Raw genomic sequence first — 144,179 nt, 5'->3', positions numbered from 1 at the left:
GATCCTGGACCACCAGGACAGTGAAATTACCCACAAAATGACCCCATTTTGGAAAGCAAACACCCCAACGTATATTCTATGAGACATGGGCTGCAAATAGGTACTCGGGTACTCTGATGGGCTGGAGATAGGTACTCGGGTACTCTGATGGGCTGGAGATAGGTACTCGGGTACTCTGATGGCCTGGTGACAGGTACTCGAGTACTCTGATGGCCTGGTGACAGGTACTCGGGTACTCTGATGGCCTGGTGACAGGTACTCGGGTACTCTGATGGCCTGGTGACAGGTACTCGGGTACTCTGATGGCCTGGTGACAGGTACTTGGGTACTCTGATGGCCTGGTGACAGGTACTCGGGTACTCTGATGGCCTGGTGACAAGTACTCAGGTAATCTGATGGCCTGGTGACAAGTACTCAGGTACTCTGATGGCCTGGTGACAGGTACTCTGATGATTTGGTGACTGGTATTTGGGTACTCTGAAGGGCGGTGACAGGTACTCATATGGACTGTGACAGGTACTCGGGTACTCAGATGAACTGTGACAGGTACTCGGGTACTCAGATGGACTGTGACAGGTACTCTGGTACACAGATGGACTGGAACAGGTACTCGGGTACTCAGATGGGCTGTGACAGGTACTCGGGTACCCTGATGGACTGTGACAGGTACTCGGTACTCTAATGGACTGTGACAGGTACTCGGGTACCCTGATGGACTGTGACAGGTACTTGGGTACTCAGATGGGCTGTGACAGGTACTCGGGTACCCTGATGGACTGTGACAGGTACTCGGTACTCTAATGGACTGTGACAGGTACTCGGTACTCTAATAGACTGTGACAGGTACTCGGTACTCTAATGGACTGTGACAGGTACTCGGTACTCTAATGGACTGTGACAGGTACTCGGTACTCTAATGGACTGTGACAGGTACTCGGGTACTCAGATGGGCTGTGACAGATACTCGGATACCCTGATGGACTGTGACAGGTACTCGGTACTCTAATGGACTGTGACAGGTACTCGGTACTCTAATGGACTGTGACAGGTACTCGGGTACTCAGATGAACTGTGACAGGTACTCGGGTACTCAGATGGACTGTGACAGGTGCTCTGGTACACAGATGGACTGGAACAGGTACTCGGGTACTCAGATGGGCTGTGACAGGTACTCGGGTACCCTGATGGACTGTGACAGGTACTCGGTACTCTAATGGACTGTGACAGGTACTCGGGTACCCTGATGGACTGTGACAGGTACTTGGGTACTCAGATGGGCTGTGACAGGTACTCGGGTACCCTGATGGACTGTGACAGGTACTCGGTACTCTAATGGACTGTGACAGGTACTCGGTACTCTAATGGACTGTGACAGGTACTCGGTACTCTAATGGACTGTGACAGGTACTCGGGTACTCAGATGGGCTGTGACAGATACTCGGATACCCTGATGGACTGTGACAGGTACTCGGTACTCTAACGGACTGTGACAGGTACTCGGTACTCTAATGGACTGTGACAGGTACTCGGGTACCCTGATGGACTGTGACAGGTACTCGGGTACCCTGATGGGCCGTGACAGGTACTCGGGTACCCTGATGGGCCGTGACTGGTACTCGGGTACCCTGATGTGCCGTGACAGGTACGCGGGTACTCTGATGTGCCGTGACAGGTACTCGGGTACTTAGATGAACTGTGACAGGTACTCGGGTACTCTGATGGGCTGGGACAGGTACTCGGGTACTCTGATGGGCTGGGACAGGTACTCGGGTACTCTGATGGGCTGTGACAGGTACTCGGGTACTCAGATGAACTGTGACAGGTACTCGGGTACTCTGATGGGCTGGGACAGGTACTCGGGTACTCTGATGGGCTGGGACAGGTACTCAGGTACTCTGATGGGCTGGGACAGGTACTCGGGTACTCTGATGGGCTGTGACAGGTACTCGGGTACTCAGATGGGCTGGGACAGGTACTCTGGTACTCTGATGGGCTGGGACAGGTACTCGGGTACTCTGATGGGCTGGGACATGTATTCGGGTACTCTGATGGGCTGGGACAGGTACTCGGGTAATCTGATGGGCTGTGACAGGTACTCGGATACTCTGATGGGCTGTGACAGGTACTCAAATACTCTGATGGAATGTGACAGGTACTCTGATGGACTGTGATTGACAGGTACTATGAGGGGTGGGGACAGGTCCTCTTTATTGGGGGGGGCAATCAGTATGATTAGTGTACACTGTATGCGGTAACGAGATGTTACCGCAATCTCCTCCTCACACACGATCGGTGTGTGAGGAGGAGAACCCGGTAACATCCCGTTACCGCGGTTTGTTTACATTTTAGTGATCGGCTGTGAAAGGATCACAGCCGATCACGTGGGTAAACAGCCGGCCAATGGCTGTTTACCAGCGTCGGTGACGAGCAGTGTTCCCGGGGAACACGCCGCCACAGGCGTGCACGCGCAGCGCGCTCGCGCGCATGCGCCGTGCACGTTCGGGGTGTGACCATCTGTGATCGGCCGTGACTTCATCACGGCCGATCACGTGGTAAACAGCCATAACGAATGGCTGTTCACCCCCTTCGGTGGCGAGCGGTGTCTCCGTGACACGCCGCCACCGAAGAAACAGGGATGCGCGCGCACGATCGCGCGCATTCCCTGTTTAAACGGGAGGCCGTCATATGACGGCCTCCCGCCACAATAGGTGCGCCGCCTGGCCGTCATTTGACAGCCCGCGGTCGGCATCTAGTTAAAGCTAGAAATGAACATAAAGCAGCAGCTAATATATGGAATACACACATATAATATCAGAAAAAAGAAAAATGGCTGCGCTGACAGTGAAACCACTAGTGGTGAACCAGTGCTAAATAAATATATCTAAAAAAATTATTGACAACATGGATTAAATAATTAAATGAAAAAAAGGATAACAAAAAAATGATTAAATTATCAACTGAGATATTGTGATAATAAACGTGCAATCTTCCATCACCAATGTGCTGATCACTGTGAGAAATACACACTTACCAGAGGCAAGCAATAAACAGCTTACGGCTAAACACCCAGCCAGGGCCTTGTCCTTGGGGATCCGGGATAAACAGCTCAGAGGGCGTCAAACCAGGAACCCAATGCGATCGACAAACACCTATTAGGATATAGCAGAGACACTCGGATGTGTGCTAGGTGTCACCCAGAAATATAAAAAGGGAACTTCCCATGGTGTAATACTGATACAGTTGTTTAATAAAAACGATATAAAATGCACTTACAAATGTAGAAGTAAAAACAGGATAAACAGCCGGCCGGCTTGCGAGCACCCGTTCGCTCAGAGAGTCAAACGCGATGACGTCAGCACATCCTGTCCACCTGATGTGCGTTTTGTCATAAGATGATGTCGACTGGGGTGAACTGCACCTGCCTACATGCTACCTGACCATGGGGGGACACCAAGCTTGTCAACTGCACCTGAGTCCTGGGGTAGAATACCCCCATCACCTACTCTCTCTCCCCCTATTCTTCCCCCTTTCCCGCTCTCTTCCCCTCTTCGTTCTCCCCCTTTCCCTCTCTCTCCCCCTTGCCCCTCTCTCTGTCTCTCCCACCGCACCCCTCTCTCTATCCCCCCTCCACTTCTCTCTCACTCCACTCTCTCCACTTTTTCTTTAAGGCCGCGTACACACGCGCGGACTGTTCGCCCAACCTTGTCCGCTGAACAGTGTTTGGGCGGACAGTCCGCTCGTGTGTGGGGCTTCAGCGGACAGTTTCAGCGGACAGTTGGCCGAACAAGGTCTTACGGAAATTCCGAAAAACTGTCCGCTGAAACAAGGTTTCAGCGGACTGTTCGCTCGTGTGTAGGCTTGTTCGGCCAACTAAGTCTCGCGCATGCTCAGAAAGGATTTCCACGTCGGAAGGTTGCATTGCAGTGTATAGGACGTCGTATTTTTCGTCCCGTCGTACGTGCCGTTCACGTCATCGCGCACGGTTTCAGCAAACTGTTCGTCCGTCGTGTGTGGCCATGTCCGTCCATGCTAAGTTTGAGCGGACTGTTCGCTCAAACTGTTGGACGGACAAAGTTGGGCCAACAGTCCGCGCGTGTGTACGCGGCCTAACTCCCACTTCCCCTATATTCCTTCCTCTACATAGTCCTGACCAGTGTTCATTTTCTCAATAGTTACTGTTAAAGTAACATTAAACCCTCAGGTTCTTTTAAATAAAATAACAAACCAAACATGTCTACTGCTCTGGGAAATGGTTTTGCACAGTGCAGCCCCTATCAGTGGCCATCAGTGCCACCTATCAGTGCCCATCAGTGCTGCATATGAAGGCCTCTTCATCAGTGCCCATCAGTGCTACCTCATTAGTGCCCATCAGTGCAGCCTCATCAGCGCACATCAATGAAGGAGAAAAATTATATATTTACAACATTTTCTGACAGAAACGAACAAAACATTTTTTTTTCCAAAATCTTCAGTCTTTTTCGTTTTTTCTTTAGCAAAAAAATAAAATTCCCAGTGGTGATTAAATACCACCAAAAGAAAGTTCTATTTGTGTGAAAAAAAATGATAAAAATTTCATTTGGGTGCAGCGTTGTATGACCGCGCAATTGTCATTCGAATTGTGACAGAGCTGAAAGCCAAATTGGCCTGGGCAGGAAGGGGGTAAAAGTGCCTGGTATTGAAGCGATTAAAGTATGGGCAACTGTCAAGTACCATCACATCACTGTCTGTGCAAAGATAATTATGTAAAGAACTTTCAACTTTCCAAGCACTTTAGTACAAAAAAAAAAAAAAACAACAACAACTAACAACCATCTGGTGAGCAATGACAAACCAATAGCAACATCACTCCGTCCTTCCTTCCTGGCATAAGAATTATTTTGTCAAGCAGACGAACAGCCGACATTCACTTCATAACGGAATGTTTGTCTGACCCACTTAGTACACTGGTGTCATCACCATACTATCTCATACTGTGCAGTGGTGGGAGCTGACAGGCGGAACGAGCTGTGTCATCTCCCAATAGTTATCTGTCACTGGAAGAAGCTTCACAATTGTTCTATGAATGGCGAGAGTAAATCTGTTCAGTTCTATGACAATCTACTTCAGTGTGAAGGTAAAGCAGGTGAAAGAATGACACTTCACGTGGGAATTCTGTGAATCAAAGCTTGCTTTATTCCTTCGACATAACGCAAACTAAACAGCAAAGCACACACAAGTCCAACCTTCATGTTTATATTTTTGTCTGGGAGAACTCCACTTCTTTATTTAAAACTCAAAGTCTAGCACTTTGGAAAAACTATTAAAGGACAATTTTAGTGGAAAAATTATGTACTCTGGTAACTGTATGGGATTACAGTGACACTAAAGCCTTGTACACATGATCAGATTGTTGGCCAACAAAACCATGGACTTTTGCCCGAAGGACGCTGGCCCCAAACTTTTCTTGCATACAAACGGCACACAATTGTCGGCCAACAAACACAAATGTAGTGATGTACTACGTGGTTTTTCAGTTCTTGAGTGCCACCCTTCGGGGTCATTCTGCTAATTTTGTGTTAGTAGAAGTTTGGTGAGTGTTGATTCGCGCTTTTCATTTTGCGCTTTTCAGTTAATTGCTGAACGGCCGTTCGCCAACCAGCCATGTTGTGGAATCGTAAGAGATAACGTGTTATTATTGGCCTTGGAGTTATTGCTTTGACCCAAGTCCAGTCCAAGAATAGGAGGAGGAGGATTTCTTGCACCAAAATTGGTTGCTTTATCAATCGGGACCAATTATGTCATATGCCTTTGCTGCGGGAGGGCCAGGAGAATTATCCAGATAATTTTCGGAATTATCTCCGGATGACGGGCCCCTGCTTTCACCAACTCTTGGCATTGTTGACCCCTCATATTAAGAAGCAGGACACATGCATGAGGCTTTTATTTTATTTTTTTGGTTGAATAATAATGATTTGATTTGATATATTTTCTATATTTTTGGATGCATAGAATGCACTTTTTGGTTAAGTTCTATTGGCAGATAGCATGTTCATATTTATTTGTTTTCTTTTTTAAATGCACAATAAAAAGATTGTGTAGAATAATACTTGGCTATGTGTTTTACTTCAAATGACAGTTTGGGAGTAGGCAGTTACATTTTAAAAATTACAATGTAAAATTAACAAGGGACACCGACATAATTGTATCTTTGATCTTAAAAACCATGGGATAATGGTGTTGTGATATAAAAAAAATAACAAACATAATAATATTATTCTTGATTTCCCTAGAAAACAAAAGCCTTTGAAAATTAGTTTGCAATAACTCCATCAGTATCACCAGCAAAACGGCTTCATTATTATCCCATTAAAGAAGAAGAGAATGTGCGCTGCATTTCGAGATTTCATAATTTGCCGCTTCTGGCTCGTCCTTGCTTCTGAGCACGCGTGTTTGTACTTTGGACTTTTGTCTGACAGACTTGTGTACATCTGCTCGGAAATCCTGACAACAGAAATTTGTCTGTGGAAAATTTTAAAGCCTGCTATCCAACATTTGCCCACGAAAAATCCAACAACTGCCTGATAGAGCGTACAAGCCAGTCATCACACAATTCCCATCGTAAAATACGATAATGTGTACGAGGCCTAAATGATAACCTTATTCTGCAAAAACAATCCACACATATTCGCTATGGATCCCGTAATCTAAGTTTCATAAAATGACTTCTTTTTGTGTTTGTAGGCAGGTGCAGTCTGCTGTCTCCCCTGCAGGTGTCGCTCAACTGCAGTGGGAAAGGAAGTCATGAAGAACAGGGTTCCTCTATGGTTTTCTGAGTCACAGGGATAGCGATACAATTGGATCGTGGCCGACGATGTGACTCTGGTGACCAGCTCAGATGTGGTAGTCTATTTAAGACCCTGGGTTTGGCACGCTTTATACGAGTGGGCAGTGTAGGGACAGGTACCCCGTCTGTTAGGGACAGTACTAGTGATAGGGAAAGGTTCCTGACAAAGAGGGAAAGATTAGGGTCACATCTCTCTGGACACCTTGCCATCAGGGCACAACGCCACATTGTGCTCTCTTAACAGACGCTGTGGGTTTGGTTGGATTGGATTTGGTTCGGTGGGTTTGGTTGTATTTTGTATAATGTTAAATTTAATAAAATTTAAATTAAAAAAAGGAACCTGTCACCGGAATCTGTGAGTTTTCCCGACTGCATAGCTGTTCCACGGGGTCTATTATGAACTGTTGCTGCCCTACTTAAATATAAGTTTTATATTGCAACTGACTGTGAAAGTTATTGCCTCCACACCATGCTGCATCTCACCTACATGTGTCACTGCCTCCATCTAACATCATCTGTGAGCTTCAGGACCTCTTCTTTTCACCCTCACTTACAGTATGTTTGTTTGGAATTGAGCAGTACATGGACTGAGGTCATGTGCACTGCTCTGTACACAATACACAAGGATGCTTGGAATGGTCTGTTTTTCTGCTCTGCCCACAGTCACCCTCTTAAAGGAAGTGCAAAAATACCGGATCTACCGGTCTTAGAAAATAAAAACAGCTTTGTTTATGATAAAGACGTTTTTTTTTTTTTTTTTTTTGCTTTTATCCATAGCCCCACTTTAAAGTGGAAGGTGGGGCGCAATGTATATCGTTTCATTGCAATCCTGATTCCAAATTTACTATATTTGTACATACTTCTTTGAAGTTGGATAATTTATGTTCTATCCAACAAGAATAGTTTAAACCCCAATATTGATTCCGCTGCCCGGGTGCCCCAGTAATTCTGGCACATCTGGTGCCACCCCAGGAGTACAAGTTTGTGATGTGCTCTGCGGTGATGCAGCTATAGTCATAGCAGACCGTGCAACTGCTGTGGGGCTCAGAGCCTGGCTGAACAGTGATATATGCAGGTAGAATGGTATGTTACACACACCTTGATGAAGTTATGCCATGAAGAGTTAAGACAGTTCTGAAGGCAAAAGGGGGGTACTAGCAAGGTGTACCTAATAGAGTGGCTGGTGATTGTACATTGGTATGAAGTTAACATATAGTCTGGGAACTCCTATATAACTGCTATTAATGTGTATTGTGTATCAGAAATTGTCGAGAGAGACCCCTTTAAAAGACTTAGAAGGTGCTATCACTGGGACTATTGTGCTGATCTACTTATAGGACAACTGACTTCAGTGCGTCTGCTGTGAAATTTGAAGAATATTTGTTCTACAGTGGTTGCAGCCGCATTGGTTAATGAGGGTTTGTTTTAAAACTCATTTAAAGTGATTGTAAAGGGTTACGTTTTTTTTTTTTTTTTTTAAATAACAAACATGTTATTCTGAAAATTATAGCGTTAGGACTGCAGTACACTTGTCAGGGAAGTTCCTGAAATGGATGCAGTACTGGGCACTTGCGGGCACGCACCTGTGCTCGCTTTTGTGCGGGTGCACATGTGCGCGTACCTGTGCACATCAGCACGCCAGCGCGCATGGCCCTTGGCCTATTTAGGATGTCCATGCACTTTGCTTGGTGCTGTCCGATCTGCAGCCCCCTGTATCCTAGGACCCGTTACTTTGTCTGAGCATCTGATCTCCTGATTTGCCCTTTGGATTATCCTGTCTTCTGCCTGCATCCGACCCCGGCTTGTCTTTGACCTTGAACCTGTCTGCTCCTTTGTACTACGCTGCCCGCCTGTTGCCAACCCTTCCTGTGACCTGGGCTCTGAATTTTCCTGCTCCTCTGTACTGCGCTGCCCGCCTGTTGCCAACAATGCCTGTGACCTGGACTCTGAACTTGCCTGCTCATCTGTACTGCGCTGCCCGCCTGTTGCCAACAATGCCTGTGACCTGGACTCTGAACTTGCCTGCTCCTCTGTACTGCGCTGCCCGCCTATTGCCAACTGTGCCTGTGATTGGACTGTGATTGGACTTGCCTGCTCCATTCTTGCTCTGCATCTGTTGCCAGTGTCCAGCTGTCTAGTGATCACCACTCCACCTGCACCAGGACCTTCGGGCCTTTCCTCCTGCAGTTACCCGCCAGGCTCTCATACCACTCTGTGCTCCCGTGCCTCCTGTCCATACTACCAGGGGTCGCGAACCAGACACATAAAGGAGGTCTTCCCCTGCTATATCGGGCTCATCAGACATGGCTGCTGCAGCTTACACATATATTTGCCAACGAAATAACTTGGTTTTAACGTGAATCATTATGCCGCGTACACGCGGTCAGAGAATCCGTCGGAATGCTTCTTATCGGACCGTGTCATCAGATAATCCGACTGTGTGTGGTATGCATCGGACTGATTCTGTAGGAATCTCCGTGGGACTCAATTTTCCAACACGTTGGAAATATTTCCCGACCAACTGGGCCGGTCGGACGTGTAGAGAATTTTGATCGGACCAACATCAAAGCTATTGGCTACTAGCCTGAATCTAGTCCCATCGTAACGAAATTACGTCATCACGTTCTAAAAGATCGGATTTTTCGACAACTTAGTCCGACCGTGTGTATGCAACAGTTTCGGACACAATCCGTCAGACTAAATCTGACGGACAAAATCCGACAGATTTGGTTGGCAGAATCTCCGACCGTGTGTACAGGGGCTTAGACAGGGTCAGTTGGGCTTGTTGCAGGCTGGCTGGTAAGTGAGCTGGAAATTTTTGTCTGATGTTTTTTGACATACGTCACCCTTCCATGTGCACCCTGCTGCAAAGGCCTATTATAGGTTGGGGGGGTTGCCATTTGTTTGTAAATAACTTTTTGCCTTTAGAACCACTTTAATGGCTGAACCACAAGTTCACTCTTATGTATGTTTATATAGATATTTCTTTTATGATTAAACCTTTATAAGACGGTCACCTGGCTGATCTTGGAGCCTATATGGTTCCTATCTTGCTTCCTAATATTGCCAAACAAATATTTGCATAATTTTATACCCAGCCTGTCCCATTATCTAGTGCCAAAAAAATGCCAAATTCTTGAATCAAACATATCCTCTTTGGATTTACAGTTTAGGATTCAGTCACCTGTACCTAGCTGGTACTGCAGCTCTGACCCCTATTCTTAGTAATAGTGCTGAAAGTTTTCTTTGGCTACAGACATAGTAGATAAGTAAGGAAGAGCCATAAACAGCTGGTGATCGCTACAAGGAAACATTAACTGTTCAATGTTAGGAATAAGAGGTCTTAAGACATGCATGGGAAGCTGCGCGCTTAACATCTCCATTAAACGGCCTATTATACACTAAGCTTAAAAGCAGCTAAGGGATACTAATAAGATGCCCAGAAAACAAATCTAACCATTTAAACTACTTACTAAACTAAGATTGGTTTACTGCTGAGGTTTCACTTAGTATGGGATCTGGAGTCTCAGCTATTATCTAATACAGCTGGATAGTTAGCATTTCTACATGGTCATGTTTTATTCACACTCTATGGACTCTGCATAATTTATAAGATGTTTGCCTGGTGTGGACTATGTTAGGAAATGCATAGATTACTGTGCTCATGCGAAGGGTGCATAGCCTTTGATTATTTTAGTGTGATATGGCAAGATCATAATGAACCAGTTACCGGAATATGAGTTACAGGCAGCTATAGGGATTTGCGATGGGTAAAATGCTGCGGGGAAAATAAGAGGTTCCAAATTGGTGGGCAGTTTTCATGTTTTGTTAAATCTTATTCCCTGTACACACGATCGGATTGTTGGCCAACAAAACCGTAGACTTTTGTGCGAAGGGCGTTGGCACAAACTTGTCTTGCATACACACGGCAAGGAATTATCGGCCAACAAACACAAACGTAGTGACGTACTACATGGTTTTTCAGCTCTTTAGCTCCACCCTTTGGGCTCCTTCTGATCATTTCGTGTTAGTAGAAGTTTGGTGAGTGTTGATTCACACTTTTCATTTCATGCTTTTCAGTTCGTTTCTGAGCAGGCGTTCGTCAACCAGACATGTTGCGGAATCAGTGGAGATAACTTATTATTTATTATTGGCCTTGGAGTTATTGCTTTCAAATTATTTTTTTGGTTGAATAATAATGATTTGATTTGGTATTATTTCTACTTTCTACTTTGGAATTATTTCAGACGGACTTGTGTAAACACGCTCGGAAAATCCAACAACAGATATTTTTCCGCGGAACATTTTAAAACCTGCTATCCAACATTTGTCCGCGGAAAAACCAACAATTGTCCGATGGAGTATACACATGGTTGGATTTTCTGCCAACAGCCTGACATCACACATTTCCCATCAGAAAATCTGATTGTGTGTACAAGGCTTAAGTTTGTAAAAGCTGAATGTCAAGCAGATATGAAAAACACATATTTTTGACTTGGTATTGAACTCTTGCAGTCCTTATACAGCAGAGCTCAGAGGGAGGGAGGGAGAAACAGCACAGGAGGCGATCAGTTGAGTTGTGCAGAATCTACTACACTAGGAGTCTTCAAAACAAAGGGCCAGTTTACTTTCCTTTCAGACTTTAGAGGGGCCAGGCTGTGGCTATTGGTAGTAGAAAATGTCCTGGCAACAGTGGGATTCAACAAAGCCCCATCTTTGGTGTCAGTAAGAGTAATTTTGCCCCATCACCAGTGTCATTTAGTGGGAAGAATCATGCCCCATTGTTGGTGTCATTGGGAGAAACTATGTCCCATCATTGGGAGGAACTTTGCCCCATCATTGGTGTCATTAGGAGGAATTGTGCCTCTTTGTTGGTGTCAGTGGGGGCATCATGCCCCATCTTTGGTGTCAGTGAGAGGAATTGTGCCCCATCATTGGTCTAATTTGGTGGGAAGAATCATGCCCCACCCCCACCCCAAGGAAACAGGAGTTGCCAGCCCAACCACCAGGGGTGAGGAGTGGAACTATCCCCTATAAAGTGACCATTCTCCAGCCAATCGTAACCCTGTGGTATTTGGTCCACATAAGCCTGATTGTCCCGCTACCAAATGGTAAGTGGATCCACCATATCTGGTAAGAGTACCCACCTTACTCCTCTTTTCAAGTGTTTATTTACCTCTATTTTACAGCACATCACTGTTCATTGTTTTTTTTACTTTTGTAATGCTAGACTGTATATATATTCTGTTTGGACTTTGTTTGTTTGAGTGCTAGCTGCTTTTCATTTTGCTTTTTTGACATATGGTGGTTTAGAGCAGTAATTTCACTTCTTATTTGCACATTGATGCATCGTTACAATGTTACTAAACCCACAACAGTAACATCAGTCAAGCAGTTGACTGACAGTGTACTATGCAGTAAAGCATGCTTGTTATACTTACTGTGGAACCTAAGGGGTTAATCCTGCGCATTGTGTAAAAAGGCTGTTTGATCATGTCTTCTCTGGTCCTCCCCTTCTTTTACTGTCCCCAATCCATCTGCTGATAGAATCAAGCCTTGGAGTCTCTGCTCAGTTTGGTGTGTATGGCCAAAGAGTTTCTTTGTTTCTTGCGAGGGTGATCAGCACAGGGCAAATCAGCATTGTTCAAACAGAGGGTCAGGGGTCATGCAGCCCTATAGGACAGTCAGAGCAGAAAAAAAACTCCTCCTACAAGGCTTTAATCAGCCACTGATAGAAGTCACAAGACCACTCTAGCTGCTGGTGACAAAAGGTATTTGTAGTTTGTATTTACTAAAACTATTGCATTTCCATGTTCTGTGTACTGTGGGAGACCAGAAATAGTGAATGCAGGCTCGGGTTTAGTCATACCCCTCAACCTTTTGAGATGTAAATGAGGGATGCCTATTAGCAAAAAAATAAAAAAATCATCATCAAAAAAAAAAAATGATTAGTAAAACCCACAAGTGTTTTTTTTTTTTTTTACCACAACTATTCCTTTATAGTAGCTTTTGAAATTTACAAATGCAGCGACTTAGAATGAAAGGTTTAGCACTGGGAAACACGTTTTGATAGAAAGTGAATTTTATATACAACTATATAGATCAGACCAAAATGAGGGGGGAAGGGGAGGGGGGGCAGAGGGACTTTGTTCCAACTCAGGGACAGTCCCCTAAAATCAGGGACAGTTGGGAGCTATGGTTTAGTAACAGTTTAAAGTGGATGTAAACCCTCTATATACCCAGTGAAGTGAACAGCCTTAGATGATACACAGAGATGAAACAAATCTCCTTACATACATTTTACATCTATATCTGCTGTCTTCACCTTTATATACTGTTTAGAAAGTGCACATCATGTTAGATTTTTCACATACTGATTCCCCTGTAGGAGGGGATTATTGCTAGACACTGTGAGACAGCTGATTGGAGGAAAGACACACACCCCCTCCCCACACAAGAAAAAAAAGCAGAGAGACAAAAGGAGGAGCTTTTCACTGTTGTGCTTCTTCTTTCACTGTCCAATCAAAGGCTTGGGCATGCCCATGGCAGCCTGAGCACAGAAGAAGTGGGTTGAATGATAGTGCCCATCAGACTAAGTGCATCTACTGGTGGAAAACAATTTTATTGTGGAAGTGGCTTTGGAATGAAGGTTAATACTGTAGCAAAAACTGCTTGCTTGTTTTATCTTTTCATAAACTGTTCATTTTTATTTTGTTATTTTTGGCTGGAGTTCTGCTTTAGGGATAAGAATTGGGCATAAAGAGCCACAGTATAAATAATTTTCTCAAAGACTTTTGAGTCCTGGTTAAGCATTGCTAATATAATTCTGATTATTCTGATTGTGTAGCCTGTTATTGATTTCATGCTCTCCGGAGTTCAGTTTTGGCAGGCTGGGTTGTATTTTATGGCAGACTAAGCACAGGGCTTAATTCTGAGCTGATTTTTATTTTTTTTTACTTTTTTTTACTCTTAAATACTGAAAGGTGTCTTTGGCACTAGAAAAAATGTAAATTTTACTATCCTTTGTAGTGCTGAGAACCAGATGTCAAAATCCACTGGGTCTGTGATTTTATTAATGTCATTATCCAATATCTATATGAAAGTGTAAATACTGGTTGAATTTTACTAAATGATTATTATCAGACTCCAGACAAAGGTAGGAGTTTTGTTGCTCAAGTAGCATGAGCGCTGTTGACTGGAGGAGGGGGTGGCATAAAGTAGCATAACACTTAAAGTGGCATTAAATCCAAAACCAAAATGTAATATTTTGCAGCTTTACAATTCCTAGATGTAGTGGCTGCACTAGTTTTCCTTTTTTTTTTTTTCCCTGTGTTTTCACCTGGTGATCTGGCCAGTAACACACCTTCTGTATTAGAGTGCCCCACTCTTGGGACGAAGGAGAAACAGAGACATCAGCACTATCAGGTTTTACATATAGAAATAAAATCTGATCTATGCACCTTTATCATTTGCCTCATGCCTCTAACTGCTACATCTGCAGGACAGATTGATCTGTAGAAAAACAACAGACTGTGAAAATAGAGGAAGAAAGAAAGCGTAAAAAAGAAAATGAATGCAGCCATCACATCTAAGAATCGGTAAACTTCAATATAATAAATGTTTTCCTTTGGGCTTGATACCACTTTAAGCACCAACATATAGACAAAATAATACTATATGCACCCTGACTACATAACAAATAACACTAATACACTGTGGGAAACGCTGCAATCCGTATGCGTTTCCCACACCGGATTCATATCGCACAGCCCTTGTGATCTGCAGTGGGTATCAGTGCAATCTTAGCAACACCCCAAATGCAGTGCGTTTACCGGCACTTTATTGCATGGTACAAAATGACCATACAATCCGGTTGCAGTGTAATTCCTGCATGCACATCTTTAGTGTGATGCTCTCTGGTTTGAGCCCATTCATAATGAATGGGCTCAAATTGCACTACACTGAATCGCATGTGAAGTAAACAGGAATGTGGTGCGGTTCCTGTGTGAATCACATGCAGTTCATAGTGTGAAATTAACCTTAAAAATACCTAAATTCTGGAATCTGTGCCCAAAAAAAAAGACAAAGGACCAGTGTCCAGTATTGTATGGGGGTCTTCCTGCAGCTGATCTGGCCAGGGTTGCTGTTATAAATCACAGGGCCCCATACAGCCTACCTGGCAGAACCCCCCCCCCCGGCCATGACGTCATTGCGGCCCTGGCCATGCATACAGCTGTCGTAGCCCACAATCTATGATAGAAGACCAGGTCAAGATGGAAGTGTCGGGAAGCCTTGACATTATTGTGCTGGAGGGCTTTGTGTGCAGGTAAGTCTGTCATAATGTGCTAGTATACCGCTGCAGGGAGCCTGATTTGTTATTGTTTTGGGGCAGTTTACTACCGCTTTAACATGGGAAGTGTACTTTGTCAAAGGGTTGATGAGGACAAGAGCCCCTTCCCCACATCCCTGGCTCACTGGTTTTGGGGGGGTCTGCAGAAGGGGAGCTTATCAGAATGCGGTGGTGTGTGCTGCACAAAATTGAATTCATTTTTATGCAGTGCAACTAATCACACCACATGTTCTGGAAATTTTATAGAAACAATTGTACTTTTATGGTAACAAGGGGCGTAACTTAGGCAGGCTAAATTGTAATCAGGACTCGAAAGAATGCAACATGTAATCAAAACATTATTAGTGCCTTGTGCACAATGGGTGGAATTTGCAATTCATAGCCAAATCATACAAAATAGACAAGAGTTATATACAGAAGTTACAATTTCACCCCATATCACTGCACCACAGAGTATTGCAATGGGCATAAGTGATGGAGTTAAATGTCATTTTGTGACAGTAATAAAAAAAAGAAAAAAACTGCACTGCCTCTTACTTCCCTACACAATGTACACAAATGCACGCATATATTATTGTGGGGTCCAACTGTATGTGGTGCCATTCACATGTCTGTGCTGGCTGGTGGGTCTGTATAAGAGTCAGCACTGTGCTGAGAAACCTTGCCCAACACAATCCCAACACAGCCAAGGTGAAAAGTCTTGTTCCCTCTCATGGCAGTTCACAATGTATTTAACAAGGAAACATTTCTTAAAACTGTAGAAGAACCCTTCAACGTGCAACGTTTGCATCTGCTTGTAATCCACAAGGTATTTTCCATATTTGCAGAAGACTCTGGAATACAGAGGGCTCCTGAGTGTTCCCGTCACAGATCTGTAACAAGTCATTCTCAAGTTAAAACCCAACTATTTGCACAGCAAGTTCGCTATTAAAAAAATCAACTCAGACAGATGGAAAAGCAAACACATTTATAAATAGCATATTCTCCTTGTTTGTAAAATATGGCAAAGTTTAGCTGTGTGAATAGGAACTGCTTTATTTTTGTCCCTAATTAAACGTTTTTATCAGTGCTGATATATTCCAGAAACACTAAACAGCCACCAAAATATTAATTGACTTAGCCATCGATTCGGAACCCTGGAAGATAATGACTTTTTTTCTGAATTTACCTGGCCTGTGAGTAAAATACAATATTTCAAATACTTATTTTTACTGCCCTAGATTCCTCTTCCCTTTTTAATTCCATATTATTGATCTCTTTCACAGATCTTAAATAGGGATGAGCCGAACACCCGCCCGGTTCAGTTCACAGCAGAACATGCAAACAAGCAAAACATTTGTTTGAACACGTGAACACTGTGAACACGTGAAGTCTATGGGAAATTAACATGAATAATCAAAAGTGCTAATTTTAAAGGCTTATATGCAAGTTACTGGCATAAAAAGTGTTTGGTCCTGCCCCAGGGGGCATGTATCAATTAAATTTTTTTTTAAAACCACCGTTTTTTCAGCAGCAGTGATTTTAATAATGCTTAAAGTGAAACAATAAAAATTCAGAAGTGTGGGGCGTGGACTTACTCCCCCTGAGCCATGATTCGCCAAACGCACGCTGCCTTTGGCCAATTTTGGCTCTCTTAGCAGAGGGCGCTGGTGCATGCTTTGGCCACTCATCATACAGCAATGCACTGCTATCTCGCAGGGCATTATGGGGCTTTCCACAGCACTCGAATTTGCCGCGAACACCCCATAATGTTCGTTCTTCCACCCGAACATCAAGCTCATCCCTAATCTTAACCACTTGCCGACCAGCGCACGACGATGTACGTCGACAGAATGGCACGGGCAGGCAAATGGGCGTACATGTACGTCCCTTTAAATTTGCCACCCTGCCATCGGGAGGGCGCCAACGGCGGTGCGCTCCCGCGCTGGTCGGGACCCCCGTGAGTCCGGTCGCGGGACCCGCGGACTCGATCGCCGCGGGCATCCCCGCGATCATCTGACGGAGCGGCCGAATGGAGAAGTGCTGTTGTAAACAACATTTTTCCATTCTGCCTAGCAACTAGTGATGCTGATCTCTGCTCCATGTGATTGGAGCAGAGATCAGTGTTCACTAAATGAAAGCCCAACCCCCCCACAGTTAGTAACACGCCCCTAGGAACACTTAACCCCTACACTGCCACCCACTGGTTAACCCCTTCACTGCCAGTGTCATTTACACAGGAATCACTGCATTTATATAGCAGTGATTACTGTATAAATAACATAACAATGGTCCCAAAAATGTGTCAAAAATGTCCCCCACAATGTCGCAGTCACAATAAAAATTGCTGATCGCCGCCATTACTAGTAAAAAAAAAATAATAAAAAATTATTAATAAAAATGCTATAAAACTATCCCTATTTTGTAAACGCTATAACTTTTGCGCAAACCAATCAATAATCACTTATTGCGATTTTTTTAACCAAAAATATGTAGAAGAATACGTATCGGCCTAAACTGAGGGAAAAAAATGTTTTTTTATATATTTTTGGGGGATATTTATTATAATAAAAAGTAAAAAATAATGCATTTTTTTCAAAATTGTCGCTCTATTTTGTTTATAGCGCAAAAAATAAAAACCGCAGGGGTGATCAAATACCACCAAAAGAAAGCTCTATTTGTGGGAAAAAAAGAACGTCAATTTTGTTTGGGAGCCACGTCGCACGACCGCGCAATTGTCAGTTAAAGCGACGCAGTGCCGAATCGCAAAAAGTGGTCTGGTCTTTGACCAGCAAATTGGTCCGGTCTGAAAGTGGTTAAAGCTAAACTTCGGTCAAAGTTCAGTTGAGTTCTTTAACCACCACCACAGCCCCGGAAGATTTGGCTGCTCAATGACCAGGAAATTTTTTGCGATACGGCACTGTATTGCTTTAACTGACAATTGCTCGATCGTGCATTGCTGTACTCAAAGAACATTTATGTCCTTTTTTTCTCACCAATATGACTTTCTTTTGGGGGTATTTGATCATCTCTGCGGTTTAAATTTTTTGCGCTATAAACAAAAAAAAGACGTCAATTTTGAAAAAAAAACTATATTTTGTACTTTTCGCTATAATAAAGATTGACAATTATACAGCGATCAGTGCTATAAAAATGCACTGATTACTGTATAAATGTCACTGGCAGGGAAGGGGTTAACACTAGAGGGCGATCAAGGGGTTCAGTGTGTTCCCTAGTGTTTGTGTTCTAACGGATGGGATTGACTAGAGGAGATGACACACTGTTGTTCCTAGCTAGTAGGAACTCACAATCTGCCTCTCCTCTCCTCAAAGAACAGGGATTTGTGTGTTTACACACACACGTTCTGGTTCTCATGCCTGCGATTGAGTGTGTGAGGCCAGTGGTCATCGCAACTGCCGGCCGCTCGCATTGGCACCTCCGCAGTGCTATCCCACTTAAAGGAGCCACGTACAGCTGAAACAGCTCACAGGAACATGCCGACATGCTGCAGTATAATGACAGCTGCTGGCCAGCAACAGTTAAAGCGGAGTTCCACACAAAAATGGAACTTCCACCTTTCTGGTCCCCCCCCCCTCCGGTGTCACATTTGGCACCTTTCAGGGGGGAGGGGGGAGCAGATACCTGTCTAATACAGGTATTTTGCTCCCACTTCTGGGCATAGATACCCAAGCCACACGCGGGTATCTATGCCCCTTCCTGCCCCCTCGCTGTATTCTGGATACACACGGGTCCCAGAAAACAGCAGGGACCAGTGGGATAGCACAGTAAGGAACCAAGAAGTGAAGCCGCAAATGCTTCACTTCCTAATTTACTTACTGAGGATGGCAGCGGCAGCACCCGACAGGAGAGGGATAGATTGGCTTTGGGTGCGGACATCGCGGGTGCCCTGGACAGGTAAGTGTCCATATTTTAAAAGTCGGCAGCTGCAGTAATAACTTTCCCAACTGTACATACTACTACCGGTTCATTACACTCCTTTTAAATTAAATACTATGGGGTTGATTACCTAAAGGTAAATAGGATGTGCACTTTGCAAGAGCAGTTGCTCCAGAGCTTAGTAAACGAGCAGAAGCTCTGCTGACGTCCATCATTAAATCATGTGCAAGCAAAAAATGCTGTTTTTTTTTAAATTTTCCTTGCACATGAGTGGGTATTCTTTGCAACGTGAAGCTTCACCTCATTTACTAAGCTCTGGAGCTTTGGAAAGTGCACAGCCTATTTGTCTTTAGTGAATCAACCCCTATGGGTTTATTACCAGACCCCACCTGTCATAGAACAGCAGAGATTGCAGCAAAATAATTCATATGCTTTGGAGCTGTCCTACGCTACACCGATATTGGTTCATGATCGTTAGCACCCTTAATAGTGTTTTTTTAACTAACTTTGAGTTAGACCCAAAAGAATGTATATATTAAGTGTAGCGCCCTGCTCCCGATGGGCAGACGCTATTATTTTTTTTCCAATTTAGTTGTCTGAAGCTGTAGTTGACTCAGACTAATTTTCTGTAAAAGTTCTGGTTTCTGTGCCAGTCCAGCTGGGTTGCAGTGTTGCACTGATTCCCACTTAGGTGTCGCTGTCACTGGCGGTAAGTGTGGATATGCAGCAGGCTGGATGTATTGAATACTACCTCTTGCTCAGAAATGGCTCAGTGTCTTCCCTGCTGTGCATTCTGGGACCGACGCCATTTTTGGTGGTTCTTTTGCGGAGTCCACTATCCCGACCTCATGGCCCTCCTGGCCTGGGGTCTGTGCCATGTGGTTATGCGCCTCGGGCCAGCTGGCCTGAGGTTGTGCAACTGAGAGGGTAGGCCCACAACAATCTTGGTGCCTACTGATCCAGGGGTGGTCCTATTCTGTCTCGCCTGCGGGGAGAAGCCAAGAAAACTGGAGGATCCAGGGGAGGACTTTTCTGGTAGAGGATCGAGCACAAGGCTGGTGTCTCTGGGGACATCGTCTAATGCGGAGGGGTGAGTATGTAGTGCCCTGCTCCTGATGGGCAGACACTATTATTTATTTTTCAAATTTAGTTGTCTGAAGCTGTAATTGTTTCAGACTAATTTTCTCTTAAATTTCTGGTTTCTGTGCCAGTCCAGCTGGGTTGCACTGGTTCCCACTTGACCCTAGGTGTCACTGTCACCGTGTGTAAGTGTGGAAATGCAGCAGGCTAGATGTATTGAATACTACCTCTTGCTCAGAAATGGCTCAGTGGGAGTGTCTTCCCTGCTGTGCATTCTGGGAGAGGATATTTAACCACTTCAATACAGGGCACTTTCGCCCCCTTCCTTCCCAGCCCAATTTTCAGCTTTCATCGCTCTAGCGCTTTCAGTGACAATTGCGCGGTCATGCTACACTGTACCCAGATAAAATTTTTATCATTTTGTTCGCACAAATAGAGCTTTATTTTGGTGGTATTTATTCACGACTCGATATAAGCGCAAAAAAAGCGGAAATTTGGAAGAAAAACAATATTTTCTTTTTTTCTATTTTAAAATAAATCCAATAAAATCAAATTTTGTCATAAATTTAAGCCAAAATGTATTCTGCTACATGTTTTTGGTAAAAAAAATTCCGTTAAGTTTATAATAATTGGTTTGTGTGATCACGGACATATGTACGCAAATGATCATGTACATATGTGTGCAGGTGATCACGTACATATGTGTGCAGATAATCATTGGGACATGTGATTTTAGTGGGACATATGTGGGGGATATGTTTTTATTGTTAGGGACATGTGTTTTTATTATTTGGGGACATGTATGTTTTGGGGACAAGTGTGTTTTGGGGACATATGTGGGGACTGTGTTTATACTGTGTGGTGTGTTGTGTGTTTACACTAGACTGGTGATCAGTGAGTAAAAAGCTGTAAAAAACAGCTCATACTCACTGATCATCAGCCGGCTGCAGCGATCTGCTCTCTTCTCCTCAGCGATGACTTCTGTGTGAGGAGAGGAGGAGCCGATTGCCTAGCAACCGGCTGTTTGTTTACATCACATGACGGCCGTGATTGGACACGGCCGTCATGTGATCAGGAGGGCCAATCACAGAGCCCTCCTGCCGATCTGAAATGCGCTGTGTCCGGGTGACACGAGCACATCGGGATCGTGCCGCTGCGCGGGCACGCGCGCGATCCCGCTCCTTCTGAAGGACATTCCTGAACGTCCTATCAGAAGTAGACGGCTCCCACCCGGCCGTATATGTGCATTGGCCAGGTGGGAAGTGGTTAAGGTACCGCTATCCAGACCTCATGGCCCTCCTGGCCTGGGGTCTGTGCCGCGTGGTTATGCGCCTCTGGGCCGGCTGGCCTGGGGCTGTGCAACTGAGGGGGTAGGCCTACAACAGTCTTGGGGCCTACTGATCCAGGGGTGGTCCTGTGCTGTCTCGTCTGCGGGGAGAAGCCAAGAAAACTGGAGGAACCAGGGGAGGACTTTTCTGGTAGAGGACTGAGCGCAAGGCTGGTGTCTCTGGAGGAGCCTGGAAACTCAGTTAGAGGGCGCAACCCGGATTAACACCCATACAGTATCGCGGGGTCGGCTGAAAGAATCTGGTACTGTATGGTAGTTCTTCTAAACTCTCAAGATTTATTAAGTTTAATTGACAAGTCTGTAGCAAAGACTTTGTTGAGCATCTCATCGGCTGCTAGGTCAAGTGAGAGGGATCTATCCGATGGTTGCTGGATCCAGTCTGTGGAGCTGTTTGTCCTCTGGATCTGACCAATACCTCTAACCCACAATTACTAAGTGCCAGAACTCCCCCTTTATCCTCTGACCCTCTATTGGAGGACTTTTGTGCTTATCCTAAATAAATGTTAAAAAAAGGACTACCGTATATACTCGAGTATAAGCCGAGATTTTCAGCCTCTTTCACCGCTGTCTGACTGCTCGATCAGCGTATCGAGCAGACAGACGGCGGACATTAAAATTCAAAAGCCGCGCCTCCTTCTCCGCCTCCGCCTGTGATAGGCGGAACACTGAATTTCCCAGCAGTCAGTGTTCCGCCTATTACGGACATCCGCTCATCCTCGTACTACGGACGAGGATGAGAGGATGTCCGTGATAGGCGGAACACAGGCTGCTGGGAAATTGAGTGTTCCGCCTATCACAGGCGGAGGCGGAGGCGCGGCTTTTGAATTGTAGAATGGCCGCCGAGAAGAGCGGCAATCCTGGAGCGGCGATCCATCGGCACGACACGGGACGGAGGAGGCACGGGACGACGGAGGCTCGGGACGACGGCTCGGGACGGAGGAGGCTCGGGACGACGGCGGCTCGGGACGGAGGCTCGGGACACAGGTAGGCTGGACACACACACAAGGCTGCACGGACACACACACAGGGATGGATGGATGGACACACACACACACACACACACACACACACACACACACACACACACACACACACACACACACAGGGATGGATGGATACACACACAGGGATGGATGGATGGACGGACACACACACAGGGATGGATGGATGGATGGACACACACACAGGGATGGATGGACGGACACACACACAGGGATGGACGGACACACAGGGATGGACAGCCATGTCTCACCCTCGGCTTATACACGAGTCAATAAGTTTTCCAGTTTTTTGGGGGTAAATTGGGGGCCTCGGCTTATATTCGGGTCGGCCTATACTCGAGTATATACGGTAAGTGTTGGATTCAACATCATTTTGGCCACTTTCTAACGGGACCCCTGTGACGGAGAGGCGAGCAGGTGAGGTAACGGTAAGCCCAAATAAAAGCAGCAGCTCCTTCGGGGGTTAGTGCTACATAAGTATACCAGATGAAGTGGTCCCACAGCCACATATGTGAGAGGCAGTTTCCAGAGCTTTAAAGTAGAAAACCTTCAGGCAAAACCTTTAAAAAAAAAATATTTTGGATATTGTAAGGGAGAGTTATAACTCCTGTCAGTTTGTTTTTTACCATCTGTGTCCCATTAGGGAGTTTTGCCTTCACCTTCTGTCCCATAGGAAAAACAGGAAGTGAAAGGAAGTCCCTGCAAACTAAGGGAATCCCTTGGGGACCCCCAGGTCACCAGAACTATTGGAGGATTTTCTCTCTATTACTTTTTGGGGATTTTTTTTTGTTTAATTTTACTTTCAATGATAAAGCTAAACAGGACAAATAGAGAGGAAGAATCTTGCGAACAGGGACACAGACAGCAATAAAAACTGATAGGTGTTGCAATCCATCTCCACTCTATCCAAAACAAAAAAAAAAAATTTGTCATTAGTTACACTTTAATTCAAGCTAGTGTTACAGCACTGGAAGTCTGAAAATCCTCAGAGCCCAGAAGATCAGATATGCTGTATGGGTAAAACATTACACTATATGGTACATTTACTAAAGGCAAATAGATTGTGCACTTTGCAAAGTGCTGTTACTTTCTGCAAGTGCAGCCGCTTCAGAGCTTAGTAAATGAGCAGAAGGTGTGCTGACTTTCATCATCCAATCATGTGCAAGCAAAAATTGTATTGTTGGTACTTTTTGCAAAGTGAAGTCTTACATCATTTACTAAGCTCTGGAGCAACTGCACTTGCAGAGGACAACTGCACTTTGCAAAGTGGACAGTCTATTTGCCTTTAGTAAATCAACCCCTATGAGTGTCTAATTTATCAGCATCATGGGTGCCCTGCTAAAATTTAGATGGTCTTGGATACTGTAGCTGGTTGAACTTCCCTGGTTTCTCTCCAAATGACCTGGTATTATACAGAGTTATGTAAGGATCCTTCTGCTTTGTTTCCCTTTGTTATTGCTGCTGCTGTGTGATTATTATGGTAGGATTTCATAATAACCTACTGTTACTGTGCCCCAGTATTAAGCTATAAGTGGGCCAAGGGGCTGACTTTTGTGATTTGTGTGAAACCAGTGACATGATATTCCTTTTGGCTGTCTACTCTGGATTTTCTTGTTTTTTTTTTCCAATAAACTCCTTTCTAATTAAAAAAAAATAAAAAAAATAAAAATAAAAGAAGTTATGTGTACACCCCCCTGCTCTGGATAATAATGGTAAAATGTCCATGTAGTCCTGCAGGCTTTTTCCACAACCAGTTCCAAAAGCCACTTCTCTTTGCAATTATACAGCACTATGGAAGTGGAGTGCTGGCTTTTGGGGAAATGAGGAATAAAGCCTCATACACACAATTGGATTGTTGGCCAACAAAACAGAATTTTTGGTCTGAAGGGCGTTGGCCCAAACTTGTCTTGCATACACATGGCCATACAATTGTTGGCCAACACATATGAACGTAGTGACGTACTACGGTGTTTTTCAGCTTTTTAGCGCCACCCTTTGGGCTCCTTCTGCTAATTTTGTGTTAATAGAAGTTTGGTGAGTGTTGATTCGCGCTTTTCATTTATCACTTTTCAGTTTGTTTCTGAACAGCCGTTCGTCAACCAGCCATGTTATGGAATCGGAGGAGATAACGTGTTATTTATTATTGGCCTTGGAGTTATTACTTTGTCATTATTTTTTTTGGTTGAATAATGATTTTATCTGGTATATTTTCTATATTTTTGGATGCATAGAATGCACTTTTTGGTTAAGTTCTATTGGCAGATAGCATGTCTAATTTTATTTGCTTTCTTTTTTTAATGCACAATGAAAAAAGTGTGGAGAATAATACTTGGCTATGTGTTTTACTTCAAATGACAGTTTGGACATAGGCAGTTACATTTTAAAAATACAATGTAAAATTGACAAGGGACATCAATATAGTTGTATCTTTGATAAAAAAAAAAAAATAGCATAATGATATTATTCTTGATATCACTAGAAAAAAAAGCCTTTGAAAATTTGTTGGCAATAACTCAATCAGTATCACCAGCAAAGCATTATTATTATCATCCCATTAAAGAAGAAGAGAATGTGCGCTGCATTTCGAGATATGCAGAGCCAAGAATGCTAATTCTTCATTACAAATGCTAGTTTACAAGACCGACCGCTTCTGGCTCATCCTTGCTTCCAAGCATGCGTGTTTGTACATTGAATAACGAACTTGTGTACAGACGCTCGGGAAAGTTCGACAACACACATTTGTTAGCGAAAAATTTGACAACCTAATATCCAACATTTGTCCGCAGAAAATCGGACAACAATTGTCCGATGGAGCTTACAAGCGGTCGGATTTTCCGCCAACAGCCTGTCATCGAACATTTCCCATCGGAAAGCCAGATCATGTGTATAAGTGTACGAGGCTTAAGGCAAGTTTTCCTCTACACTACTTTATAGCCCCTCTATGCAAAACAAGCACTTACCTTACTGTAGAAATCTGGGGGAGTCAAACAATACTTACAAGGATTGGGGAATAAAGGGAGATCTTTCTCTAATGCTGCGTACACAAGACCGGACTTTTTGACAGCAAAGGTCCGATGGAACAAGTCCGTCGGACAATTCGATCGTGTGTGGGCTCCATTGGACCTTTGCTTGCCAAAAATCCAGCAGACTTTCAAAATAGAACATGTTTTAAATTTTCCCGCCGGAACTCTGCCGGACCGAAAAATGTATGCTAGTCCGACGGACAAAAAAGGACACTAGGGCAGCTATTGGCTACTGGCTATGAACTTCCTTATGTTCAAATCTGTCGGACTTTGGTGTGATTGTGTGTGTCCAAGTCCGTTCATTCAGAAAGTCCACTGGAACTCCGAAGTCAATCGGGAAGACTGTCGGACCTAGTCCATCGAAAAGTCCGGTCGTGTATATGCGGCATAACAGGTACAGAATAAGTACACAATAGAAATACCACCTTTTTATTAGCTGGGTGGGAAGACTAGAACCTTTGATAGTTTGTATTTGGTATGTGTCTACTAGAGGTTTCCCCTCACTTTCTACCAAAGTGGCAATGTTGTCACCATGAAAAAAAAAGGAAAGGAATATCTCCACTCAAGCATTACAAAGCAATGGAAATGTGTTACACTGCACAGGCAAAGTGACAGTGTCTGCATTAACTGGTTCCTGACCGCCGGCCGTCCAATGAGGCGGTGCACCTATTGTGGTGGGAGGCCGTCATATGACAGCCTCCCGTTTAAACAGGGAATGTGCGCGATCGTGCGTGCGCATCCCTGTTTCTTCGGTGGCGGCGTGTCACGGAGACACCGCTCGCCACCGAAGGGGGTGAACAGCCATTGGTTATGGCTGTTTACCACGTGATCGGCCGTGATGAAGTCACGGCCGATCACAGATGGTCACACCCCGGCTGTGCACGGCGCATGCACGCGATCGCGAGCGCGCTGCGCGTGCACGTCGGTGGTGGCGTTTTCCCCGGGAACACTGCTCGTCACCGACGCTGGTAAACAGCCATTGGCCGGCTTTTTACTCACGTGATCGGCTGTGATCCTTTCACAGCCGATCACTAAAATGTAAACAAACCGCGGTAACGAGATGTTACCGGGTTGTTATCCTCCTCACACACCGATCGTGTGTGAGGAGGAGATTGCGGTAACATCTCGTTACCGCCTAGTGTACACCAATCACACTGATTGCCCCCCCCCAATAAAGAGGACCTGTCACCACCCCTCATAGTGCCTGTCAATCACAGTCCATCAGAGTACCTGTCACAGTCCATCAGAGTATTTGAGTACCTTTCACAGCCAGAGTACCCGAGTACCTGTCACAGTCCATCAAGAGTACCCGAGTACCTGTCCTAGTCCATCATAATACCCGAGTACCTGTCCCAGTCCATCAGAGTACCCGAGTACCTGTCCCAGTCCATCAGAGTACCCGAGTACCTGTCCCAGCCCATCAGAGTACCCGAGTTCCTGTCCCAGCCCATCAGAGTACCCGAGTAACTGTCACGGGACATCAGAGTACCCGAGTACCTGTCACGGCACATCAGAGTACCCGAGTACCTGTCACGGCACATCAGAGTACCCGAGTACCTGTCACGGCCCATCAGAGTACCCCAGTACCTGTCACGGCCCATCAGAGTACCCGAGTACCTGTCACGGCCCATCAGAGTACCCGAGTATCTGTCACGGCACATCAGAGTACCCGAGTACCTGTCACAGCACATCAGGGTACCCGAGTACCTGTCACGGCACATCAAGGTACCCGAGTACCTGTCACGGCACATCAGGGTACCCGAGTACCTGTCACGGTCCATCAGGGTACCCGAGTACCTGTCACGGTCCATCAGGGTACCCGAGTACCTGTCACAGTCCATCAGGGTACCCGAGTACCTGTCACAGTCCATCAGGGTACCCGAGCACCTGTCACAGTCCATCATGGTACCCAAGTATCTGTCACGGTCCAACAGTGTACCCGAGTACCTGTCACAGCCCATCAAAGTACCCGAGTACCTGTCACAGCCCATCAAAGTACCCGAGTAGCTGTCACAGCCCATCAGAGTACTCGAGTAGCTGTCACAGCCCATCAGAGTACCCGAGTACCTGTCACAGCCCATCTGAGTACCCGAGTACCTGTCACAGTTCATCTGAGTACCCGGGTAATTTTATGGGCAATTCCATTGTCCTGGTACTCCAGGGCCTTCAAAAGTGTAATAGGTGGTTGAGAAATGAGATGCGTCATTTTTGCTCGTAGAACGTCTGAAGGTACTACATCAATGTTGGTGCTCTGTATGTGGCCAGGCTGTGTAAAAGTCTCACACATGTGGTATCACCGTACTCGGGAAGAGTAGCAGAATGTATTTTGGGGTGCAATTTGTTGTATGCATATGCTGTGTGTGAGAAATAATCTGATAATATGACAATTTTGTAAAAAATAATAATAATAAAAAAAAATCTTCATTTTGCAAAGAATTGTGGGAAAAAATGACAACTTAACAAAAGTCATCATGCTACTTACTTAATACCTTGGAATGTCTACTTTGTAAAAAGGGGTCATTTGGGGGGTATTTGTTTTTTCCTGACTTGTTAGTGTCTCAAGAAATGAGACTCACCTGATGTACTGAAGGCCTGATCAGAAGTGATCAATTTTCAGCGATTGGCACCATAGTTTGTAGACTCTATAACTTTCACAAAGACCAAATAATATACACTAATGTGGGTTATTTTTACCAAAGATATGTAGCAGTATAAATTTTGGCCAAAATGTATGAAGAAAAATTACTAATTAGCAAAAATTGATGACAGAAACAAAGAAAAGGGCATTTTTTTCACAAAATTTACGTTTTATTTTATTTATAGCACAAAAAATAAAAAATTCACTAGTGATTAAATACCACTAAAAGAAAGCTCTATTTGTGTGGAAAAAAGGACGCACGTTTCATATGGGTACAGTGTTGCATGACTGAGTAATTGTCATTCAAACTGTGAGAGCGCTGAAAGCTGAAAATTGGTCTGGTCAGGAAGGGGGTGTAACTGCACTGTATTGAGGTGGTTAAAGAGAACCTGCCACTAACTTGAAAAAATTGCAGGCAAAAATACAGATTTATTTATTTATTTTTAACGCTTGCAGTGTTTTCCTTTTCATATATCTATATATATATATATATATATATATATATATATATATATTTTATTCACTTGCAATGTTTTCTTTGATCTTGCTGGAAACTTAGAATACTTTAGAAGAGTCAATTCCCTAGCCTACCTCTCCCTCTTTGCATGTCGTAGCACTCTCTTTTTCTGAGAGTGCCTAATTACTGACTGTGCTGGCCTAACTTCCTACCCTTCCTGTGCCTGCATAGGTCTAGCTCCAAAACCACTTGGCAGAGCTAGGGGCTAGAGGTATGAATCTAAGGGTGGCATTCTAACCACCAATGTAAGGGGGGCATTCTTCCCACTGCCAATGTAAGGGGGGCATTCTTCCCACTGCCAATGTAAGGGGCATTTTCCCAATAACCACCAATAGACATTTAGCAATGAGACCTGAAAATTTTTACAAGGGTTCCTTTTGGGAGAAAAGGGTTGAGAAAGGCTGCTATAGAGTGTCACTTGATTGACAACTCTGAATGCATTGATGCTCCTCATATCCAGTTGCATCTCCCAGCAGTAGTCTTGGTCATTTGAATACCTACACATATGAGGATTTTCAATGTACACTAAGACCCCTTTCACACTGGAGGTGTTTTTCAGGCACTACAGCGCTAAAAATAGTGCCTGCAAAGTGCCTGAAAAAAGCCTCAGCTGCAAACCCAGTGTGAAAGCCTGGGTGCTGTCACACTGGGGCGCTGCACTGGGAGGGCATCACAAAAAGTCCTGCCAGCAGCTTCTTTGCAGCGGTGTAGGAGAAGTATATACACCGCTCCTCCACCGCTCCTGCCTATTGAAAACAATGGGGCAGCGCTGCTATACCGCCGGCAAAGCGCCGCAACAGCGTCGTTTTGCAGGTGGATTTAACCCTTTATCGGCCGCTAGCAGGGGGTTAAAACCGCCCCACTAGCGACCGAATAGTGCCACTAAGATGACGGTAAAGTGGCGCTAAAAATAGTGCCGCTTTACCACTGATGCCCGGGAGGGCTCAGTGTGAAAGGGGTCTAAATTTGCATGTTTTATGGGAAGAATTCTGATGAACTGAATAGTCTGATGAGAGGGTCCTTTTAAGTAGTTTATACTTCAAAAACTCAGTAAGAAATGTATGAATGTTATGAAACAGAAAAATAAAACTCAACATTTCATTAACCCCTTCAGCTCCGGAAGGTACCTTGGCCCCTTGCTGACCAGGCCATTTTTTGCGAAACGGCACTGCATTGCTTTAACTGACAATTGCACGGTCGTGCGATACTGTACCCAAATAAAAATGATGTCCGTTTTTTCCCACAAATAGAGCTTTATTTTGGCGGTATTTAATCACCTATGCCGTTTTTATTTATAGCGACACCCTCACTTAAGAGGGCCGCAAGTTTGGTTTGGGCCCTGAGCACAGCTCTGCCAACCCCCCCCCCCCCCCCCCCCGGCAATCTGCTCTACCCACTCTGGCACAGTTAGTATCTAGCAATACACATTAAATCGCTTATACTCTAAATATGTGTGTGTGCGTGGGTGGATAACTCAAGCTCATAGACAATCTTTGAAAGTATATAACTGACTTTACTTGTTGTTTTATAAAAGGAATAACATGAATCGAACATTTGGTTTGCAACACATAAGCAGGTCCCTGCAGTAACCAGTAATAAAGATAAACAGAGTAATCAGCATAATAAAGTATTGCTATGCAACTCTAGAGCTGCCCTTTTTCAGCTACTTCCCCGCATGGGTAAACTAACACCCAGCACTATCTACCTATGCAGTCAGGCCTGACTGATCTAGATGGAAGTCCAGTGAAACAATATTCGCTAGCAATCTTTCGGTGGTGCACTTGAAGAACAACTTTGTAATCCAAACGAATAATAAAGATAAAGTATCTGTCTTTAAACAGCTCTCACCACCCGGACAAGTCCAAGTCCGTTTCCTCCGCCGATTCGTCTAGGAACAGGAATCCACCGACCTCCGAGTCTTCAATCCTTCTGGTGTACTGCAGCAAGGATGAGAAAATGTCTCTCAGGTGCAGCTAGGCTGGCAGAGGGCTCTTTGGAAAAGAGCACAAGGCCCAGGCTTCAGGCCTTGTGCCTCCAGCAGTTCAGCACAGACCTCCTCTTGCTAGGAGAGGGGGGGGTGTCCAAAAAAAAAGAGCGAACTAGGCCTCTCCCCCTCCTTATATGCCCTCCCCCATGAGTCTCTGGGGCATAACTCCAAACATCTTGGGAACCAGCGGGGTTCTGGGAACAGTAGTTTTATAGTCCTTAAAGAGACCCCGCTACACACTCCCCCCACTTAAACTCTTTGGTCCCCAAAGATAAACTTTTAACACATATCCTGTACCAATTTTGAAAGTGCTGGGTATGATGTTGGTACAGGGAATTTCCACCAGAACTCAGAGGTGGGATTCCCTGTCCCACAGGTCACACTGGCATGAGTGGCCTGCCTAACTGTGCCAGAGAGTGAGCTGGGGTTGCCCTCCACCAAATGGTCAGTGGAGGGATTAGAGCGTTCAGCACTTCTTCTAGCAGTCACAACAGAGTCCTCAGAACTCTCCCCCATTTGAGAGTAGGTTAGCTTCTTGGGGGGTCTCACAACTCGGCAAGCTCTCTGTTCTCTTGGGACTTCAGGCTCTGGTGCCACAGGCTCTACTTCAGGAACACACTCTGACAGCATCACTGGTTCTGGAACATCGGTCCTTTCCTCTTCTGAGTAAATGCTAGGGATATCTTCCCAGCCTTCAGGCACACCACTAGATGGAATGAACTCTGTAGCTTCTGGGTTCAGTGTCCCATCCTGTGTATCCTCAGTAGGTGGGAGATCTATGGCAGAATTTCCTGGAGTTGATGAAGGCCACAGCCACTCAAGCTCTCCTCTTCCACCTTCACCTCGTTGGGAATCTTGTCCATCTCTAACCCAGGAGGTCTGAGACCGAGTGCTAGGTGCTATCCAGAATGGAAACAGATTCAGGTGGATTTCTCACTGGAGGTATTCTGACTGCTTCAGTAAGCGGGAGCAAATGATTCCTGTGCCAAGTCTTCAAGGGCCCCACTTTCCCCTCTGGTTTTAACTTATACACAGGCAATCCAGGTAGCTTTCTGCAAATGACATAGGGCTCCGATCTCCATCTATCAGCAAGCTTGTGCTTCCCAGGGATCCCCAGATTGCGTAGCAGTACACGGTCCCCAGGCTGCAGGTCTTGCACTCGAACCTTCAGATCGAAGTTCCTCTTGTTGTGGGCTCCCCTTTGGTCTGAGGCCGCCTGAGCTCGTTCATGGGCCACTTTCAAATTGTGTCTAAGTCGGTCCACATATCCCTTGTGGGAGGTAGCAGAGGCATGGTCTAGGGAAATGCCAAAGGCCAGATCCACCGGCAGCCTTGCTTCTCTCCCAAACATGAGCCGGTAGGGGGAGTAACCCGTCACATCACTTGTGGTGCAGTTGTAAGCGTGCACCAAAGCTGTTATGTGTTGGCTCCAGTGTTGCTTCTTCTCTGTCTCTAGAGTTCCAAGCATGTTTAGTAAGGTCCGATTAAACCTCTCAGGTTGGGCATCTCCTTGTGGATGATAAGGTGTAGTCCTGGTCTTCTCTACTCCCAATGAGTCCAGTAGGTTCCGGATCAGACGACTCTCAAAGTCCCTTCCTTGGTCTGAGTGGATTCTCTGTGGTAATCCATAGTGGACAAAGTATTTTTCCATGAGCACCTTGGCCACAGTGGAGGCCTTTTGGTCTTTGGTGGGGAAAGCCTGGGCATAACTGGTGAAATGATCGGTTACCACCAGAACATTTTCCAATCCACTCAAATCGGGTTCGAGGCAGAGAAAGTCAATGCACACCAGATCCATTGGACCCTGACTCTGTAGGTGGCCCATTGGGGCAGCTTGATGGGGTAGAGTCTTCCTCTGGATGCATCGTGCACAAGAATGGCAATATTCCTCCACTTCTGCCCTCATACAGGGCCAATAGAACTGGCTTCTGACAAGCTGGAAAGTTCTCTACGCCCCTAGATGGCCATGCTGGTCATGTAAGGCAATTAGTACCGTCTCTCGGTGCTTCTCTGGGAGAAACAACTGCCACTTATCTTCTGAGTTATCAGAGGGGCCCCTTCGGTAGACCACTCCCTGATGTACTTGTAGCTTATCCAACTCTTTCCTCAGCAGGCGAGCCTCCTTGGAAGGGTGATGTCGAAGTCCCTCTGGATTCTCGTTCTCCAAAGCTTCAAGGACCAATCTCCCCATGGGGTCTTCCAATTGGTCATAGCTCAGCTCCTTTCTGGACAGCTTTGGCAGGAGTTCCTCTGCTAGTTGAGTTACCCCACAGTATGGTTGAGGGACTCCCACTGCGGTGACTCCTATCTCCTCTGCTCTGGAGCCCCCTCTTGCTTGAAACTCAGCACCCTGACAGAGTGCTCGCACTCCTTCCGGTGCTACCTGGGTCCAGTCTTGCCAGTCATTGACCATGACATGAGATCTTCGGGACAGGGCATCTGCATCCCTATTTCCAGCCCCTGGTCTGTACTTTAGAATGAAGTTGAATCCGGATAATGCAGCCAACCATCTGTGTCCGGTTGCATCTAACTTTGCAGTAGTGAAGAGGTAGGTCAGAGGATTGTTATCTGTCTTTACGGTAAACTCCGCCCCATAGAGATAGTCCTTCAGTTTGTCTACTACTGCCCATTTGAGGGCCAAGAACTCCAATTTATGAGTGGGGTAGTTCTTCTCTGAGGAAGTCAGGCTCCGGCTCACATAGGCCACTGGTCGCAGCTGCTCTTCATACTCTTGATAGAGCACTCCGCCTAGGCCCTCATGACTGGCATCGACATGTAGCTCATATGGTCTGGTGGGGTCGGCATAGGCCAGGACTGGGGCCGTGGTAAGGTTCCTCTTCAAGGTTCGGAAAGCCTCTTCACACATTGGGTTCCACTGATCTTGAACCGACTCACCGGCCCTCCTAGGTCCCAAGCCATCCTCTTCTCCTTCAGTCTTGAGCAATTCGTTTAGTGGCTTGGCAATCCGGGCAAACCCATCCACAAATCTTCTATAATAGGAGCAGAACCCCAGGAAAGATCTGAGCTCTGTGACTGTTGTCGGTCTTGGCCAAGAGGTAACTGCCTCCAACTTCTCAGGGTCTGTAGCCACTCCCTTTTCAGACACTATGTGTCCCAGATAGTTCACAGAGGATTGGTAAAACCGGCACTTCTCGGGAGAAAGCTTGAGTCCCTCTTCGCTGAGTCTTCTCAACACCTTCTCCAACCTGGCCTCATGTTCTTCCAAAGTCTTCCCGAAGACAATGACATCGTCCAAGTACACAAGGACTTCTATGAGGTTCATGTCTCCAACGGTCTTCTCCATGAGGTGTTGAAAGGTAGCAGGGGCTCCAGACAGGCCCTGAGGCATTCTGTTGAATTCAAAGAACCCCACTGGGGTTATGAAAGCTGTCTTCTCTCGGTCTTCCTGGTGCATGGGGATTTGGTAGTACCCACTCTTGAGGTCCATTACACTGAACCACTTGGCACCAGACAAACTCTGTAGGGCATCCTCTATTCTCGGTGTGGTATACTGGTCAGGGATGGTCCTCCTGTTGAGAGTCCTGTAGTCGATACAAAGCCTCAACGACCCATTCTTTTTCCTGACCACCACTATGGGGGAGGCATAGGGACTTCTAGACTCCCGAATCACACCAGTCTTCTTCAACTCCGCAAGCTGCTCCCTCAGATCCTCCAGATCAGCTAGAGGGACCCGCCTAACCCTTTCCCTGAAGGGTTTGTCTTCTTGGAGGCGGATTCGGTGGGTGGCACTCCTGGCACATCCCACATCAAACTCATCCTTTGAGAAAATCCTCTCCCATCTAGTCAGCTGGGCCTTGGCTCTCTCCTTCCAGGCTCCAGGTAGGTCCGGGTTCTCCATGGAAAGTTTTTCCCAAACATCTCCTCCTTCACCCGTTCCTTTTACTTCTGACCAGCTGACTGGGGCCGCAGGACTCACCTGCCCCAACAGCATCCTGGCAGGGATCTCTATGGGTCTCTCCGTAGGGTTTCTCACACTCGCTGGGACTCTACCTCGAGCCTTCTTCAGGGCCTTGATTGGAATCACTTCCGGTATCACTTCCAGGCCTGAGTGGTCCTCCCTTGGATCGGATTCCAGCATGACAAAGGGGCCAGGCTGCTCCCAGGTAAGCTTCACCGTGGCCCTGAGGCAGGCTACCTCTCCGGGCTGCAGCACCACTCCTTCTCTCCCAAGTCTCCACACCTTCCCTATCCCCTCTCCTGGGGTCTTCTGCTCTAGGACCAACCGTTGGTAGGCTGTCTTCAGCATGGGATGGATATTGGGATCTTGATGGTTTCTCGTCTTCACTAGAGGGGTCAGAAGTCTTCGCACCAGATCCGTATTGGTCCCTATGATGAGGGACATCTTGCTGGCCCCGGGCGGTCTAGGACACACAACTGCCAGGGTGTCAAACACCTCTGTTTTCCCCACCACAGATGGATCGAAGGTCAGCTTTATGGGCAGGTAACCATCGTAGGGGAAACTCTGAGCTCCCAGGCCCCATATCTCCAGCTCTTCTATCTTCTGTATAGGCAAATGGCTCAAGTGCCTATCATAGAAGTCTCTGTACAACAAAGTCACTTGAGCTCCAGTGTCCAAGAGGGCCTTCGTGTAGACTCCTTCCACCTGGATGGAGACAGTGGGGGACGGGCCGACCAATTCTTCTGGGTACGGCCGGGTTGAGGCCACCCTCTTCTGGGGACCCGTCTTTATCCAGTTGGTTTTTGACTTTATTCTTTTTCGAGCCTGGTATGCATTGACCCTCCCCACAGTAATGGGAGTACAAACCCGCTGAGGGATGTTATTGTTTCTTATTTGTAGACATTCCTTCTGAGGGGTCTGGTTTTCTCTCTTTCTCTTCCTTCTATTCAGTTTGGAGTTCACTGAAAGGCATGGGCACCCGGTTGACTCCCTCACCGGGGCCCTCTGGAGTTTCCCGCTGGCTGGCGGTTATCTATCTTCTTCTTCTTCTTGGGACTGGAACATCTACTGGCGAAGTGGCCACTGCCCCCGCAGTTGTAGCATAGCATCTCTTCTCGGTCTCGAGTGGGGCTTGGTGTTGGTGTATCTGGAAACAACTCCTTCCTAGGACTTGGTTTCTCGGCTCCCCCTTGACCTTTCGCCATCATAGCAGTCAACATCTCCATCACCTGGGACATCTGTAACTTCAAAGCGTCCACCTCCTTATCTCTAGCGGGAGTCATGGCCGGTGTAACTATTGCTACCGGTTGTTTGACGGGCTCAATGAGATGTTCTTCCCTTTTCTCTTCCAGTAGGGCATCTTCCTCTCTGATCATTCGGATGAGGTCAGTGTACTCCAGATTCTTCCCATCCTGTCGGGCACGCAGTGTCCATGCAATAGGATCCATGGGTTGAGCTCCCCTCAGTACCTGTTGAGCACGGGCCTCATCTACTTTCCCTGGGCTGATCCCCTTCCTTAGGATCATCCTATGCAGGATTTTATCTAAACGTCCCATGTAGTCTGATAGTTTTTCACCTTTCTTCTGGTAGCAATGCTCTAACTGATAAGCAAGCTCAGAGATTTTCTCTGTCCCACCAAAAACATTCTGTAATACATCTAGGTACTCCTGCGCATTACAGTCTGTCCTGCTCATCTTCAGGTTGCGTACGGCCTCTAGAGCAGGCCCCTTTAGACTTTCCACAATCCTCTGCTTCTTTCTGCGCTCTGAAACTTCCCATTCCTCTAGTGCCTGAGTTGCGCTATCTAACCACTCTTCAAATCCCTCTTCTTCCGAAGGTACAGGTTTCCTCCCTGAAAACATCCGGAGTTTTCTGTACCCCGACATCGGGTAATCTGTGGGATCCTTCTTACACTGGGCCACAATCTCCCCCAGGACAGCACACAGTTCTGCGCTAAGGGTGGCCGGTGCTGATCTGAGACTCTCGGGTGAGGTACGGGCCGCAGCCTGCGGTGATCCCGTTGGCGATGGCTCCTTCTTTGTTGCGTGCGCCAACCTATAGGATCTGTTGTCTTGTGTCCGTACACAGTTGCGCTTGCAAGCCTCCGGCATCCCATAACAGTATTCCACTAGCTCGTACTGATATGAAATGTCTGGGTCTGATTTTATCTCCATCACCCATGGTTCATGGTCTGGGGACACTGACTTCATTAACTCCTCTACGGTCTCAGTCGACCATTTCTCCCCTGGGAGGCTAATGACCACTGACTGACTTGGGTCGGCCTTAGCCGCTTCACACCACACTCTGACTCCCTGTGGGTCCATGCCGGTACCTCTGGCGTGTTCACCGCTGTCTCAGAAATCCCGGATTTACGAGCCCCCACGTATAGCGATACCCTCACTTAAGAGGGCCGCAAGTTTGGTTTGGGCCCTGAGCACAGCTCCGCCAACCCCCCCGGCAATCTGCTCTACCCACTCTGGCACAGTTAGTATCTAGCAATACACATTAAATCGCTTATACTCTAAATATGTGTGTGAGTGGGTGGATAACTCAAGCTCATAGACAATCTTTGAAAGTATATAACTGACTTTACTTGTTGTTTTATAAAAGGAATAACATGAATCGAACATTTGGTTTGCAACACATAAGCAGGTCCCTGCAGTAACCAGTAATAAAGATAAACAGAGTAATCAGCATAATAAAGTATTGCTATGCAACTCTAGCGCTGCCCTTTTTCAGCTACTTCCCCGCATGGGTAAACTAACACCCAGCACTATCTACCTATGCAGTCAGGCCTGACTGATCTAGATGGAAGTCAAGTGAAACAATATTCGCTAGCAATCTTTCGGTGGTGCACTTGAAGAACAACTTTGTAATCCAAACGAATAATAAAGATAAAGTATCTGTCTTTAAACAGCTCTCACCACCCGGACAAGTCTAAGTCCGTTTCCTCCGCCGATTCGTCTAGGAACAGGAATCCACCGACCTCCGAGTCTTCAATCCTTCTGGTGTACTGCAGCAAGGATGAGAAAATGTCTCTCAGGTGCAGCTAGGCTGGCAGAGGGCTCTTTGGAAAAGAGCACAAGGCCCAGGCTTCAGGCCTTGTGCCTCCAGCAGTTCAGCACAGACCTCCTCTTGCTAGGAGAGGGGGGGGTGTCCAAAAAAAAAGAGCGGACTAGGCCTCTCCCCCTCCTTATATGCCCTCCCCCATGAGTCTCTGGGGCATAACTCCAAACATCCTGGGAACCAGCGGGGTTCTGGGAACAGTAGTTTTATAGTCCTTAAAGAGACCCCGCTACATATTTTTTGTGCTATAAACAAAAAAAAAGCGACAATTTAAAAAAATATATATGTTTTTTTTTACTTTCTGCTATAAAACATACCCAATAATTTCTTTTAAAAAAAAATCAAATTTCTTCATCAATTTAGGTCAATATGTATTCTGTTACATATTTTTTAGTAAAAAAATCCCATAATTTTTTTTTTTACTAGTAATGGCAATGATCAGCAATTTTTAGCGGGACTGCAACATTGAGACGGACAAATTGGACACCTAACTGACACCTTTGGGGGACAAGTGACACTTATATAGTGATCAGTGCTAAAAAATGCACTGCTACTGTGCTAATGCCACTGGCAAGGAAGGGGTTAACATCAGGGGCGATCTAAGGGTTAAGTGTGTCCCCAGGGGGTGCTTTCTAACTGTGGGGGATGTGCTTTGACTGGGGGAAAACAGAGATCCTTGCTTCTGCTCAGCAGAAACACAAGATCTCCATTTTTCCCTTTCTGGCAGAACGATCATCTGCCTTGTTTACATAGGCAGACTGTCATTCTACCTCTCCTCAGAACGATCGGTGGGTCCTGGCGGACATCGCGTCCACCGGGCCCACTGATTGGCTCCCACTGTGTCCAATCACAGCGGGAGCGGGGCTCCGGCAGCCCGCACATGCGCCTTGGAGCCAAAGAAGAAATTCACGTACAAGTATGTGATTTTGCACTTAAGGGCCTGCCACAGTATATGTACGTGTGGTGGTCCTTAAGCGATTAAACAGCATTCCAGGGTATACAAAATCTCGCTATGGATTATTAATATGAAAATCCAAGCAGAATAACCCAAAAAAATCATTAGCAGAATACCCTAGAGACAAACCAATCCTACCAAAAAGGTTGTTTTCTCCCTTACAAACATATACCAATGTTTCATGCTACAGTTTTCTGTTCTAAGAACAGACAAACTAGTTTGAGCTTTTCCGGCTAACATGGGACAAAACACTGCGTTGCCTGTTTTCTTGGAAGCGCGGTCGATGGATATATCAGATAGAGAAATGTAGCATATAAATAGTTTAAACGTATCTTTCCCATTGACTTTCCTACTGATAATTACAACCTGCACAAAACCAAACCGCAAGATTTCTGCTGGAACTCTATCCGCCACAGAGGAGGCAGCCAGAGGAAAATAAAATTAACTCAGTCCAGGCCCCCGCTGTGTCTCTAAATCGCTGAATCATTATAGCAAGTGGTTAAGATTCTGTAGCTAATGGTTTAATAATTGTGAGCTAACATCCCATTTATACCTGTCAGGATTCATAGAATGGAGGCCCATCCCTTCCTAGCATTACCATTTCAATGGGTTTCACAATAATGATTAGCCAAATTTACTTGTAATACAGCTTACATAAAATAATAATTCCAGTCTAATTAAAAAGTATAATATTGTGTCAAGGAATACGTGTACCTCTGCTTCCAAAAATTAGACCTTACATCACTACATCACTACTTTTATTTTTTTACTTTGGATAGAGCAGTGGGGGGGGGTTAGAATCTCTATTGGGTGTTTATTGCTGTTTGTGTCCCTAATGGGAAGATTTCCTCTTATTTAGGCAGTGACAGTGATGGGAAATTTCCCCAGTAGGAGGGAATAATGCCGCGTACATATGAACTGAATTTCGGCCAGCAATAAACCGATAAGAGCTTTTCGGCGAAATTGGGACCGTGTGTATGCTCCATTGGACTTTTGCTCTCCGAATTTCTGCCAGCAAAAGATTGAGAGCATGTTCTCAATTTTTCAGGTCGGAAAAAGTTCCGACCGAAAAATTTCGACGTGCAAAATTCCTACGCATGCTTGGAAACAATTCAACCCATGCTCGGAAGCATTGAACTTCATTTTCTTGGCTCGTTGTAGTGTTGTACGTCACCGTGTTGGCGGTCAAAAGTTTTGCGAACTTATGTGTAACCGTGTGTATCCAAGCCAAGCTTGAGCGGAATTCTGTCGATTTTTCCAACGAGAATTCCGATCGTGTGTAATGGCATAAGAGTCACACACCAATGGTTCAAAGGTACAAATGCGAATCTGCAGTAACAATCCTACATATGGGAATGAAGCGACTTTAACAAAGCTATAGGAAATATACTGTGTGGGTGTGTGTGTATATATTAATATATTATTAATATATATATATATATATATATATATATATATATATATATATATATATATATATATATATATATATATATATTTATATTTATTAACCAGCTAGTGACTACCAGAAACAGATATACTGTGGCAGGATGGCCTAATACGTGACCGGACACTTCCGGGCCTGAAGCACGCACACGTGGCTGGTGGCTCCAATCACAGTGGGAGCCAATCAGCAATTGCAGATAGAGAGCTAGGAGGCTACAGAACAGGGGTTCCCAGGCACGTCCACAAGTCAAAAAATGTATTGCTATTTTTTTTAGAAGGAACACATTTTTCAAGGCCCTAGACCAGTGATCATCAACCCTGTCCTCAGGGCCCACTAACAGGCCAGGTTTGCAAGATAACTGAAATACATCACAGGTGATATCATTTGCAGTTCAGTGATTGCAGTATTCTAGTCTGCATCTACCCAAGGTAATACATAAAACCTGGCCTGTTAGTGGGACATGGACAGATCACTGTATTAACACAAGCGATATTAGTACAGCGAACTCCCTGACTATGCTATTGGAACCGCCTTCCCCCCAATCAGAACACACGGGTCAGAATTTGCGCTGATTGGCTGCCAAATGGATGCTGGTTTTCCAGCTTGACCCCCCTTCGAGAGAAGCTGATGGTGAGCCGAATGACGGCCAATTTCTACTGTACCAGCTGATTTTGATCGATATAAGGCACATGTGTACCTGGCATTAAGCAGGGTATATATACGTACCGCAATTTAGCTGGCTCAGCAGGAACCGGACACATTTCATTCTATGTGTACACCTCTCTGTTCAATGGAAGCTGGTCTAAGAACTGACTTCTGTCAAATAGCTCTGCTGGAAAACCAGCATTTGATTAAAACTTGCAGCCAATGGCTGTAACGCTAATCAGTGACAGGAAGGAGAGTGTGAGAGATTCTTGCATCAACAACACTTGTGTTGATGTGGGGATCTGTCCATTTTTTTGTTCAACCCGCTGGTTAAACGAAAAAAAAAAAATATATCTGTATGTGTATACCATGAGGGCTTAACCTGTGGCCCTCCAGCTGTTGTGAAATTCATGCCTCTGCCTTTTGGGTCATGCTTGCACCTGTCAGCCTTGCAATGCCTCATGGGACTTGTAGCTCTGCAACAGCTGGAGGGCCACAGGTTGAGCACCCGTGGTGTATACCCTACCCCAACCCCTTCTGAGATGAGAAGAGAGACACCTTTTAGTATACAGTTTGCAAGCAAGAACCCCCCCCCCCCCCCAATTATGGAGGACCTAAAAAAATGAATATACAAAAAATTATTGTTTAAACCCAAGTGTTTTTTTTTTCACCAATAAGTTTACATTTTGTACTGGGTTTTGAAAATAAGAAATATAATAATTCTAAAGATTGGATGGAATTTTGAGTATAGTATAACACTTTAGAGAGTTAAAAAGTAAATATTTATAGAGGTTTTTACAAATGGACAATTGAGGAAGAAGGATGGACAGTGAGATTTAATTCCAAAAGAGGGACAGTTGGAAGCTATGCGGTAGTGATGACACCAAATCTCACTCTAAGACCCTTTCACACTGGGGCGGTGCGGGTGTCGCCTAAAAATAGCGGCGCTTTAACGTCATTTTAGCGGCAGTATTCGGCCGCTAGCGGGGTGGTTTTAACCCCCATTAGCGGCCGAAAAAGGGTTAAAACCGGCGCTTTGCCGGTGGTATAGCCGCGCTGCCCCATTGATTCCAAAGATGCGGCTAGCAGGACTTTTTGCACCGTCCTGCTAGAGCACCACTCCAGTGTGAAAGCCCTCTGGCTTTCACACTGGAGTGAAAAGGGCCGTTTTTTTCAGGCACTACACAGGCGCTATTTTTAAGCGCTGTAGCACCTGAAAACCGCCCAATGTGAAAGGGGCCTAAATCTCAGGAGACTAGCAGTCAGGGGCAGCAGTGTCTTAGACCTGACATTGCAGATAGAGAGCTAGGAGGCTACAGAACAGGGGTTCCCAGGCACATCCACAAGTCAAAAAATGCATTGCTTTTTTTTTTTTTAGAAGGAACACATTTTTCAAGGCTATAGACCAGTGGTCGTTAACCCTGTCCTCAGGACTCACTAACAGGCCAGGTTTGCAAGATAACTGAAATACATCACAGGTGATAGCATTTGCATCTCAGTGATTGCAGTATTCTAGTCTGCATCTCCCCAAGGTAATACATAAAACCTGGCCTGTTAGTGGGCTCTGAGGACAGGGTTGATGACCACTGCCCTAGAAGATAGCAAATGCTCCCCTTGCAAATTCAGGTTCACTTTATATACAATTTACTTTCAAAATATTAGAAGTTATTGAATATGACAGATACAAAGGACAACACCTTTCTTTTTTGCTTTCCAATATCACAGCCTAGCCATAGCGAAAGACTACCACCATTGCACCCTGTGATCCCCCTTCATGAGTTTAGGGGCTCCACAAACAGCAGCTGATTCTTCCTTTTCACGCAAAACACAAATCCTAATGTTTGTTAAAGCAGCTTGAAAAAGTCAGTATATTACAATGCACTGATAATCATCGCTCCACACCATTGATTTACTCACTACTTTTTTTTTTTTTTTGCTGGGATTTAAACAGTTGAAGTAAACATAGAGCTGACAGGACAACTTCCTTAACCACTTCCCTGTGCCATCATATAGAGAAAAATGCTGAGAGCAAAGTGTAAGGCGAGAAGTAGATGTGCTGAGGGAGGCCGGATCCTTTGCATGATTGCTGACTTGTGCTTTGTACACAGCAGTTAAGATATTCCAGTGTAGCTCTGTTTACCAAGATTAATGCTATCTGGGAAAATAGATGTACTCACGCCGCTTTGGTCAATAGTTACATAAAGCCAGCAGGGGAAATAAAACATTTAAAATAGAAGGAAGACTGGCAAGGTAATCTAGTTGGACTGGATTTATTGCGTTAGGTGTTTATGCCATAGCAGGCAATATGGAAGTTTATAAAGGCGATATGATTGTCTTGAGATGGTCCTTTTCTGCTGATCCACTTGACTTGGATACTCTGGGTATTATGCCTTATTTAACATATCTTATCAGGTAATGATGATAGCTGTGGTGGGATATGATACTCGCAGGTGGCTCAGTGATTGATGGGTGCTGTCGGGAGGTACCGTATTCACTCTGTTCCAAGTTTCTTTCATTATTTAGTTGAATGTTGTAGCCTCCAACTGTCTCTCTTGTGGGCATAAAAACCTTCTGTCCTTTTTCGAGCTACAACTGTACCCCTTTCAGATGACAGGTCTTATGTGCATATTTTTTTAAATACATGTTATTTAAATACTAAATGTGTCTACATTGATCTTAAAGTAAGTCTGTCACAAATAGGGAAGAGCAGAATATTTGAGGTGAAATTGATTTTGGTAAAAAAATACAAATATTTTTGTTTGGGAATATTTAGAATAATTTATTTTAATATTAATAATTAATATTATGTTATTTGCTGTTCTTTGTGTTTCTTTCCGTCCTTTTTTGATGTATTTTATTATTTGTGTACCTTTTTCTTTTAATTTTTATTTCATTTTTTCACTTTCCTTATTTTTTCTTTGCGGAAAAAAGAAATGACTGAGGCTAATTAGGGTCTGTTTTGACACAAAAGGCCCAGAATAGTTAAGTTGTTACTAAACCCACAACAGTAAAATCAGTTTGTATATGCAGTAAAGCATGCTTGTTATACTCACTGTGGAACCTAAGGGGTTAATCCTCTGCATTGTGTAAAAAGGATGTTTCATCCTGTATGCACAGATTCTCCCCTTCTTGCATTGTCCCCAAAACATCTCCAGATAAGACAGAGTTAGTGGAGTCAGTCTGCACATGCTCAGTTTGGTGTGTATTACAATAAAGGTTTTTTTTTTGGGGGGGGGGGGGGGGTGGAGACTGCATGTGTTCAGCAAAGCTCTGTCCAGACAGATGTTCAGGGGTCCTGCATTCTCATAGGACAGCCAATGCAGTATAAAAAAAAAACTCCTCCTGCAAGCTTTAACCAGGCACTGATAGAAGTCACAAGACTGCTATATACTGCTGATGAGAAATGGTATTTAGCTGTTTATATTTACTAAAATGATTGCATTTCCATGTTCCATGTACTGTGGGAGACCAGATCTAGTGAATGTAGGGTCCTGGGTTTAGTAGCACTTTAAAAAAAGCCTCTGTTACCATTTTATCCTCGTTTTTGGGGAAACAAAAAGTCTTATTTTCATTCTCTAATCACATACCTCTGCAAATCAAACTGCAGACATGATCAATAAAAAGTGGTTGGTTAGGCAGGGTTGCCAACTGTCTGTATTATTTAAGGGTCAAAAACAACTAATTTTCTCCCATCCACAGACTTTAGCACATTGATACCACACTCACATTGGTGGTCAGAGGGAGAAGGGTCCTCTTTTATTGTTGGTCGGGAGGGCGCCTTGACATTGGTGGTCGGGGGGAGCACCTGCTTACATTAGTGGTTAGGGGTGAGAAGGGCCCTCTTACACTGGTGATCAGACTGAGAAGGGCCCCTTACATTGGTGGTCAGTGCTAGAAGGGCCCCTTACATTGGTGGTTAGGGGCAGGGCTGTCAAAAATCTGTATTTTTTATGGACAGTTTGTTAAAAAAATATATATTTTCTTCCATCTGTTAAAGTATGTTGACAGGAGAAACTATTGCTTAGCTGCAGATGTGCTCAATCTCTGCCTTCTCCCAGCAGGCAATATGTTCATCTGCAACAGAGCTGCCTGATATCCACCTCTCCTCCTGGAAGTGTTTATGTCTCACAGCACTTCCTATGCTCTGTCTTCCTCTATTAGTCTACAGTGCTATAGTAGTCTCAAGCCACAGCATGTAAAAAAGAATGGGTATCTGCTCCACCTCAGACTTACTCTGTGTACTGTCCTCTACCATGCCACCTCCTAAACCCCCTTTTATGCAACATTTTGCTACAGGCCACATAACCTTATACACTGGCAGTCAAGGACAAGGACCGACTTAGAGAGAGAAATTTTAAAACTGCAAGTACTTTTAAATCTTACAGCTCTGCCATTGTTTCAGTCTTGGACTCTTGTTAGAACAGGTAAGTCCTGTGTGCCAGATAGCCAAAAGGATGAAATTCCAGACTTGAAGCTTGAATTCCTTTAAATACAGGTTGATAGTAGTTCTTGTCAAATAGATTTTAGCCACTCACAGAACACAAAATAGTTGCCCAGAAGTGGAACATGCCCAACTTGAGAAGTATACTTGAAAATAATAAGAAGAAATTAAGAGCCAAACAATCAGTTCAGAAGTCCATCCATGTATCCTTTATACGTGACAGTCACAGCCAGTGGTACAACAGTAGCCATGGGTTTCAGTGGCCAAAAAAATCACCCTTCATCAATGCTCAGGTTTGATTGCTAGAGTTCCAATAAGGACTGCAATAAAACCTTCTAAATGGATATCGTAATCACAGGTGAATATACAGAGCTCATTGGCTGTATAACAGAGTTTTTATCAAAGTCCATACTGGCACTCTAACAATCAAAACCCAAGCCCTAATCAATGGGAATTCTTTGTCCCCCAAAATTCATCTAGCTACTGCCATTGCTTTTCAGAACCTATGGTGCATCAACTCCAAGGGGAAGGAAGAAGTAGAGTTTACAATTTTAACCTAGAGCAGGAGTCCCCAAACATTCTAAACAAAGGGCCAGTTTACTGTCCTTCAAACTTCAGGGGGGCCGGACTGTGGCCAAGTGGAGTAGAAATTGTCCCAGTGTCAGTGTGAGTATAATGCCCCATTTTTGGTGTTTGTGGCAGGAATTATGCCCCATTGTTGGTATCCGTGGCAGGGATAGTGCCCCAAGGGCTGAATAAAGGCAAGCAAAGGGCCACATCTGGTCCCTAGGCTGCAGTTTGGAGACCGCTAATCTAGAGTAAGGGCACAAAACATACTATTAGTATATGAAAAATAACTCCTTTAAAGATAATGGTTCACTGCAACGTTTAAAGTTTTTTTTTCAGTACACTAAAGCCTTATACTATGTAACCACCAGATTTTACAAAACATTTACTGTAGCATAAAATTAAAATGATCACTATGACTGGAAGCCATCATCACAGGTGACCTAGTGATTGATGGGCTCCTTCAGTCAGAATCTATGCCACTTCAACATTTTTGCATTATTTAGCAAAATTTATGCTGGATATAAAAACTGAGTTAGTTTCATTTTACAAGAAGCACAAAGGCTCAGGTCCTGCAGGAATACTAATGCAGTTGCAAACAGTGTTTTTTTTTTGGGGTTGTTCAGGTTAAACTATAAGTCTAGCCATAATTTAAAATTTAGAAACACATGTATCTCAGTAATTAGTCCTTTTTTTTACATCAACACTTATTTGCTGCAGACCTGATGATCCTGCAAATAAAAGTGTTATGGCTGACCTTCTTTCTGATGGTCGACATTGCTAAAAATGTGTGCAGTATATTTCCCCCATACTTCATGTGCATTGCAGCAGGGCTACAGAGGGTCATTCCAGCTATCCTTGTGACTACGTCTCCTGTTTGGCTTCACATCACTTCTGAGTGCCTGTGCTTGCTGACCCTCATCCCAACTCCAGTGAACACAGCGTGCTCCTGTCTCAAACCTGCAGGGAGCTCCGGCAAGCTATGCATCCTGAACCTGCAATCCTGGTGGAGTGTTCCTTTAACCTCGGCTGATCTATCTGGCATCATTGCGGTTTCTGACCTGATGTTCTGTCTGACCCACTGAGTCTACAACTCAAGCCACAAGCTCTGCAATCAGAACCTACAGATACTCCTGTTCCTCTTGTCTGTTTCACTCTCATTGGGGCCTGGGCTGGAGATACAAGAGAGGCCGACCTCGTCATTTCAGTTTCTGACCAGGTACATGACAATAAGGACGGAGTTCTGCCAATCTCAGCAGTTGTGGCCTCTCCTGCATTTGCATATTCATATATAGGGATGAGCTTCGTGTTCGAGTCGAACATACGTTCGACTCGAACATCGGCTGTTAGCCCGTTTGGCGAATTCCGAACGTTATGGGCCGTTCGCGCCAAATTCGTGTGGCGCTCACGGCCCACAATGCACTGCGATGGCGCGGTGCATTGCTGGCTCATGATTGGCCAAGCATGCACTGTGACCCCGCATGCTTGGCCAATCACAGCGCTGGCAGCGAGGAGAGCCATGATTGGCCACAGGCAGGATGCCTGTGGCCAATCATAGCTCAGGCTGTGTAGTACATGCCCCACACTATATAAGGCCGCCAGCGCGGCGGCCTTGTGTAGTGTGTTGGCGTCTGTAGCAGTTAGTGGGTGTTCTGTGTACCTTCAATACAGTATACACCGATCGTTATCAGCCGATTTTTCGTTCTTGCTCTTCTGTAGTGGTTGTTGTCTGCGTGCCCTGACCGCAGTATACACCGCTATATTCACCTATATAGCTAGTGATATATCTATCTTTTATAATAGAGCTTTCAGTCAGTGTTAGGAGATTGTGCGTGCTGTCTGCGTGCTCTGAACGCAGTATACACCGCTATATACACCTATATAGCTAACTATCTTGCTCGTTTTAAATAGAGCTTTCAGTCAGTGTTAGTAGATTGTGCGTGCTGTCTGCGTGCTCTGAACGCAGTATACACCGCTATATCCACCTATATAGCTAACTATCTTGCTCGTTTTAAATAGAGCTTTCAGTCAGTATTACGAGATTGTTGCGTGCTGTCTGCGTGCTCTGAACGCAGTATACACCGCTATATCCACCTATATAGCTAACTATCTTGCTCGTTTTAAATAGAGCTTTCCGTCAGTGTTAGGAGATTGTGCGTGCTGTCTGCGTGCTCTGAACGCAGTATACACCGCTATATCCACCTATATAGCTAACTATCTTGCTCGTTTTAAATAGAACTTGCAGTCAGCGGTAGGAGATTGTGCGTGCTGTCTGCTTGCTCTGAACCCAGTATACACCGCTATATCCACCTATATAGCTAACTATCTTGCTCATTTTAAATAGAGCTTGCAGTCAGCGTTAGGAGATTGTGCGTGCTGTCTGCGTGCTCTGAATGCAGTATACACCACTATATCCACCTATATAGCTAACTATCTTGCTCGTTTTAAATAGAGCTTTCAGTCAGTGTTAGGAGATTGTGCGTGCTGTCTGCGTGCTCTGAACCCAGTATACACCGCTATTCCACCTATATAGCTAACTATCTTGCTCGTTTTTGTTTTTTTTTCAATTGTATTTTTATTGAAAATTTTTAGAGAGAATATACAAAGGGAAGTACAACAACAAATGATTGTCAGTGTCAACAATGTTACAGACCATAGGCCAAAGAGCAAGAAAAGAAAAATAAACAGAAAATAAACACAAGAAAAAAAAGTAATATAATGGTCAGGCAATATCAAGTCACAGGCAAAGTTAAAGCAGTAATGCATCCCGTAACGGGGGGGACGGTGGGGAAGAGTCAGGAGGGGGGGGGGGGGGTGTAGGAAAGAGTCCAATGGGTGGGTAGGCCAGATAGCTACGTGTCTGCAAGAAAAGCATAGCCAACCACTGGATCTGGGGTACGCTCATTTCCAGGAGGAGCCTATACCAGACTGAGGCATCCTCGGGGAGAGACATATACTGGCGGGGGGGGGGTAAGGAAAGACCTCAAGTAATCTTTAAGGGGGGGCTGTAAGGAGTCCCGGATTAAGCTGGGAATGGTCCCATAAGTCCCAAACTTGGGAATATCATGAGTATCATGAATAACAGCGGTAAGGTGCTCCATCCTACGGATCTGTTCCAGAGTTTGCAATATCTGTGGGAGCGTTGGCGGGGACTGCGACAGCCATCTGACTGGTATGGCCCGTCTTGCTGCTAGTAGAATATAGCCTAAAAGTTTCTGGACATTGGCAGGCAGGTCAGGAAAGGGTAAGCCTAACAGAAAGTGGATTGGGGTTAGAGGAAGGATGGTGTCGGAAAGTTCTTGCAAATATACATGGACCGAGGACCAAAAAGGTTTAATGACCGAACATTCCCAGAAGATGTGAAAAAGAGATCCAATAGCCTTCCGACATCTCCAGCAGAGTGGGGGAGCCCGGGGATCGTATTTATGTAGGAGCTGTGGGGTCCTGTACCAAAACATTAGGATTTTATAGATTGTCTCTTTCTGTTCTACACATCGAGACGATTTAGAGGCAGTCTCCCAAATTTTCAGCCACTGGGGGGTGGTAATGGTCTGGCCAAGAAGCCGAGACCACTTGCGCATATAGAGGTGACCTGGGCCAGAAAGAGAGGGAGAGGCCTGTAAGTACTTGTAAATCTCAGAGATGAGTCTCGTTTGGTATGGACCTTGGGAGCAGAGAAGTTCAAAAGGGGTAGGGTTATTCAAGGTAAGGGTGGGGTTTTTGGAGCTAAAGTAATGTCTGATTTGAAGATAGGAGTAAAACAAACCCTTGGGGACCTGAAATTTACGTTGAACATCAGCGAAGGATAGAAGCGAATGCGTAAGTGGATGTACCAGATTACGAAGTTGGAAAACGCCCGCACGTGTCCAAGGGAGCATGCGCGAGTAAGACAGGCTGTCCGGGATGTCAGGGTTGAACAATACGTTTAATAATGGCGAGCACGGAGAGGTCAGGGAGAAACGCTGGGCACATTTCTTCCAAAGAGAAAGGGTAAAGAGCATGGGGCGCAGAGAAAGGTTCCTAAGTTGATGTATGGAAGTTTCCAATTCTGCCCAAATCATCGAGCAGGGGTGGACCGGGGTAGTAATGCTCATTTCAATGTCAGACCACACACTGGATGACATTCTATGTGACCATACTATGACCGGTTTCAAGTGTGTAGCATAATAATATTTAAGGAGGTCCGGGGCCCCCAGTCCACCTCTAGCTCTGGGAGTGAGCACTACGGAACTAGCTATCCTGTGGGCCTTATAGCGCCAGATAAAGTTAAGGAAGGACCTCTGAGTCGCTTTGAGTTGGGACATGGGAACGGGGATCGGTAATGTTTCAAATAGGTATAAAAGTCGTGGCATGATAGACATCTTCAGGACATTGATGCGACCCAAGAGGGAAATGGGATACAAGTCCCATTGTCGCAAGAGTTGGTCGATGTCCCGAAAGAGTGGTGGGAAATTAGCATGATACAGGCTAGAGTAGGAAGAGGTAAGGTTAACCCCTAGATATTTGAGGGAGTCCGTACACCAACGGTAAGCGTAGTTGCGCTGCAAAGGGACAAGATCTACGGGGGGAATAAGGATAGGTAGAGCTTCCGTCTTGTTAGTGTTGATTTTATATCCAGAGATCGAGCTAAATTGGTGCAGGAGAGCATGTAGAGGGGGAAGGGAGGTGTGGGGTCTGGTTAAAGTCAGTAGGATATCGTCAGCATATAGAGACAATTTATACTCTGTTTGGCGTAGTTGTACCCCTCGAATGTCAGGGTGGTTACGGATAGCCGCTGCCAGGGGTTCCAAACAGAGAATAAAGAGCAAGGGGGATAGTGGACAGCCCTGCCTAGTGCCATTACTGAGGGAGAAGGATGGTGATAAGTAGGAGGATAGTTGAACTTGCGAAGAGGGTCTGGAATACAGTGCCCTCAGGGCGGCGACAAAGGGACCTGCAATGCCAAAGTGAGAGAGCGTGGCAAACATAAATGGCCAGCTGAGTCTATCGAACGCCTTTTGAGCGTCAAGGCTCAGTATAAGAGCTGGGCGGTTCGTTTTGTTTAGTAAGTCGATCAAATCTACAGTACGTCTAGTATTGTCTCCCGCATGCCTAGCCAGTACAAAACCGACTTGGTCCTTGTGGATGAGTTGCGGTAGTAAACGGGACAGCCTATTCGCCAATATTTTTGTGAAAATTTTGTAATCGGAATTTAGCAGCGCGATAGGCCTGTAATTATCTGGGAGGGAGGGGGTCTTTATCCGGTTTCGGGATCACAGATACGTGAGCATGGAGAAACTGGGGGTCAGGAATGGTGCCTTTCAATAAGGAAGAGAATAGGGAAAGAAGGTGCGGACTCAGCAACGGAAGGAAAGTTTTGTAGTAGCAGTAAGGTAGGCCATCAGGGCCAGGGGCTTTTTGAGTGGGAAGATTCTCCACTACCGCAGCTAATTCCTCAGGGGAGATAGTGGAGTTTAAAGACGGGAGGTGGTCAGGGGAAAGCTGGGGGAGGGGCAGTGATTCCACGAAGGAGTTACATTTCTCCTGGGTGAAAGTGTATTGATCATCAGTGAGTAAACAGTTATACAGCTTATGGTAGAAGTTGCCAAATGTTTTAGACATTGTGAGAGGGCAGTAAGTGGAGGAACCGTCGGGCTGTTTAAGGGAGTAAGGATAGGCTTGGAAAGGTCTAGGTTTAAGTTTGTTTACTAGTATCCGGTGGGGTTTGTTAGAGTACTCGTAAAACTTCTGTTTTGACCATAGGAGGGATTTGTCTATCTTCTGCATATCAAGTGATCTAAGGAGGTTGCGTAGGTAGACAACAGTCCTAAGCCCTGACACCGTGGGAGAAGCAAACAAACGGTCTTCGGCCTTGCGAAGCCTGAGAAGAGCCGAGGCTCTTTGGTGTGTGGCGTCTTTATTGAGTCGGGAGCTTATTGCAATACAATGCCCCCTGAATACAGGTTTATGTGCCTCCCACAGAGTCGAGGGCTCGGAGACGGAGCCAGCGTTAAGCTCAAAATACTCAGTAAGGCATGTGGTCAGTTGAGCTTTAGTCTCAGGGTTACGTAGAAGAGTCTCATTAAGCCGCCAGTGACAGGAGCGGGGGAAGGCCGAGGATAGGGAGAGTTCTAAATGGACAGAGGAATGATCCGACCATGGGACAGGATTAATTTCCGAGGATACTGCAGCTGTCAAGAGGGGTGTGGAGATGAAAAAGTGGTCTAATCTAGAGAAGAGTTTGTGAGGGTGTGAGTAGAAAGTATAGTGTTTCTGAGTAGGATGTTTAATTCTCCATATGTCTAATAAACGTCGGGCTCTGATAAGTCTGCGGAACAATTTGGAGAGGGAGTCTACATTGGAGGGGGTCTTAGGGGGGAACAAAACATGTTTGTCTTTACCAGGGGACATGACCATATTAAAATCTCCACCAATCACTGTAAAAGGGTGTGCATACTTATCTAACATGTCAAAAACAGCACTGAGGAAGCGAACTTGACCAGAATTGGGAGCATATACATTTAGGATCGTGACAGGTTGAGACTGAAACATGCAATCCAGAATAATAAATCTACCCTGGGGGTCCAGGTAAGTAGATTGGATTCGCAACGGGCAGGAGCGGCCAATCAGGATTGCCACGCCCGCCTTGCCAGACGGATCCGAAGCCAGAAAGGAGGTCGGAAATGTTTTGCTGGCAAATTTAAGGGAACCCCCAGGACGGAAGTGTGTCTCCTGGATCAGTATCACGTCCGCCTTAGAAGCTTTAAACTCTTTCAGAGCCAACCACCGCTTCCGAACAGAGTTTAAACCTTTCACATTACAGGTAAAAAATTTCAACGACATATCAAAGGAGATTGGTGAAAGAGCATAGAAAGAAGCATAAAACAGTCAGTGGAGGTTGAGTCCCAAGCGGTAGGGAGGAGGAAGCAAGAGGAGAAAAAGAAACAAAGGGAGGGAAAAAGAGAGAGCTTGACATTTTGGTAAATAGTGGTGTGACAATAATATCGACAATGACATACATCTAGAAAATTGTGGCTGTCGGTCACCAAGGAAAACAAAGGAGACCGAGGCCTGACTAAAAAGAACTTCCCAAGAGAAACTCGTGTAAAGGTGAGCGGTGTCACAAGGATATGTGAATCACCGGAAAAAAGCTGTAGACAAAAACAAAAAACATTAAAAAAAACAAAAAAAAGCAGCCTATGGGGAGACTGCATGGGCAGCAGAAACAAAAAAGAACAAAAAAAAAGAAAAACCAAAAAGAAAAATGACATCCGAAGAGAAACCCGGAGGAAAACAACCTCCAGGAAGCCCAGGTCCGAGCCCGGGACCAAAACAGGGGTCGCGAGGACCGCCTAATGTGGGGGGGGGGGAGGAGCCCATAGGCCACCCCCCGCCTTCCATAGCTGGAAAAACTAATTCAGCCAACTTTCAAAAAGTGAACGTAGCAACCGTGTAAGAGAATGCAAGAAAAAAAGGAAAAAATAAAACAGGATGAGTAATAATATAACAGTCAAAAGGCAATATACTAAAGTTGCAAACAGTAGAAAAAAGAGCATTGAACAATGAACAGTGCACCCCGTGGGCGTCGGGGAATAAGTGTGGGGGATCCACCATGGTATAATGACATAAAACTGCACCATGGAAAATCCAACAAGGCCCCATCTAGGGGGGTAGATAAGCTCAATCTTGTTCCGATGCAGTGTTCCTCAAGTCGGGGGTCTGAAGGAAGGTCTCCGTTGAGGGGTGAGGTTGGATCTAGAAGGCTTTGGTCGAACTGGGGTCCATATCCGGGCAGGAAGTGCGGACGGCCGAGGTGTAGAGGGAAGCGGAGTAGGTTCTTCGTCTGGAAGAGGAGGGAGGCCAAGACTACGCAGGAAGGCGTCGCTTTCATGTAGATCATGAAGAGAGAATTGAGTGCCTTCTCGGGTCACCGAGAGGCGGAAGGGAAAACCCCATCTGTATGGAACCTTGTGGGTTTGGAGATGAAGCGTCAAGGGACGCAGGTTCCTTCGTCTTGCCAAGGTAATGGGCGAGAGATCATTGAAGATTTGAATTTTGGCACCTTTAAAGTCCAGCTTGGATTGGTTACGAGTGGCGAGTGTAAGTGCTTCCTTACTGTCAAAGTAGTGGAACCGAACCACCACGTCCCTCGGGTTTGCACCTGCAGGGGGTTTAGGCACCAGTGATCTATGGGCCCTGTCTAATCGCCAATCAATATCTGGAACTTGGGGGGCCACCACGTTAAACAGGCTTAGAAGGTAGGAGCGAAGATCCCTGTCCTCCACCACCTCAGAAATGCCTCTAATCCGCAGGTTCTGCCTGCGTTTACGATTCTCAAGGTCTTCTTGTTGTGTTTGGAGTTGAGAAACAGAGTGTTTAACAGCGGCGTTATCTTCCTCTAACACTTGAACATATTGGATCAGTTCATCAAATTTAGTCTCTAGGGTGTCCGTGCGGCTGCCCAATTGGTCAATCTCACCCCTCAGCTCCTTGGCAAGCTTCCCAATTTCCTGAGTTATGGAGTGAGTGATAGCTTTGAGCAGGGATTGGAGCTTAGCGTCCAGGACATCTGCCGTCAGCAAAGTGGGGGACCCCTGGTCTAGGGTGGGTAAGGGAGCGTCCGGGCAGTTCAAATCTGGTTCATGGCGAGTTGGAGGGTCTAATGCAGGGTCTCCCTCCAGTTGGGAGGAGGGGATGGACTTGTGTAGATAACGGTCCATGGTGGATGAAGTTTGGGGGAGAAGTACAGAAGTGTAGGACTTTTTTTGATCTCCTATCTTCCCCATGGGGTGCACGGCCGGGCTGAGTGGGTGAGGATGCGACTCCCGGAGGTAGTAAAGCTGCAAATTGCTGAGAAGGAGCCTCAGGAAGGCGGGGGTGGGGGCATGGCCCCAAAATCACATGGTTGCCATAGTAAAGGGGTGCTCACATGGTCTGGCAGTCAATAGGCCTGGGCAAGTAGGCACAGGAGTGGAGTGGGGGGGCAGGGGAGATGCAGGGAGATTCAGGGGGGGTGGGGGCAAAACAGTCAGCCCAGGTGGACGTGGGGCGAAGCAGGGGCACAGGGGGGGGATGAAGGGGGGGGGTGGTAGCAGAAAGGTACCTGTTGAGATGGCAGAACACTGCTTTGTGTATCGTTGAGTCCAGGTGGAGGCAATCACAGTGGAGGAGAGCAGCTCGGAATCCTCCACGGACCTCTGGCAGGTTGCACCGCAGATGGAGGGTGAGGGTAGATGCAGCCCCCTTCAACAGCAGTCACCAGCACCTCCGCTGGGCAAGTGGGTCGAGTAGGCCCGAGGCCTAAAGATGGCGGCCGGCCTCGCGTGAAAGAGGCTCCGCAGTAGGCCTCAGCACGGCCGGAGCTTTCGGAGGCGGTTCAAGCCACCTCCGCTGGTCGTTTCTATCTCCGATGGCCGTGGAGGGACGTCAGCCGCGCTTCAGGGCACCCGGGATGGCACGGAGGTCCGGGGATAAGGTAGGCCCCAAGATGGCGGCGGCGGTCCGACGGGCAGAAGTAGGCCGCGAGCCTGGATCGGGCTCGAGCGGCCGGTAGAACTTACAAAAACCTCCCCGGATGGCGCGGGAGGGCTTCGGCACCCAGCGGGGGGAGTCCAGGGCTCTCTCCCCGCTCGGATCGTCCCGATGCTTGTTTTAAATAGAGCTTTCAGTCAGTGTTAGGAGATTGTGCGTGCTGTCTGCGTGCTCTGAACGCAGTATACACCGCTATATCCACCTATATAGCTAACTATCTTGCTAGTTTTAAATAGAGCTTGCAGTCAGCGGTAGGAGATTGTGCGTGCTGTCTGCGTGCTCTGAACCCAGTATACATTGCTATATCCACCTATATAGCTAACTATCTTGCTCATTTTAAATAGAGCTTGCAGTCAGCGTTAGGAGATTGTGCGTGCTGTCTGCGTGCTCTGAACGCAGTATACACCGCTATATCCACCTATATAGCTAACTATCTTGCTTGTTTAATAGAGCTTTCAGTCAGTGTTAGGAGATTGTGCGTGCTGTCTGCGTGCTCTGAACCCAGTATACACCGCTATTCCACCTATATAGCTAACTATCTTGCTCGTTTTAAATAGAGCTTGCAGTCAGCGGTAGGAGATTGTGCGTGCTGTCTGCGTGCTCTGAACCCAGTATACACCGCTATTCCACCTATATAGCTAACTATCTTGCTCGTTTTAAATAGAGCTTTCAGTCAGTATTACGAGATTGTTGCGTGCTGTCTGCGTGCTCTGAACCCAGTATACACCGCTATATTCACCTATATAGCTAACTATCTTGTTCGTTTTAAATAGAGCTTGCAGTCAGCGTTAGGAGATTGTGCGTGCTGTCTGCGTGCTCTGAACCCAGTATACACCGCTATATCCACCTATATAGCTAACTATCTTGCTCAATTTAAATAGAGCTTGCAGTCAGCGGTAGGAGATTGTGCGTGCTGTCTGCGTGCTCTGAACCCAGTATACACCGCTATTCCACCTATATAGCTAACTATCTTGCTCGTTTTAAATAGAGCTTGCAGTCAGCGGTAGGAGATTGTGCGTGCTGTCTGCGTGCTCTGAATTACAAACAGATTCTACTTAACACAACAAACCTACACAGTCCCTGTCTTGTTTGCACCGCCTGTATACTGCTGTTCTGAGTATTAAGGGCCTGGGGGCCACACGTATTTCCTTTTTTCAATATGGGTACGGGGTTCCCCTTAATATCCGTACAAGACCCAAAGGGGCTGGTAATGGGCAGGGAGGGCTACCCATGCCATTTTTCTCAATGATTTTCAACCATATTGCAGGAACCAGATATAACATTAAAACCGCAAGCAGTTTTAAATTACGTTATTTCCGTTAAATGTCATTTTGTGCAGGGACTGTTCTAAACACGGGACACACATGGCACTTCACAGGCATACTACCGACATCCCCCAGGCACGATATTTAAAGGAATATTTCACTTTTTTTTTCACTTTAATCATCATTAAAATCAGTGCTCCCACCAAAACGGCCATTTTTAAAACTTTTTTTTGCATTGACCCATGTCCCCTGGGGCAGGAGCCAGGTCCCCAAACTCTTTTAGGACAGTATCTTGCATATTAGCCGTTAAAATTAGCACTTTTAATTTCGACCGTTTGAGTCCCATAGACTTCAATGGGGTTCTAACGTTCGTATGAATTTGGGGTCCGTTCGAAAGTTCTGGTGCGAACCGAACCGGGGGGTGTTCGGCTCATCCCTATTCATATATATCTGCTTATATTTTGCCTTTCTCCCTCTCCTCTTTATCAACATGACAATTACATTTTTAAATAAACTACTGATATCATCATTTGGTCTCTGCATTTCTCTATGTTATGCAAGCATATCATTTCTGTTGGGAGGGGATTACATGATATTGTTTACAGATTCCTGTAAACATCATCCCCCCCTGCCCTGATGCAAACATTTGCATGCAGACAGCCTTGAGTAACTATAAGTAGATATTCGCCAGCACACCACGGATCATCAATTTGACCCAAATGGTTTTTATTTAAGAAATATCACATCACAAATTGAGCCACACAGGACCTGCATTTGACATTATCACATGCCTGACGAAGGGGTCCTGCGTGGCTCAGAAATGTTGCACTATACCAGGGGTTCCCAAACTGTGGCCTGAGGGCTAGATGTGGCCCTTTGTTAGCCTTTATCCGGCCCTTGGGGCACTATTCTTTCCACTGACACCAACAATGGAACAATGGGACACTATTTCCTCCACCGATACCAATGATGGGATAATATTTATTCTATTGATGGGGTACTACTCCTCCTCCTAATGACCACCTACCCTGAGACCATATTTATTCTCACTCATGCCGGGCCTGGGACATTTTCTGCCCCCCGCTGGCCACAATCCAGCCCTCCTAAAGTCTGAAGGACAATAAACTGGCATGTTGTTTGAAAAGTTTGGAGACCTCTGCACTATACTATTTTGTGATGGGATCTTTCTTGAATAAAAACCATTTGGATGAAATTGATGATCCTTGGTGCTGGTGGATATCTGCTTATTGCACAGGTGGCAGCTAGCGGTCACTACAGCACCCAGTACCGTAAAGAGCTCATTCAAGGAATGTGTGCGATGGGAATATGGACTGTGTAGCCCTGAGTAACCTCCACATGTGATGCTTAGCCTCCATGATTAAAAGGGATGAAATCAAATGAATGATAGGAGTGGGTAATGGGCTGTAAGGTTGGGGAGGAAAGCCTAGATGATGATGGCTGCCTTCTAGTCAGGAAATTGCAACTTCATCTGTCTTGCTACAGCTTGCAATAGATCCTGTGCTCTAGTTCAGCACATGATGGATCTGGTGGACAGATTACTGGGAGGGGCTGGGATATTGAGGTAGTAAACAAGTGGTTTAGGAGCTGGTGTAGTAAGGAGGAGTTTGGGTTCCTGGAAGACTGATCTGACTTCTCAGTCTGTCACCAGTACTATAGAAGGGACAAACTGCACCTAAATGAGGAGGGTGCAGATATGCTGGGAGTAAAGATGGCCAAAAGGTTAGAGGGGTTTTTAAACTATGGCAATGGGGAGGAGGGTCCAGAGATAGAGATAGTCAGCGCGGAACATAGTCCAGAGGGTAGTATTGGGGGCATTAGTGGTAGGTTGACTAAAGCACATAAACCCAAGGTAACTATAGTAACAAGTTCCAGTTGCAATCTCAGAACACCCAATAAGAGGATAGTACAAAACTAAGTGGCATGCTCACCAATGCCAGGAGCCTGGCCGACAAGATGGGTGAACTAGAGATACTGTTGCATGAGGAAGATTTGGATTTAGTGGGAATTTCAGAAACTTGGTTCAACAGCTCTCATGATTGGCTGTCAACATTCAAGGGTATACCCTTTATCACAGTGATAGAGAGGGTATAAAAGGGGGAGGTGTATACCTATATACATCAAGAATAATGTACAAGTGAATGTGAGAGATGACATCACTAAGGGAGCTAGGGAAGAGGTGGAATCCTTATGGGTAGAGCGCCAAAGGGATGAAGCTAAGAGGAAAATAATACTGGGAGTATGCTATAGGCCCCCTAACCTGAGGGAGGAGAGGGAGGCAGACCTCCTATCACAATTTGGTTTATCAGCAAGGATGGGAAATGTTATCATAATGGGGAATTTTAATTATCCGGACTTAGACTGTACGGAGGGTACCACGCATTCATCTAAGGCTCACCAGTTCCTAAATGTCTTGCAGGACAACTACATGGGTCAGATGGTAGACGCACCAACTAGAAATAAAGTGTTACTAGATCTAGTGATTAACAACAATACAGACCTGATCACGGATGTAGAAATACGGGGCAATTTAGGAAACAGCTATAACAGGTCAATTGACTTCAGTATAAACCACATAAATAGGAAACATAAGGAAAATACAAAGACACTGAATTTCAAGAGCCAACTTCCCTAAACTAAGAACCTAGCTAGAAGATATAATTTGGGATAAAATCTTAGGAACAAAGAACACGGAGAGAGGGGTTCGCTTTAAGAGCATATTAAATAAGGGCATTAGCCAGTGCATCCCATTGGGTAACACATTTAAACGAGCCAACAAAAATCCTGGATGGCTTAAAGCCAATGTAAAAATGCAAAAAAAAGAAAGAAGGCATTCAAAAAAATACAAGGTTGAGGGATCATCATCAGCATTCAAACTTTACAAAGAATGCAACAAGAAATGTAAGGGAGCAGTTAGGGCGGCTAAGATAGGAGAGCAAAAAAAAAATACCAAGAAATTCTTTACATATGTAAAAAGTAAAATAGGGAGGACAGACCATATTTGCCCCATAAAAAATGAGGAAGGACATCTGGTTACAAAGGATGGGGAGATGGTAAAGGTATTGAATTTATTCTTCTCCTCAGTCTTGATGAGTGAATCAGGGAGCTTCAGTAACCAAAATTGCAGTGTTTATCCTCGTTACACATCACAGGAAGCACCCTCATGGCTAACAGAGGACAGTATTAGAATTGGACTTGGGAAACTTAACATTAATAAATCACCGGGATCGGATGGCTTGCACCTACTTAGGGAATTCAGTCAAGTAATTGTTCCTAATTTTTACTGACAGTCTACTGACTGGAATGGTACCAGTGGATTGGAGAAAAGCCAATGTAATACCAATATTTAAAAAGGGCCCAAAATACATCCCTGGGAATTACAGACCGGTTGGCCTAACATCAATAGTATGCAAGCTCTTGGAGGGGATGGTAAGGGACTATATACAAGATTTTAGTGATGAAAACATTATCATTAGCAGTAATCAGCATGGATTCATGAAGAATCGTTCTTGCCAAACCAATCTGTTAACCTTCTATGAGGAGGTGAGTTGTCATCTAGATAAAGGAAGGCCAGTAGACGTGGTGTATCTGGACTTTGCAAAAGCATTTGACACAGTTCCCCATAAATGTTTACTGTACAAAATAAGGCCCGTTGGCATGGATTGGGTGAGGGTGAGTACATGGATTGAAAACTGGCTACAAGGCCGAGTTCAAAGGGTGGTGATAAATGGGGAATAATCGGAATGGTCAGGGGTGGGTAGTGGGGTCCCACAGGGTTCTGTGCTGGGATCAATCCTATTTAATTTGTTGATAAATGACCTGGTGGATGGTGTAAACAGTTCAATCTCTGTATTTGTTGACGATACTAAGCTAAGCAGGGCAATAACTTCTCTGCAGGATGTGGAAACCTTGCAAGAAGTTCTGAGCATATTAATGAGGTGGGCAACTACATGGCAAATTAGGTTTAATGTAGATAAATTTAAAATAATGCATTTGGGGGGCAAAAATATGAATGCAATCTATACACTAGGGGGAGAACCTCTGGGGGAATCCAGGATGGAAAAGGACCTGGGGGTCCTAGTAGATGATAGGCTCAGCAATGGCATGCAATGCCAAGCTGCTGCTAACAAAGAAAACTGAATATTGGTATGCATTAAAAAAGGGATTAACTCCAGGGATAAAGCGATTATTCTCCCACTCTACAAGACTCTGGTCCGGCCGCATCTGGAGTATACTGTCCAGTTCTGGGCGCCAGTCCTCAGGAAGGATATATTAGACATGGAGAGAGTACAAAGAAGGGCAACAAAGCTAATAAATGGTCTAGATGACATTAGTTATGAAAAAAGGTTGCTAGCACTGACCTTATTCTCTCTGGAGAAGAGACACTTGAGAGGGGATATGATTTCAATATGCAAATACCATACTGGCGACCCCACACTAGGGATAAAACATTTTTGTGGAAGAGAGTTTAACAAGACACGTGGCCACTCATTAAAATTGGAAGAAAAGAGATTCAACCTTAAACTACATAGAGGGTTCTTTACTGTAAGAGTGGCAAGGATGTGGTATTCCCTTCCACAAGCGGTGGTCTCATCGGGGGGCATCAATAGTTTCAAAAAAACTATTAGATAAGCACCTGAATGACCGAAACATACAGGGATATACAATGTAATACTGACATATAATCACACATATAGGTTTGACTTGATGGACTTGTGTCTTTTTTCAACCTCGCCTACTATGTAACTATATGTAACACTAGGTAAGGCTGGAGTTCAGCTTTAGAAGTCATAGTCTACAGTAATTCTGTAGGTCTCCAACTTATTTCAGGCCAGTTTTCTTCTGTTTTACCTTTCATCACCTCTCACTTCCAGAGCCCCGTATCCAATTGCGAACATCAGTACTAAAATTCATAAACTCGCCAGTAATGTTCTGCTTCGCATCTGACAGCTCCTAAAACAACCTAACCACACACCCTGTGTGTAATTTAACAGGTTCTAGAAAAATGAACATGTAGAAATAATACTTAACCAGCCCATAATGATATGCTTCAGGAATAAAATGACTCATAACCTTTTCCCGTATGCACTTGGGGACACGCTGCTCTATATATTAAGTCCGCAGTCGGAAACTGTGGAATTTCCTATAGTGCTGCAGCTAAAAAGGCATTTGTGCTGGAACGCAGGAAAATCATGAGCATACAGTGCAATTTTAGGATGCATTGGGGACGCTGTGGAATATTATATGAAAATATGTTCCTGATTCAAAAACAGCTTTCCACCCAAGCAAAGCTTTCATTTCCGTAAAATGGCTGAGACTACCATATTACTAATATTTACTGCCTGCCTCTCCTGGTTCACTTACAATCTCATAAACATGAATGATTGGAAAATGGGATCCATTTTATTTGTTATATAAAGTACTCGAGCCCTTGGAACATTTGCTTATGGCAAAAGCACAGAGCTTTGATCTGAACGGGGAGATAAAAAACACTAGTCCCCGTTTATAAATGATTCATGGTGTGGCCATGGCTTTAGAAAACAAAACAATAAATCAACATGTCAACGGGCAATCTTTTGACTTGTAGTTGTCAAGATTTAATGATAGCCATCTTGTGTCATGTGACCTGCGGAGACGTTTCATACTTGTCAGATGGCGGTTAGCACATGGAGTGACCGAACACACACAATGTTACGGATATGATGAATAAAACCACATGCAAAATACGGTATAGTTGGGTGGATGGAGTCCTAAAGGCAACAAATAGTCTTGTAAATTTTTTTCAGATCGAAATAGTCTTCATCGATGAGTGTTAATGTTTTAAAAATCTTGTTCTTACGTATAATTTGTAGTCATAAATTCATCTAGGGGTGGTCAAATTTGTTCAGTACCTACTCTTTTTCCTGCTTTGTAGTGCTACAAAGTAGTACTTGGCCAACTCACTGAAAAGAATGCACTCTCTGTGTGGCTGATACTGCATTTCAATACTGTAGTTGGTAAAGTGGTAAAGTGTAAGTCTAGCCAAAATGTTTTTCTTAGTTATGGGCAAAGTGGGGAAGGGTTAGAATCCCTCACTTTCTGTGCTGCTGACAATGTTTAACTAGACAACATTCCAACAACACTAGACAACTAGAATAGACTCAAAATTTTAAGGGCCCTTTCACACCTAACGCAGTTGGCTGCCGTTGGATGCATTTTTGACTTCATTCCCACTGCATAGACAGTTCAAAATCAAGGTAATTCTTTGTGCACAGATCACATTATTGCAGTGCAGTCAAAAATCAATGCAATCCATACATGCAAAGAAACCAAAATAATTAAGTTCAGAAATTATGTGTAATAATATGTAATTACACAGAGAAAAAGTATTGAACACATGAAGGAAGGGATGTGCAAAAAGGCATGGACAGCCAAGAAACCAGCTAAAATCTATTAGTGATTAGAAAGCAATCCTGCCCCTTGTCAGTGAACATTAATATTAGCTGGTTTAGTCTGAACTGATGGCCTATAAAAAGGTGTCACACAAGAAACATCTCATGATGAGTAAAAACATTGAGCTCTCTCAAGACCTTAAAAACCTTATTGTTGCAAAACATACTGATGGCATTGGTTACAGAAAGATTTCTAAACTTCTGATTGATTGTTCCAGTGAGTACTAGACATATGCATTCGTTTTCGTTGGAATGCATTTTCGTCCGAATTTCAGATATTTTCGTTATCATTTTAATAAACGATAACGAAAGTGCAGAATCCGAAAAACGAAAGATCCGATATAAACAAATGCTTTATTTTAATTTTTGTTGTGACAACAGTTCAATATAGATAGGAGATTCGACATGACGCTGACAATAACAAACTGTGTCTATCAAATCTGTGGTCGCATGTGCCTAACTTTAACTCTATTAGTCCAGGATTATTCTACATAGAGAGAAAAGATTTGACATAGAGAGAAAAGATCGCTGCTGGAATTGGGTGGGGGAAGTAAAATAAAAATAATGATGAATGTTATTGGCTGATTGTAACCAAAGAGGAGGAGCAGTAAAATAGCTAGAACTAAGTACACACGTACAGCCAACTTACTTTCACTTACGATTGCTTGCAGAGAGAGACACACACACACTGAATCATTTCAGAAGACAATCAATCTTAGCTGGTCCGTTTGTCAGAGAACCTAAATTATTTAGCAATTAAGCTATTGTGTTAGTGTTGTGAACTTGATAGTGATACTAGTGTTGCGATAGCCTCAGAGGCTGCCCGTGTTGTGGGGAGGATTTATTATTATCGATTCTATATTATAGATTGAGATTCTATAAAGATTCTATATACCCTATCTTGTTACCTGTCTGATCAGTGATCCCTATCACCAGTACATTTTCTGTTTAAACTATATAGATTCAACATGAACGACAAAGCAATGAAAAAACAAACATACAAACATCGAATCTTTGGCTTATGGTGTCTGTCGAAAGTTCTAATAAGATTCGACCGAGCAGCTAAACTATACGGAGTCATACAGTTTAGCTGCTCCATCTAATCTTCTTTGAACATTCGACAGACACCATAAGCTTTCAATGACAGATTCGACCTTAATTAATTTGGATTTTCGGACAAATGCAATTTTTAACAAAAAACAAAATAAATAAAAATGAATTTCGGGAGTAACTAAATGTATTTTTCGGACGAAAACGGAATTCCGAAACAAAATATTTCAGTGTGCACATGTATAGTGACTACTATTGGAGCCATAACCCAAAAGAGGAAAGAACATAATTTCACCATAAACCGGCCACTACCAGATGCTCCTCACAAGAGTTCTGACAGAGGAGCAAAAAGTATTATCAGAAGAGTTGCCCAAGAGCCAAGGACCACTTGTGGAGAGCTTCCTAAAGACCTGGAATTAGCAGGTACAATTGTACAATTGAAAAAAAAACAATAAGTAATGCACTCAACCGCCATGGCCTGTATGCACGCTCACCACACAAGACTCCATTGCTGAAGAAAAAGCATGTTGAAGCTCGTTTAAAGTTTGCTGCACAACATTTAGAAAAGCCTGCGAAATACTGGGAGGATATAGTCTGGTTAGATGAGAGCAAAATGTAACTCTTTGGATACCATAATACACACCATGTTTGGAGGTCAAATAGCACTGTACATCACCCCAAAAATACCCCCATACCAACACTGATGTTTGGGGGTGGGAATATCATGGTGTGAGGCTGTTTTTCAACATACGGTCCTGGCAAACTTCATATTTTGAAGGTAAGGATGAATGAAAAAATGTACCAAAACATTCTTGATAAAAATCTGCTGCCATCTATCAGGATGATGAAGACAAAACAAAGGTGGACATTTCAGCAAGACAATGATCCCAAATTCAAACCCAAGGAAACTCTCAACTGGTTTCAAAGAAAATAAAGCTGTTGGAATGGTCCAGCCAGTCATCTGACTTTAATCCAACAGAAAATCTATGGAAAGAACTAAAGATAAGAGTTCATAAAAGAGGCCCACTGGACCTTCAAGATTTGAAGACTGTGTGGAAGAATGGGCCAAAATCACAACTGAGCAATGCATAAGACTAGTTTCTCCATACAGGAGGAATCTTGAAGCTGTCATTACCAACAAAGGATTCAATACAAAGTATTAAATACATTTCAGTAAGCGTGTTTAATACTTTTTCCATGTGTCATTCCATTTTATTACACATAACTTCATTTCTGAACATATTTGTTTTGGTGTCTTTGTATGTATAGATTGCATGGGTTGTTACCGACATGTGGTGAAAATGTCATGTCAATAGCCCCTTTCAAATACATTTACCTAGAAAAAAGAAAAAACTCTTCATGTCATATGATCTGATGCCGTGATGACTGTACCCAAGCCTGAGCTGCGTTTTCAGTCAAAGTGGCTGATTGAGCAAAGTAAACTTAAGAGCCTCTGTCCGCTTTAACTTCTTCACCATAATCATTTAAAATAGCCTTGGGGAGTGGGGGTCATATCCTTATACTGACTTGCAAAGCATTTTCTGCACATAAAACGGCTGTAGAATGAATATACTTATAGCTCTTTCTTTCTCTTCTGCCATATAAAATTCTGAGAATAATTTAGCTAGACTACCAGACATCATTTACTCTTGCTGACTTGAATTTTGTACATCATCATTGCTCTTTGCATGTTTTTTCGGAATATGTTTTAAAGAGTACGGCAAAACCTAATTTACAGGAAATTTGGTAGACAGCAGCTTTAGAAATATTACTTAAGCCACAAAGGAGTAGCCTCCTTTATTAACAGAAGGTACCATGAGTACATCCTGAATGTTCTATAGTAAATTTGCCATGAGATATATAATTGGTGTGCCATCACTTATTTCCTTCTGAAAATTCTAGTTGCCTGACTATCTTGATAATTTTGTGTCTGTACCATCTGAGTCTCTTATCTGGATCTAGAACAGGCATGCACCAAAGGAACTCAAAGGTCTTGACACTTGTACTGGGTCGCTGGCAGTTTTCATATGTCAGCCAGAAAAGTAAAGTGTTAGTGCTCAGAAAAATAATAAAAAATGTATTGATGAAATAATAAATCCTGTATGTTCATTCTAGAGGGAACCAAGCATGAAAAGACGTGTACTGATTGCAGCTTAACCACCTCGCGCCCGCCCTATAGCCGAATGACGGCCGTAGAGCAGGCGCGTTCGTCCGGGTGGTCGTCCCTGGACGTCCTGATGTTTACTTCCGCAATGTGCGCCGCCGCGGGCGCGCATCGCGGAAGTTCTGTGTTCGCCGTGTCCCCAGGGGACAGGCAAACACAGATCGCTGTAAACGGCCAATCACAGCGGCCGTTTACAGCGTGATCGGCGTGTCCAATGGGAGATGATCCCATATGTAAACATATGAGATCATCTCTCAGCGCCGCTCTCCCTCCTCGCACAGACAGTGTGAGAGGGGAGAGATGAACGGCTGCAGTAAAACAGTAAAAACAGTAAAAACAGTAAAAAACAGTAAAAAACAGTAAAAAAAAAAAGTAAAAAAAAGTAAAAAAATAAAATAAAAAGTGCCATCCTCCCCCAGCAGTGCCATCCTCCCCCAGCAGTGCCATCCTCCCCCAATAGTGCCATCCGCCCCCCGAAGTGCCATCCGCCCCAGTGCCATCTGCCCCAGTGCCATCCACCCCAGTGCCATCCGCCCCAGTGCCATCCACCCCAGTGCTACCTGCCCTCAGTGCCATCCACCCCAGTGCTACCTGCCCCCAGTGCCATCCACCCCAGTGCTACCGGCCCCCAGTGCTACCTGCCCCCAGTGCCAACTGTTGTCAGTGCCACCTGTCGTCAGTGCCATCTGTCATCAGTGCCACGTGTCATCAGTGCCACATAGTGCCATCTGTCATCAGTGCCACGTATTAGTGCCATCTGTCATCAGTGCCACGTATCAGTGCCATTTGTCATCAGTGCCACCTGTCAGTGTCACGTGCCATCTGTTGTCAGTGTCACGTGTCATCAATGCCACTTATGAGTGCCATCTGTCATCAGTGTCACGCGTCATCGGTGCCATGTATTAGTGCCATCTGTCATCGGTGGCACGCATTAGTGCCACGTATTAGTGCCATCTGTCATCAGTGCCACGTATTAGTGCCACGTGTCTTCAGTGCCACGTATTAGTGCCACGTGTCATCAGTGCCACGTATAAGTGCCACGTGTCATCAGTGCCACATATTAGTGCCATCTGTCATCAGTGCCACATATTAGTGCCATCTGTCATCAGTGCCACCTGTCATCAGTGCCACATATAAGTGTCATCATTGCCACGTGTCAGTGCCATCTGTCATCAGTGTCACGTGTCATTGTCCTGGTGCTTCAAAAGTGTAATAAATAGTCAACAAGTTAGATGTGTAATTTATGTTCCTAGAACACATGATGGCGCTACCTGCATGTTGGGCCTCTCTATGTGGCCAGGCTGTGAAAAAGTCCCACACATGTGGTATTGTAATACTCAGGAGGAGTAGCAGCATTTTTTGGGGGTGTCATTTGTGGTATACACATGCCACGTGAGAGAAATAACCTATTACAATGACAATTTTGTGGAAAAAAAATGAAAAATCTTAATTTTGCAAAGAATTGTGGGAAAAAAATGACAACATCAAAAAGCTCACTATGCCTCTTACTAAATACCTTGGAATGTCTACTTTCCAAAAAGGGGTCATTTGGGGGGTATTTGTACTTTCCTGACTTGTTCGGGTCACAAGAAGCGAGATAGTCCACCAGTACATCAGATGTGATCAATTTTGTGCAATTCGCACCACACCTTGTAGACTCTCTAACTTTCACAAAGACCAAATAATATCCACTAATTTGGGTTATTTTTACCAAAGATATGTAGCAGTATAAATTGTGGCCAAAATGTATGAAGAAAAATTAATAATTTGCATAATTCTGTCACAGAAACAAAGAAATATGCGTTTTTTTTCAAAATTTTCGTCGTTTTTCATTTATAGCGCAAAAAATAAAAACCCCAGAGGTGATCAAATACCACCAAAAGAAAGCTCTATTTGTGGAAAAAAAAAGGACAAAAAATTCATTTGGGTACAGTGTTGCATGACTGAGTAATTGTCATTCAAATTGTGAGAGTACCGAAAGCTGAAAATTGGTCTGGGCAGGAAGGGTGTTTAAGTGCCCAGTAAGCAAGTGGTTAAAAAGCGTGCATATTCTGACACTTCCGAGTAGGGTCAGAGCTTGCGGTTTTGCCCTGTCACATTCCCATTGGTCTATTACTGTGATAGGCTGCCTCACTGGCCAATAGGAACATGCAAATCAGGCAGGAGCAGGCAAGCTGTGGCACTGTGGGGAAGCGCTGGAGTTTTGTCTGATAAATGGTCTTTAGGTTGGTCATCATGGCAGTATTTTTAAAGTGTATCTAAGGGCATTTTTTTTAGTTTTGGATACAATGGTAGAGTTGTTGAGAATGAATACATAAAACCATATCACATAGACTTCTGAAAAAACTCTAAGCCCTTGTACACACGGTCGGAGAATCCGTCGGAATGTGTCCTATCAGACCGTGTTGTCGGATAATCCGACTGTGTGTGGTACGCATCGGACTGATTCCGTCCGAATATCCGTCGGACTCAATTTTCCAACATGTTGGAAATATTTCCCGACCAACTGGTTCGATCGGACATACTCCGATCATGTGTAGCGAATTTTGATCGGACCAAGTGCCACGCATGCTCAGATCAAATTCCTATATCAAAGCTATTGGCTACTAGCCTGAATGTAGTCCCATCGTAAAAAAATTATGTCCTCACGTTCTGAAAGATCGGATTTTTCGACAACTTAGTCCGACCGTGTGTATGCAACAGTTTCGGACACAATCCGTCAGGCTAAATCTGACGGACAAAATCCGACGGATTTGGTTGGCAGAATCTCCGACCGTGTGTACAGGGGCTAAGAAGAGGCGGGGGTGCATGGCTAAATGGCGGTGCTGTATAAATCAAGTAATAAAAGATAACATCCAGCACACCTATTGCAGATCCACATGAACGGTGCACAATGGCCCCCTTTATCAAGTGACATAGAGGGGGCCTCGATGCCCCTAAAACATTGGTGTATTTGCTCTACTGATATAGGTTTTTAGTGAAAACAACTGGGGGAAAACTGCATTGCTGAGTTGTCCCAGAGAACAGAAGTTTATGAAAAATGTCCCAATAGGGGCACTTATTCAGGTGACAGTTGTGTTAGTGTGCATTTTTCTCACTTTGGAAAGATGGACAGGAAGTGAAGGTAAACGTTTGGCTTTTGATAAACTTTAGGCTACTTTGGATAGATATCTGGTCTTTATACCTGCAGCAGTCTTTCCTGTTTTTAGTTCTAGAGACAGAATCTCTTTATATATGCTGGGTAGAAGTGGCTTGCCAATGAATCAGCCCAATCTTGACACAGTCTAACCTTTGTCCAGGCAAAATCCCGTTCAGTCAGCCCTGGCGGTGGAATTGATTTAGTAAAGGAGTAGTGCATGTTCACTTTCAAAGTGAATGTTCGCTTATCTTAGTGAATAAGATGAAGCAAAAAAAAATAATAATTTTGAAAACAAAATATCCAATCACGTGCAAATATCCAATCATGTGCAAGGAAAATTTAAAAAAAAAGGGTTTTCACTAAGCTAAGTGATTTTTTTGTATGCAAAGGGAATTTTCACTTAGCCTAGTGAAAGAGGCTGAGTTGTACTGACTTCAGAGATCCAATATTCTATGCAAAAAATGTTTTGGTATTCTTTGCAAAGTTAAATTGCACTCTGTTTCACCTCCGTCACTTAGATATGTGAACATTCACTGTCCAAAGTGTAAATTCACATTAAAAGTAAACATTCTCTTCTCTTTTAGTAAATCAGGATGACTGGAACATATTGAATTGTTAGTGAAGATTCTTTGATTTGTGTTGGCTGTATGTGGATAGGGGGTCATCAGTGACAATACTGAAGTAGCTATCTGCCGACAGAATTCAGACCTGGCTCCGCACTTTATTTTAAAAAGGGATTTCATTCCATATTTTTTATTTTTTTTTGTTTCCTAGGTGGGCAGTGTGAATGTAAAGAGGCGGTAAAAGAAATACCAGATTTTAGCACATTTTCTACCTGAACAGCTACCTGTTTGGAGTAAATTAAAACTGTATAGGAAAATAGCTGGTGCTCTTTCCTAGAATGCATGCATTGTGTGCCTTTTTCTAAAAGATTATACACATCCTCATAACTTCCATAGTTCTTAAGCATCGGCATTATCCCACCAAGCGTAAAGGATTTAACAATACCTGAAGAATTGTGGGTAAAAATGCAAATTGATCCAATTTGAATGTCCTTTTCCATAATTCCTGATGTGTAGCTTTAAACCTCCATTCTTGATTCAAATGAAAATGCAGCCTCTTATACACTATCTGTTCTTACCTGCGTATGCTTACCTTCCGTTATTAGAATGCTTTTAGATTATTCTTTAAAAGTAGAGCTGCAGGCAAAATTAAACACAAGCTATAAGTCAATGACAAGTGTAGCAACGGCTCCCAAGGAAGCCACTGGAAATAATTGGGCTTGCTTGCCTGTCCTGTGGCTGTATCCAGATCCTACAGCTCACCAACAAACATCAGACAAAAAAAACATTCTAGTCACTATGGTTTTTTATACTAGTTTTTGCTCCAGCTTAAACTGGAGAGAAAATGTAAGGGTTGCAGGATACCCAAAAATGCAAAATAGAAAGATAATTATGCTGCATCAGCAACAGGTCCTATGAGATTGACCCCTAAACAGATGACAGGCAGATCTGTGACTGAGAGCAGTCATGTATATGCACAAATCCGCAAACCAGTCCAGTGCACTACTAGTCCCAGCTTTCAGTGTCCACATTTCAAAGCACCAGCAAAGTTTTTGCTGTGTAATTCAGGGCCATGCAAAACACAGAGGATCCTGCAGCTACCAGAAACAATCCAGAGAGTTCAAATGCAATGGTTCTGAACACCGGGCATTGGTGGTTTCTGACAGCTGTCAGATCCGGGTTCCCTCTCATGCTGGCCAGGGAGCAGGAGAAGCTGATGTTTTGTTTAGCCTGATGGTACTTTGATCCCGGTGGGGTGACTGTCTGTGCTGATTGTCAAGAACTACATATGAGTATACTACGTCATGTATTTAACACATTTTTACTACATTGCTAATGAGGATCTCACGCTGCTATTTCTTGTATTTTGAGAACAGTCACAGTGTTTCTTCACACTAAGATTTGACTTCTGTAAGCAGACAAAAAAGTCCCTGGGCCAAGATCCCTTTTCCAGGGTCGAGACAACAGTTTCTACTCAGCTCCTCTGCAAATCCATTAAGGAAATAATATCTCTGTTCAGTTCTGCTCTTTTTAGGCAATTTCTCCAGCTCTAACTTGGTTTCCAAAGCCCTCAACACATGGCTCATGCAGAGGTCTACCTCAAATACCACACATTACACCCTCCAAGTGAAAGAGTGTTCTAGAAAGGTGCACCCAGGGCTCAAGTCCTGTGGGAACGCATGGAAATGGAGTTCCTGTACTTTTTCCACAACAGGAACTCAGTTCCCATTAGCAGCTGTGTCCTGCAAGACTTTGAAGTATGCAAGCTGTGTGGCTCGCAATAGTAAGTGCCGCACACCTGACCATTCCGGCATTGCCAGTAGGGGGCCCCATGACAGCTTCCGCTTCGATCTACCTGTCAATCACAGCTAGCTGACGGGTAGACCAGGTCTAAGTCTAGCTGACGAGTAGATCAGCTATTCTGCTCACAGGACATGAAGGGAGAGAGGTGAGCTGAGGGAGGAACATCAGTTTGGGGTTGTAAGCTGAGCACAATACCTGGCAAAGTTTAATGCCAGGAGGGAAGTTCATGTGGAAATATGTGAAGGGTTGGAATAGTAGCGAGTGTGTGTTGGAGCCCTGCAGACTTTGCAGCCCCCCAAGCTAACATACATCTCCTAAGCAGGAACACATCAATTTCTCCCCCAGCATTCTGTCCAGATAATGTGCAGTTAATTTATGACCTTTCTGTTTAACCCTGTGTTATCCAAACTCTGTTCAATGAAAAGTGTAAACTCACCACATAAACACTCTATATACAAAATAACATTTCCCAATAAAGATCAGAACACGATGTTCACATTCGCATGGAAGCACAATTGAATGAATGCTGATTATTCAGAGAATTACCGTATTTATGTTTATTGAGGATTGTTTTTTTTTATGTACTAACAGTTAAGCTTCATACACACAATACGAAAATTGGATGAAAAATACCACTTTTGAAGTGTTCGTGCATATGAGCGTATTTGTTTTTTTTCGGTGGGGGAGTGGATCTAGGGTGGGAGTTCCCACACTTTTTTCCCCAGGACCCCTGGGCGCACCTAATCATTCATCATCTCCCCAAGAAATACCCTGATGCATCTGCTTAAGGATTGCTTGGGTCAGATAAGGAAATTTTACAAAACCCCCAAAAAGCTCAGGGTGGTTACAGCCTAGCTGTGACACATTCTATTATTTATTATTCATTATTAAATAAGTGGAGCCGCCACACAAGCAATTTACCAGTGCTTTCTGTTTGCTTTTGGATGCATTTGAAATCAAAAATGTTTGGGATCAAGTATAGATAGAACAGCAATCAGGTTTTTTATTACTGTCTTTGCTTTCACTAGCGAGATCCCCCATCTTTATTTGTCCCGTAACGACTATCAATAGGGCTAAAAGTGAAGAAAAATCCAAAATTTTGAGTTGCTGCCATAACAAGAATAGTGGGGAAATCTTCAAATCGGGACACTTGGACACTTGTTGATGCGACACACATTGCAAAGAAAAAAATGTGTTTTTGATTTAGAAACACTTTAAATGTTCCTGGTTCCTATTTGCTTTCTTATTTGTGGTAAGTGCTCCTCTTATTCCAGCGCAATTCTGTCAATCAGCTTAACCTGATTAATTACAGACAATTGATTCTTTAGGCTCAGCTTGACTTTATTGCAGTAGTCATTCAACAAGGATGCTGATAGACCCACCACCTGGAGAATCTACAAATCTATATGGAATTCAATCATAAAAATATGGCATAGAATAAAAAGAAATTTGACAGTCACAGCAAAATGCTTTTTTCAGATTAGCTTTAAATTACCCTGAAATCCAAATGGTTTTCCTTTATTATTACATTCTTTGTCTCCGTTTTTTTCTCACATTTGAACTCCTCAATATCTGACAGTCCATTTAACTGAGTCATAAGCACCGGAAGATTGAGGAGATGTTTTAGTATGGGAGAATGCTTTTGTATTGGCAGTCTTATGATTTTTAGGGTAACAGAACTAAGAGTCATTTATCAAGCTCTTACAATACACGTTCATTTTCCTTTTTTCAAGGGTTGTCTCATGTACATTAATCAAAATCTTCATGTTTTAAAAAAAAGTAGATTTTATTTGACTTCTTAAAGTTTTACATTATCTAAAGCATGAAAAACCATCAAACAAAAAGCGTTTGACAACCTTTTGGCCCCACCGCAACATCTCTGAATAATTTGGTCAATATTACATAAGTAAATTTAATTGTAAAATGAATAAATTTTGAAAATTACACCAGTATACTACGGTAAATACAAGTTGTTCCTATATATTTTCCACCTGTGTATGATTCACCATGACAAAAACTGCTATGCTAACCTACAGTATCTCACAATAGTGAGTACACCCCTCACATTTTTGTAAATATTTTATTATATCTTTTCATGTGACAACACTGAAGAAATTACACTTTTGCTACAATGTAATGTAGTGAGTGTACAGCTTGTATAACAGTGTACATTTGTTGTCCCCTCGAAATAACTCAACACACAGCCATTAATATCTAAACATTGGCAATAAAAGTGAGTACACACCTAAATGAAAATGGGCAAATTGGGCCCAAAGTGTCAATATTTTGTGTGGTCACCATTATTTTCCAGCACTGCCTTAACCCTCTTGGGTATGGAGTTCACCAGAGCTTCACAGGTTGCCACTGAAGTCCTCATCCACTCCTCCAGGACGACGTCACAGATCTGGTGGATGTTAGAGACCTTGCGCTCCTCCACCTTCCATTTGAGGATGCCCCACATATACTCAATAGGGTTTAGGTCTGGAGACATGCTTAGCCAGTCCATCTCCTTTACCCTCAACTTCTTTAGCAAGACAGTGGTTGTCTTGGAGGTGTGTTTGGGGTCGTTATCGTGTTGGAATACTTCCCTGTGGCCCATTCTCTGAAGGGAGGGAATAATGCTCTGCTTCAGTATGTCACAGTGCATGTTGGCATTCATGGTTCCCACAATGAACTGTAGCACCCCCTTGCTGGCAGCACTCATGCAGCCCCAGACCCTGACACTCCCACCACCATGCTTGACTGTAGGCAAGATACACTTGTTTCTGTACTCCCCACCTGGTTGCCACCACACACGCTTGACACCATCTGAGCCAGATAAGTTTATCTTGGTCTCATTAGACCACAGGACATGGTTACAGGAAACCATGTCATTAGTCTGTTTGTCTTCAACAAACTGTTTGTGGGCTTTTTTTGTGCATCATCTTCCTTCTGGAATGACAGCCATGTAGACCAATTTGATAGTTTGTGACGTATGGTCTGAGCACTGACAGGCTCACCCCCCACCCCTTCAACCTCTGCAGCAATGCTGGCAGCACTCATACATCTATTTCCCAAAGACAACCTCTGGATATGACACTACACATGTACACTCAACTTCTGTGGTTGACCATGGCAAGGCCTGTTCTGAGTGGAACCTGTCCTGTTAAACCATTGTATGGTCTTGGTCACTGTGCTGCAGCTCGGTTTCAGCGTCTTGGCAATCTTCCTATAGCCTAGACCATCTTTATATAGAACAATAATAATTTTTTTTCAGACCCTCAAAGAGTTCTTTGCCATGAGGTGCCATGTTGAACTTTCAGTAACCAGTGTGAGAGAGTGAGAGTAATAATACCAAATTTAACAAACCTTCTACCCATTTACATCTGAGACCTTCAGATAAAATAGGGATTCTGACGCTCCAAAAGATGTAATGTCCTTAATTAAAGATCATGGATAGCTGTAATATTAATTATAAGCAGTTTAATGCTGGTGACTAGTATTTCACAATAAAGGAGGCAGCCATCCTCAGAGGGTGTCCATTACCTCTGTAGACAAGTCAATGGCAGAGAAAAGGAGGGGGGGGCTGCCAACTGGATGTTAAAAGTTCGGAAAAAAAGAGTGCACAGGATGAACACTTACACAGTCCAAACAGATGAGGATGCCCATCAAAATGATCAGTCCTGAAGTGATCCGATGCCGCTCTGTGGGCTCTGCTGTCAGTCCCCTGGCTGCTAGGGATATAGATCCTATTGCTGGCTGCACTGTGTGTCTGGGGAAGCAGGGAACTCCACGCTGACCAGCTTGGAATGCGGAAGCGGATATGACATCACCAGAACAGGCATTGGAGCTGGTGGCTGTCAATCTGAAAAAAAACACAAAGGCAATGCGCTCAAAGCTCACAGCAGTTTAAATACATTGACGTGACGTCCGCAGCTTTGGAACTACTGTGCCCAGTGGACCAATATAATGAACAAAATAGTTAAAAAAATATTTTAACAATACATATATCTAATAGAAGTGCTACTGAATTTCAAAAATGAATCTAAAAAAGCACTTCAATTTGCACCATAAACATGCAATGGAACATATTGGTGTGTCATAAAAGCATATTGTCTGAACTAAAAACATAAGCACTCACTGAGTATATCCAGTAGGTCTCCTGCTGACAAAGGCTTTAAAGCACTCTGCAGCAGGGAGACTTCTGGGGATGGCCTCAATGATCCAAACTCTTAGACCCACTATGGGTTTTTGATGTTCTTTTCACCAAATCGTTGACGTAGGGTGCAAATGGTCCTACCTACATAAAAGAGACCGCAAGGGCAGGTTAGACAGTACACCACGTATTCACTAGAACAGTTGTGAAAATCTTTGATGGTATATGTTTTCCTTTTTCTGTGTATGTTTTTTGCCCATGATTGATGAACTTGCAGATTAAAGCGATTCTGCACACATAATAATAAATTTTCCCATTCTGTTGCCTCTAGACCGTACATTTGATAATGCCACATTTTTTTTTTTTTATTAATCTACCTTTTGTAATTTGTAGTATTTGATTTTCCTCCCCTGCGGCGATGGGCGGTCTCTTGCGGGGATCAGCATCACTTCCTGCTGAACCTCGCACTGTCTCCTGGGATCTCGTCCAAGTAATCCCAGGAGACATCGCGGCTAATGCAGCCGAAATCTCGTGAGATTTCGGCTAATACAGCCGAAATCTTGCGTGATTTCGGCTATTAAAGCTGAAATCTCGCGAGATTTCGGCTGTATTAGCCGAAATCTCGCGAGATTTCGGCTGCATTAGCCGCAATGTCTCCTGGGATTACTTGGACGAGATCCCAGGAGACAGTGCGGGTTTCAGCAGGAAGTCATGCCGATCCCCGCAAGAGACCGCCCATCGCCGCAGGGGAGGAAAATCAAATACTACAAATTACAAAAGGTAGATTAATAAAAAATAAAAAAAAATGTGGCATTATCAAATGTACGGTCTAGAGGCAACAGAATGGGAAAATTTATTATTATGTGTGCAGAACCGCTTTAAGCACATTTTTTTTTCTTGCATAAAAACATTCCAACTAATGAAATCAGAGAAATGTGTGGGATGAGGGTGGGCCGACTGTTGCGGATTTTACTTGGTGCTAGTTTACTCTCAATATTTTTGGCTTTCGGTAAGATACCTTAGGTTGTTGAATAAGGGAAAGACCTAAAAAAGGATCTCCAAGTAGAATTGACCAGTGTTTAGCTAGGATGTTTTCCATTCTTTTGTGACAATCATGGAATTGGATTGTAAATCGTATTGGTTGTGGGCCATCTGAAGTTCTAGATCTAGAAGGAGGTTTGGAAGCAGGAGGAAAGCGTCCTGTACAAGGCCCAATTTTTTTCCTCAATTTAGGCCGATGTATATTCTTCTACATATTTTGGGTAAAAAAAAATCCCAATAAGCGCATATTGATTGGTTTGTGCAAAAGTTATAGCATCTACAAAATAGGGGATAGATTTGACATTTTTATTATTTATTTTTTTACTACGAATGGCGGCGATCTGCATTTTTTACCGTGACTGTGACACTGCGGCGGACAGATCGGACACTTTTGACACTATTTTGGGACCATTCACATTTATAAAGCGATCGGTGCTATAAAAAATGCACTGATTACTGTATAAATGTGACTTGCAGGGAAGGAGATAACACTGGGGGGCACTGCAGGGGTTAAATGTGTGTCCTAGGGAGTGATTCTAACTGTGGGGGTCTAATGAGGGGAGGAAACTGATCAGTGTTCCTCTGTACAGGGAACATTCAATCAGTTCTCCTCTCCCCTGACAGGACGTGGATCTGTGTGTTTACACTCACAGATCCACATCCCGGCTCTGTTAGTGGGCAATCGCGGGTGCCCAACAGATATCGCGGTCGCCGGGCACACGCATTGGGTGCCCAGCGATGTGGCGAGCGTGTGCCCCTGGTGGAGCGTGCGTGCTCTCAGCAATACCGGGAAGCAGAGGATGTCATATGACGCCCACCCGGAGGGAGGAACAGTTCCTGCCGCCGTCATTTTACAATACAGCAGTAGGGAACTGGATAAAATAGTTATGCTTTAAACAAAATGTTTTTGCCTGTATGAAATGCCCCTGTCTGGGATTGATGAGAGGGTCTTCAGAGAGAAAATACTACACTGCCTGAGACCTATTTCATGGGGGATGGACATGTAAAGAGATATTACATCCTGGGATACCCACAAGTATATGGGCTCCCATGTGTATGGTAATATAAATGAGTGCTATCTCTAATGTATGATGGAAGGCTCTGAGCTAAGGGCTGGAGAAACCGATTGACAAACATAGAGAAGCTCCTGGTGACACAATCCATCAAGGCCACAATCGGTAATCCTGGTGGATTGTGTTGATCCTTGTAGATTGTGGGCAAGTGGTAGAAGTATGGAGTTTTTTAGAAACCCTTGACAAAAAAGGATAGTTCCACTTTGGAGATGATATTTTATTGGAAGGCACTAGTTGCCAATTTGGTGGCTTCTTGTGTAAATTCTGTATATGGGTCATGGGTGAGTCTGGCGTACGTGTTGGCATCTGATAACAATTTGAGGGATTCTGTGATGTAATATGAACTATTCAGAACCACAATACCACCCCCCTTATCTGCATTTTTTTTTTCAAATATAATTTTATTCAAATGCAAGAAAGGGTCATGCCACACCATAACATTGCAAACATGACTACATTGGAGGACGCAGGCTCATCAACTGAATTTTCATGAACATTAGGCCGCGTACACACGGGCGGACTGTTCGCCCAACTTTGTCCGCTGAACAGTGTTTCAGCGGACAGTCCGCTCGTGTGTGGGCTTCAGTGGACTGTTTCAGCGGACAGTCTGACGAACAAAGTTTTTCGGAATTTCCGTAAGACTGTCCGCCCAAACTTGGTTTCAGCGGACAGTCCGCTCGTGTGTAGGCTCGTTCGACAGACTAAGTTTCGCGCATGCTCAGAAAGGATTTACACGGCGAAGGTTGCATTCCAGTGTATTGGACGTCGAATTTCTCGTCCCGTCGTACGTGCCGTTCACGTCATCGCGCACGCTTTCAGCGGACTGTCTGCTCATCGTGTGTGGTCAAGTCCGTTCATGCAAATTTTGAGTGGACTGTTTGTCGGATTGTCTGACGAACTAAGTTGGGCGAACAGTCCGCCCATGTGTACGCGGCCTTACAGTGGTAACCTTGTATATGGTAACATGTGGTAACACTTTCTTCTTTTCACTTTTTCTGTTAATAATTATTAAGAGTTAATAGTTAGAAAGGCAGTGCAAAAGAACAGCTAAAAGAAATAGAAAAAGAAATCTAGCGGAAAAAGAAGAGGCTAAGGGGCGGGAAGAAAGGGGAGGTGGGGACGGACATTGGCTTAGGGGGGTAGGAAGAGGGGGGGCTCAGCTATGGGTCTGGTTCACATCTCTGTGTTTTTACTTCTAATCATCAGGTGTCTGGTACTCCTAGGAGGGCTTTCCCTTCCTCCGAGAAGATAAACATATTCCATGAGACTCCACATGTTCCTGAATACCTCCTGCCTGTCACGCGATGAGAGGACCAGATCCTCCATTTTCTTAATGTCTTCCACCTTCCTCAGCCAATGTGCTGTGGTCGGAGGGCATGGTTGTTTCCACAATTGTGGGATGCAGGATTTGGCTGCATTGAGCAGGTGTCGTAGGATCGACTTTTTATACGTTCTGACAGGAATTTATGAGAGGTGAAGCAAGAAGAATGCTGGGTCATCGGCAATTACGTATTCTGTGAATTTTTGCGAGATGGTACAGACTGAGGTCCAAAATTCTGTCAGTTTAGGGCAAGCCCAGAAAATATGCATAATTGTCCCTGTGTCCTCCTGACATCTCCAACATCTATCTGACGTGCCGGGAAAAATAGAACTCAAACGGTTAGGTGTCAAGTACCATCTGGTCAATATTTTAAAATTGGTCTCTTGGATTTTGGTACATATGGATGATTTAAGGGAATGTCCTATTATGGTTAGTATCTGTGAAGTCGTAAAGGTGCGGTCCATATCCGCCTCCCATTTTCTTAAACATGGGAGGTGTGGCTGCTCTCGGGGCGTGTTCAATAATGCATATGTAGTAGGGAGCACTTGTCTTATCCTTATCTGCAGCTTTGAGGATGATATTGTGGTTATTGGTTAGATCATCCAGAGCTTTTTGTTCTACCATATTGGATGTTTTCTTGGGGGCAGATTTAGGCTGGATTCACACCTATGCCGTTTTGTTGCTTTTTTTTATTTTGTAGATTTGCACTACAGTCCATTTAACATGGTTTCCTATGGAATATGCTCTGTAGTGCAAATCTGCAAAATGCAAAAAGCACTAAAAATGCATAGGTGTGAATCCACCCTTACACATTTTAATAAGATCAGTGTACATCACCTGATAAAATGTTTGTAAACAAGGGCCTTTTCTTTGTAGAAGATTGATCTAGGTCTGGAATGGCTGAAGATTGGTCTAGGTCTGGAATGTGTGTACTGGACTGGGGGGGGGGGGGGGTGGAACAAATATGCATGAACCAATTAATGTCTGCGAAATGGCTTTTCACATAGAGTTCTTCCAGATCCATGAGAGCAGGGAGATCAGTGTCTACTAAGGAGGTGTCCGGGCTTTGGACCTCAACGGGTTGGGTGGAGGTGGATTAGCGGAAGATTTGATGCTATAAAATCTCTTAACTATGAGGTCCCTATTTATTCAACTTATTAGGATCTTTGAACAGGGTAAAGAGGTTTGGGTGGATGGTGGGTGCGAATGTTAGGCTTTTGCTCAAGAGCGATATATCTTTGTAGTAGTATAGTATAAAGTAGAAAGGTTAAAAATCTTTAGTTTCCAAACTTTTCCTTTGAGTGTGTTTACCTCTGCCCCCCCCCCCCCTTCCTTTCCTGCATGCTTTCTTTTGGTAGCGCTGGATAGGGGGGCTGGCTCTAACACAAATCAGAATTGCTGGTTGGTGTATTAATCCCAGTGGGGTTGGTGCCCACACTGGTGGGAGGGGATGTGTCAGGCTGAGTATCTGATTCAACACTTGTGCTGGGGTGATGCTGGAGCAGGGTACTACTATGCTAATGTCTCCCACCAGACCAAGTGTTGCAGGTGAATGTAATGAGGGATCAGTAACTGTATGAGTAATCAAATGTGATGTCAGGGTCTCCCTATTTTTACTGTTGGGATGAGGGACTTACGTTTTTTTTAACACCTGATACCTTGCAACACTAACAAGTCACTTGACACCAGGGGAGGGAAAATGGCTAATTGGGTCCAATTAAGATATTTTCACTTACGGGTGTACTCCCTTCTGTTGCCAGCGGTTTAGACATTAATGGCTGTGTGTTTAGTTACTTTGAGGGGACAGTAAATTCACACTGTTATACAAGCTGTATACTCACTACTTTACATTGTAGCAAAGTATAATTTCTTCAGTGTTGTCACATGAAAAGATTTAAAAATATATTTACAAAAATGTGAGGGGTGTACTCACTTTTGTGAGATACTGTAGATGTAAACATTTAGAGTATATAAGGATTTTTTTTTTTTTTGGATATGTATTTGCTGTTGATGCTCAGTATATCAAATCATGCATACCTGTTTTCTTTATTATTACATATGCGCTTCTTCAATATAATTTACTGGCTTCTGGTACCCCGAAGGTTTTGACATTACATTTAATATAGGTATTTCATAAATGTTGTTTAACATGGTTTTCATTATACCTTGTATTATGATCATCATATATAAAAGTTGTACAAGTCTGAATACTGTTGTTTAGACATAACATATTTATACTGCAATTCTTTATTCTTTGCAAATACCTAATAAAAGTGATTAAACATACATTTTTGGATATAGCAGGTAATGGTTAAAAACCCTACGGAGCTATGGTTTTATAGTTTTGTGACCCATTCAAGAGATTTCCTTTAATTTCATGTCTAGACACAATAGGGAGAGAGAATAAATCTCTCTAAAGTAAGGGAAACTCCTTTTCAGACAGTGCAGCCATTCTTTACTCTATCCAAAAAAAATTTGACTTTAATATCCACATAAATAACCTAAACTAGATGTGAACATTTATATTATATTATTAGCTTTTTTTGGGGGGGGGGGGGGGCTATAGCAGGTAATGGTTACACCTTTTTATTTAGGTTTTATGTACCTATGGGTTTAATGGTTTTGTGTCCCGTTCAAGAGATTTCCTTTACTTTCTTGTCTAGACACAATAGGGTGAAGAAATCTATCTAAAGTGAGGAAAACTCCCTTTTTTGCAACCATTCTTTACTCTTTAATACATTTTGGCTTTAATACACTTTAATTACCTTGTATATTATTATACAAAATGCATTATGTTGCTAAAACCAAATCCTGCTGGGGAGGGAGTTAATGGTAAGGGCAAAGAGTAGGCATTGCATCACTATGAAAAACGTTTTAAACATTTCTGAAACCATTTCTAAAGGTTATCAGAACTGACAAAAGCTAGGCATAGAAAGTAACTCATGCAGACACAGAAAGACAGGTTCACTTAAACAAGTAGATAACACAACAAACAAGTTTGTTAGCAGAATACTTAGAAATTCAATAAAAATGCAAAAAATTAAACAGAAAGCAATACCATCTGTGTATTGTGATGGCAAAACTGTCAGGAAGAGGCCTACTTACGTCTCTCTGGACCATATAATTCCCTGGGATCTGTTCCAACCTTCTGGTAAGAATACAACAGTATGCAATCTGAGCTAAGGCAATGCACATACAACTGTACAAAGTACAGATTTATTGAAAATATTCCAGTTCAGAATAAAAAAAAATAATACGAAATTTAGTTTCCCACAAGCAGCTCTTGGAAAAGGGCCAGTTTGAGAACTGCATAAATTGCTCAACTTTGTATTTGTGAAACTATCTGAGACACCTGGCCTAATCTCTCGTATCAGACTACTAGGTACAATAGTTTTAGCAGATATAGAAGACTGCACTTTATATGCTGTATTTGTATTTTGGGCCACAGTTTCAACAGTTCTATCTAGAGGAAAGAAATAAAACTCATTATTGAAGTTGCGCTCCTCTGTTCAGATAAAATATGTTAAGTCTTTCATTTTATGCCATGGTGCTTTATAATCAAATAGACGTGTATATGTGGAGATCAAATTAAATGAGGAGGAAAAAATTGTAAACTGATTTTTTTTTTTAAAGCAGCTGAAACTTTGACTAGGCTGCATTATGAGTGCATTTAATATTTCTGACCTGTGGGAGTATAAGGAATTTTTTTATTGGTAGATGTAGGTTTTCTCAACCTTACCAAGGAGAAACCCTTGAAATAATTTAGCCCCATTCACACTTGTGAATGGGGCTGTTCGCAAATACTGACAAGAGACTCAGTGGAGTTTCATGCAAATAGGTGTGGGTACGGAGCTCCATTGAAAGCAATGGGAGTCTAACAGCCCCCATAGCTGTTTGTGACTGTTTGCATGTAATTGTTCATGCAGACAGGCTGCGCACAGGGCTGATCATCCGCAGCATGAGCGGTTACATGCGACCAGCCATTAATAGCTTCAGGCACTCTCAGACTGGGTTTAAATGGGGCTTCCTGCCTGCATCTATTCACATGTATCCTAGCAGATTTTCCTGCGAAAGGCCGCAAGTCGCGAATGAGGCCTTGTGGGTCATAGGGAACTGCTGCTAAAAATGATGCCTACCACTCAGTGTGATCAGTACGTTGTAGTTATCATAAAGGAATAAGGAATGAGGAATGTTACATACGTAGCATTTTTGACACCCACAGAGTGGATCATTTCTTTTTAACAACATCTATCCTTCTATGCATAACAGCTTTACTTTTAGTAATATCTAAGAAACTAAATGCCAATACTTGGAAATGAAGAAATGCAGACAGTGAATATTGCAGTGTCCCTTAATATTGGTGCTCGGTGTAAAATGCCACTTAATGCTTGCTTTGACTTTTCGATTTTTATTCAAATGTTCAAATGAGAAAGTATGAAAAATGCTTGTCCAACCAATGTGATGGTGCCGAAACGAATTTCAAATGACTTTTCGTTCAAGTACCATGTCTCAATTTTCCTATAACAATTGTTCTTCTTCAGTATTAACTTTGACAAGTACAGAACATGTGCTTAAGATTGGTTATGTTGTTTTATGCAACATTTTAAAGATACTACTAGTAGATACCACTAAAAAGACATAGAAGAATGAGCACAAAAATTACAACCATCTGTGTACTAATCCTCTGGACTAATCTCAAACATATACAAGGGGATTTTAAAAGGCTGTGTATTAAAAAAAAACATCCAGGGCCATTTAATTTTTTAATATATTGCCTATGACAAGTTGGTTATTGGCTTGTCAGAAATGTTGAGAAAATACTGTATTGTTTTGCTTAATTAGATTGATTCCAGAGTCAACATCCCTTTGATACACGAGGCGATTAATACTTCTGCTACTTGTACTGCATCTAGACAATAATTTACATCAAGGTTTGGTACAATGAACTTGCAAGTTAACATTTGCTAGATCAACAAACGGGAAAAAATGCTGAAATCAATTAATCTTTCCAGTACAGTGGACAATACTTGGATCATTACCATATTTCTCAAAGACACATGTTTACAGTTTGTGCTGGGGACAACTGATACTAGTGATGATACAAGATTAAAGTGGACCTGAACCTAAAAAGTAAAGATTTATAGGGAACATCCAGAAATGTGCCTAAGCAGGACCCTGAACAATATTCCTTTGTCTTAATTTAGCCTGAAAAATAGCAGTAGACATCCTGCCACATGACTCTACCTAGGTACTTCTGTTTTGTAGCCTTGTGACTGTATATTTGGTGTGCAGTAATTTAACTACTACTGCATTCTACTACTGTGCTGTTCGCTGTTTTCCTTGCTTGAAAGGAAGCTATACCAGAGGACCTACAGTGCAAGGATCTCCCTACTTCTGTGTCATTTTGTGAATATCTGATCCCTATACCTGTCCTGTTGCTTTTTGGTAACTTCACCAGTTACGGCAGGGATATGCAATTAGCGGACCTCCATCTGTTGCAGAACTACAAGTCTCATGAGGCATAGCAAGACTCTGACAGCCACAAGCATGACACCCAGGGGCAGAGGCATGATAGGACTTGTAGTTTTGCAACAGCTGGAGGTCCGCTAATTGCATATCCCTGAGTTACGGGATTGCAAGTTATTGAGGGGGTCCTCTCACTTTGAGGATGCAAAGGCCTGCTTCTCTATGAAGATGGTTGTCTTCACGCAAAATCTGGTGCAGCTGTGTATAGAAACCAATCAGCTTCCAGGTTTTTTTTTGTCAAAGTTTAATTGAACAAGCTGAAGTTAGAAGCTGATTGGCTATCACACACAGCTGTGCCAGATTTTGCACTTTCCAGTTTTAGTAAATAAACCCCAGTATGTCAGTAATGGAAAAAAAAACAGGTTCAATGGTCCCACAGTCAATGCTTGTGACAAGTTAAACCCCACTGGAGGGGTATGAATTTAGTACGTGAATTATCCAAACGTGAAACTCATTGGATATATTCCACAGACACTCTCAGTCCAAAAGGCTTAAATATAGAACTTGATATTAATTGTTTTATAAGTGATACTTAAAATCATACATTGAAGTCACATTTTATCTCATTTCATCTCAGTACTAATTAATTTTAATAACAAGCTACAAAGACCATATTTATTAATAACTGCATGCACGGTCGGTGCCTGTTGTTTACACACTTTATATATATATGTATATGTAGAGATTTTTTTATATATATATATATATATATATATATTTTTTTTTAATAGATACATTTTTTAATATACACATCTTTTATAATTTTTAGATATATATAATTTATTACTTTTTTGGTCAAGCCTAAATATATACAGATCTCTGACATATTCGTTCGTGTAATTTTTGAGGATTTCTTTTTTAAAGGTATATTTTTAAAGGTATATTTTTAGAAATATCCTTTTTGGAGAAATATCGTTTTTGAAAATGTCTTTTTTGAAAATATCTTTTCTAAAAGTATACATCTTTTAAACATATATATAGTTTTTTAAAAAATATATAGTTTTTTAAAAAATATATATAAAAATATATATAATTTTGTGTATGTATATATTTTCGCAACGCACATTGGATCCTTAAGCTTCTAGATGATCAATCATCAGTAGTAAGTGTCATAATTTTTCTTTTGAAATAAAGAAATAATATTAGTGAAAGAAAGAAATCGGATCCGTTCGTGCGGATTGGACGTGTATGGTACCGCGAAAATATCGATCTACCCAATTTGATTCATGTTTGTCCTAAAGGTTTACACATAAGAATATATTTGCGTAACAATCAGTTGAGAATTTTAATAGTTATTGGGGAATGGTCTTCGGTCCCCGCATAAGATGATCTATTATATTAACCGTTCGGATTGTATCTGTATGGGGATAATTATACAATGGTACATGGATAACTGCATACGGTAACTTATTGCACCTTTATTAATAGTTCTCAATTATCCTTGATCACGATCGTTTTACGATTCGATGTTTTATGCAGTGTGTATTTATTATTGTAACATTGTACTTTATGCATATTGTTCTAAGCACGATGCAGATGAGTCTACAGATTACTGCATTCTGCGATGGGTCTACACCGTTCGTGGCTACCTGAGGTATAGTTAAATCCTATGGGTGGCTGACGATTGGTGGGGTGCCCCGCAGATCATGTTGCATTGAGTTTTGATTGGTTGGTAATGGTAATAAAAGAACACTTCCGGTATCTACAGCTACGCCCTCAGATGAAGTCGGAAATGACGAAACGCGTCAGGGCGTAACTATACCGGAAGTGACAAGTGCGCCTCAATCCCTGCGTTCCAACGATCCGAGGAAATACGGAAGCACATACTTTTAGGTGCACGTTGTAAACGGTCGGTTCTCCTCGGACGGATTCAACACAGCGGAATAAGGCACAGTATTTTAAACGCTTAAACAGTTTTTTACTTGGTACGCATATATGGATTTTGCTTTTACATAATAAATATTGTTATACAGTATTATGCTATGTCTGGGCATTTTTGTTTCCTATATGTGAAAGCCGTTTCCCACAAAGGAGATAACTGGTGGTAAAAGGAGAGAGCTGTAATGGCATTCTGAAGGCTTATTGGTTTCATACGTTTGGTGAGTGCATTCCCATAGGGGGTCGTCCTTGGTACCACAAGTGGTGATCTGTATGGTGGAAGCTGGGTTTTTATCACAAACGCAAGTCGACTGAATAAAGCACCCTATCTTCTGAACACTGAACTGAATTCTTACGCATATTCTGAAAAAAAAAAAAAATGTGCATGCGCTGCTATACATAAAAAGTGGACTTTCTAGTTTTTGTTTCATGTTTTATGTATTTATGATATAATGCTTGTGACTAGTCATTTGCCCTCTGCTTCCACTTTTGGGCATAGCCTTTCATGAATTTATTTTAGAAAATGTTTCTGTACATCTCACAGGTTCATCTGTTCAAGGTTTTGCCCTTATTTTATTTTGTTTACAGAATTTATTATCTGGTTACCATTGCCATGTTGTAAGGTTTCAAAAAGTAACAGTTCATCACATCACATGTAATACAAGGATTCATGAACAGAAATCTTTTTTTTAAGGGGAAATCATAAATGCAATGTTTTATATGCATTTATTTCCTCTCCTGGTTACTGTACAAATGACTGCTAACCATGTTTGTATGTACTGTACCAAGAACATTTTTTTTTGCATAAACCTAAATTGAATGACATTTAGAGTTTTATTTACCATGAAATTACAATGAATATCATGCAATTTTTGGTGAAATGCATTGAAGTCAAGGTGCCAGGTGCTGGTTTTGGAATTTATTCAAAGTGGCTATAAAGCACATTTTTGTAAATTAACAAACATTTCCCCCGTCTGCGCTCCATCTCTTCTTGGTGCACCACCACAGGAAGCCATTTCCTATGGGGTGTACTTGGGGACTCACTCCCAAGCCAGGCTGTGTGAGTATATAGACACACACAGCATAGCTTGGCTCTGCGGCTCACAGGGTGGTGACAACTTGAATTGTGAAGAAATTCATTTCTGGCCCATAGGTTTTGTATCGTTTTTGGCAGTAATTACATTATTAATATGAAATAACTCTAGGTCCAAGAAACAAGGGTGGATCAGGGTCCATTACTGGGGTAACTGATAGACCAAAAATTTTGGCATTGCAGTAGGTAACAAATTCTTGGACAGAACTAAAAGGGCCATCCCAAATAATGATGATGTCATCAATATATCGACTGTAGAAGACCAGGTGTGCAGCTTGGAGGATGAAATCAATTTGTTGTGTGTTAAGGGTGGGATCTGTATCAAGAAAATGGGCCATGGCCTGAAGGCCAACTGTGTGAGGTATAAAAGTGTATAATGAACATATGTCCAGAGATACCCATAAATATGGGGACTCCCATGTGTAGGGATGTAAGAATTCTATCAAATGCGTGCCGGTCGCAGAATATAAGGAGGCAGGGCCTGTGCCAACGGTTGAAGGAATGATCTATGTATAGCGAGTAACTTGTAGTGATACTGTCCATGGAAGCAACTATAGGACGTCCAGATGGATTATTGGTGTCTTTATGAATTTTCGGCAGATGATAAAAATTTGGTACTTGGAAAAAGGGTTTACAGAAGAAGAATGCTAAAAATTAAAATGTACCAGCGCTCAACCTACCCCCTTCTATGCTTAAGGATCCGCTGCGATCCCAGTCTCGTTACCCCACCGAAAGGATCAGGGTAAGTAAGCTCCTAGCTTCCTGACGACGCTTAAATGCAAAACGCGTAGGAGTTGTGGGAGACATACTATCTTTGAACACGAGTCAGGAACAGGTTGGTCCAGTGGAGGGAGAATATCACCACCTGTGGAACATCATTGGCTTGCCCGATTTTAAACGGTTTTCTCATTGCTGGAAAGGCATGGTGTCGGCCAATAGACACATTGAAATGTGAGTGCAATATGTTTTTATTGATTTTCCATTAAAGTTTAAACGGTTTTACACTATATTGGTTCTATTTAATTTTGTATGAATATACGGACATTGAGGAATTGCTAACGGGAGAAGTGCATTGAGGATTGGTTATCCGTTGAATGAACCGAAGGCTTACTGGTTGTTGATGTCTGGTGAGTGGCCATTCTGCTTGGTGACGGTGGCACAGATTTGGTTTTCTTAGTTGACACATGTGGACTTTTTATTAGAAGATGAATGGTGATTAAGACGGCACAGCTGGAGGGGTCGCATTAACCATTGCATAAGAAGGACGCTATTTTTGCAAACACTTATGCCGTGTACACACGACTGGACTTTTCAACATCAAAAGTCTGACGGAATGATTCCAGCAGACCATTCGATCGTGTGTGGGCTGCAGCGGACTTTTGATTTGCAAAAGTCTGACAGACTTTAGAAATGGAACATGTTTCAAATTTTTCAGACAGAACTCCGCCGGACCCAGTTCCTACTGAGAAATCCGCTCGTGTGTATGCTAGTCCGACGGACAAAAACCAACGCGAGGGCAGCTATTGGCTACTGGCTATAAACTTCCTTATTCTAGTCCAGTCGTACATCATCACGTTCGAATCCATCGGACTTTGGTGTGATTGTGTGTGGCCAAGTCCGTTCATTCGGAAAGTCCGTCAGAACTCTGTCAGACCTCCGTCAGAACTCCGTCGAAAGTCTGTCGGACCTAGTCCCTCGAAAAGTCCGGTCGTGTGTACGCAGCATTATATGTCGTTATAAAATTATTGTGTTGTGTATAATTTTAGGACACTATGGTGGCACAGTGATTATTTAGTATAAGTTATTTAGAAGTGAGTGGGAGGCGCAATCCCCTAAAATATATATACATCATTTACGGAAGAATGCTGCCTCTGTTTTGCTGAGACGCCCAAATGTCACTTCCGGTCCACAGACTCCGAGTGCTTTCCATGCTGGTGTGCACGACTTAAAGCAGACACTAGGCTGGTCCTAGACATTGCTCTGGGCTCTGCCGATCCATCTACTGCAGCTTGCTGGGATGTCATTCTGGATATAGCCCTGGACCCTGCAGTGACCCCACAGACCACATATACCTTTATCATATGCCTAATTCTCACCGATATGATATTATGTGAGTAGCAATTTAGCTTTTGTATTTTAATAAATCATTTACTACATACTGCACTGTCTTACGCACCTTGTTCTTCTTTTTACAGACCTGACATCTGTCTGCTCAGTGGGGATTAGCAGATCGATCCCCCGCTGATCAAGTGGAGTCCGTAAAACAGACAAGCTGGTGTGAAAGGTGCCTCAGTTGCATAATAATTCTGCACACTAATAGTTGCCCAATAATTGGCCGCTCGCTCGTCCCCCCTTTCCTGGCCGGCTGGGTAGCATGCTCGGACAAGGGTCTGATGTGGACCTGAGGGGGGACCCCCACATCGATTTTTTCGGCGTTGGGGTTCCCCTTTAAGTCCATACCAGGTGACGGGGCCAGCGACGCCTCCTTCGCTGGCCCCGACTACCTGGAGACGCGCTCAAAATGATCGGACTTTCCTCCAGGCGGGAAAAGTCCGTTCATTTCAAAAGTACAGCGGACTGGCACACACACGGCCGGATTGTCCGCCGAAATGCGAGTCCGACGGAAAGATTGGAGTGCAAAACTACTTTCTAAGTCCGCTGTACTTTTGGGTAAAAAAAGTCCGCCGGAGGCTACACATGGGGGCATTGTCCGGCGGACTTGAGTCCGCCAGACTTTTCCACCGGATTGTTTGATCGTGTGTACGCGGCATTAGAAAGCCAAAAGCTCCTTTTTGCTTTCTTAAAAATTCAGGTTTGAGGATTATTAACATTTTGGATTGACCAAGAGCACTGTAGCTGTTCAATAATGAATCTTCAAAAATTCAACTTGCCTAATAATCATGCACACAGTGTACAGTATATACATGGTTGAAGAGTTGAGCACAGTCCTCTGTCTGGTATGATCTATGTATCCCATGTTTTCTGCATGCAATGCATACTCCCCTACAACCATAGGAAAGCAGGATGTAGATAACGGCTTTTACAGTGATAAAGAAAATGTGCCGCCTTGCATTCATGGATATTTTTTCCACCTTAGGGAGAACAAAAAACAAAGAAAATAGAATAAATTATAACAAATCAAATTTGTGCCGAGTGCTGTGTTTGCAGAGGAGAAGCGCGGATTCTCAGTGATGATATTGGGACTGCGGATCTCGATGTGAACTGTTCTGGACAAAAATATTACGTGATGGAGCCAGCAGAAATGCTTACAAGCGGAACAGAATTCCATTATCTCATTGTAATTAGATAATAATTTCCAGGCAATCGCTGTGCGAAAAAGCTTTATTTTAAAAGCTGCCAATATAACATGATATGGATGGTACCGAAAGGCTGAGAACAATATAGGAAGATTGGGATTGATCCGGAACATGCACTTAAATGTGATTGTATAATTCACTACTCAGCAAAGACTAAAATACAGATACATCTATCTGTTTGTCTGTGTGTCTATCAATACATTGATCTGTCTATTGCACTGTATCTACCTATCTATCTATCTATCTATCTATCTATCTATCTATCTATCTATCTATCTATCTATCTATCTATCTATCTATCTATCTATCTATCTATCTATCCAGTAACTGGATAGATGAACAATATGAATTATAAAAGTCCTGTCCTGATTTGCCGTATAAACTTTTCAATAATTATACATGTTTTCACCCAAGATTCACATAATTTTTAATTGCATTCAGTTGAAAAAATGTAAATCTTGGGTGAAATTTGTGTAAGTTCTGGGTGTAAACATTTATAAATAGAATCCATATTTTAGGTCAAAAAAACTTTTCTTTCATCTTGTTTTGGATAGAGTTGGGATAGAATGGGGATGGCTTATAACTCCTGTCAGGTTTTTACTGCTAGCCGGGAACCCAGATTTACCCTTTTAACCGCTTCAGCCCCGGAAGATTTTCCCCCTTCCTGACCAGAGTACTTTTTGTGATTTGGCACTGCGTCGCTGACAATTGTGCGGCCATGCGATGTTACACCAAAACTAAATTGACGTCCTTTTGTTCCCACAAATAGAGCTTTTTTTTGTGGTATTTGATCACCTCTTTGGTATTTATTTTTTGCGCTATAAACAAAAAAAGAGCAACAATTTTGAGAAAAAAGCAAAATGTTTTCCTCAGTTTAGGCCGATATGTAAACTTCTACATATTTTTGCTAATAAAAAATCACAATAAGCGTATATTGATTGTTTTGTGCAAAAGTTATAGCGTCTACAAAATAGGGGATAGATTTATGGCATTTTTATTATATATTTTTTTTTTGTAGAAATGGCGGCGATCTGCGATTTTTATTGTGACTGCAACATTATGACGGACACATCAGACACTTTTGACACTATTTGGGGACCATTGTCATTTATGCAGCGATCAGTACTTTAAAAATGCACTGATTACTGTGTAAATGACACTGGCAGGGAAGACGTTAAACACTAGGGGGAGATCAATGGGGTTAAATGTGTCCTAGGGAGTCATTCTAACTGGGGGGGTGGGCTACCACTGACATGACAGAGATCACTGCTCCTGATGACAGGGAGCAGTAGATCCCAATCATGTCACTAGGCAGAACAGGGAAATGCCTTGTTTACATAGGCATCTCCCTGTTCTGCTGCTCCATGACACGATCGCAGGACACCGGCGGACATCGAGTCCGCGGGACCCGCCGGCATGATCACGCTGTATGCAGCGGGCGCACGCGTGCCCAGTAGCCCCACAAATTAAAGGGTACATACAGGTACACTCATTTGCCCACCGCTGCCATTGTGCCAATGTATATCGGCGTGCGGTGGTCAGGAAGTGGTTAATAGATCATGTAATGGCTGAAAGATCATAGAGGGAGTAAACTGCAGTTTACTAAACAGGGGCAAAATTAAAAGCAAAATTTCAAAACAGGTTTAGAGTGACAAAAAGTAGATTGCAGAGTAATAACGAAAGAGTTCATGATAAGAAAGAATCTCTATAAGACTTTATAAGAAAGAAAGTCCACCTTATGCCCTGTACACACGACCGGTTTTCCCGTCTGAATAAATTCTGAAGGTTTTTCTGACGGAGTTCCGACGAAATTTCTCTGAAACTGTCTTGCGTACACACGATCACACCAAAGTCCAACTGTCATGAATGCGGTGACGTACAACACGTACGACGGGACTAGACTAGAAAAAGTAAATTCAATGGCCAGCAGCCAATATCTTCCATCTGGTACTTGCTTCAGAGCATGTGTCCTTTTTGGTCCGTTGAAACAACATAAAGACGATCGGTTTTCCCGATAGGAATTGGTTCCATTGGAAATTTTTAGAACATGTTCTATTTCTATGTAAAAAGTCCAATGGGGCATACACACGATCAGAATATACGATGAAAAGCTCCCGTCTGACTTTTTTCTGTCAGACATTCTGCTCATGTGTATGCGGCATTAGAAGCATTGCTTAAGTAAAACAGTATAGAGTACAACAATTTGTGATTATCCTGATAAACAGTGTTTTTTTCAAACTGTCCTAACAGTATGGCCACCTGCTAATTCAGCACAATCCACAGACATCTTAACTCTACAATAAAACACAGAAGTTATAACTACAGTAAAGTAAATGCTCTTCCCAGCCTGGTGTCTACTTTGAAGACTTTGGACTAACTGAGGGAACATGGGAAAAGAAGTGAGGGTCTTGCTAAGACTTTACTACGTAGCACTGACCAGAAGGGGAGAACAAAGGGAGATACCAAACAAACATAAGTTACTGTAATGTAGAACTACCACTAAATCAGGGACGAGCGGTGAGGTCAGTGGCTAGTGAGGCACTGACTAGTATCAGAGCCAGATACATACAGGTTACATATGTCACCATCGTTAGAGTGAGAGCACTAATTCTACCACTAGACCTCCTCTGTAACTCTAAACTGTAATCTGTAAAAAAAATGAAAGCAACTTGTTGGCTATGAAGATTTTTAAAGCGGAGGTCCACCCTAAAGTGGACCTCCGCTCATCGGAACCCTCCCCCCCTCCGGCGCCACAATTGGCACCTTTCAGGGGGGAGGGAGGTGCAGATACCTGTACAGTACAGGTATTCTGCACCCACTTCCGGGATAGCTCTCTCCGGAAAGGGGCGTAGATTACGCCCCTTTCCGCAAGTGCCCGCCCCTTTCTGCAAGTGCCCCGCTGCCTGCTGGGAAACACACAGATCCCAGAGGCAGCGGGGACCGTCCTTATTGCGCAGCGCGATTCGCGCATGCGCAGTAGGGAACCGGGAAATGAAGCCGAAAGGCTCCATTTCCTGATTCCCATACCCAAGATGGCGGCGGCAGCACCTTACAGACGATCTAGAGATCGGCTTCGGGTGCCGACATCGCGGGCTCGCTGGACAGGTAAGTGTCACTATTTTAAAAGTCAGCAGCTGCAGTATTTGTAGCTGCTGGCTTTAAAAAAAAAAAAAAATGCGGAGTCCCGGCGGACTCCCGCTTTAAGTACTGAAGTTTGGTGCCATTCCATGAGTGTGTGCAACTTTAAAGCATGGCATGTTAGGTATCTATTTACTTGGTGTAATATTATCTTTCACATTATAGGAAAAAAAATGGGTTACCTTTAGTGTTTTTTTTTTTTATATATTCATGAAACAGTTTTTTCCACAAAAAAGCATTTGAAAGAGTGCTGCGCAAATACTGTGTAACATAAAAAGTTGCAATGACCACCATTTTATTCCCTAGGGTGTCTGCTAAAACAATACATATAATTTTTGGGGGTTCCGAGTAATTCTGGCAAGGGGTTAATTACCATAAATAATATGCATATAATTATTATATATTGTTTTTAAGGTAATTTGCTATACTTTCAAAAACTGTACTCAATCAGGTGGCTTAACAAACAAATTACTGAAGTTTGAAGTTATATATTCAAACCAGTAATTTCATAGTAAATAGATAAAAACTAAATTATGTTATAACATATAGCATAATAATATATGATTTAGCTTGATTATATCAATACCTTTTCAACAGCAGCAGATTCTCATTCTCCCTCTTAACTGTGTGAGAAAAACATAGGATTGTGGGCAAATCTTATACCCATAAACCCATGTATTTCCTTGTAGTTAAGAGCGCTGGGCTGGAAGGGAGCATTTGTCTTTTAGACACATGCCCCTTCTATGACAGTGCAGTGAGAGTCGTGCCTCCACTGCAGCATTTTTATTGGACAGCTGGGGCCAATGGTACTTTACCATTGGTCCAAGACTCCAAGCTGTCCATTGAGTTCAGTGTCTCTGATAAGAAGTGAGGAGAGGCACTGTGAGCTCATCCACTCAGTCTGTTGCAAACAGAGTGTACTAGCTTGTATTTAAACTGGCCGCTCTGTATGTAACTTCTAACAGGCTGTGCAAGGAGCTCCGTATCTCCGGAACCATAGGTTCCAGTGGTGGGGTAGGACTTAGGCTACCTACCCCCCAAATTTGTGACCTCTGGTCGCCGAACTGCGACCCACGAAGCTCGATTTTTTTATGTTTGTGGCAGGTGAGGCTCTGTCTCACCTGCCTCCCCTGACTGCACAACCCTGCACTAGATATCAGCTTAGATCAGAACAGTGATGCAACAAAAAGCAGTAGCAGAAAAAAACATCATAGGTGGGACACAAAACATGTCATCCCTCACAGTGGCGTCCACGGAGCTCTGGAAATAAAGGTGCACAGGTGGAGGCATCCAAAGCCCTAGGATACAGGTGAGAAACCATACTGGAACTGGGGTGCAATTGGGGAACTGGTGGCAATTGGGGAGGAGCTCCCACAGTAGCTGGGTCTTCTGGAGAAACTGTGTGCTATTAAAGTGATATTAAAGTCTCAGGTTTTTTTTTTGTTAAAAATAAAAAACACGTTATACTTACCTGCTCTGTGCAGTGGTTTTGCACAGAGCAGCCCACATCCTCCTCTTCTCATGTCCCTCTTCGGTGCTCCTGGCCCCTCTGTCCTTTTGCGTGGCCCCACAGGAAGCAGTTTACTATGGGAGTACCTGAGCCAAGCGGCTGCTCTTTGTGTCCATTCAGACACGAAGCCACGCCTCAGCCCCATTCCCTCTTGCTCTGCTCATTGGCTCACTTACTTTGACTGACAGCAGCGGGAGCCAATGGCGCTTCGCTGCTGTCTCAGCCAATGAGGAGGGAGAGTCCTGGGCAACCGAGTCTCTCATGCAATATCGCTGGATGGAGAGGGAACTCAGGTAAGTATTATGGGGTCTGAGGGTGGCCGCTGCACACAGAAGGCTTTTTATCTTAATGCATAGAATGCATTAAGATTAAAAAAAAAACGTCTGCCTTTACAAACACTTTAAGCTCCAGCCTGGCTGCCTGCATGCCTGTTCCGACAATGGAGGACTGCTCCCCTGGCTGCAGATGACTTGCTGTGTTACCTCTGCCTACTCATATGAGGCTTCTTTGAGCTGATAGAGGAAGAGAAGCAGAGGAACTTATACTGCATCTGAGCATGGTGAGTAAATTTGCACTCTGCTACACCCTCACTTTCTGTCCTGCTGACAACAGTCTCACCAAGCAAGACATGTGGGAAAATCCGCAACAGGGAAGCAGAATGTAATAAAAATATGTTGGCTTTTAGTTTTATCTAAAACTACTACAAAAAAAAAAAAAAATGTTGCTGTTGACTAGTTACCCTAACTTCCTGTCTGGTAATAGGTTGTCAGCAGGACAGGAACTAAAGATAAATCTTCTGACAGGGATTCTAGCCCTTCTCCATTCAAAATAAATATTAAAAATGACTTAAAAAAATCACATTAACACGTTGAAGCTTAGATGAGATTTTAATGATTGGGTTTACAGTATACATTAAAAAGCATCAATATTCATTAGGCATCAAGATTTCTAAATACAGATGTACATTCCCTGTAAGCATCATATAATAACGGCTGGTAACGAGCTTACTACATTTGCTAGATTTACTTTATTCTTATATAAAATGCACCACAGTTTTTTCCTACTAAAAATCCATGATGATTATTACCATGTTCAATAAAAACACAACAGAGACTGTGATGTTCATCTGCACCTCATTCATTCCTCAAAACACCTTGCATCCTCTGAAAATAATGCAAAGCCTTTTCTAAATGAGCACTACACGCTCACTTTCTGTCCTGCTGACAACAGTTTCACTGGCCAAGAAGTTAGGGGTGCGTGCTATGTGTTGTTTCAAATTGTGAATATAAAAGCAAAAGATATATATACAAAAATGTATAAGTAATATATATGTGCCTTATTAAATGGTCTGCTGCAGCTAAAGTAATTTCACTATTATGGAGAAAATAAAATATAAAGCATATATACAGTATATACGGTAGATAACTGCGTCAAGCTATATACAAATATTTTGTACGCCAATCAACATAATATACACCAAACAATCAATGTACAATAGATTTCTAAAAAGTCGAAAACCACTGTAACATGTTCCTGGAAACAAATATAATATACATTGCCTTGAAAAAGTATTCACACCCCTTGAAATTTTCCACATTTTCCACATTGGTTTTACATTACAACCAAAAATGTACATGTATTTTATTGGGATTTTATGTGATAGACCAACACCAAGTGGACACATACAGTAATTGTGAAATGGAAGGGAAAGGATGAATGGTTTTCACATTTTTGTTTAACAATAAATATGTGAAAAGTGTGGCGTGCATTTGTATTCAGCTCCCCTGAGTCAATACTTTGTAGAACCAGCTTTCACTGCAATTACAGCGGCAAGTCTTTTTGGGAATTTCTCTACCAGCTTTGTACATCTAGACAGTGAAATTTTGCCCATTCTTCCATGCAAAATAGCTCAAACTCTGTCAGATTGGATGGAGAGAGTCTGTGAACAGCAATTTTCAAGTCTTGCCACAGATTCTCCATTGGATTTAGGTCTGGACTTTGACTGGGCCATTCTAACACATGAATACAATTTGATCGAAATCATTCCATTGTAGCTCTGGCTGTATGTTTACGGTCATTGCCCTGATGGAAGGTGAATCTCCACCCCAGTCTCAAGTCTTTTGCAGACTCTAACAAGTTTTCTTCTAAAATCTCCTATCAACCCTGTACAGCTTCCCTGTCCCTGCTGAAGAAAAGCATCCTCACAGCATGATACTGCCACCACCATGTTTCACAGTGAGGATGTGTGTTCAGGGAGATGTGCAGTGTTAGTTTGCCACCACACAGAGCGTTTTGCTTTTAGGCCAAAAAGCTCAATGTTGGTCTCATCTGACCAGAGCACCTTCTTCCACATGTTTGCTGCGTCCTCCACATGGCTTCTCGCAAACTGCAAACGGGCCTTTTTGTGGCTTTATTTCAAAAATGGCTTTCTTCTTGCCACTCTTCCATAAAGGCCAGATTTGTGGAGTGCACGACTAATAGTTGTGCTGTGGAAATATTCCCCCATCTGAGCTGTGGATCTTGGCAGCTCCTCCAGAGTTACCATGGGCCTCTTGGCTGCTTCTCCGAATAATGCTCTCCTTGCCCAGCCTGTCAGTTTAGATGGATGGCCATGTCTTCTTAGGTTTGCAGTTGTGCCATACTCTTTCCATTTTTGGATAATGGATTGAACAGTACTCCGTGAGATGTTCAAAGCTTGGGGTATTTTTTTATAACATAATCCTGCTTTAAACTTCTCCACAACTTTATCCCTGACCTGTCTGGTGTGTTCCTTGACCTTCATGATGCTGTTTGTTCACTAAGGTTCTCTAACAAACATCTGAGGTCTTCACAGAACAGCTTTAGTTATACCAAGATTAAATTACACACAGGTGGACTCTGTTTACAAATTAGGTGACTTCTTAAGGCAGTTGTTTCCACTAGATTATAGTTAGGGTTATCAGAGTAAAAGGGGCTGAATACAAATGCCCACCACGCTTTTTACATATTTATTTGTAAAAAATGTCAAAAACCCTTTATAATTTTCCTTCCACTTCACAATTATGTGCCACTTGGTGTTGGTCTATCACAGGGATATTCAATTAGCGGACCTCCAGCTGTTTCAAAACTACAAGTCCCATCATGCCTCTGCCTCTGGGTATCATGCTTGTGACTATCAGAGTCTTGCTATGCCTCATGGCAATTGTAGTTCTGCAACAGCTGGAGGTCCGCTAATTGCATATCCCTGGTCTATCACATAAAATACATTTACGTTTTTAGTTGCAACATGACAAAATTAGGAAAATCTCAAGGGGTATGAATACTTTTTCAAGGGATATCTGCGACAGGGACACAGAAAGTAGTTGAAAAAGCATGTTGGCTTTAAAGTATAAGTTCACCGTTACAGAAAATTGGTAAGGTGACCTTACACTGGACCCCTTCCCCATCCTCCTGGTCCCGCTGCATGGTAGTCCTGCGATCCTGCTCTGTCAGGGACCGGAATGCCCCTTCACTGGCCTGGAGAATTGAAATCCTCCTGGCTTTCCCTCCTCTTCTTGCAGCATGACAGGATGGGCTAGACGGATTCTAAATTAGTCAGCGTCACTCATGTGACATTGCTGACCAGTTAAAATGCCTTTGTCCATACTCGCTGAGCAATATGGAAAGGAGATTAAGCTGTGGGGGTTTCAAATCCTCAACTGGGGAATTAGCATTCTGGTCCCTGAATAAGCAAGATTAAGGAACTACAGTACAATGGGATCGGGGGATGGGGAGGCGGTCCAGTGTAAGGTCACGGTACCGATTTTCTGTAAAGGTGAACTTACACTTTAAGCCAGGGATATGCAATTAGCGGACCTCCAGCTGTTGCAGAACTACAAGTTCCATGAGTCATAGCAAGACTTTGACAGCCACAAGCATTACACCCCGAGGCAGAGGCATAATGGGACTTGTAGTTTTGCAACAGCTGGAGGTCCGCTAATTGCATATCCCTGCTTTAAGCCTTCCCCCACAGCCTCCTGATGCTGAGGAAAGGGAGGACATCCCAGAAATGAGTCCTCTTCCCGGCACTGGACCAGTGTGTGCATCTACAGGCTCTGGAGGAATTCCTGCTCTGCTTCCTTTGGCTTGATACCGAGAGGCTTGTTAGGACAGTATATTATACACCCCAGCCTCACTGTCAATGCTTGGATGTCTGGCCTACTTGTGAGTGCAGTCAATTTAGCTTTCCTATAATAATAATAATTCTATTTTTACTTACTGCACTTGGAGGCTCCCTTTACACCCCTGTTACTGGGGGTGTTTGTCCTGTTTATCATTATTGACTGTAAAATAAAAATAAAAATCCAACGTTTTGGGTTGTCCCCAGAAAAGGAATTAAGAGGAAATCTTACAAGGGGAGCACTAGTTCTGTTAGTCTGCAGGGACCTAAGGAATTCCCTTAACTTGCAGGGACTTCCTCTCCTATCCTGTTTTGGCTATGAGACAGTTAGCCCTTGTACACATGGTCAGAGATTCCGACGGAATGTGTCCTATCGGACTGCATTGTCGGATAATCCGACTGTGTGTGGTCTCCATCGGACTGTTTCCTTTGAAATATCCGATGGACCAAGTTTTCCAACTTGTCTATAAAATTTTCCGACAACATGCTCCTATCGGACATACTCCGATCATGTGTAGCCTACTCCGACGGACAAAGTGCCACGCATGCTCAGATCAAATTCCTAGACCAAAGCTATTGGCTACTAGCCTGAATGTAGTCCCGCCGTAACGAAATAACGTCATCACATGATTTTCCGACAACTTTGTCAGACCGTGTGTATGCAACAAAATCCGTCGGACAAAATCCAACGGATTTGGTTGTCAGAATGTCCGACCGTGAGTACAAGGGCTAAAAGAAGGTAAATCTCCCCATTGGGACACAGAGGGCCAAAAAAAATCAATAAAAAAAAACTGACATGGGAATGTTGACGGGACTTTACTCTATCCCCAAAAAAAGAAGTTTTGCCTATGGTTCTACTTTAATCATTAGAACAGGCTGGTTTGGTTTAGAAATTTTTAAAGTGACTAGTGGTTGCACTCACAGTGGGTTTTTCCTCTTCCATTTACATGGAGGAAGATTACATTAGGAAGTAAAAATCGATGCATTTTGTTATTTCATTTTTTTTTTCTTGAAGTGGAGGAGGTTATGTGTTATTTTGTGGCTAATGTGCTTTCTATCTAAAAAAAGTTTTTTTTTTTTTCAATTTTTGAAGTACAATTTCTACAAACTACAGTAAGCCATTTATCTCAGCATGGAAATCAGTAAAAAAAAAAAATACTCTGTACCTAGATGCCAGCCTAAATGACTAATTTGATCTTCACAGAGGCTCGTTATCCTGGTAATGACACAGCAATGTGACAGCAGTTACCTGGATCAGGAGTGAGCACCGATTGCAAATCATTGTTCAGGGAAGTACATTCAAGCATTAAATCTTGTGCACATTGGTGATTTTCATTTAACACAGATCTTGTTAATGCATTTTTTTTGTAGCTGAGGGTAGCCTCTTCTCTTTTTTTTTCTAGTTGCAGCTAAAGAGAATGTAGTGTTTTGTATATATTTTATGTATTTATGTATTGTGTTCAGAACAAAAAACAATATTTTAAGTCGGGTAAATTTAAAATATTGCATATAAACATATTATGTATGCACACAGCCTGTAACCAGCAATTCTTGTAACCAAGCTTCTCTTTAAATGTTTAAAGCCCTCTATAGGGAAATGGTGTACCGCCTCGTGAATTCCTCCCACAATCCCCTGTCACCCATTCACAAATTGCCTAAAAACAGTGGGCGTGGCTACATAGCACTGACTATTGGGTACGGTTTAAAGGGGCTTGATTAAAGGGGCTCTCAACCCAAAAATATTGTGCTATAATATAGGGAATTTTTAAAAGTGTTACAGTGCCTTGAAAAAGTATTCATACCCCCTTGAAAATCTCCACATTTTGTCATGTTACAACCAAAAACATATATATGTATTTTATTGGGATTTTATGTGATAGACCAGGGATCCTCAAACTACGGCCCTCCAGCTGTTGCGGAACTACACATCCCATGAGGCATTGTAAAACTCTGACATTCAAAGACATGACTAGGCATGATGGAAATTGTAGTTTCTGAACAACTGGAGGGCCGTAGTTTGAAGACCCCTGTGATAGACCAACACAAAGTGGCACATAATTGTGCAGTTGAAAGGAAAATGTAAATGGTTTTCCAAATTTTTTACAAATAAATATCTGAAAACTGTTGCATGGATTTGTATTCAGCCACCCCCCCCCCCCCCGAGTCAATACTTTGTAGAACCACCTTTCACTGCAATTACAGCTGTAAGTCTTTTTGGGGATGTATCATCCAGCTTTACAGTTCAAGCTCTGTCAGATTGGATGGAGAGCAACTAGGAACAGCAATTTTGTAAGTTTTGCCACAGATTCTCTATTGGATTTAGGTCTGGACTTTGACTGGGTCATTCTAACACAAGAATATGATTTCATCTAAACCATTCCATTGTAGCTTTGGCTGTATGTTTAGGGTCATTGTCTTACTGGAAGGTGAACGTCTGCCCCAGTCTCAAGTCTTATGCAGACTCTAGCAGATTTTCTTCTAATGCCGCGTACACACGAGCAGACTTTTCGACGGACTAGGTCCGACGGTCTTTCCGACGGACTTTCGACTGAGTTCTGACAGACTTTGCTAATGAATGAACTTGGCCACACACAATCACACTAAAGTCCGACGGATTTGAACGTGACAACGTGCGACCAGACTAGAATAAGGAAGTTCGAAGCCAGTAGCCAATAGCTGCCCTAGCGTCGCTGTTTGTCCGTCGGACTAGCATACAGACGAGCTGATTTTTCGATAGGAACTGGATCTGGCGGAGTTCCGGCGGAAAACTTTGAAACATGTTCCATTTCTAAAGTCTGTCGGATTTTTGCAAATCATAAGTCCGCTGCAGCCCACACACGATCGAATAGTCCGCCGGAATCGTTCCGTCGGACCTTTGATGTCGAAAAGTCCGCTCGTGTGTGCGGGGCATAAGATTGCCCTGTATTTGGCTCCATACATCTTCCCATCAACTCTGAGCAGCTTCCCTGTGCTTGCTGAAGAAAAGCATCCCCACATCATGATGCTGCCACCACCATGTTTCATGGTGGGGATGGTGTGTTCAGGGTGATGTGCAGTGTTAGTTTTCCGCCACACATAGCGTTTTGCTTTTAGGCCAAAAAGTTAAATTTTGGTCTCATGTGACCAGAGCACCTTCTTCCACATGTTTGCTGTGTCCCCCACATGGCTTCTCGCAAACTCCAAACAACACTTCTTAAGGCCAGATTTGTGATGTGCACGACTAATAGTTGTCCTGTGGACAGATTCTCCCACTTGAGCTGTGGATCTCTGCAGCTCCTCCAGAGTTACCATGGGCCTCTTGGCTGCTTCTCAGATTAATGTTCTCCTTGCCCAGCCTGTCAATTTAGGTGTACAGCCATGTCTTGGTAGGTTTGCGGTTATACCATACTCTTTACATTTTCGGATGATGGATTGAACAGTGCTCTGTGAGATGTTCAAAGCTTAGAATTTTTTTTACAATCTAACCCTGTATTAAACTTCTCCACAACTTTATTCCTGATCTGTCTGATCTGTTCCTTGGCCTTCATTATGCTGTTTATTCACTAAGGTTCTATAACAAACCTCTGAGGGCTTCACCGAACAGCTGTATTTATACTGAGATTAAATTACACACAGGGGGACTTTATTTACTAATTAGGTGACTTCTGAAGGCAATTGGTTCCATTGGATTTTAGTTAAGGGTAAGGATGAGCTGAACACCCCCGGTTTGGTTTGCACCAGAACCTGCGCACAGACCTAAACTTCGTGTGAACTTTAAAACCCTATTAAAGTCTATTGGACTCAAACGTTCAAAATCGAAAGTGCTAATTTTAAAGGCTAATATGCAAGTCATTGTCCTAAAAAGTCTTTGGGGACCCGGATCCTGCCCCAGGGGACATGTATTAATGCAAAAAAAAAAAGTTTTAAAAACTGCAGTTTTTTCGGGAGCAGGGATTTTAATAATGCTTAAAGTGAAACAATAAAAGTGTAATATTCCTTTAAATTTCATACCTGGGGAGTGTGTATAGTATGCCTGTAAAGGGGCGTATGTTTCCTGTGCTTAAAACTGTCCCTGCACACGTGAAGTCATCGGCATCTGATTGGACCTAGGCTAGGCTGGAATCTTGTCAATCAGGGCTCCAGTGATGAAAGTCTACGCACTCAGAGCTGACTGCTCCTTCTATTGGCCTATATGTATAAATAGATGTCCTCCTCTAGAGGGCAGCAGGCCAATAGAAGGAGCAGTCAGCTCCGAGCGTGTAGCCTTTCATCGCTGCAGCCCTGATTGACAAGATTCCAGCCCTGCCTAGGTCCAATCAGACGCCGATGACTTCACGTCCTGCTCCATGGTCCATGCTGGTCTGTGTGGAGCTGCTTGGTTCCTTTGCTCCTGGAGAAACACTGTGATCCATTCCAGCCAGCTTCTCAATCCTTTCCAGCTATCCAGAACAGCGGTGGGACCCACAAAGCCATGTGGAATGCCAGGACTGCACTTTACTTTGACAAGCATGCATCTTCTATCATCTTGTAAGTGTTTTTAATCTTATCCTATTAAAGAGGAGGGCCGGTTTAAAAAAAAAAAAATTTAAAGTCAGCAGCTGCAAACACTGTAGCTGCTGACTTAATAAGCACACTTACCTGTCCAGGGCACCCGCGATGTCGGCCGCCCGAGGCTGACCCGTCCCTTGGCTCTCGGGTCCCGGCGTCGCCATTTTGGCTAAGGGAAACAGGCAGTGGAGCCTTGCGGCTTCACTGCCCATCTCCTACTGAGCATGCGCGAGTTGCGCAGCACTTTGTGAATGGGGCGCGCTGTGTTCTGGGACACACAGTTCCCAGAACACAGCGCGACCCATTACCCAGAAGACGCCGCATGGAGGAGAGAAGATAGAAGATCTCCGCGGAGGAGGAAGAGGCAGATTAGGATGATGTGCCTAGCAACAGGCATTTCTGGTAAGTTAAAAAAAAAATTTTTTTTCATTTATTTTTTTCAGATTTTTTTCTCATTTTTAATGTATTTTTTTTTCAGGGTGGCCCTCCACTTTAAAGTCACCATTTTAATACTACACTCAGGTCAGCGCCCCCTCCCTGTTTTTGAGTATTGTTGCTGACCATGTCCATCCCTCTATGACTTCCCTCTTCTGGTGGCTACTTCTAGCAGGATAATGCACCATGTCACACAGCTCAAATCATCTCAAACAGTTTTTTGGAAAATGACAATGAGGTCACTGTACTCCAATGGCCTCCACAGTCACCAGATCTCAACCCAATAGAGCACCTTTGGGATGTAGTGGAATGGGAGATTCACATCATGGATGTGCTGCCGATAAACCTGCAGCAACTGCGTGATGCTATCATGTCAATATGGATCAAAATCTCTGAGGAATGTATCCAACACCTTGTTGAATCTATGCCACAAAAAATTAAGGCAGTTGTGAAGGCAAAAGGGAGTCCAACCCGGTACTAGCAAGGTGTACCTAATAAATGTAGTTTTTAATTGTATGTCTCCTATATGGTACCAGTAAAGTCTGTTAAAAATGTTCTTTTGTTTTCATGTGTTGATAACTTTTTTGGATGTGGTACCTAGCTGGCCCACACCACTTTATAGACTTTTATATAAAATCAAGATATGCTAAAGTTCTATCTTACATTTTTTACATTCCTGCTACTATCTATGGCTAACACAGTAGAATATTTTACTGCTAGCATAAGATAAAGTAAATTGATTTTAGTTTCCTCATATGCTGTGAGCCATCCCGTGGTTCTGCCTTTGTGATTTTTTAATAGATTGCTGCGTTTGCTTGATGCTGTTCAGTGTAGTATACGTAATTCTTTATATTTACTACCAACCTAATCACATTAAATTTGGAGAAAGAATTACACTGATAGCAGATGGTACAGAATGCAGCTGCCAGGCTACTATCTAACCAATCATGCTAATGCAATTGTTTGCCCAGTGTATTGGATGCCGATCAAATGTTAGATAACTTTTAGCTTTGGTACACTGGTAAATCACCTGAGCCCTCTTGTCATGTGAAAGAACTCATGTACCCTTAACCACTTCAATACTGGGCACTTTTACCCCCTTCCTACCCAGGCCAATTTTCAGCGCTGTTGTATTTTGAATGACAATTGCGCGGTCATGCAACACTGTACCCATATGAAACTTTTATAATTTTTTCCCCACAAATAGAGCTTTCTTTTGGTGTTTTTTTCTTTTTTTCTAAACAAATAAAAAAAGACCAACATTTTTTTCTTTGTTTCTGTTAGAAAATTGTGTAAAAAGTTTGTTTTCTCCTTCACCGATGGGCATTATGAGGCTGCACTGATGGGCGCTGATGAGGCGGCACTGACCAGTTGACATTAATATGCAGCACTGATGGGCACTGATAGGCGGCAATGATATGCAGAACTGATTGGTACTGATAGGTGGCACTGGTAGGCGGCACTGACGGGCACTAATAGATTACACTGATATTCAGCACCGATGAAGAGGCCCTGACGTGCATTGCTAAAGGGAAGTGATTGTCATCCCTAATGGGCACTGATTGGCATCCCTGGTGGGCACGGTTTGGCATCCTTGATGGGCCTGCACTGATAATCCATGGGCTAATTATCAGCACAGACCCACCCCATCAGGAAAGCCACCGATTGGCTCTCCTCTACCCACACCTTGTCAGCGCGAATAGAGGAAAAGCTGATAGATGGCACTTCCTGGTTACGATGTGACCAGCTGTGATTGGACACAAAACTAAGTGATAGGGGGCGCTAAATGATTAAATTATATTATTGTATGCTCTTTACCATGTGTTCAGCTGTATCCAATCACAGTAAAAAAAACAACCTTGTGACAAACAGTAAACTCTATACTAATACCTTGTGTGTGTAAAAGCTGCTCCCCAAAAAAACAATGAACCTGTCACTGTGCAAGTGAAAAAAAATTAGGTGATAGGGGCCACTAAATTATTATATTATATTTCCTATATAACATAAATTAAAGTGAATATGTGCATTAAAGTGCAATATTTTCTTGTATCATACAAACACAAAGTGAAGATACATACAATGAAATACAAAAACCACACACACACACACACACACACACACACACACACACACACACACACACACACACACACACACACACACACACACACACACACACACACACACATATTAATAGTGAAAAAAACTATTAATTAATCAAATTACGTTTTGAAAGTCCATAATTCCAATGATGTGTCTGGATTAGTAGATCCCACCCCGAAAAGCAAGGGAATTCCTTCACCAAATATATTGAATCCACCCAATGTGCTCCAAATCGAAAGCTGCTCACCAGATACATGTGACCTCTTTATTTAAAAAGAAGGTCTAATGCGCTTTTGGGAAATCCTGGATTGGATACCCTAGATACCCAGATGAGTCCTCTGTAATATGACCTCCTCTCCACCACAATATCCCATATGGAAGAAACAAAAGGATACTACATAGCGCAATACTGTTGGTTTATTTAAATTGTGCATGAAACATGCACCACCGATTGCTGCGCTCCCTCGGGAGCACGTACGAGTGGCTTATCCTGCTGGACATCATATGGTGCCCAGTCAGGATAACTGATCCCCCTTCCGGCCATCATTCTGCTATAGGCTGGGTGGAATGTGTTTAAAGATGAACTAAACCCCTCTATTGTTTTTAGGCAAGGAAGCTGCCCTCTTAGCCTCTATTTGATCTTCAGCTGTCATGATGCTGCACATGTGATCAGTTATAACTCCACCCATTTGATGGTTTGGCAGTTTGGTTGAGAGAACGAGCATATGAGATAGGTCCATTCCCGGCACTTGACAGAATGTAATTTTGAAAATGTTAAAATGATAGGTTTAGTTCTGCTTTAAGTTATACCATATACCGCAAAAATCAATATAGTGTAGCCTACTAAAGAAGTCCCTACCTTGGACATAACGCGTATAGGAGGGTGAAGCTGAAGGTGTGAGGCCACCCTCTCAGGGAGACAAGATGAGATTCTTTTAAGGTTGAGCTACAAAATAGTGATTTTTTAGTTTTTTTAAAGTATGGTGAACTCATTTTTTTTTTTTTTTGTTTTCAAACTTTTTTATTGAAAAGTAATAGACAAAGTAACAAACATGTGGATGTTGTGAGAAATACATGCAGAAAAATAAAAAAAAGGGAAGTCAATGGTACATGGCAAAAATCTTGTACAATATGTAAATATAAGCACCATCATCAATGTCTAGTGGTAACATCTGAGTCAAGAAGTATGTAGTAGCTTCTGGCCTAGCAATCTGCATGGACCAAGTAAATGTTTAGTGTCTATGGTGTCGTATGCATCCAAAACTAAAGGCCAACATTGCCCAAAATAAAAGAAGAGATAATAAAACAAAAATAGATAGTTTCTAAAACACAAAAAAAAAGAAGGAGAGAGGCTAGCATAGTTAATTCAGAATTCTAAATATAGACCAGGGATTCCACTTCGCTTCATAAACCGGGACCGTGTCATGCAGAGTGTGAAAGATTTTCTCAGAGTGCATCATTAAAGCGGAGGTCCACCCTAAAGTGGACCCTCCGCTCATTGGAATCCTCCCCCCCTCCGGCGCCACAATTGGCACCTTTCAGGGGGGAGGGGGGTGCAGGTACCTGTACAGTACAGGTATCTGCACCCACTTCCGGGATAGCTCTCTGCGGAAAGGGGCGTAGATTACGACCCTTTCCAAAAGTCCCCCGCTGCCTGCTGGGAAACACACAGATCCCAGAGGCAGCGGGGTCCATCCTTATTGCGCAGCGCGACTCGCGCATACGCAGTAGGGAACCGGGAAATGAAGCCGAAAAGGCTCCACTTCCTGATTCCCATACCCAAGATGGCGGCGGCAGCACCCGAGAGACGATCGAGAGATCAGCTTCGGGTGCCGACATCGCGGGCGCGCTGGACAGGTAAGTGTCACTATTTTAAAAGTCAGCAGCTGCAGTATTTGCAGCTGCTGGCTTTTAAAAAAAAACGTGGACTCCTGGCGGACTCCCGCTTTTAATCAACTCGTGACAAAATTTGTGCAAGTGGTAATGAAGGGAATTTGCAATTGAGCGCAATAGACCATTGCATAGCTAAACAAATTGAATGAATCAAACGTCTCAGGTGTCTTGGGGTGTCCGGCGGGGACTGAAACAACAAAGAGTGACTTGCTTCCATGGTTATATTGTAGCCGGCCAACTTATTAATTATATCAAAGAGGTGTCACCATAAGGGTTGGATCCGGTCACACTCCCAGAAAATGTGTTTGAAAGAGCCTGGGTGGGGGCAACCTCTAAAACAGTTTAAAGGTGCCTGTGGAAAGGTCTTATGCAGCCGTAGGGGTGTATAATACCATCTGGTGATTACCTTAATGGCTGTTTCTCTGATCGATAACGATTTTGAACATTGGCACATGTTACTCCAGTTCTTATCCCAGTCAATGGTACTGCTCTCCAATCCCAACTCCTGTTCCTGGATGTTCCTAGATTCATTTGGATCTATAGCTCAACCCATCCCTTTCTGTTGCAGATTTCAGGACCTTGTAAAGCCTTGAGATCATCCCTTTTTGTCTAGGTGTAGTGTGGCAAATATCTTCGAAGTACGTCGGGGGGAGGGAATAAGGACCTGGGTAATGATGAAAATAAAAATGACGAATTGGTAGATAGTGGAGGAATTCAGTACTAGGAATCTGGAATCTAGTTTGCAATTCTTGAAAAGTGGCAAATTTCGAATTGATAAGAAAATCTTTCAGAGAAACTAGGCCAAGCTCCATCCAAATACGGAAAGCCATCAGGTGATTATGGGGTAGTGTGAACCTGGGGTCGTGAATTCATTTTTTGTGTGTTTCACTGACAACCTATTTTCATATTTTCTGCATATATTGATTTTTTGTATAATTTTTGTTATCTTTTTATTTGGTTATGCTGATTGATTTTTGATACACAATATACTATATACCCTTCCATTCACATGCACAGTGAATACCAAAGGTGCCATCAGTCAGAAAAACATTTCTCTCATGCTAGGCCAACAGTTTGGCCTTCTCCCCTGCTCCCCGCCTGCCCCATATTCACCGATTTTTAAAATCTTCCTCAAGCCATAACTTTCCAGTATAGCCAACGACTGTTGGGAATGTCCCACTTCTACCATACCTGGAATATATAAACCTTTAAACAAGTAATATGCTTCGAGTCTGAAGGAGGCGTACCATTATATAAATCTTCTTGTAATGTATTGTAAATCTGCAAACCACTCATTTTATCTAAGCATCCATATTCAAAAATCTGCATTTATTTTAAACTTAATGTGCAAGTCAGTTTTCCCATTTTCCAATCAGTATAAATTCTTTGAGAGCAACCTGCCATTATCCTCTAACCTGTCTCTCTTATATAGTTGTATGTCATTGCCAAACACTGAATTTGTCTCCATTAATAATTTGCCAGGAACAATCTAATTTAGTGTGAATGATACATGGCTATTTTTATGTTCCAAATGTATGTCTCCCCTGGATCAAAGAAAATTGCATGTGCTTTAATAAAAGAGGATAGCTAGTTTTTCTTGCTGTTCATTTACTCTTTTTTTGCAAACAAAATGGAGAAATATGAAAAACAGGCTGGTAATCAAATTCAATCTGAAGTGTGTAATAGGTATTATAGGTAAAATAATCAAGTTGTATCGTTAGAGGGAATCTATAACTTTACCTATTTTGTGGTAAAAAAACAGGTTCTCTCAAAAGTTCACCTACTGATACTTACCTTCCCCACACTTCCATGCAGCCCGAGTCTTCTGTGTGATCAGAGGGTCTAAACCCTGTATCAGTGCCAGACAGTATTGGAGGTTACACAGAGTTAATGACTTGCTCTCTGTATGACAATGATTGCAACTACATCCTTGAACAAAGGAGAGAAGGTCACATACTTCCCCATACCTTGAATAACTGGGTGTTTACAAGAGCTCTAACATAGAAAGAGAGAGTCACTGAGCTGGGTGGAGGGCTTTTAAGAGAATCTATCACTTTGACCTTTGAGAAAGTGACATATTCTAGGTTTGCTAAATGCAGAACAGTGTCATGTTTGCATTGTTTGATGTCCTAATGGCAGTACTATGCCCGCTGCACTTGCTGAGGCCCTTCACAATGGCCTTGCTCCAGTGGAATCCAACCATAACCCCTGTAAACAATGGGGATAACTGGGAGCTTCTTCAAACACACATACAAGGAGCTTGGAGAGGCATCCCAAAGCCTATCTTTGGTGCAAGGGGAATAGCAGCGATGGGTATTCCCTACAGCCAGAACATTTTTGGATAGACTTGGGGAGGTAAATATTTCTGTCAAGTTCTTATTTCTGTGTGTGGCTCCTTGTGGGAGATTTAAAGTGATAATAAAGACATTTATTTTTTTAATAATAAACATGTCGTACTTACCTGCTCTGTGCAGTGGTTTTGCACAAAGCATCCCCGATCCTTGTCTTCTTTGGTGCCCTTCTGGTGCTCTGGGCCCCTCCCACCTGCCCAGGAACCCCATTGCAAGCAGCTTGCGATGGGGGCACCCAAGTAGGCATGCTCTCAAGCCACTGCTCACCCCCCCCCCTCCTCATTGGCTTTGATTGACACTAGCAGGAGCCAGTGGCTCTTGTCTTAGCCAATGAGGAGGAAGAGACCCAAGAGGGAGAAAAACCTTGAGCCTTTACAACCACTTTAACCTCAGGTCCTAACCTATCCCCATTTTACTGAAAAGGATGTGTTTTATCTTGGTCCTAGCTAGAGCGATTTCCCAAAAAGAAGAAAAAGGAAAGCTCTCCAACAGAATCACAGACTGCTGTAAAAACCTGACAGGGATTGTATCCCCTCCTCACTTTATCCAAAAGAAAAAAAAGTTTGGACTGGGCTTTAAATATATGTTTCTTTGTTTCCATATAAATACAAAAATGATAAAGAAAAGACTGATGTTGACACGAAGAGCTTACATTTCATGGAGCAATGGAAAGACCGAGCTATGCCAATATTCTTCAAACACAGAGGATCCATTTATGGAAGAGGCCATCAGTGAAGTCTGTCCTCTCCTTGGGTAGATTTTTTTCCTTGATGATAAATATGTTAAAATTACTTTTTTCGCTTCATTAATAAACATGTCTCCTTAGAAGCCAAAAACAGTAGTTTGCACTTGCTGATTGCTTATAATTGGAAAAGTCTAATACAAAACTCATCAGTGATTTAAAATGTAATTTTCCCCATTTAATCATATCTTCAATATCAAGATGGCAAGAACATGCATTTTATCAACAAGAGATTTTGAGATAGCTGACAGCATGGGTCTGATTATAATAATGGGTTGCACAACCTTAGAGGATGAACTAACCTAACATGACTTAATATGTGTTTCAGTGCTTTGTCTCCTTTATTATACAAACTAGGCAGATCTAAAACATATTCTTAAAGGATGTAAATGATTAGAAATAGAAAATAAGTATGCGTCTTTCCAGCTCTCTCTAATCTTTTTTTGAGTAAAAGATACCTTCTGCTGCAGAAGCTTCTGTAGGCTGCCCAGAAAGTTAGCGATCAGGATTCCATGGAAACACAAGTGCTGAGATGTTTTCTTTGACGTGACACATGCGTTAAATAACTCCATACAAAATTAAATGATAAAATAGGGAAAATATCAACACAGAAAGTTTAGATGGTATGTATTTTACCGACTCAACTTAGTAGGTTGAGGTTCCCAAAGCCAAAAAGAATATGCAAAGCAAAGAAAGAAAACCAAGCAGGTTTGTAAATGGGGCTTCAATATGGAACTCACAGCAGCATAGATACAAAGTTTATTAATAGAAAATAGACACAATTCCAATAATATATGGCTATTAGCCACAATAACAGTAAAACCTTCACCAATATTAAAGCAAACTTGCGGGGAAGTATAAGATTCAGTGTTGAAAGTCTAAATTCAGCCTCCAGTGACAACAGGTATGGACATACCACAAAAGTAGGAATCTCTTGAGTAAAGAGAAAGTAGTGTTGTCACAGTAGGAAAAACAGAAATGTCAATCCTGAAAATCAGTGAGATAATACAGTCACCTGTGAAGAGGATAATCCAGCATATATGTTCAAAGTTACTGACATATGTACATATGTATGGATGAGCTTCAAAAAATGATAGGCATCTAGACTTGGCTATAAGGGAGCATATAATATAGATCTTTAGTCCCTGGTGCAGGAAGCTGACACAATCTCACCCATCCCGCTACTCGCTTCCTTAGTCCGGTACTGTCAGGGCTGGATAAGCCCTTCCTTCTCTGGGCTGGCTGCTCAGCTGTCGGCTAATTACCAGCTCTCATCTCTCTCCACAGTTACCAGCTGTTCCTGATCATACTCGTCTGACCTGCCTACTTAAAGCTGTCCAGCTCACTTCACCTCTGCCTTCGCCTTGGTCATATCACAAAAAAAAATGTCCTGCGGCTCTGTTTAAAGACTGGCTTGCTGACATCCCTTCTAGCTCCTTATCCTGCTTGCTGTTGTCCTACTTGGATCCCTGACTTCTGGCCTGGCTGATTGCCCAATCTGGTTATTGAACTCTGGCCTGGCTGTCTACTCGATCCAGTTAATGGCTATGCTTTTACTATGCTTTCTCTATTTACCTTTTTATTTTTATTCAATAAACAAGTGTGATTTAATTGTACTTCTGTCTCGGTCTGATTCATGGTTTCTGACAGGTACGGCCGCGTATACACGGGCGGACTGTTCGCTCAACTTTGTCCGCTGAGCAGTGTTTCAGCGGACAGTCCGCTCGTGTGTGGGGCTTCAGCGGACAGTTTCAGCGGACAGTTTGACGAACAAAGTTTTTCGGAAATTCCGAAAAACTGTCCGCTGAAACTTGGTTTGAGCGGACAGTCCGCCCGTGTGTAGGCCACTTTCGAAATGAGCAAACTGTTCCCGCTCGGAGGAAAGTCCGCTCATTTCGAGCACGTCTCCAGGTAGGCGGGGCCCGCGAAGGAGACGTCGCGGGCCCCGCCGCCTGGTATGGACTTAAAGGGGAACCCCAACGCCGAAAAAAATCGGCGTGGGGGTCCCCCCAAAGTCCACAACAGACCCTTGTCCGAGCACGCTACCCGGCCGGCCAGGAAAGGGGGGCGAGCGAGCGCGCCCCCCCTCCCGAGCCGTACCAGGCCGCGTGCCCTCAACATGGGGGGTGCCTTGGGGAAGGGGGGCCGCGCGGCCCCCCCACCCCAAAGCACCTTGTTCCCATGTTGATGAGGACAAGGGCCTCTTCCCGACAACCCTGGCCGTTGGTTGTCGGGGTCTGCGGGCGGGGGGCTTATCGGAATCCGGGAGCCCCCTTTAATAAGGGGGCCCCCGGATGCCGGCCCCCCACCCTATGTGAATGAGTATGGGGTACAATGTACCCCTACCCATTCACCTGTAAAATAAAAGTACCCAAAAAAAAAACACAACACACGAGATAAAATATTTTATTGCACAGCTCCGGGGGTCTTCCATCTTCGGGGGTCTTCTCGCCGGACTCCTCCGCTATCTTCTTGTAGCTCTTTTGCTAGCGGAGGAGTCCGGCTTTCTTCCTCCCCGCCGCCGGCCTCTTCTCCCGACTTCGGGGGTCTTGTCCCCCTCTTCGGTTCTTCTGTCGCCGCTGTCGCCTTCCGGTCGCCTTCCGTTCTTCTTCTTGTTCTTCTTCTTCTTCTTCTCCAGGAGATGTTGACACGTCGCTCTCTCCGGCCGGAATGCCAGAGCCGCGCTGTGCGGCCACTTATATAGTGACAATGGGGCGGTGTCACATGGTATATGTCACATGGGTTGGTCACATGGTGACCCCGCCCCCTTACGATGTCATAGTCCCCATGTGACATCAACCCATGTGACCAACCCATGTGACATATACCATGTGACACCGCCCCATTGTCACTATATAAGTGGCCGCGCAGCGCGGCTCTGGCATTCCGGCCGGAGAGAGCGACGTGTCAACATCTCCTGGAGAAGAAGAGGAAGAACAGGAAGAAGAACGGAAGGCGACCGGAAGGCAACAGCGGCGACAGAAGACCGGGCCACCGCCTCTAAAAGAGCTATAAGAAGGCGCGGTGGCCCGGCAGAAGAACGGAAGGCGGCGGCGACAGAAGACCGGGCCACCGCCTGCAAAAGAGCTATAAGAAGGCGCGGTGGCCCGGCAGAAGAACCGAAGAGGGGGACAAGACCCCCGAAGTCGGGAGAAGAGGCCGGCGGCGGGGAGGAAGAAAGCCGGACTCCTCCGCTAGCAAAAGAGCTACAAGAAGATAGCGGAGGAGTCCGGCGAGAAGACCCCCGAAGACGGAAGACCCCCGGAGCTGTGCAATAAAATATTTTATCTCGTGTGTTGTGTTTTTTTTTTGGGTACTTTTATTTTACAGGTGAATGGGTAGGGGTACATTGTACCCCATACTCATTCACATAGGGTGGGGGGCCAGTATCCGGGGGCCCCCTTATTAAAGGGGGCTCCCGGATTCCGATAAGCCCCCCGCCCGCAGACCCCGACAACCAACGGCCAGGGTTGTCGGGAAGAGGCCCTTGTCCTCATCAACATGGGGACAAGGTGCTTTGGGGTGGGGGGGGCCGCGCGGCCCCCCCTTCCCCAAGGCACCCCCCATGTTGAGGGCACGCGGCCTGGTACGGCTCGGGAGGGGGGGGCGCGCTCGCTCGCCCCCCTTTCCTGGCCGGCCGGGTAGCGTGCTCGGACAAGGGTCTGTTGTGGACTTTGGGGGGACCCCCACGCCGATTTTATTCGGCGTTGGGGTTCCCCTTTAAGTACATTCCAGGCGGCGGAGCCCGCGACGTCTCCGTCGCGGGTCCCGCCTACCTGCACACACGCTCGAAATGAGCGGACTGTTGCCTCGTGTGTGGGCGAGTCCGTTCATTTCAAAAGTTGCGCAGACTTAGTACGACGAACAAAGTTTGCCGTATTTGTCCACTCAAAAAGTGCCGTGTGTGGGCGTGTTCGTTCATTCAAAAGTTTGAGCGGACTGTTTGACGAACTTAGTTTCGGCAGACAGTCCCCGCGTGTGTACGCGGCCTACCAATTGACTCCTCAAAAAAAAAAAAAAAAAAAAAAGCAAGTCCCTCAGACAGTTTAGGTAGTGGAAGCATTCATTCTTTGCCTGGCTGTAGATGTAGATGTACACTGATTCTCAGTAGTGACACCGCTTCGTGTGGTGATAAGTGGAGCGAATATACGCTACGTGTGTGGCTCCGAGGCCGGGCTGCTAAACACCATGGTGTTTATGCATTTCGCTCAGCTTGGTGAGCTTCCTCAGAACGATGCAATGGACTGGTCAGTGGGCTTATAATGGAGATGCGCCTCCCTTTTCAAAATTACACCCTTAAAGGGCCACAAAATACAAAAACAAATGACAAAAAAAAAAGTGTCAAAAAAGTGCAGTTACATTTCAAGGGGCTGAGAAGAATAATAATGATATTATACATATTTTGGCCGGGTAGTTGATAAGTAAAAAACATTCATTCCAAACACACCTATCATTAAGTATAATGTAATAGAGGTTTGAAAATAGATGGAAATTTTTAGGAGCAGAGAGAGGTAATAGATCATAAACATTCTTTTTAATGTGTTAGGATAAAGTATATATCTCATAGCGGGTATTAAAATGCAGACAAGTATCAGCACGCATATGATAATATGGGATAAATGAAGATAATATACTTATCCTAAGCAAGAAGAGAAGATCATAGTTATGGTTCAAGAAAAGGTTGTAAGCTAAATTCAGTATTTAACCCCTTCGGGATCATAGTTCGTAAACTAAACATCCATTCCTTTTCTTTTTCGCAGAAGGATAGTGTTGTAATAACCTCTGCGTTTAGGTAAAAATAGGGCAAAAAAGCCTTTTACTTTTAATCCCTCGATAGAGGATTTATGAAATCTCTCAAAATGCTGTGCTATGGGGCCCCATTTTGGATTATCTTTATCCTTACTTTTTTGAATGTTTCTAATGCTACAAAGGTGTTCCCCTATACGTGTACGTAACTGTCGCTTCGTTTTGCCCCCATAGAGCTTTCAACAGGGGCATTCCAAGATGTATGACATCTGAGGAGTCAATTGGTACCGGATTAAGGAAGCGAGCAGCGCGGTGGGTGAGATTGTGTCAGGGACCCTGCAGTCCCGTCATTTAAAATTTTCTCCATGCATTGTATATACTAAATCCCATGCTATCTGGCTGTGGCGGCTTCCTGCACCAGGGACCAAAGATCTATATTATATGATCCCTTATAGCCAAGTCTAGATGCCTATCATATTTTGAAGCTCATCCATCCATATGTACATATGTCAGTAACTCTTCACAGCTGACTGTATTATCTCACTGATTTTCAGAAATTACATTTCTGTTTTTTCTTACTGTGACACTACTACTTCCTCTCTACTCAGGAGATTCCTGCTTTTGTGGTATATCCATACCTGTTGTCACTGGAGGCTGATTTTAGACTTTCAACACTGAGTCTAATACCCACCCTTCCCCCGCAGTCTGTGTGTGTGTGTGTGTGTGCGCAAGTGAGCCCAGCATGCTATGTTTTTCACTTTTATTGTGACAACATTGTCATGATTTTTTTAATATTGGTGAAAGTGTTACTGTTTTTTTTAATCTAATCATTATTTTCATTTTAAAAATATTATAAACAGTTTTCATCACAACGAGGTCACATGTCTAGGGAAGAGGGGGGGGAGAAAGGGAGGGAAATGGGGACAGAGACAAAGGGAAAAGGGAACGGAGAACGGGGGGATACATTTAGCATTGTCCGAATATGGGCAACCATATCAACAGAGAGACATATCTACTTGTAATAACCTTAAGAGCACCCTTCCTGTCCCAGACATTCAATCTATATGGACAGGCCTCTCTTCCAAACTGGAAAGGGGTAAGGTGTTCATAAGCATTGGATCTAGAGTCTTTGCATACATGGCTCCCATAACGTAAACATCATAAGTGAACTTGAGGTACCTAGGCCGGTCAGAAACCTGTTGACTGTCTAGGTAGCTTTAAAGTGGATACTCAAGTATCCTAAGGATGTAATAAAGCAAGAAACATAACAATCAGAAAAGAAGGGGGAAGAATAATAGTAGGAAAAATAGATAGGGAAGGGGAAGAAAGTATGTAAAGTAATTCTCATCGGATTCGTTGAAGTATTGGGTCTACTTTTATGCAGAGCCCATAGTTGTTGAAGTATAGTTCGCCTGGAAAAGTCTCCCAAAGAAAGGATCCACTAAAGTAAGTAATGCAACGTCTAAACTAGATGAGGCTGTAGTTGTGTAATGTACGTGGGTTTTCCAGGCTGTCCATGTAAGGTCGAATTGCTTGCGGGTATCTCTACAGGTAGCGAGCCAGCACTCTGCTTCCATGATTTCCCCTACATTCCTTAACCAATCAAACTCTCTTGGAATATGCAAGCTTTTCCAGTGTATTGGTATACAGCATTTTGCTGCATTGAGGAGGTGGGGAAGAGCACTTTGCTTGTAGCGAGACAGGGGCATGTGGGGATGTGGAACAGAAAGTGTTTTGGCAGAGCTGGGATATCTATATCTAGACCATCTCATATGTATTTGCCAATCATAGTCCAAAATGGTGTTAGCACAGGGCACTCCCACCAAATGTGGAGGAATGTTCCCTTCATTCCACACCCTCTCCAGCACCTGTCGGAAGCAGTGGGAAAAATTCTAGCCAGGGTAGCAGGTATACTGTATCACCTCAATAGGATTTTACTATTATTTTCTTGGGTCCCAGAATCGATTGAGCTCGAGTGAGTCAGGCAGTATAGGTGGTGGAGCTGCTCCTCTGTGAATTCAAATTGCAGATCCCTTTCATATTATTTTATGTAAAGGGGTTTGGGGCTAGGTGTTGCTGTCTCTAACATCCCATATAGAGCCGAGATCATATGGGGAAGGGGGTCTGCAGTTGCCCACATACTTTCAAATTCCATTTGAGTGGTTGTGATTAGTGCTTGTCTATGGCATTTGGCTATGAAAGTCTCTAACTGGCGGTGCCTCCAAAATTCAAAGGTGAAGCTTCCATATCATTCTCGCAGGGTGGCAAGTGGCGTCAATGAGCCCCCCTCCACAAATTTTGCCAACCCCATCGCTTGCCCGGGTTCCAAGAAAAGCCACCTGCTCCCCGGGTGGGAACCATGGATACCCACCTAGGTGCTAGTGGAGATGTGACCGGGGCCAAAGCTAAATGGACATTCATTCTGTCCCACATCTTCAGGGAGTGTACCGTTAATGGGAAGACCCAGTCAGAGAGGCCCCTGTCTTCTGCGGGACCCAGGGCATGTAGGACAAATCCCAGCCCGCCATTTCTTCCAGGGGAATCCATTGCTTAAAGAGGAAGTAAACCCTGATGGGTTACTTCCTCTTTGATTCCCTGCAAAGGTAAAGCATAATGGACTACTATGCATTGCATAGTAGCCCATTATCTGTCACTTACCTGACACAGGAGCCAGCGATGTCACCGCTGTCCCCTGTAGTCCGGAGCATCCATCTTCTTGGTGGGTCTCGCTGCTACGCCGCTGTCATTCAGCGAAGCCGCGATGACGTCACTCCCACGCATGCGCATGGGAGCCGCCACTCGCGGCATATCGCCGTTGACAGCGCCGCGCTCAGTGCTCCTGCACGCCGCTGTCTACGGTGCCTGTCTTTCAGCAAATATCTCCTAAACCGTGTAGGTTTAGGAGATATTTCTTGGACCTACAGGTAAGCCTTAATCTAGGCTTACCAGTAGGTCAAAGTTGGTTGTAAGGGTTTACAACCACTTTAAAGGGTGTGTGGAACTTCCAATTTAAAATACGCTACAGGGCAATCGCCTGGTAGTATTGAAATATGTTAGGTATGCCCCCCCTTAGCTTAGACCTTTGTAGCGTCGCCATGGCAACATGGTATCTTGCGGCCCCACACGAACATGATAAAGAGGCTGCGAAGTTCCATAAAGAAGCGCTTGGGCAAATGCATTGGTATCATTTGCAGGAGGAAAGGGATACGAGGCAGTATAGTCATTTTTAGAATGTTTGTCCAGCCAACCCATGTAAATAACGCCTTCCCAGGTCTGTAGATCTTCTTAAGGTATGCGTAGTTGTGAGAGTATAGGGAGTTTAGTCAATCTGTAAGCTGGATGCCTAGATATTTCATAGAGGTGGATGACCAGGTGAAAGGGAAAGATCCCTTCAGGGAGGCCGCTAATCTCCAATCAGGTTCAGCAGCGAGAATTGGAGTGTTCACTACATGGAATAGGATAAGCAGTGAGTTTGTGCTCAAGGGAGCCTACTTGTACCCCTCTGATGCTTGGGCTGGATCTGACCCTCTGTAGCAGTGGTTCTAAGACCATTGCAAACAGAAGGGGCGAGAGCGGGCATCCCTGTCTCATGCCGTTCGGGATAGGGAATGCTGTGGAAAGGCCACCATTCACCTTAACTTGGGCGGTAGGGAATACATAAAGCACCAAAATCCAATGTAACATGTGTGGGCCTAAACCGGTACCCTGATGCACAGCATTAAGAAAGTCCCAGTCCACGCGATTGAATGCCTTCTCCATGTCTGTAGACAAAATCAGGTATGGAGGCATTCGAATGCGTGTACGTGCCCAGTGGATAAGCTGGCGGGCCCTATTAGAGTTGTCTCTGGCTTCCTGTCCCACTTTAAAATCCGTCTGGTCAGTGTATATCAAATTGGGTAATAAATGTTTTAAGCGGTTGGAATTTTAGAATTTTTAAGGATTTAAGAATTTTAGAAAAAATCTTAAGGCCCGTGTTAATCAGGGAAATTTAGTGATAGCTGAGGTTGGGTGGGGTCCTGGTGAAGGTGTTACTGTTATTGTGGTTACTAGCCTTACATTATTGGAATTGTGTCTCTTATCTATTAATAAACTTTGTATTTATGACGCTGTGAATTCCATATTGAAGCCTCTGTACAAACCTTCTCGGTTTGCTTTCTTTTCTTTGCTTAAATAACTCCATAGCCTGCATTTGACTACCATCAACCTGTAAGTTAAGAAGCAGGAGTCAATTATAGCTCAAAAGGCTGCAGATAGCATGAAAAACTGCATCTATAGAATCCATTTGCTGACCTGCTGGACAATATGCAATGACCCTGAATGTGGGAATTGTTTACTCCAAGTAAATTAGGGATAGAAAGGGGAACATATTTATTTTTTATTTGTAATCATTTATTTATTCTTTAATGTGTATGTTTAACCCCTTGGCGCTGGCCATATGCAAATTTGCCTGGTCCTTAGCGCAGAGGAGCTGCATATTTGTGTTAACTGCCCCCAAGAGCCAAGTGTGCGCTCCCTGCACAGTTGCCATCACTTTACCAAAAGCTCCCCATCACAAGGAGCTAGTTTTCGGACTACGTGACCTCCGCGACAGCCGATTACAGAGGTCATGGGATTTTAATCCGCGCCCCGCCTTCCGGAGTCATGAGCCTCTTAACTCCAGGAATTATTTGTGTGGCATACTTACATTGGTCCAGCTTGGTACAATGTACTGTAGGCATGTGCTACTCATAGCTGGTGCACCTCTGGAGAGACTAGAAATCACTAGATACTCAATGTGCATGGAGCATGACAAAGATTAGTTGACTCTGAAACTCTCAAAAATTATTACTAAGTAGCTAGCTGGAGAATTGAAGTTAAACGTGATACTAAAGGCTTGAATGTTGTTTCTAAAATAAATAAAAAGTTATACTCACCTGCTCTGTATAATGATATTAAACAGAGTGGTCCCTCACCTCCTGTTGTGAGGTTCCCGACGGCGCTCTCTGCTCCTCCCCTTCTCCATGTGCCCTCATAGTAAGCTGCTTGCTATGGGGGCACACGTGTGTGTGCTCCTGAGCTGAACTGTGTGCATCCATGGACACACACAGCGTGGCTTGGCCCTGTCCCCTGCTCCTTCTTCACAGGATTTGATTGACAACAGCAGGAGCCAATGGGCAATTTCGTTTCTAATGGCTCCCACTGCTGCCTCTGTGCCAGTGAGAGCAGGGAGAGAGATCAACGTTGCTGAGGACAGGCACAGAGCTGGATCAATACAGGAAAGTATTACGCAAAGAGGGTGGGCGAAAACAGCTAGTGGAAGGTTTTGTTACCTTAACCCCCCTGACGGTATTCCCGAGTCTGGCTCGGGGTGGAATTTTCATACCAAAAGCGGTATCCCCGAGCCAGACTCGGGACTGCATCGCTGGATCCAGGAGGACGTTTACTCACCTTCTCCCTCGGATCCAGCGTTGTCTCCCCGCTGTACGAGCGAGCCGTGTCTCGCTCGATGCATCACATCGCCGATCTCCGTGCCCTGCGAGCGTTGCGACGCATGGGGACGGAAATCGGCGCCAAATTCAAAAAGTGAAACAAACAGTAAACATACAGTATAATGTAATCTTACAGATTACATTGCTGTATGTAAATATTTCACATCCCCGTTGTCCCTAGTGGTCTGCCCAGTGTCCTGCATGCAGTTTTATGTAATAAAAACTGTTCTTTATGCCTGGAAACTGGAGATTGTCCATAGCAACCAAAACTGTCCTTTTACATCAAAAATGGTTTTAGACCAGCTAAAAAACAGCGATAATAAATTGGAATCACTCGCAGAATTGAGCGATAGCGATTTGTGGGGAGATCCGTCCTCAAATACTGAAAAGTAATGACAGTGACAATTCTGCAACTGAGCAAATTTCAGTGTTTTTGATTTGATTACATTATTGAATAATTTTTATTATTGTTATATTATTATTTGGTACAATTATTTATAATTATTTATTAAATTATAATTTATGATTTCATTTTTCAAACTTTATTATACCCGGGATGTCTGCTAGACTCTGGTTTGGACAGATTTAAGTGAGTTATTCCTAAGAATTGCAGGACTACAATATAAAACGCCAAATTTTCATGCAAAATAATGGTACCGCTTTTAGCACCTAAAATCCGAAATAATCGTACCGCCAGGGAGGTTAATGCAGGTAATGCATTCAGGTGAAAAAAAACATTTTGGGTTTAGAACCACTAGTTCTAACCACCAAGGAAGGTTTAATTCCCTGCACTGCTGTTCTTCTCAACTTTTATCCACAGCTCTGGGGCCTAGTAGTGTACTGACTATGTTGCCATTTCTTCTGTTCTTGATTTAGACATATATTATGTTATGATCAACTACACAATTGTCTTAATTGATGTGGCCAGGTGCCACAGACAAAATTGCTATAGGGGATCCATGAGTTGTAGTTATGCTTCGGTGGCGCTGTCTCATTAAAGTCCAATTCCAGTTTTATTTCAAAAGTGGAGTGGAGCTTTAACTTAGAAAGGCAGAGATGGTAGAGTTCTTATTAAGTTATCTTTTTAATAAAACTAATAACAAACATCTGGTTTGCTCTAAGCAACATGTTCAACTTTGAAAACTTTACAAAGAGCTGACACATTCTCCATGAGCTTATATATAAATAAAATGCATCGGAAAGGTAAAATTAAACTTTAATGGATGACTAGGTCATTGCGTTCTATCTATTCTCCTGTGGCTTTCTCTACTATTCCTTTTTAAAAGAACCTTTATTATTTTATATAAAAGAAAGCAGTCTTATTAACAATCATGCCATCAACACCCTAGGATTAGAAAACTCATACATATATTTTGTTTTCACAATTTTAAACCTCAGGATCATTAGACTGTGAACAATATGAAAGGAAACATGAAAAAGCATTACTAAAACATCAAGTAAAGAATTATATGAATTGGCGGTGATATTTTTATTAGAGGATCCCCAGGCCCGCCCAAGGGAAAGTCAATAGCTCAGATTTCTCGCATTAATAAAAATTATTTGCATTTTGATATTTTTTTTCCCCCAGCCTATAAAGGCTTTCTGTAATGTGATATATGGCCAGCAGCAATATAAAGGTTCACTGGCTTAATAAGGCCATGAACTATACACAGGATATAGCCCTAACTAGCAAGGAATCAGAATTCTTTCAAAACTCTGTCTTAAAGTAGATGCAAACAATCACATATAAGATTTAATATGTTAATTTAACACCAAAAATAAATTTCAATCTGTTTACATCCCTCTGATTTCTCCGGTATTGAATTGTATTGTAACTGTTCTGTTTGCCCTTACGTTGTAAAGCGCTTTGCAAACCGTTTGCACTATATAAATCCTGTATAATAATAATACCTGTGCTAAGAAATGCTATGCAGGTGTTGCTGGAGTGCATTTAGACATGAAGTGGCTGCTGGAGATCAGCATCACTGAGTCGTTACAAAGGATAAAAAAAAGGTAAAAAAACAAAACATAACAATTTATTATAATACAGCATCTTAACAAACTAAATATCAACAATCTCAATTGTCTCTATTGATGTTGCTAAATATCATTCAGTTTGGTTTCTATCTACTTTAAAGCGGATAAATAAAATAGGCAGGCTTTTTATTGCAGAGAAACACAATGGGGGTTGATTTACTAAAGGCAAATCCACTTTGTGAAAGTGCACTTGGAAGTGCAGATACTGTAGATCCAAGGGGGACATGCAAGGAAAATAAAAAACAGCATTTTAGCTTGGATAATAAAATCAGCAGAGCTTCCCCTCATTTCAGATCTACCCCTCAAATTTACAGCAACTGCACTTCCAAGTGCACTTTCAGTGCAATTTCAAATGCACTATGCACTTGTAGTGCAAAGTGGGTTTGCCTTTCGTAAATAACCACCAATGTCTCTTTTGCTTTAAAACACACTTACCTTGAAGTGTTACTAAACCCACAACAGTAAAATCTGTCTGTAAATGCAGTAAAGCATGCTTGTTATACCCACTGTGTAAACTAAGGGGACAATCCTCTGTATTGTGTAAAAAGGCTGTTTGATCCGGTTGTCTATGATCCTCCCCTTTCTTGCATTGCCCCAAAACATATCTTGATAAGACCAAGTAAATGGAGTGCAGCTGCACATCCTCAGTTTGGTGTGTATTGCTAGAGTTTTTTTTTTTCTTGGGAGAGTGCATGTGATCAGCACAGGGCCAAACAGCATTTCAATGCTCTGTGTACTGTGGGAGACAAGATATAGTGAATGCAGGTCCTGGGTTTATTAACACTTAAAAGCACGCTTTTGCATTAAAGCACATTCTGCAATCCTCTGCGGATTGTACACTGAGCTGTGAATGCGCAGCTCAGTTTACATTCCAAATCACTGCCAATGTGCCAGAATGACTGAACTCCCCCACATGCGCCGAAGTGACGCAATACCGTGCCGGCCAATTGTAGCAGTCGAAGACTGGCACCAGAAAGAACCCAGGGATATGTCATCCAGTCTTTCTTAAAAAGCATATATCTTGACTAATATCCAAATGTCACCCAAAACTGCAGTATTACCGGCTGACTTCATATGTCTCTCTGGGACCCAACTATTGGGATTTTCCTGCAGCAGTTTTCAGTCTCTGCCCCTCTCTGACGGTCATGAAGAAAGCCTTCACAGCTGGCGTCTTAAAAATGTATCTAAACACAAGAACAAAACTATAATATATTGCAACTTATGAATCCTTAGATGTGGTGGCTGCATGAGCTTTATTTATTCAAGCTTTTTGTGCCTTTATTTTTAGTTTGTGGTTGTGCCAGTAACACACTTCTTGTTCTAGTGTGACAACACTCACCTACTGTCCTTTGTCTAAGCAGCGTTGTCACCTTTGATTTGGACTAAAATATCTCCCCATTAAAATATCCACTAAAATATCTCCCCATTTCCTTTTCTTCATAACATAAGTGGGGGGTGTTCTGTCCTTCACAAAGGTGGGATGAGCAGAACTGATAACACAGCTAATATTTTAGTGCAGCAGCTGCAGACAGCACAAGAAATTATCAGTTTTTTGGATTTTTAGCAAGATCAACAGGTATTTTTACCAACTAAAATATATTTAACAAACTGCTTTCAGTGGTATATTTAACAGGCTAAATGGCTACAGAGTTTATTGTTAGTGTGTTGATACACTTTAAAGTGGTTGTAACCCCTTACAACACACTTTCACCTACAAGTAAGCCTAGATTAAAGCTTACCTGTAGGTGTGTTTTCATTAAAGGACATGCCGTGACTGGGGGATCCCGCGCGCATGCGGGGGAGTGACGTTGCGTGACTCCGGCCAGTCACAGAGCCGGAGTCTGCGACCCTGGAAGGAAGATGGACGCTTCCAGCTGGCGAGGAAATCAGGGACATCGCTGGCTCCTGTGTCAGGTAAGTGACACATAATGGGCTACTATGCATCGCATAGCAGCCCATTATGCTTTACCTTTGCAGGGAAACAAAGAGGAAGTAAACCCATCAGGGTTTACTTCCTCTTTAAGTGTTAGTGGTTTATATTATACTATGGATAATCCATCATAACAGAATGTGACTGTGTAATGCCTGTAGCAGTTGGATGGAGCTGAGAATGTTGCTCTGCTGGTATGAGTGCTGTACGTGAACCTATATATAATATATTAACATGTAGAAAGCATCAATTTTTTAAAACATGCAGAGAGGATATAGAAATTTGCCTTGCAGCATTCACACCTGAGCGTATCATTTTCAGGTGGTTTTCAGGCATTTTTAAGCTTTTTTGCAGCTTTCTTTCAAGCTTTTTCAAAGCCTTCTTGAAGTGTATTACAAGTGCGTTCACAGCGTCAGGCATTTTTGTTTAGCCAATTTAAGCACTATGGGGGAGAGAGAGAGAGGAAATTAGGGATGGAGAGATGCTATTTGTGCATTTTTACAGGCGTTTTACAAGCAATTTTCTGCTCAAGTCAGGTGTTTCCATTGAAGTCTATAGGGCCAAAAACGCTTGTAATCTGCCCAAAAAGAAGCCCATGCCCTTTTTTGAGCTTCAGGCATTTTGCTTCAGGTGACAAAATGCTCAAATGTGAACAGGTGCAATTGAAATTAATGGAATTTTGCTTGTTGGGCATTTTGGAACTTTTGAGATGGGTGCTTTACGAGCTGAAAACAATCAGGTGTGAATGCAGCCTTATGTAACTCCCCTGTTGAAAAAAAATATTTCCAGGTTAGTTTAGTACATTGTAAAGATCTGGCAAACTTTATTTCAGACTCTTACCAGTTCCTACTCTGTTGATACCAATTTATGAAATCACTTCCTCCTTACTGAGTGGAAAATGAGTAAATCCGCTTACTGTAGTCACATGATGAGCGTTCATATTGTAACGTGGGAAACACTGCAGCAGTGAGCCAATAAAGGAGCGGAGAGTGACATTTTCCAGGGTGTTCTAAACTCCAGAAATGCACAGGGCACTTCCAGTTGACCAATTTTCAAATAAGCCATATTTGAAATGTTGTCAATATGACAATTTAGTAGCTTGCTCCAGACTGAAAGAAAATATATAACTTTTAGCAGAACCCATACTCCTGTAGCACTATTTTTTACTATGAATTTAGTACGGGACTGGTGGGCTAACAATTGAGGGACAGGGTGCGACCAACCGGAGGGGAGGGGGGCGTGGCAGATGCTTTGTTTGCCGCCCTCCCCTAAAATGAAGCCCCAGCTGCCACTGCAGTGGACTATATGGTTGTAATATTTCCGCACCCTGGACTGGCTCTGGGACATCAGCTGACAGCAGGCTGCACTCCTGTGACCCACAGGAGAAGCTCAGCCACACAAGCTTTGGCTGTACTTTTCCTTTAAAGTACCAGGTTTTATTCTCTCTAGTGAATCAGCCAGGCTAACAGCAACTTCATACTTCTGAGTCCAGTAAACACACTCTGGAAGGGTTGTCTTTCAGAATTTTATTGTAGTAATAACTTGGATAGAGTTCAAGGAGCTGTGGGATGCTCCGCATCACTAACAGGAACAATGAGGACACTCTTCCTTATAGTAGCTCTGCAGAACAGCCTCTTAAACAGTGGGGCAAAAGTGGACAGCACTGGGACATTGATAGCAATGGCCCAGGCTAAGCCTTGTACTTTGTGCAACAGAGGTAACAGAAGCAACAGTCACTGAAATCCTCCTCCTTTGGGTCTTGGAATGTATCTCTGACTCCAGCAGGCAGGCCTCTCTGTGATCTCCCAAGGCAGATCTTCAGTGAAACCCCTCTTAGGTCCCTGAAAGAGTTTGTGGCTGAGCAGGCCTTCTCAGCAAAGCTGGGATCCTGATGAGCAGGCTGGACCTTCAGCAAGACAGTCGGAAAGGCAGGCAGCCCTCCTGGATGGGAACCACTCCTCTAGGTAAAGAAAAACAATGCTCTCTGGTCCAGCAGACTATTTATACACTTCCCAGCCATCATCTGGACACACCTCTCCAGGGATTGGCTGTCATTGCTTAAATATTTAGACTACCTATGCCTATTTGACTCTCCCACCCACTGTATTCTGGAAACTTCCAGAAAACAGGGGGAAGCAGTTAAATCTGCAGAACCCAGAGCAGTCCACAACAATCACACATAAGACAAGTATTTGGCGCAAATCAAAGATATTAGGTTCCCACTTGAAAAAAAGGGAGTCTATAAGGTTACATATGGTGAGTGCAGGGAATGCACTACTTTGTCCAGACCAAAAAAAGGAGGGAATAAATGTTCTTTAGTTCATGGAGAGGGGGAGGGGAAAAGGGATGGGGAGGGGGGGATGGATCCGCATGCAGGTACTAAATGTGAGTGCAAAATTTTATGTTTTTTACACTGAAAATAAAACCTTTTAAAAAAATCTGCACCCAGAGGCGCCCCTTTCTCTCCTTTTTCTCCTTTATCCACAACAATCACACACTCTGCTCTGCAGATTAAAGAAAAAAAATAGATTTGGCTAACCAAAATCTAGCAGCCTAAAATCTAGCAGCCTAAAAGGAGGGTGCTACACTCCCAAGAATGTCAATTCCTCCCTGCATACCCCCCCACCCATAATGTTAAAAAAAAACTCTCTTCCCAAGGTGGGAATGATATGTCTCTACATCCAAAGTCTCCTGGGATATCCCCAGCACCTATTCCAGGAGGCTGCAGGAGCAGGGATACAAAGCAGTCAGTGGGTGGACCTGGCGACATGTCACTGGGGACTGGAACGTGGAAGAGACAGGTGGGCTCGCGATGATGTTGCAGAAGAGGATGGCGACATACTGGATTGCACTTAGACAAGGTAGGAATTGATGAGCAGGTGAGATTGGGAACTGAGAACAACCCTGTATAACAGCTAAGGGAGGTTTAAAAAAAAAAAAGCAGAGGTTTGGGTGAGGTGTGGGGAGTTTACACGAATCTTTAAGAGGACCCTCTAACCTTGCCCATTTAGAAAAAAAAGTAATAGGGACTCTTTAAAGTCTACCAGTTATATTGACCTTCACATCTTTTACCCACCTCACCTTCTCCTATTGGCAGCAGCCTGAAAATACCCGGTGCTTTTGTGTATAGAGGGACATGTAACCCGTAACCTTCTCCCAAGATGTAGTTCTGGGGCCTAGTAGCCAATCTCTAGTGACATCACTGCTCTGTATAGACTGCGACACCCGGTGGGACGAAACGTCCCTACACTCCTCTTGAGTGCTTTCGTCATATACCACTTCCTCCCATGACAGCTGCAGCAGAAGAAGAAGTAGCTGAGAAGCGCTCTGAAGGTGAATATAATTATTGTGTTGAGAGGTGGCCTTCTAAGAGACCTTGTCACTTTGTCCTGAATAGGCAAGGTGACAGGGTCTGTTTGAGCTTCATAAAATAATTGCTTGGCAGTTAAATTTGTTATACCAATTTTTGCATAGCAAATGTGAAATGTTTCTTTATAAGAGCCCGTCAGTGTCAAGGCTTCAATATACTAACTTGGAAGGTTGGTTGAATCATCAGCTTGTGATCTTATGAGTAGTGATGGACGAACTTCCGACGGGACGTTTCGCGAACGCGAAACGCGAACGGACACAAACGTTCGCGAAAACGACCGTTCGCCGCGGGCTCCATTGACTTCAATGGGAGGCGAATTTCGCAAACCTTTAGGTCGAATTTGCGGCCACGGGGTAATTATTAGGGGGTAGCACGTAGTCCCACCACCTGGACAATAGCATAATACATGTATGAGGTGAATTTGGGATCGATAACTACAAGCATTTTTTTTTTATTTGGGAAATTGTTCTGACAATTCAGGACTATGGAGCTAATGAAGGCAATGGAGGAGAGGGAAGGTCAGGGACCAGGGTAGGCAAACAAGAGGGTGCAGGAGATACAGAGCACTGACAGCAGCACCGTAATACAGAGCACTGACATCAGCACCGTGACATACAGCGCTGACAGCAGCTCCGTGACATACAGCGCTGACAGCAGCTCCGTGACATACAGCGCTGACAGCAGCTCCGTGACATACAGCGCTGACAGCAGCTCCGTGACATACAGCGCTGACAGCAGCTCCGTGACATACAGCGCTGACAGCAGCACCGTGACATACAGCGCTGACAGCAGCTCCGTGACATACAGCGCTGACAGCAGCTCCGTGACATACAGCGCTGACAGCAGCTCCGTGACATACAGCACTGACAGCAGCTCCGTGACATACAGCGCTGACAGCAGCTCCGTGACATACAGCGCTGACAGCAGCACCGTGACATACAGCGCTGACAGCAGCTCCGTGACATACAGCGCTGACAGCAGCTCCGTGACATACAGCGCTGACAGCAGCTCCGTGACATACAGCGCTGACAGCAGCTCCGTGACATACAGCGCTGACAGCAGCTCCGTGACATACAGCGCTGACAGCAGCTCCGTGACATACAGCGCTGACAGCAGCTCCGTGACATACAGCGCTGACAGCAGCTCCGTGACATACAGCGCTGACAGCAGCTCCGTGACATACAGCGCTGACAGCAGCTCCGTGACATACAGCGCTGACAGCAGCTCCGTGACATACAGCGCTGACAGCAGCTCCGTGACATACAGCGCTGACAGCAGCACCGTGACATACAGCGCTGACAGCAGCTCCGTGACATACAGCGCTGACAGCAGCTCCGTGACATACAGCGCTGACAGCAGCTCCGTGACATACAGCACTGACAGCAGCTCCGTGACATACAGCGCTGACAGCAGCTCCGTGACATACAGCGCTGACAGCAGCACCGTGACATACAGCGCTGACAGCAGCTCCGTGACATACAGCGCTGACAGCAGCTCCGTGACATACAGCGCTGACAGCAGCTCCGTGACATACAGCGCTGACAGCAGCTCCGTGACATACAGCGCTGACAGCAGCTCCGTGACATACAGCGCTGACAGCAGCTCCGTGACATACAGCGCTGACAGCAGCTCCGTGACATACAGCGCTGACAGCAGCTCCGTGACATACAGCGCTGACAGCAGCTCCGTGACATACAGCGCTGACAGCAGCTCCGTGACATACAGCGCTGACAGCAGCACCGTAAGCAGCCCCAGGAGGAAGTCAGCACAGCACAGGGATGGTGTGATCCCCTCATAATAAGAACCCCCAGGAGGAAGTCAGCACAGCACAGGGATGGTGGGAGCCCCTCATAATAAGAACACCCAGGAGGAAGTCAGCACAGCACAGGGATGGTGGGAACCCCTCATAATAAGCAGCCCCAGTAGAAATATGACACCGCTCAACCTCTTCAAAGAGGAGGGTAGGGGCATATAGTACGGTGTGCTTTTTTGGGTCAGGGAAGTGAGCCAAATGAATTAAGAAGGTCTGTGTGCTTGATTCCAAAAATTGTTTATAGACATATACATGGTCTACTGATCACATGTGTTGAATTCCTCCGAGATCCATGCCTCATTCATTTTTAGAAATGTGAGGTAGTTAACACTGTGGTGAGCTAGGCGAGTACGCTTATCGGTCACAATCCCCCCTGCTGCGCTGAACGTCCTTTCGGACAGGACACTGGATGAGGGGCAAGCCAACAGTTCGATTGCAAATTGGGCAAGCTCTGGCCAGAGGTCAAGCCTGCCCACCCAGTAGTCTAGGGGTTCATCACTCCTCAGAGCGTCCACATCGGCCGTTAACCCAATGTAGTCGGACACCTGACGGTCTAGGCGTTCCCTGATGCTGGATCCGGATGACACCTGTCGATGGGTCGGCTGAAAGAATGACCTCATATCCGAAGTCACCAACACATCTTCAAACCGGCCTCTTCTTGCAGGCGCTGTTGGATTGGTACCCGCAAATCCTTCTCTGGGAGTGGGAATTGCTCCTCTGCCAGCGCACGCAAAAGCAGAATGCAGCATTTCTCGAAGCAAGGCCTGGAAGTGCTGCATTCTGACAGCCCTCTGCGACGGCGGTAACATTTCCGCCATTTTGTGTTTGTACCGGGGGTCTAAGTACGTTGCCACCCAGTACTGGTCCTTGACCCTCATGCTTTTTATACGGGGGTCCCTATTAAAACACTGGAGCATGAAGGCCCCCATTTGCACTAAAGTGGAAGCGGTGTGGTGGCCTGGCTCCTGCTCATCATCCAGGATAATGTCGTCCTCTTCATTCTCCTCTCCCCATCCTCGCACAACAGGGATCCCAGAAAGGTTTAAAGCATGCTCTTCTTGCTCCTGCTCATCCGCCCCGGCACCATCCTCCTCTGACTCCTCATCAGACTCCTGTTGTTGACTTGTCTCAGATAGAGTAGCCCCCCCTGGGAATTCATCCAGCATTGCGACTTCCTCATCTTCCCGCTCCTGCTCCTCCACAGCCTGATCAATGACACGACGCAATGCACGCTCCAGAAAGAAGGCATAAGGTACCATGTCACTGATGGCGCCATGGCTGCGACTGACCAGTTTGGTGATCTCCTCAAATGGCCGCAGAAGTCTGCATGTGTCGCGCATGAGCAGCCACTGGCGCGGTGAAAAAAAACCCAGCTCCCCAGAACCGTTTCTTTCGCAGAGTTCATACAGGTAGACGTTAACTGCACGTTTCTGCTGGAGCAGCCTATCAAGCATATAGAAGGTTGAGTTCCATCGCGTCGGGCAATCGCAAATAAGACGTCTGACCGGCAGATGGTGTCGCCGCTGAATGTCAGCAAGGCGAGCCATGGCCGTGTAAGATCTTCTGAAATGGGCCGAGATTTTCCTTGCCTGCCGCAAGATGTCCTGGACCCCAGGGTATTTGACAAGGAATCGCTGCACGACCAAGTTTAAGACGTGTGCCATGCACGGCACGTGCGTGATTTTGCCCTGTTTCAATGCGCTAAGCAGATTGGCACCGTTGTCACACACCACTTTACCAACTGTCAAATTGAGCGGTGTTAGCCACTCATCTGCCTGTGAACGCAAAGCTGAAAGGAGTGCCGGGCCAGTGTGGCTCTTTGCTTCCAGGCACAACAGACGCAGCACGGCATGGCAACGTCTCACCTGGCATGTGGAATAGGTTCTGGGGAGCTTGGGCGGTGCAGTGGAAGAGACGCTAGCAGCGGAAAAGGAGGAGGCAGCTGAGGAGGAGAGGGAGGAGGATGGAGTAGGAGGAGGAGAAGAAGAGTCAGGCCTGCATGCAATCCGTGGCGGTAAAACCAAATCTACACGGGTGCCACGGGTTACATGCTTGACGGCCGTCAGAAGGTTCACCCAGTGGGCAGTAAAACTGATATACCTTCCCTGCCCGTGTTTGCTAGACCACGTGTCTGTGGTCAGATGTATCTTGGCACCGACACTGTGTGCCAGAGATACATTCACTTGCCGCTGAACATGGCCATATAGCTCTGGGATGCCCTTCTCTGAGAAATACTTCCTTCCTGGGACCTTCCATTGTGGTGTTCCAATGGCCACAAATTTGCGAAAGGCCTCCGAGTCCACCAGTTTATATGGCAGTAGTTGGCGGGCTATGAGTTCTGACAAGCCAGCCGCCAACCGTTGGGCAAGAGGGTTATCCGGCGTCATCATTTTTTTACGCTCAAACATTAGGCCCACGGAAGCCTGCCTTTTTGCAGAAAAATGTGAGCTTGGCGTGATGGAAGGTGGAGTGGAGGACAATTGTGAGGAGAGAGGAGAAGGAGAAGTAGAAGACGAGGCTGGACGGTGAGAGCCTGCAGTGTGGCTTTGTGTGTTCCGTTGCTCCCACTGGGCTCGGTGATGGCTGCTCATGTGCCTTCTTAAGGCGGTCGTCCCTAGGTGAGTATTGGGCTTACCGCGACTAACGCGTTGACTGCAAAGATTGCAGATGGCAACGCTATTGTCAGCAGCGGACACGTTAAAAAAAGCCCACACTGCGGAGCCATGTGCCGGTGTCCTGGGAGCGCCAGATGTGACCGTACATGGTCGATGACTCGCTCCTGATACATTTGCAGTCTGCTTTGTCCCTGCTGTGCAATGTAAGTCATTGCTGCTTCTCCTCCCTATCTGCTGGTCCATATCTCCCTCTGAACTCCCCTCCTCTTCCTCTCTTGTGGGCACCCACGTGACATCACTAGACACGTCATCATCAACGTCACCTTCCCCACCGCTATAAGTAGAGTAGGCAGCAACACCGGGGACCAACCTCCTCCTTGGGCTGATCTGGGTACTGGCGTCAGACTGCTGAGTAGCGCTTGTTGCTACCTCCTCTTCCTGATCCAATACCAAGAGTGGCTGCGCATCAGAAATGTCCTCTTGATATGGATCGGAAAATAATTCCAGTGACTCAAGCGGAAGGTATGTGGTGGTGGTGGTGGTGGTCGTGTTGTTGGTGGTAGTGTCTTTGGGGGTGCACATAGCAGAGAGTGAAGAAGAGGGTGCAGATCGAGAGGATGAGGAGGGTGCAGAAGAGTAAGGCTGAGCGAGCCACTCAACCAAGTCTGGTGCATCCTTTAAAGTAATTGAACGCACCTTCTGCAACTTCCCACTTTGGCTCAAGCCTGTTGCTCCTGCCCTACCCCTACCACCCCTGCGGAAGGGCCTGCCTCTTCCTCTGCATGTCATTTTTTAAATGACCCTGTGACAAAACTCTTAGTCCCTATACCGCTGAAGGACTGCTGCAGTATAGGTGAGCGGTCAGCAGTGGTGCACGTCAACCCTATCTATTGTGGACCTATAGCGGTCCTTACAGAACAGCAGACTGTACCGCACTCAAGCCTATGTACCGTAGCACCCTATACCAAGTTACCAGTCCTTATAAGAACTTTTGTGGACCAAGCAGGTTGTGTATTAGTGTTTAGCAGACTGTACGTCAGTCCCTATACCGCTGAAGGACTGCTGCAGTATAGGGCAGCGGTCAGCAGTGGTGCACGTCAACCCTATCTATTGTGGACCGATAGCGGTCCTTACAGAACAGCAGACTGTACCGCACTCAAGCCTATGTACCGTAGCACCCTATACCAAGTTACCAGTCCTTATAAGAACTTTTGTGGACCAAGCAGGTTGTGTGTTAGTGTTTAGCAGACTGTGCGTCAGTCCCTATACCGCTGAAGGACTGCTGCAGTATAGGGCAGCGGTCAGCAGTAGTGCACGGCAACCCTATGTATTGTGGACCGATAGCGGTCCTTACAGAACAGCAGACTGTAACGCACTCAGGCCTATGTACCGTAGCACCCTATACCAAGTTACCAGTCCTTATAAGAACTTTTGTGGACCAAGCAGGTTGTGTGTTAGTGATTAGCAGACTGTACGTCAGTCCCTATACCAATGAAGGACTGCTGCAGTATAGGGCAGCGGTCAGCAGTAGTGCACGGCAACCCTATGTATTGTGGACCGATAGCGGTCCTTACAGAACAGCAGACTGTAACGCACTCAGGCCTATGTACCGTAGCACCCTATACCAAGTTACCAGTCCTTATAAAAACTTTTGTGGACCAAGCAGGTTGTGTGTTAGTGTTTAGCAGACTGTGCGTCAGTCCCTATACCGCTGAAGGACTGCTGCAGTATAGGGCAGCGGTCAGCAGTGGTGCACGTCAACCCTATCTATTGTGGACCGATAGCGGTCCTTACAGAACAGCAGACTGTACCGCACTCAAGCCTATGTACCGTAGCACCCTATACCAAGTTACCAGTCCTTATAAGAACTTTTGTGGACCAAGCAGGTTGTGTATTAGTGTTTAGCAGACTGTACGTCAGTCCCTATACCGCTGAAGGACTGCTGCAGTATAGGGCAGCGGTCAGCAGTGGTGCACGTCAACCCTATCTATTGTGGACCGATAGCGGTCCTTACAGAACAGCAGACTGTACCGCACTCAAGCCTATGTACCGTAGCACCCTATACCAAGTTACCAGTCCTTATAAGAACTTTTGTGGAACAAGCAGGTTGTGTGTTAGTGATTAGCAGACTGTACGTCAGTCCCTATACCAATGAAGGACTGCTGCAGTATAGGGCAGCGGTCAGCAGTAGTGCACGGCAACCCTATGTATTGTGGACCGATAGCGGTCCTTACAGAACAGCAGACTGTACTGCACTCAGGCCTATGTACCGTAGCACCCTATACCAAGTTACCAGTCCTTATAAGAACTTTTGTGGACCAAGCAGGTTGTGTGTTAGTGTTTAGCAGACTGTGCGTCAGTCCCTATACCGCTGAAGGACTGCTGCAGTATAGGGCAGCGGTCAGCAGTAGTGCACGGCAACCCTATGTATTGTGGACCGATAGCGGTCCTTACAGAACAGCAGACTGTAACGCACTCAGGCCTATGTACCGTAGCACCCTATACCAAGTTACCAGTCCTTATAAGAACTTTTGTGGACCAAGCAGGTTGTGTGTTAGTGATTAGCAGACTGTACGTCAGTCCCTATACCAATGAAGGACTGCTGCAGTATAGGGCAGCGGTCAGCAGTAGTGCACGGCAACCCTATGTATTGTGGACCGATAGCGGTCCTTACAGAACAGCAGACTGTAACGCACTCAGGCCTATGTACCGTAGCACCCTATACCAAGTTACCAGTCCTTATAAAAACTTTTGTGGACCAAGCAGGTTGTGTGTTAGTGTTTAGCAGACTGTGCGTCAGTCCCTATACCGCTGAAGGACTGCTGCAGTATAGGGCAGCGGTCAGCAGTGGTGCACGTCAACCCTATCTATTGTGGACCGATAGCGGTCCTTACAGAACAGCAGACTGTACCGCACTCAAGCCTATGTACCGTAGCACCCTATACCAAGTTACCAGTCCTTATAAGAACTTTTGTGGACCAAGCAGGTTGTGTATTAGTGTTTAGCAGACTGTACGTCAGTCCCTATACCGCTGAAGGACTGCTGCAGTATAGGGCAGCGGTCAGCAGTGGTGCACGTCAACCCTATCTATTGTGGACCGATAGCGGTCCTTACAGAACAGCAGACTGTACCGCACTCAAGCCTATGTACCGTAGCACCCTATACCAAGTTACCAGTCCTTATAAGAACTTTTGTGGAACAAGCAGGTTGTGTGTTAGTGATTAGCAGACTGTACGTCAGTCCCTATACCAATGAAGGACTGCTGCAGTATAGGGCAGCGGTCAGCAGTAGTGCACGGCAACCCTATGTATTGTGGACCGATAGCGGTCTTTACAGAACAGCAGACTGTAACGCACTCAGGCCTATGTACCGTAGCACCCTATACCAAGTTACCAGTCCTTATAAGAACTTTTGTGGACCAAGCAGGTTGTGTGTTAGTGATTAGCAGACTGTACGTCAGTCCCTATACCAATGAAGGACTGCTGCAGTATAGGGCAGCGGTCAGCAGTAGTGCACGGCAACCCTATGTATTGTGGACCGATAGCGGTCCTTACAGAACAGCAGACTGTACTGCACTCAGGCCTATGTACCGTAGCACCCTATACCAAGTTACCAGTCCTTATAAAAACTTTTGTGGACCAAGCAGGTTGTGTGTTAGTGTTTAGCAGACTGTGCGTCAGTCCCTATACCGCTGAAGGACTGCTGCAGTATAGGGCAGCGGTCAGCAGTAGTGCACGGCAACCCTATGTATTGTGGACCGATAGCGGTCCTTACAGAACAGCAGACTGTAACGCACTCAGGCCTATGTACCGTAGCACCCTATACCAAGTTACCAGTCCTTATAAGAACTTTTGTGGACCAAGCAGGTTGTGTGTTAGTGATTAGCAGACTGTACGTCAGTCCCTATACCAATGAAGGACTGCTGCAGTATAGGGCAGCGGTCAGCAGTAGTGCACGGCAACCCTATGTATTGTGGACCGATAGCGGTCCTTACAGAACAGCAGACTGTACCGCACCCAAGCCTATGTACCGTAGCACCCTAGACAGACCAAGTTACCAGTCCTGATAAAGAGCTTTGTGGAACAAGTGAGTTGTGAATGATTAGCAGACTGCAGCAGAAGGGCAGCAGTCAAGTATAATATTCTTTCTATATTTGGAAGAAAGAATATTATACGTGTACAAGCCTATTACCGTACCACTGATACCAGTCCTGAAAAGAACCTTTGTGGAACTAATAGTAACAGCAAGTCTTTAAAATTATCCTCACTGCCTGACACACTGCTTCCTGCCTGTCCCTATACAAATTGGCAAAAAAGAGTAGGCTGGAACGATTAGCTGGAACAGCTCTTTTGTGGACCTGATAGTAACAGCTAATGATGATGATGATGATGATGATGAAGAAAGACTAATCTGGCTGAGCTGTCCCTAAAATAGCAGCATACAGCGCTCTGTCCCTTTATCTAAACTGACAAAAGAAACTCAGGCTGCTGACCTAACACCTATACCAGTCCTGAAAAGAACTTTTGTGTACCAAATAGCTAGCGTTTTCTCTGTCCCTACTCCACACAGGATCCTTTCCCTACAGTGACAGAAGAAAGAATGTAAAATGGCCACCGGATCGGGTGTATTTATAGGTTAGGGGGAATGTCCAAGTGTCCATGAGCTGTCATGTCTCAATTGGTTGTCCTGTAACACATGATAAACGTGTCACGAAAGGTTAAAGTTCTTGTATACATTAAACACGTAAGTCCGCCGGGGCGAACGACGGAAAAAGGCGTTCGAACCCGCGGACGGCGAAAGTCGGAAATTCGCCGCGAAACGACCGCCGGGCGAACCGTTCGGCCATCACTACTTATGAGCTTTCACTACATCACAGAGTGGTGAAATATACCATCCACACTCATTAAAAGAATACAGCTAAAAGAGTGGAGAAAAAAAAGGTTTGACAAATCCTCTGATTGTCAGAAGAATGGAGATCTCTTTTGTGTGTGTGTGTGTGTACGGGGCTCTCTTTACCTTGTTCTCTCATATTATCTGAAAAAGCACTTATAGTCTGCAGTAGACATAATACGCATCTCTTTGTGCGCCCTTCTTGTCAGGCTCGTCTTGCAATTGGCTTATTTTGGCTCTATTGTTGCAAATGGTGATGCCCATGCTGTTACATAATTATGTTTCCAAGAAAGTATGGATTTTTATAATGTCGCTGTGGGGTGGTTAGGATTGCTCTTGCTAATGCTGCCTTCTATTTAATGGAACTATGAAGGCACAAAAAACACTTGGTGCTGTCTCCGTAGAAGCTGCCTTTATTTTTCTCTTTTGCATTTTGCTTTTTTTCCCCCCTTTTCCAAGAAGATGTTTATTAATGTTTGACTTTTGGAATTTACAGAAATCAGTACTATTCATCTTACAAAATGTTGTAAAAAGTTGTCCACCTGTGACGTTTTTAATGCTGAAACTCAGGCACCTTTGAAAAAATAGCCAAAGGGTAGATGAACCCTTGTTGTGTTAATGTTTAAAAGATAATTGTACTTTTAGTTGTTATCCTTTACTTGACCCCCCCCCCCCCCCGAATCTTATACTAACCTGTCCTCATTTGTCCCGTGGGAGTTGTATAACAGCCAATCCATACATCCTTGTGTGGAATTTTCTGAATTTTATCTTCGAATCTCATGATGGTTTTCATACATGCACAGTTTCATAACTGAAATTTCATACACAGTTATAACTGAAGGTGACTTCTGCGTAGGAATTTTGCCCAGGCATGTGGAATATTTGCTTTGAGGCCTGGTTCACATCTGTGCTTTAGGTGCATTACCAATAATCTCTATAACATGCGTTTTGATGAAAGCACATCAAAAATGCAGCAAGCCAGATTTTAATGCACTGCACCTAAAATGCACATAAAACACACAGGAGTGAACAGGGCCTCAAAGAGGAAGTAAACTCTGGTGGGTTTTACATCCTCTTTATTTCCCTGCAAAGTTAAAGCATAATGGGCTACTATGCATCACATTGTAGCCCATTTTGTGTCACTTACCTGACATGGAAGGCTGCAATGTCTCCGTCGTCCCCACTAGCAGGGAGCGTCCATCTTCACCCCTCTTCCTTCTGGGGCTGCGAACTTTGGCTCTGTGCCTGGCTGGAGTCGCGTGATGTCACTCCTGCGCATGCGCGTGGGAGCCGCCAGTCACGGCATGACCCCTATTAGAAACAGCACAATGTGCCCTTTCTAAAGGGCTCATGTGCCAATGACATCGCCGCTCAGATTTTTAGTAAATATCTCCTAAACCGTGGAGGTTTAGGAGATATTTCAAGCACCTACAGGTAAGCCTTAATATAGACTTAGCTGTAGGTAAAAGTGGTTGTTAGACATGTGCAGACTAGAATATTTCGTTTCGTTTTTTCGTTTTCGTCCGTAAATTTTATTTATTTAGTTACTCCCGAAATTCGTTTTTATTTATTTCGTTTTTCGTGCAAAAATTGCATTCGTCCGAAAATCCACATGAATTACGGTCGAATCTGTCTTGGAAGGCTTATGGTGTCTGTCGAATGGATAAAGAAGATTCGATGGAGCTGCTAAACTATATAGCCTATAGGCGGAGCATTCGATTGCCGAAATGTACGATTGCAGTGTCGTATAGTTGCAACGATCCCGTCGAATATTATTATAAACGTGCAACGATCCCGTCGAATATTATTAAACGTGCAACGATCCCGTCGAATATTATTATAAACGTGCAACGATCCCGTCGAATATTATCATTTTTTTTTTATTTACTTCCCCCACCCAATTCCAGTATCGTTTCTCTCTGTCGATTCTGTTCTCTCTATGTCGAATATTTACTCTCTGTCGAAGCTTTTCTATATAATAGGACTAACAGAGGTAAACGAAACTTAGGCACATTCGACCACAGGTTCAATAGACATATGGAGTCACGTCGAATCTCCTATTCTATATCGAACGGTCACTTCGAATCTCCTATTCTATATCGAACTGTTGTAACAACGAAAACGAAAAAAAGCATTTATTTATGTCGGATCTTTCGTTTTTCGGAATCTGCACTTTCGTTATCGTTTGTCAAAACGAAAACGAAAATACCTGAAATTCGGACGAAAATGCATTCGGACGAAAACGAATGCACATGTCTAGTGGTTGTACAACCACTTTAAGAGAAGCTGTAAAGACAAAAAATGACAGCTGTCACTGCTAACTTGCTGCAATGGCCAGTTATAGATGGGGCAGTGGCATTTTGTTTGTACCATTCTGAGCCTGTCTATATTATCTGATCTGAGTGATCTGAGCTTCTCCCATCCTTTATTTAAGCTGGCCATAGATGGTTTGAATCTTGGCTGGTTCAGCGGAGAGATCCAAATCATCTATGTGCAGGCCGATTGTACCCAAGTCAATCCATCAATCAACTTGGGTACAACCAGCATGTCAGAGTTTTACATACAAATGTTTCCAGCAGCTATATCTGCTAGCAATAATCACTGTTTTCTCACAATAGCTCCATGGAAGGAACAGTCAGTGTTGATCGGGGAATCAAGCGATTTTCTTTCTAACCACAGGTTGCTGGAAACAAAATCGCATCATCTTTGGCCTGCCTTAGTCACTTGCTAGTCAGAATGACAGTCCTGTAGCTTGCACATTTGAAAACAAGTCAACAATAGGTGCTGTCTTAGATTAACCAAGATTCCTATAGGCTCAGAGATCAAGTGGTGCATGAATTCACAAAAGGGATCAGAAGAATATGGAAGATTATAGAAGCTTAAGGCAGAAATGAATATGAATGCATTAAATGCCTACTTTATTAGGTACAACTGCTAGTTGGCGCAAATGGACAAAAACAGAATCGTGTGGCAGTAGCTGAATATGAAAAGCATATAGACAAGGTCAACAGGTTCAACTGTTGTTGGACTAGCCTTTAAAATGGAGATGATATGGGATCTAATCAGCTTGTGGGGTGATTTTAATGGTGGATTTGGTTATTGTAGCATTTAAAAAAATTCCTTCTGGGTATTTTGCACATTATAGTTGCAAAAGTGTATGGAAAAAAACATGCAGAAGGTAGCACTTCTATGGCTACACCTTAATGAATTTAACATGAGAGTTTAGAGGAACATAGATTGACTAATTTGACCACAGCTGTTTAGATAATCCCCCTTTACAACATTGGTACATAGAAAGGCATCTCTGAACGTACAGCACATGGGTTTGCTTTAAGGTGAGAAGCGGTAATGAAGATTGTGCACATAATGGGGTTGATTTACTAACAGACTAAAGATTGTCAACTAACATTGTGACTTTTCACTGAACTTGGTAGATAACACAGCTCAACACAAAAAAAAAAAATCTTGGTGCCTTGCTTTTTAGGCATGTTTTGGGAGTTATTTGAGGTGCTGATTCAGAAAACTGCATTAGCTAGACTTCATCAGTTCTAGTTTCTCAGATATGGTTGAATTTAGGTGGGGTGTTCAAGTCTAACCAGGACTCCATTTTACAGGTATAAAAAGGGATGCTAAAAAATGTTTGTAAGTTATTGAAAAGAACTTGCTGATCAACTTGTTCTTCTGTTGCCTAGTTTGTGTTTTGCGTACAAGTTAGCAGATATAGTAAGAGTGTTTACGTATTTCCAACTGTAATTTTACATTGGAAACATTGGATTCTAAAGTATAAGTTTCATAGTTTCATAGTGAGTAAGGTTGAATAAAGACACCAGTCCATCCAGTTCAACCTGTGTCTACCCCTATCCCTGTACATTGCACACTCACATTGGTCCCTACCCTCAAGGAGCCCACAATCCAAGGTCCCCATTCATATACTAAGGCCAATTTTTGGACAGAAGCCAATTAACCTACCTGCATGTCTTTGAAGTTATTAAATGTATTATAGTTAGGGTTGTATTGCTGCAGATATTGTTTCATTTTTGCAGATTGAGCCACGTAGAGATTATTGTTAATTTGTTATGTGTTTCTTTCATGTTACAAGGAGATTAAATAAAACACTACATTTAAATATCCTGATTTTTGACGTGCAACCAAAGTGAAGAGTGGTAAATGGCATTTATGATGCAACTAAAAAACTAGAACTGATAGGAAAAAAATTGTGCCATTTTTGGAATCAGTGGGTCAAATATACCCAGGAACTGATCTAACATTCGAGGCACCAAAATGTGTGTTGGCTTGTATAATGTGAAGCTGTGTGAACTTCAATCAAACAATCACATGCTAGCAAATGTCGTGTTTTTTTCCCCCCTTATATGTGACTGGGTTTTTAAAGTGGTTATAAAGGCTGAAGGTTTTTTACTTTCATGCATTTTATGCATGAAAGTAAACAACCTTCTGTGTGCAGCTCTCCCGACAGCCCCCATAATACTTACCTGATCCCCCATCTTGATCAATCGATGTGCACGAGAGCCTCGGCTGTCCCAGGACTCCCTCTCCTCATTGGCTGAGACAGCAGCAGGGGCCATTGGCTCCAACTGCTGTCAATCACAGTCAGTGAGCCAATGGGTACATAGGCAAGGGCTCAGGAGCAGGCATGCATCTGTGACCCCATAGCAAGTGGCTTGCTGTCGGGGGCACTGGTCAAGGTAAAGGAGTCAGGAGTTCGGGCGGGGGGAACTGAGAAGGAGAGCATCAGGGCTGCTCTGTATAAAACCACTGCACAGAGCAAGCAAGTATAACATTTTTGTTATTTCTTTTTAAAAAAAACCAAACCTTTAATACCACTTTAAGCAAACACTTTATATACCATCACTCTATATACCATTATTCACTTTACAGTGAACATCCTGTACTTCTTTAGTAAATCAACCATACATTTTTATCCCCATACATTAGTACCTGTAATATTAAGGATGAGGATAATTTTTTGCTGTGAACATGAGTTCACTACAAAAACTTTGCAGGATTTTCCACAGAAGTAGGAAACACCTTTTAATGCAGTGTATCATCTTTACCTCTAGTCAGCTGAGTCGTAAGAACCAATAATTTGAAGTATTAGAAAACCCATCCCCCATTTTATAAAAGGGTGGGCTCACAGCAGCCACATTGTCACTGTGTTTTGGAACTGTTAGGCCCCTTTCACACATGCGGACAGTATGTCCGTATTTCATCCATCCGTTTGCAGATGAAATACAGACATACATGCATCCCTATGGGATAGCTATTGTCCACCTCCGCTACTGTCCGATTCTGCAGACGGAGGAAAATCCTTTTTTTATATCCGTCTGCAGAGCGGATCGGATGAACACGGACAGACGGGCCATGCTCATCCGATCCCCATAGAGGAGAATGGAGATCTGACAGGGCGGTCCCTGCACAGTGTGCGGAGACCGCCCTGTCTGCTGC

This window comes from Lithobates pipiens, unplaced genomic scaffold (genome assembly GCF_037356315.1).
Source record: "Lithobates pipiens isolate NorthernLeopardFrog02 unplaced genomic scaffold, aLitPip1_a1.2 Scaffold_23, whole genome shotgun sequence".
NCBI classification, from domain to species: domain Eukaryota; kingdom Metazoa; phylum Chordata; class Amphibia; order Anura; family Ranidae; genus Lithobates; species Lithobates pipiens.
Note: the sequence above shows the minus strand (reverse complement) of the source record.